This window comes from Dermacentor andersoni, chromosome 4 (genome assembly GCF_023375885.2).
Source record: "Dermacentor andersoni chromosome 4, qqDerAnde1_hic_scaffold, whole genome shotgun sequence".
NCBI classification, from domain to species: Eukaryota; Metazoa; Arthropoda; class Arachnida; order Ixodida; family Ixodidae; genus Dermacentor; species Dermacentor andersoni.
Genome location: NC_092817.1, coordinates 149,903,144 through 150,029,230, shown reverse-complemented (window position 1 = coordinate 150,029,230; position 126,087 = coordinate 149,903,144). Strand labels below are relative to the sequence as shown.

Genomic DNA, 126,087 nt, shown 5'->3' with positions numbered 1-126,087 from the left:
GAGTGAAAAAGGCAGCAATGTGTTGACCACCGTATAGCTGTCACGTCTCTACATTGACTTGGCGGCGCCTTAGGAATGTGTGTGAGTATTGGTGGCGTGGGCGGGGGGGGGGGGAGGGGGGTTATACCGCTTAAATTCGGGGGAGGGGGGCCGCCCCCCTCCACTGCTTACGTGCATCGTTGCAGTATTCTTGCGGTTTTGCTGTATGCGGAGCATGGACTCGGAGGATAGGAACGCGACGGATAGGCGCGCCGTGGGCTGCCAGGTCGATGGATAGAGAGTGAGATTTTCACCAGCGGTGCCGATGAGCAGGCTCGAGTATGAGCAGTTCGGATTTAGCCAGAGAATAGGAAAAACCGCGTGGTTCGATGTATGCTATCACTGTATCGATGGCTGCTTGCAGGGTTGCTTGAATTTCGCCATCACTTCCTCCTGTGGTCCACCGCTTGGTGTGATGGAGGTGGGGAATGGAGACTGTGATGGAGGTGGGGAATGGCAGAGAGACGTTCCGGGAGTCTGACGAGGGCGATGTTGAAGAGCATGGGCGAGAGTACTGACCCTTGCGGTGTACCCTTACTCCCTAGCGAAGTGACGTGCGATTTGAGCGCCCCGATGGTTAGGCAGTAAATCTACAGTACAGCGGTATGTGTTGAAACCGACGTGCAAATGTGACAGCGCCTCCAATATGGCGTTGTGTTGACGCTGTCGAAAGCTTTTGTAGGATTCAAACCAAGGATAGCCCGTGTGTCGAGTTGAGGGCCTTGATGGGGATCTGTAATTTGGTGATATAGTTGAAGCATAATGTCTTGCGTGAACAGTCGTGCACGCAAGTCAAACATGGTCTGTGGTAGATAGTTATGCTTGTCTAAGTGTGCAGTAAGGCACTGAAGAATAATGTGTTCGATGACTTTCCCCAGACATGACGTGAGGGAGATGGGACTCAGATTGACTAAATAGAGGGATTTGTCCGGTTTATGAATTTGAGTTCATTGTAGGCGAAGTGGCATTTTCATGTGAAGGAAGCTTCTTAGAAGCAAGCCAGTTTTTAGTATTTTATGTTCATCGCTAGACCAATGGTACGAATGGCCTGAAGGTCGGTTTGAAATTATTGGATGTGTTCTTCAAACGTCATAGAGAAGACAACGACGTCGTCTTAGTACAGGAGTGTTCATGAAAGCGTCCGTGATTCGCATAAAGATGGTGGACGCAGAACACAAGCCGTAAGGGAAAACTTTGAACTCATACACAGGCCGTCTGGTGAATGTATTATATGAACGATCGCGCTCATCAACTTCTATCAGATAGTAGCCACTGCGCGATTTCACTGACGAATAGTATAGCAGGTATGCCGGAGACAGTCTGAGAAGTTATCGAAGTGGGGCAACAAATAAGCCTGATGAGTCGCTACCCTGACAATACAACCGGCATCAAAAACAACACCCAAAACGGGGGTTGCCGCGAGGAGACGTCAGCTCTGTGAGGTGGTCATACTCCTGCCCCGCTCGGTGCACACAGCATCCGAGTAGACGGCGCCCACCATCCGACACGGTTTCGGAACGCCCGATGCCAGACCGCAGTATATGCCAGACAATAGGTAGCGGCAACCATGGCCCGCGGCCACCCCTCTCCCATAGCCGCGACTTTCAGAGTCAAAAGGAAGAATCTATTTTATATAAGACACTCAGCCCCCCCACTAGACTTCCGTGTTCACTCGCTTCTGGCATGCGAATGCTCCGCGGGCGCTAAGCCTCGCCGTCCCAGGGTGCAGACTATGTGGTTCTCGTCCCGACGAATGTTCTTCAAAATACTTGCGAAAAGGCTTAGCATGTTGAAAAGTTCAAACACGCTATCCAGCAACCGTCGCCTCGCTCAAGAAAGCACGCTGCCGACGCTTGCGATCAAAATCCATGCCTATACGCTTCGGTTCAAACAAATGTCTCGAACTGAGAAAAACCGTCGCAACTATCGTCTTATGCCCCAAGAGACCCAAGTTGGGCAGCCATTTGTGGAATTTCAGACGTGCCCTTGCGAACATAGGAACGACAACGGATGTAGTGCAAACACAAGGGCATTTATTCCACCTTTCATACACTAATGCCTGCTAGCCGAATTACTGTCCACAGAACATGCCGTTGGGTGCAGGACGAATTGAGGAAGTGCGACGCACAGCGACCTGACAGTGAGCGAATCTGTTTGCTCCCATACTGGACACCAAGTTCGTGTCAGCAACGCCTAATCGTTCGCGCGTACGGTCACGCGAACGGTGGCGCGTTTGAACGATCGTGTTCGCCCCTTCCAGTGTCCTGCTCCTAAGCCTTTCTTGGGACGGTCCTTCGAACGGTGGGCGAGCGCGCGAAACGTCCACGCCGCTCACCGACCCCAGACAGCCCGAGCAACCCCGCTGTTACGTGGCGTCAGGAGCACAACACTCGCGTTCTCTCTTGTACTAGTCAGCAACCACAACGTCCGCCGCCGGCGCGAAACCAAGCGGCGAAGCCGTATTACAGGAGATGGAAGCGATGCAGGGAAAACAATATCAGGGGACACGTGAATGTCGAGGGTCACCGCAACATCTATTGCTTGTAGTCAGAAGAACGTCATACAAGTAGGTTATTTTAACAAGATAGCGTTAAGGGCCTCGCGTCGCAGAAAATTCTGTGTCGGCGCCCGGCGTCGGCCGTCCTGTGAGCGACAGTTGCCCTATATATTCTACACGGCACTAAAGTTCTTCTATCACTAAAATCGCTCATACCTTGCATTCTTCACAAAGTTATTCCTCGGAAAGTTGACAATGACAGCCCACAAGTAAATGTCATGAAACAAAACAGTGATAGCGCATGTATTTTATTTGAAGTCTTCTCAGACTGAAATATTTGAAGTCTAAAACCATAACAGAAGATCGGCACACGCGCTTCCAACAGAACGCTCGCCTTCGTGCATAGATAGCATTCAGCGTCAGCGTTTGCCGCTAGGAAGGAATAACTTTATTGAAAGGGGTTGGGATGAACGGTTATGAGCTCGATCGGTGGGGCCCCAAGTCGAGGGCTCCACTGGCTGCTGCCGCCTGCCTGACGTGATCCAAAAGCTCAAGCTGCACCTCAGGGTCAGAGCTGACGAGTTGTGCCTCCCATTGCTCCAAAGTGTTCGATAATTGAAATTTACCTAAAAAGGTATTTAAATTCGGTGGTCTATTTTGGCAGCCCCACGAAATGTGACATAGCGATGACGAGCCGCCACACCACGCACAGGTGTGCCCATATGGCGTTGGGGAAATTTTGTTTAATCTTTCTAGATTTGGAAAGACCCCCGTTTGAATTCTGCGGAGAGTCTATGGCGTCCTCCGCTTCTAATGATTTGTGGGGGCCGCTGTATTTTTGTCGCGTGCCGCGCTGGTGAGCAAGAACTTCGCGAGGGGCCATTCGGGATAGGTCGTTGTCCTCCTCGCTTGACTTCTCCTTGAATGTTTGGGGGGATTGACAGTGCTGTCGAGGCTCTGCTCGGTTCGTGAGCCCTCGAGCAAAAGCGTCCGCACTCTCATTTCCCTCCAGGCCTGTGTGTCCCGGACACCAGATCAACTTGTATCCGTTTGTCAATATCCCGCCTAGGAAATTTTTTTAACTTTTATCGGGAGGCGGCCGTTCAGAAAGAAACGGCACGCATCCTGCGAGACGGAGATGATAGTCGTGTGTGGTTCCTCCCTCCGTTCTTGCTCTTTGATCGCCAGGGCAATGGCAAAGCATTCCGCCTTGGCCATCGAGGGCGTGTGCAGGGAGGCACTCGTCAACATTCCCCTGTCGCTGCCAATTACTGTTGCTACGGCCCGTCTCCAGTTGTACCAAGAAGCGTCCACATACAAACATTATGGTTACATAAGCTGCAGTTGCCGGGAAACGTGAGAAGTGGTCGGGGATATTTGAATGGTATCGGCGTTCCATTCTTCAAGGCGAAGCTTAAGCGTCTTCCGAATTTTTAATTATCATCATGTATCGTGGGGTTTCCGAAATGATACTTGTGGCAAACGCTTGTGGGATTGGGTTTTATCAAATCATTTCCCCTGTTTAAATTGGAGAATACATACTTTCGTTCGAGGTCAGTCACGCTCTATCCAAGATCTTAAGTTTGCTAGCTCAAGCACTGCTGTCACCTCCTGAGACAATGTTGACTCCTGTACTAACAGTGATCACCTACCTATAATTTTGGAGCTCAGCTCTTATTCGCCCGTTCCTGCGGCGAGCGTCGGCGTTCCCTGCGTAACCGAGCGAGCGATCACAGCGAAACATGAGAGCGAAAGCGGCGCGAAGCGGGGGAGGATAAAAGTGGCGAGAGAGAGAGAGAGAAGAGGCGCGAGGAGGAAAGTAGAGAGGAGGGTGCAGTGGCACCTAGCGGAACCATGAGGCCGAAAGTGTGAGCGTGTGAAAAAGCGTGAGATGAAAAGTATATATATAGTGCAGTGACGGTGGCTGCGAGTAGGCACCACCGTAGCGCGCGTCGTCTGGGAGGTGGCGCAACGCTTAGCTCCATTTGCAACATGCCGCACGAGACCGATTATCCACAGACAAGTATCGCGAAATGAAAACACGTATAGAGCTGCACTTAAATTTCGCATTATAGAGTATCGTGATTGTCGGAGAAATTTTTTAAACTGATTACTCCGTTAACTACCTCACATAGTCACGTGAGCACTTTCGTTAATTATCCCAAATTTAAAAATGTGCTAAAAATAATCTGTTTTAAACGCTAAGGAAGGCATGCAGAGGAATATTAAGGGGATGAGCCTTTGTCCAATTCTAAAGAAATAATTTTTAAAAAGTTTCAAAATGTCTTACCGTCGACTAAGGGTGGATAATATTGTCCATGGTGGAATTGTGACTGCAAGCGAGGTTTTGGACATCGAAAGGTTCATGGAAAAAGCTTTTATATAACCGATGTCCTGTTAATTGGGCCGATTATACATATGTAGCTGCTACATTTAAGCGAACGGTCTCAAATGCTAAGGACATTTAAGATTCAAAGCACTACACATACCTATCAAAGTCGAGTAATAAAAAAGCCCTTTATTCGATCCCGTAATGTTATACCGGCGACTGTGAATATCAAGTCTGTCGTACTATCAACAAAACAATTATCAAAGTCACTTGAGAAAGTGATCGGACTTTCGTGACCTTTCACGAATAAATTGCCGACAGGGCTATTGAAACCTCCCTCGCGAGACGACTTTGTAGAAGTAACATCGCCAGAGCTTGCGGGGATTATTAGATCACTACCGACGTCAGCCCCAGAGGCCTGGAATGCTAAATGTTTCGTTTGATTATGTACCCGAGAACCTACTAAATGTAGTAAATTTTTCGCTCAGAAGTTCCTGGGTTTGAAGAGAGTGGAGGGTAGCTAAAGTTATTCCACTGTTGAAGAAAAAAGCAGTTACACTTGAGCTAGAAAACATGTCGAGTTTCTCTTATTTACAATGTCGTAATATTTATAGAAAGGTTTGTTCATGGCCGTATAGCAAATTTTATGCAGGATGTCACACTTTTCATACCTTGTCAGATTGGATTTCGTCCAGGGCACTCCATATGGTGCGCCCATGCAGATGTAGACATCGCATTAAACTTGTTTGCCGCAAACGAGAGTGCGCAGCTTTGGTGATGCTAGACGTAGCAAAAGAATACGACTCTGTAGAATATTTTATTACATTCAATAAACTTCACTCTACGAATTTACCGAAGTATATAACCACTTGGATGTATGAATTTATGAAAGCGACAGGGAGAGTTATTTCGACGCGGTATTTCGACGTCTAAATACAAGCAGAGAAGAGGTGTGGCACAGGGTGACTTCCTTTTTTCTGTTTTGTTTAACATACTGCTATTCATAATTGCTCTGTATAGGGAAGTACACGTTTATGTTTATGCGGTTGAAATCGCATTTTTGCTGGCCAGCTCCTAGATTAGGTGGTGTCTGTCTGAAGCAACGAAACAAGCGAACGAGGAAGGCGCCTGGAGGTGAAGAGAATCGCCGCCGGCGAAAGTACGAAGGAGCTCGCTGAGCTTTGCTGAGCGCGTGGCCGAGTAACGCCACCTAGAAGAACGTGTGGGTAACGTTGAGTGAATTGGGGATGGAGAAAAGAGGCGAAGCGTCGCGGAGGAGGAGAGTAGGCACTGGCGCGCCGGGTTGACCTCCTCTGGCAGTTGCTACAGGTATTCTTTGCGATGCATAGGTTCCGGGTTGCGTTTTTACAATTGCTAGTAGGTACAGCGGATCGCGCCGCTTTTCACGGCTCTCGACGTTTCTGCGCAGGCGCGAGTAAGAGCGCGTGCGAGAGAGAAAATCTGGGGGCCTTTGCTCCTTGAATATGTGAGGCTGCCTAGGCACATCGGAGGAGGTTTCTTAACGCGGGTTGTATGCGTTTGTCCCCTAGGCATGCCGGCATTGCGGAGTGCGGTCCAGTTTACGCTCCGCCGCTGGCTGCCCACGCGGTGAGCCAGTGGGCACGGACGCCCCATTTGGTGATCGTTTTGTCTGAAGGCCAAGGTTCTGACTGGTGTTGTACAAGTCGCGGGTCGCTTTTTTAGTGCCGACGATAGATTGCATTTTTTACAAGCGCTGCTCCAGGAAGGTACATGTAACCGGCAAACGGAGGCCTCACGAGAGCACCTGAGGTTATATTAAAGCAGGTGGCGCAAGATCTCCGGGGCACCCAAGCGGTAACGGGGGGATCATAGCTGGAAGCAGGGCGGCCCGTGGGTTGGCGCCGCTGAGGCCGAAGCGGGCCAGGGAGTGTTCGCATAAAAAATTGGCTGTCCGCCGATCTTATACCCCCTGACACGCGGAGGCCTCTGTCTGGTTAGAGCGAGCTGTCTGGTTAGAGGGCACAATATAGGTAGGTCGACGGCTCGTGGCTTTGCGCGCGCTGTGTTCTCGCCACTCAGTTTGCGTTTAAGCGATAGAGAGACCGAAGGTGACTTAGGTCGCTGCTTCTGCCGCGATTCCTCACGCCAGCGTTTTTGACAGCGAGCCTCCGCGGTGATCGAGTGTGAAGTGTTCATGTTTGTCTTTGGGCTCTGACACTATACTAGGTAATTTAGATAAGAAGCGAACGTTTACAACGCGGCGTTCTACACCGGCGGCTGCTGCGTATGACACGGCCGCGCGGGCCCTGTCTTGAATACGCTCTGCGATGCGGAGCGTATTCCGTATTACTCCATTCCGTAGGTAGCAGTCAACACTCTGGAGGCTAGAGAGACTTCCTGCAGTGGCTTTGTTCGCACTTGGATGTAGTTCGATCTTTTCTGACCGCAATTGTAGGTAACTGTTCTTTATATAGGCTCTGCATTGAACGGAACAAGTTTTAATCCTCAGAAACAAACGCACCGTATTATGCGGCTGCTATATAATGCTTTTATATATAATTTTTAGTTTTGTAGTTCTTCTCGGGTTTTTCATTTGCAACCCGTCGCGAGGAACCTCCCGTGCATGCTCGCGTGAGCGAACGCTGTTAGCTCGCAGCAAAGCATGGACGGAACGCACGGAGTGATAACTTTTCTTGACCTAACTTGTTGCGTAGCTTCCACAGCGTTGACTGCTATGTATGAAACGGAGCATGGGCGCCCGTACGCTTGCGCACGTCAGCCGCGTTCACCAGGTGAAGCGTCGCTAACTTTTTTTACATCCGCAACTAACATAACATACACTGACTGCACACGTCATTGCATAATTACTTAGGAAGGCTTGAGACATGGCTAGATGAGTTATGCAAGTCGTTAAATGTTAGTAAACGTGCAGCACTAGTCTTTCCGTTAACTGCATAGGTGCGTATATCTCTACAACGCGGGCAGGAAATCATTAAGTTGACTTAGTCATGTACCGTGGTCTTAAATGCGATGAAAAGCTCGCATGCCGCGGTCACATTCAACATATTACAACAAAGGCAGAACGAGCCGTAGCTATATGCTCCGCCGGCTCAGTCACCGTCGCTCTGGACTACGCTGGGATACGTTACTGATTATATACATTCTTTTAATTATGATTTTTTAAGGAGACGTACCCAATATTTACCACTGAATCGTCTGAATTTTTCGTCGTATCGTGGTCGAGATTATGCAGCCCTCAGGTAATATTTGTGCAAGCACAGTTATAACAAATGAATGTGTCCATACGTAAAATTTGCCATTCGAACAAAACCTTTACAGACCACAAAATTGAGTTCGAAGACATATTTCCAAATCATGCTTAAACTATTGCCTAGCAGACAATTAATTAATATGTTACAACACTACCTACACCAGCCAACATAACAGCCAACACTGACAATATAAGAGCCACTGACACTTCTGCGTGCGGTGAGAAGGCAGGAGTGGGGACGTTTTTTGAATTTCTTCGACAGTCTTACTCTCTTCGCCTTCTAGATTTGGCACCCGTATTTCAGGCAGAGTTATTAGCAATTGCATTCTCATTACGAAAGCTTCCCCAAAATGGCTCATTAGCTGGTATTGTGACGGACTCGCCGTCTATATGCACAACACTTACTGTATCTTCAAATTCAAGAATTTTGCGAACGTTTTGTGCTATTGTTCCTCCGAACTTACGGCATCTATACTTGCTTTGGGTACGGGGACATCGTGGGTTGCACTTGAAAGAAATGGCCTATTCACTCGCTAGATAATCCCTCACTGCCTTGTCATATATGTTTTGCCGAAGTCAGCTGATGTAAACGCGGACAGTACAGACATTTCTACATACCTCAATATTCCGCGAAATCCATTCTGACATCGTCTTCCGAGTTCCACCTTTTTTGTTTCCCGTGGAATAATAATTGGTGCCCTTCAAGGCGATTGGAAGTTTCTTTTACAAAATTGAGATGTCGTATACCGCCTCTGAATTTTGACTTATACAGGTCTGGTTTCGCTGTGTACTCTCTATGCTCTTTTTGCAATTAACTTGAATCTATTGAGCATTATTTGTCTTGTGCCGCCGATTTTTCTAAAAAAAAAAGAAAACGCTTGGAAATTTCATTTCGACAACTCGCGCTGTCGCTATAACCTGGCGAACAATTCTTTCTTTTGGGGCGACTTCACTGGTATATAGCCACAGGGATGCATTTCTCGCACTTCGCAATTTTATTAGTGAGACAAAAAAGAGTACCTTGCTGAATTTCTAAAATTATCTACGATTTCTTCTATTTCACTTCATTTGTTAATTGTTTTATCTCAAAATTCTTTCCAGTACTTTCTCATTTCTAAATTATAATTCTTTAACACACGATCGGCGTCGAATATTTAGTTTTTGTTTTAGTTCTGAACATACTTGAAAACACTTGCTTCTTGGCGAATCCCCCGTACTGGGTATGCGCCACCATTTGGAAACAAGACAGGCGTTAAACACCCTGATGAACTGGGACATCAAATAACAAAATAATAAGCGCAGGCGGACAAAGAATTGATCCCTGCGGTATACCTCTCATCTGTGTACATGTACCCAAAGTCACCCCATACCTTAGACAAAAGAAGTGACTACTAGCAAGAAACTCTTTTATCCAGACCACATATACTCGGCAACAGCACAGCTGACTAATTTAGAAATTAAATACGTCTGTCTGACCGGCGGTTCTTCATCGTTAAATTATATTATGTACCGTAAATTGACATCACAATTTGTACGTGTTCCTTCGATCAATGCCCTGCTGTGGTTATATCTTCCCTTGTTTTTGTTACATCACCAAACTCTGGCACGAAAGTGACTTCGTGCGGAAGAAGAAGAGACATTTCTAGAAGAAGCAGAAGAAGAAGAAGAAAAGGCGACAGCTCTGATCGTCCCCAGAGTCCCTGGCCGGCCGAGACCAAGTCACAGATGCCGTCACGGTCAACTGAAGCGATTGGGCAGGCCACCGAGCGTGAAGGAGGAGTGGTTCACCAGGATGAATATCCGGACGGATGGAGGCCACCAAGTCCAGGCGGTCCCCGGAGAGTACGCCGCTCGGCAGGCAGCGTTGAATTGGCGTGTCGGAAGACAGTGTCAAGCCAATCGTTTCTGAGTGACGAGGTCGTGCAGCGACTGCGTTCCCTGGTGAGTCGCACGGCGCAGAAATCCGGGACCGAGTTCAGAAAGCTTTTCGTTTGTAAATGTTGTTTCGCACTGGCTGTCGGCCATCACTAATGAAATGTCCAACAACAGGATTAGCTGACGTCTGCTCTTAAGAACAGTTCTAAGCTAAGAATTTTTTTTTCAGAATACGAGCCCTAAATAACAGCTGCATATACCAGCTTCGTAACTAGGAGTTCATGTTTCACAGGATTTGCGGATACCACCATAGCTTGAGTGCGCGTCCATTTAGCACCGAACTCAACTAGCACCTCCTCGTCTGTGTTATACAGCCATACAATTGTACAGCCCCCTCTCAATCCCTTCAATGCTTCTGCGACAAAGAACAGTGCACGTTATTTTTTCTTAACTTGCCCTAAATCACTTAACATACCGCGCTGTGTCCTCAAATAGCGATATAAATGCTGCGCACGGCCTGCCGCTCGCCCTGAACGTCGGCCTTACACGAGGCCACCTATGGACGCTGGCGCAAACCAGTCTGATGACGCCATCTGGTTTCAGCTGCACGAACTGGTTGCAGTAAAGCGTCTGTACAGTCGGCAGCGCAATCTCAATGGCTTCATTTGCTTCATCGAAAGTATGTAGGACTTCAGAATACTAGTATTCAACTGAGCTGTAGCTGGTTCTTTCCTTCAGCCGTTCAGTTCATGTGTTCGGAGTCGCGTGGAATCGTAGTACTCACTTTAACTGCACGACCGCTTGCGGGTCGTTCGCGCTACGCGTGATTCTTTAGCAAATGTATTAACGCGAGCACAGCCAAATGAGTGCGAGCAAGATTGCTGCCTGTCAACAACGCAGGCGAGGGAAGGCGCGCGCGGTCGCAGCCCCAGGACGGAGCGGCTCCTGCGCCGTGCGGTCCGCCTCGAGACTTTCGTCCTGTGCGCTGCGCTCGGAACCGTTGCACTGGTGGCCTCGCTGGTGGTGTACTTCGTGTTCCGAGGCACCGCGGCATCCGGAGAGCTGGCACGCGCCGCCTGGTGCCACAGCGTGGCATGCGACTTGCTGGCGACATCTGTGCTGAGCCAACTGAACCGGAGCGTCGACCCCTGCCGCGACATCCAGGCGCACGTCTGCAGTCGCTTGAAGTGGGACAGCGACCTGACCACGGACACTGACACCGACATGATGCGCCAGTGGTACAAGCGCGGCGCCACCTTCCTCGAGACCAAAACAACACCCGAAGGTCAGTGGTCTGCAACTTCTCGAACGCAATTAAGTTACGCCGTTAAACAAATGCAGTCGCATTTGGACGTATGCGGCTGCAGCTCAGCGCATTTTTATCTCATCGTGACTATAAAACACGAATCGCATTACGCTGCTAAAGGGTAGCACGCGAAGTGTAGGCCCCTTAAATCCTGCATATACGCGTTGAAAAGGTAAGGTTTTGGCATGCTCATTTCTTTACTGTACACCGGCTTTGTACACGTCTTTCATTGTCGTTGTGTTGTGCGCTGGTCTGAAAGAACGCATGTAAACGCTTGCGCACCACAATAAGGGAGAAAGGGGGGGGGGGGGGGGGGAACGCGAGACCGTTGCTGAGGTGTGTTCTGCGCTCGCCGGCCACAGCTTGCGTATGGCGCAGTAGCGTAAGGAGGGGTTTACCGGAGCGCCATATGGTGCCTCGATGTGCGCCCATCAGCGCAGAGCACGCGCCTCGACGCACTCTACCACATTTAAATGCCATCGCGTATCATGGATAAGCTGGGGAACGCCCTACTCTACTGCTGAAACCATGTAAACGCGGTTTACGCCGCCTGTAATACGAGGAATTCATGTGGCAAAATGACACTATAGTTTGCGCACCGTGAAACGGCGCGTGCGAGAAAGCGCCAGTGACTTGAGGCAGCTAGAATCGAAGTCGCGACAAGCCGATGCTCAACGGCTGGTTCATAGGTGCACGATTGACGGTAAACGGAGAGTTCAAATTCAAACACGCAATGCGGTTGCCAGTCGAAGTCCCTGGCCGCGACACGCTGAAGTCGAAAGGGGAAACGGAGTTGCTAGAATGCGACGCAAAAACGCTGTGCCATAGCATGCATCCGAAGCAGACAGTTTCTCCGCTGCCACTATAGAGATCGAGCGGCGGATTGTGCAGGAGGAATTTAATCCCAAACACGTCCGGCGATTCACTTGAAGTCTTGCCATGCATAGTTCATGTTTACTTTAACGACATGTGAGCAAAGATTCCTGTTGAGGGATTTTTTCGTGTCTCTCTGTAGTCAATTTCGTTGACGGAGATAGGGTGACCGACGTTCTATAGGCACGAAAGACGAGGTTGCATCGTTATCTTGAAGCGGGGAAATATGCAGACAGGTTGTAGAGGCCGCACTTATACTTCCGCATTATGGTGTGAAGAAGCCTTCCAGTTACAGCTGCTATTGGTTGTATAATGAAAAAAGTCGCGTTGTCTCCCGGACGTCTTAGCATCGACTGCGATAGAAAATTAGGAAAGAGCTATATGAAGTAAGGATAGTAGTTTTACCGGTCGTATAATCTTTTGAACATTCGCTTACCAACTAAGTTAAGAAGCATGGTGAGGCGCGCGCACAAGCAACATGGACACATCTTACTCGATGACAGCGCACACTGGCTGTCGAAACGCTGGAGCGAGGAAGCGCGGCAGCGGCAGCGAGCGAATTAACATGTCCTGGATTTTTCTTCAAGGCGAACCATGCGGCGAGAACACAGCGCATACGAAACTATCAGCACTCAGCGCACTCTGTCCCCATCGCAGATAACTTTCAATATGGGGCTGTTGATCATTGTGCTTGGTTCCCGGTAGGGTTTAGTCGACGCGCGCTCCTTCAGCTGCGTGCAGTTACCGACTCATAGATACATTTTCTGATTTCGCGCGCTTTCTTTAGAGCCCTGAAACAAGAGCATCAGCACTTATGTTCAGAAGAAATATAATTCAGTTAGGTGTTTCTCAATACACTATACAGCTTCTGCATTGACGGTATCGAGCTGCGTTTAAGCAATGCTTAAACGCTGGATAATTACCTATTGTGAATCAATGAATTAAGCGCATAGTAAATATTACCCTGCGTTGCTGAAGAGGGCAGTCGACAATAGTGGTTTGGTTTCATTCGTGTATCGCATGCACACCTTTTTCTTTCTTTCTTTTGATACGGTCGGCAGAACCTAGCTAAAACACCTCTATGCCGTCCTATGCACGCGTGAAACGAAGTGTGATCGGCAAAGTGATTCGGAGCCAGCCCATGTGAGCTTGAGGGGGCTAACCGTCTCCTCACCTCGCAGCGGCGTTTTCCCTTTACCGTGCCTGCATGAACCCGGACAAAAACGACGTCGCCCATCTGGCGGCGTTCATGCGGGAACGAGGCCTCCTGTGGCCCGAGTACGGCTCTTCTGGTCGCCATGCGCTCTACGTGGTCCTCGACCTGCTAATCAACTGGGGCGTACCCTTCTGGTTCGAAATGAGCCTACGCCGGCTGCCCAACGAGTCGAGGTAAGCAGTGGGACGCCCGTCTCGAAGCGCAACTGTATTGCTATTTCTACTTTGGCGGTACCCTATATCTATGGAAGTTAGCGGACGTTGTATGAGGTAGGCATAGCGAGCCAAATATGGGAGATGAAGTTGGAGAATACATCGAGGAGCTTTATAAATAGCTATGGGACCCAAAGTCGGGTCAACCCATCGGGTGAGCCTGCGAAAGAGCACAAAAGCAGTATATGAGATAGCTCACATCCAATGTGCGTTTCACGCATGCGCAGCACCCCTAGCGCTAGTTCTTGGTAAGGTACTTATTGAACTCCCTGATGGGGAGGCTATCGGCCAGGCGTACGTACGAAAGCTCAAAAAGTTTACAAAGATTTAGTCGCCCTCCCGGCCCTGCAAAAGCGGATGTCCAGCGAAGCTGTTGAGAACCACTCTTTTAACTGCTGAGGGGGGGGGGGGGGGGGGGGGGCGTATGTATGCTTGCGATGAGCCTCTTGGGAACGAGGTTCATCAATTTTGGTAGCACGCCGCCGTTGGTCGTATGGCCGTTTCTTTTCCCTTTGCCGCTCCTCGTATTCACGCTATATACTCCTCGGAAGTCCTAACTATGCGTTGCCTACCCATAGCGGTGCTGCAACAACAATGAAATCAGTTGCAAGGCTGGTTCCTTTATACATGAAAAGCTTCTGACGTCATTGCCCGCTTCGCACGCTGCCGTCGCCATGGCAGCTTGCACAACAGTAATCTGGGGCACCTTAATACCACGCTTCTCCGTACAGGGTGGTGACATGTCCGCTTGCGCCGCGATGTTGTCTGGAGACGTAAGGTACGCTGTGACGGACAGGGGGAATTTAGGTTTTTCGCTCACTGACAGAGCAAAAATTTGTCATTTTCGCAGTTTAAACACCTATGTGCATTGCAACATTTACATCTCACCTTAAGAACAAAGTCGGAACGCTTACAGTAAGGCAATACTAGAATGAGTTTCGAGCCCAAAAGATAACAAGTCATTTTTTTTCCGCGCTTTCGCATACGCTCGCAAATTTGTTTCAAAAACAACGTTGACGCATATGGTGTGTACTTAAAGGTTGTTCTTCAAAAAGGCTGACGCAACTTTGGCTAAACATATAGCAGAGTAATGCCATGAAAATGTATAGGACAAAACATGGGCAATAAATGCGGCATTGTTGCCAATCACTGAAGGCACTGTAGTTATCGAGATACAAATCGCGCGTGGGAAAGGTGAGATTTAATGATCGAGAGCACGTTGCTGAAAACAGTCTTACACTAGCAAAGTGTCAAAAACCAAGCTCGAGGTTACGGCTTCCATCCGCCCAAATACATTGAGTGCAAAATGCAAAAATGGTCATGCACGTTTCAGGAAAGCAAGTACTACGACAAGCTTTCCTTCAGACAGAGCAGAGAGTTACGTGATAGAAATCAGATGTCTTTGTTTCATTTGAACGCACAAAGTTCAAGAAGCAAACACGAATCTGTCTGCATGCTTCTACATGAAATACAGCATGAATTTAATATTTTAGCGTTCTCTGAGACTTGGTTCCGCGACGAATACGACGCTGTACACTTCTCAGGCTATAAGTGTTCTTCACTGTCCCGAAAACATAAGAAACGGGGTGGTGTCGCTATTTATGTAAAACACGATCTATGCTTTGATGTAATTTCTGAGTTTTCTGTGATACACGAGCACTATGAATCTCTCATGATCAAGTGGGCGAATACTATATTTGTGGTTATTTACAGGCCTCCATCCGGTGTTGTATCCATGTTATTAGATTTCACTGAATGTATGTTGGATTTTTGTACACAGCTTGGCACTCCCCTCATTGTAACGGGTGATATTAATATTAACCTGCTTTCAATGGACCGATCCAAACAAGCGTTTCTGGATGTTTTTTTTATCGTTTGGCTACGAAAATGTTATTAATGTTCCAACCAGGGTGACGAACAATTCCGAAAGCCTACTTGACTTGTGTTTACAACGTGATTAATTGGATTAGTGTCGGGTGTCCTCATCTCTGATGTAAGCGATCACATGCCTATTTTCCTGTTTTTTACACGTGAGACGAAAGTGTACCGACAGCTCACAAATGACACACGCTCACAGTACCGATTGATAACCAAGAACACGATTGCTGATTTTGAAGCGTCAGTCAGCAATGTGGAATGGTCCGAAATATACGCATTGACGGATCCTGTCAAGGCATTCACTCGCTTTCTCGGCGTAATCAAAGACCTTTATTACAAAGCTTTCCCTTTCAGAGAAGCTACAAGAAGCAAGAAATGCACGAAACCGTGGGTTGACACCGCCCTTCTAAAACGCATAAAGGAACGTGATAGACTATTCGCTACTTTTATAAAGACAAGCAACCAGAGTACTTAATGAACTACAAAAAAATGAGAAATAAATTGGGCCGTGATATAAAGCTGGCAAGAGAGAGGTACTATGAGAATAAGTTCACTCGTATTCTTAATGATCTAAAAAAAGTTTGGAAAACATTGAATGATCTGCTTCCGAACAGTGACCGTAATCCTGCTTTTGAAGTTATGGATAAAGGCGTATCTTTCACAGGGACTGCGCTGGCCGATAAGTTTAATCAGCATTTCTTACAATGTGGCGCGTCTGATGCGTTTGATGCTGATAGCCCAAGTTACAGGTCTTATATTCCATGTAGTATGAGCAGATCGCTATTTCTTGCACCAACAGATGAGGCTGAAATAAGTAGCTTATTTCTAAAGAATTCCACAGCATGTGGTGTGGATGACATAAAGGCAGAACCTATAAAAGCTGTGGCGCTGCATATTTGTAAAGTGATGTCACACATATGCAATTTAATTTTGTGCACTGGCGCATTCCCCGATGAATTAAAGATTGCACGGGTATCGGTAGTTTTTAAAGGGGGAGACAGGAATGACGTGAACCACTACAGACCGATTTCAGTTCTCCCAATCTTTTCCAAAATAGTAGAGCAGGTCATTAACGAACCAATTTTAAATTTCTGTACTCAGAATAATATTATAACAGAAAAGCAATACGCTTTCCAAAAACACCAATGTACTGAAATGGCGCTGCTAAAGATCAAAGAAAAAATAATAAGTAACTTTGAGGACAAGCTGTACACAATAGAAATATTTCTTGACTTTAAAAAGGCATTCGATTCCATTAAACACGATATCTTGTTACAAAAGTTAAGTGAGTACGGCATTAGGGGAACTGCTCTTAACCTAATTAAAAATTATTTAACCAACCGACTACAGTACACATACATTTGTCATTCCAAATCGGCAATGGGTGAAATCAAATACGGTGTCCCGCAGGGGTCCATCCTAGGGCCACTTCCTTTTTATTATACATTAATGACATCACAAACGTGCCTCTAACACCTGACATAATCATGTATGCTGATGACACTAATATCTTCTTTTCTGGTGGAAACTTGCTTACTCTCGAGGAAGAAGCAAATAATTGGCTCAGTAATCTTTCAAACTGGCTTAGAGCAAATAAATTAATTAAACACTAAAAAGATAAAATACATAATTTTTCGGCCTCGTAACAAAGGTATTGATGATAGCTTAGTATTACAATTCCGTGATGAAGTCATTATACGTTCTACGTGCCAGAGGTTCCTTGGTGTTACGTTTCAAGAAAACTTAAACTGGTCCAGTCATGTCGGCAACATTAAAACCAGCATTGCAAGATCCATCGGTATTATTAATAAATTAAAACGTCTATTACCTTCTAGATTAAAAAAAAACAATTATACTATAGCCTAGTGCATTCGCGCCTCCAATATTGTTTATCTGTGTGGTGTACCACGACGAAAACCAACATCCATAGTTTACTAATCTTACAGAAACGCATGATTCGGGTAATTGAGAATGCGCCCTATAGAAGCCACTCCGCTCGGCTTTTCAAGAATTGTATTTTAACATTAGAAAACCTTATTAACAAAAAAACAGCCATTGCAATATTTAAAGAGGTAAGACTCAATGAAAGCGCCTTTTTTAAACATACCTCCCGAATGAACATAAATACAACACAAGGCAATTAACTTACAACAAGGGCAAGGTCCGTGCCAATTACGGCATGCAAAAGCAGGCATTCGTAGTTGCAGATTTTTTGAATCATCACCCTGGTTTACTCACTATAATAAATGAATCACCGTCCTTAAACACTTTCAAAAAAAAAAGTGAACATGTATTTGCTGTCGCTTCAGGTATGACTGTTCATTCTTTTGTACACAAATCAAATTCAGTATTTCTGTTACGTATTTCATGTACTTCTCATTTTTTTGTGTATGTATCCACTTTGTGTACTATGCTTGCCCTGTGTGCTTGAGTGTTTTGTGCACTGGGAATGGGTCGGGGAAGGGGACTGACACTTAGTCAGGCATTCGTGCCTTTTTGTCAGCCTCTTTGACAGAGATTCTTTGTATTTTATTTCTGTCAAAATAAACATTCATTCATTCATTCAAAGGTGCACGATAAAGAAACCCAGCTAATCAAAACTATTTCGAAGTCCCGAACTACCCTCACAAATCAGATCGTGGTTTTGGCACGTGAAACTACATAATTTATAATTTTTCTAAGTGAATATTAAAAGCAAGGCACGCGATCTTAGTCGTACACCTTCAAACACCGATAAATGAGCGTCATTTTAGACATCTAGCCTGCATTATAAGTCTCATGCGTTCGGCTTGTGAATATTTCCTGCCCGTTGTATAGTGTAATATTTTCTGCCTGTGTAAGGGTAATGCATCAATTTTTTGACGGCAAACGCATTAGTCCTACGTTCTGTCATGCAACAACCCATAGATGAGCAGTGAAATTTGAGAAAGGGCAGCACATTGGGACACGTATCGCCAAACGAAAGCAAATGCTTATTGAGAAAATATGTAGCTGTCACTGGAGTAAAACCAGAGGAAGGCAGCTTCGAAATAACAGAGATGTGGTTCAAGGCAGCTATGCAGCACGCTCACCTCCCTGAAGCCGCAGGGTGCCATGCACATAAAGTTGAGAACACTTTTCATCTTGCATCACGAGCCCGAAAAGTAAGCTTAGCGAACACGTCCGCAGCACCGTGGAAATTACAAACACCAAGCAACACTACAGCGCCGCATTGACTAGTACACGCACGTGTACGGCGTAAGGATTGGGGGCTCAATCCCATCGCTCGTAATCAGTTGTCAAGATTGGAGTCGGGCATGAATTAGAAGTTAGATGGCCCATGCCGTCGTCCAACTTATCCACGCTGAGGACGTTGTTGAAGGGAAGGACTGCTTCTCATCGAGAACGAGGAATAGGGGTTCATTTACAGTATCTACATAAGGACGTTGCATTTCATCAGTCTAGCATGGCTGCGAGAGAAAGTACACTGAGCAGCCGCACAACAGCGGTTTATAAACACTCGGTCCTCCCTCGATCTAAAGGTAAGGGAAACGTTCGACCAGGAGACGAGGCGCCTTTTTGCGAGAGGGATTACACGCACACAAACCCGCACAGGTTCACGGTCCCCCCCGAGGGCAGACGGCCTTCGCAGAACTCGGAGCTGACCTCCGCAGCGCGGCCGCCGTGGTGTCCAATGTCTTGCGTCTTGAACGGTGCGTGGGAAGGCGCCGCCGTAGACGTTCCCGCGGCAACTCCCCCGCTCATAGCAGATCAGGGGGGCGGTGACGGGTTCAGGCACAAAGCCTGTTTCGTCGAACTCGGCTCCAGCGACGGAGAGTCGAGGACGCGCGTATTGTTCTCCACACACAGTCGACTTAGTGACGCCGTGGCTAGAGGTTTGCGGTGGCGTTCCAAGAAAAAAAAAGTTGCCGCCGCTGTCGCAACTGGCTGGCAGAACTTGCACTTCAGCGGGCCGTTCTTAACAACGGCCGCTTCGACAACTCATACACAATATGGCGGTGGTGGGGCGCGGGCCTGGTCAAAGGGTGTCACTACCCTGTGCGGCAGGAGACGGCGCTGACATCGAGGCAGCCAACAGCAATGTTTACCTGGAAATTTATGCAGGGAGCGCTGCGTGCTTCGCATTGCTAACATGACCGCCTTATCATCAATTATGTGATTTGGATGTTTGTTTTGTGTTTGTTCTTTATTGAAATGAATGCTGTGCCGTATGTTGTGTGCATGGTACCAAACATGTATGCACTTTCCGCTTCATTCGCTGAAGGCTTTTCTTTTTCTTTTCCCGAGGACAATGCCGCGAAAAATCCCGGCTAACTAGAGGCTAAAAGCTTCGCTGTAATAAACCAAGTGGAGTTTGGGCTTTGCCCATGCATTCGGCACTTCCTTTGACTCTTCACTTGGTTATGCTCCGCTTGTGTACTCTATTTATAAAGCTCCCTAATTCTACAGCCGGTCTTAGTATGTACCTTAATTCAAGACGATGCACGCACACTTAGATCACACAAGCGAACATAAAGAATATTTAGATGTCGGCACTGTGAAAATTAACGTTCGTGAGGTATTTTCCAGGTAGCTCCCTCACCGTTGGGGGTTCTGCAAAGCGTTTTGAAAGAGATCATCGTTTTTGTGTGCGTTGTTGCGAAGTCGGGGGCCCCGGCAGCCGCAAAAGTTCCATGGTTGGCGCAGCGCCACGTGCCACATGCCAGGAGAGAGTGCGGTCCAGAGCGGTGTGCAAGTGACGAGAAAAAAGTTACAGTGACGTTTCCCTTCGTGAACGCGGCTGACGCGCAAGCATATGGATGCTATGGCGCACACGACGCTATAGGCCCTCGGTTCGCCTAGACACCTACACGGTCCACATCGCGGAGCGTATTCAAGACAGGTCTGGTGTTGCCGCTCCATACGCAGCAGCAGCTGGAGTAGAACGCCCCGTTCAAACATTCGCTTACTATCTAAATTACCTAGCATGGTGTCAGAGCCCGCAGGCAAACATGAACACTTCACACTCGGTGACTGCGGAGACTCGCTGTCAAAACGCTGCCGTGAGGAATCGCGGCAGCAGCAGCGAGCGAAGTGACCTTCGTGCTATCTATCGCGTCAATGCAAACTGAGCGGTGAGAACACAACAGCGCACGTAAAGCTACAGCCGTCGGCCCACCTAGACTGTGCCCCCAAAGCAGATCGCTTTCAAGATAAAGCCTGAGCGACCATGGCCGAGCGTGCACGCTCGGCCGAAGTACAACGCCCATCCTCCCTCTCCTCCCCCGGTGCCATGCGCGTGACGGAATATAGTAGGCTTCCTTCCCTTGAGCACGCGAGATTTAGCCGCCGTCAACGGCTCACCGTCGCACGCTTTCATTCGCACGCACAACGTACGGCAAGCGAGGAGGATGTTATCACGAGACTAACCCAGAAGGTATGCATCGCAAAGGAAATCAGTAGCAACTGCCAGACAAGGTCTACTTAGCACAGCTCCGTCCACTTTCCCCCTTCGCGACGCTTCGCCTCGTTTCTCCATCCCCACTTCGCCCAACGTTAGCCACACATTCCTCTAGGTGGCGTTACTTTGCCAAGTGCTCTGCGCGCTCCTTCGTACTTTCCTCGGCGCGGGATTCTTTTCAGCTCGAGACGCCTTCCTCGTTCGCTTGCTAGACGGCTTCAGACAGACACCGCAGATTTCGCGAGCTGGCCAGTTACGCTTGCGCGTTAAAAAGGTTTATGCGCAAATTTACATGATGGTTTGCAAGAAGGGCTTCATGGTTATCGGAGCGCACCACATGCTAAATTGTATCTTCGAGCGTTCTCACAACACTAAAGATGCGCTTCTTAAGCACTTCGTTTCCCCATCTTCGCAATTTGGTTCGCTGAGTATGCGCCACTGAGTATGCGGCAAGCGAGGGAACAGTTCTCAGCGTTCGTAGGCACTTGTGTGCCACGCTTCTCATCTCGTATGCCACGCGCGGAGTTCTCAAGAGCGCCACCATATGGCGCAGCGACTCCAGAAGGAAGCGCGAGAGAACAGCCTAGTTGCCGCATGACGCGTTTCCAGGTGTTCGCGCGCACTGGCACGCCAAACATTTCAGAGGTCACGCGCAGGCTTCATAGCCGCACCACTAGATGGCGCCGAGTGTTCTTGGGGAAGCGCGAAAGACGTGTCCCGATGCAGTACACGCCTCGTAAATAACTCGCTTCGACGGTGGCGATACATTGTGTCGCTATGTTGATTCAGTGCTAAGGGCGCATTAGCTTCGACAGTCATCGTGATATGGGTTCTTCCGATTTTCTTAAAATATAGCAGGAATACGTTGCCGATCCATTAAGGAGGCTGCTTTGAACACATGAGCCAGATATTATTGCACTGCATGTAGGAAGGAATTTACTGTGCGTTGTCAAAACAAGGGAAAAATCGCTTGCTCTCTCTTCCTCAATGTTCTCGTGCAGTGTCATCGCAAGCAGTCGGGCCAACAAAAGCTATTGGCTGATTTTGTGATCACCGAGAATATTCTTAGTAATACAATTATTGCTCATTTGCGTTATATAATGAACATATATGTTTGTTATCTCAAAAAAAGTCTGAAAGACCATTTCATCTTTGCACTGCCGGTCTACACACGACAGTTGCGCGTTGCTGCGTCTACTGCGCACGGCGTCCGAGATGAAAAGCTTGCCGCCACTAATCTTCTCGCCGCCGAGACGTTCATCCTTTGGGCGGAGCCAGCGTGGCATTGAGTGGCACTTCTCACTTGCGCCCCCTTGCGGTCTGCCCTGTGGAGCTTTCAGCGCGCTAACAGAAATGTGACGAGGAAGCTGGACATCGCTCCAATAACTACGTCTAATTTCGCTTGTGCTCGAAGAATTCGAAAAAAAATTGCAGCGGAAGATTCGTAAGGCAGCGTAATTAATGGTAATTTCAATTTACGATTATTTGAATACGTGTTTCAGGGCCCCTTTAATATAGTACGCTGCCAGGCGACACGGCGGCACACGTGGCCCAGGAAAGGTATCGTCATACGGCGACATTTTAGCATGCTAAAGCGTTCTCTACATGGCTGCTGCACTAACGTGCGCCGGTTTACGCATTCGCGCATTTCCCTACGCTCACCTGGCGTGTTCCCCGTCGTTGCAGGTACAGCCTGTACATCAACTACGTCAGGACGATGGACACGTGCCAGCGGCGAAAGCAAGTGTCGGCCGACGCGGGATTCTTGAAGAGCTACGCCAGCAACCTGTACAGCGTGTTCGGGGCCTCCGAGGCTGCGCGTTCCCGCATCCCGACGCTGTTGCGACAGGAGGCCGTCATGCACAACATCGTCGCGTCGCCCGAAGCGCGGTCTGTGCTCTCGTGAAGGCTAAGTTATCCAACGCCAATGAGCTCGATCCTTTCTCAAGTTACCTTCGAAAGCGCGAGCGCTATCGTAGAAAACCGTAACACCCATGTCCCATAACACCACATGAACTTAGGGGCGTCCTGTACAAAAGCTCACATGCTCCCGATTGTCATATGGGGCACGTCCCGTATGATACCGATATGAACGTTATGGGGATCCCACGTCAAAACACGTGCGTTCCCGCCTATCATACGGGGAGCGTGCACAATACTATATATGGTAACATGCGGACTGTTATATGGGATCCACATAGGTTCATTTTGTTACGTTGCTTTGTGACTTCTGCAAAGTAACAATATGATTATGTTGAACTTGCCCCATTGTTATATGGAAACATACGGGTTATGGTACAAGAGTCCCTTAGGTTCCTGCAGAGATCATAAGGGATGTGTGACATATAGGAATAAAGAGGTTTTTATAAGGGCTTTTAGGGCTGTATATAAAGGCTGTTCTTTTGTGAGAACATACAGGCTTTTATTATTTTGCAATAATGCCGTACGTTCGTATAAGATTATTGGATGTGAGATTTGTGTATTTATTCGATAGGGAAGGTACTATAAGAAACTGTATACATGCGGCAATATGAATATATGTGACGCCTAGAAGACATGTAATATAGAAAGAAGGCATCAAGGAGGTTTGATGAAATTAGAATTTCCCAAATTGCACTTGCTCACCATGTTCCGTAAGGCACCCCATTTTAGCGCATAGGTCAACGGCAACATTTCCTTTTCTGGCCGTTTGTTATATGCAAAGCGACTATATGACTTTGTACTTGTGCACGAAGCGCTTTAGAAAAAGTTGACAGCGACTTTAGCGCACGCTAAAGGGGATGAAGCCGAAAGCCTGCCCACTCACAAGACATTAATTACATCACATGACATTTTCATTATAATGCGTTGTTCCTTTTTATTATTTGTTTCCTCCCACCAAAGACCGTGGGTTCGAGTGCCTTAACTCTACCTTAATTAACTGTGTCTAAATTAACTTCGCCATATTGAACACCTTGTCGTGGGTTCGACTCCCACCAAATCTAGTCATGGGTTCGACTCTCGACCTCACAATGTCAACTGGAATCCAACTTGGAGACACGGCTGGTTCGCCCATATCTCCAAGGGTGTTCGACTCCCGCCAAAGGTCGTGGGTCTTATTTATTATTATTATTATCCTCAGCCTGGCTACGCCCACTGCAAGGAAAATACCTCTACCATACTTCAACTACCGCGGTCATGTGCTAATTGTGGCCCATGTTGTTCATGCAAACTTCTTAATCTCATCCGCCCACCTAACCTTCTGCTGCCCCCTGCTATGCTTCCCTTCTCTTGGAATGCAGTCCGTAACCCTTAATGACCATCGGTTATCTTCCCTCCTCATTACATGTCCTGCCCATGCCCATTTCTTTTGCTTGATTTCAACTAAGATGTCATTAGCTCGCGTTTGTTCCCTCACCCAACCTGCTCTATTCTTATCCCCTTAACGTTACACTCCTCATTCTTCTTTTCATAGCTCTTGCGTCGTCTTCAAGAACCCTTTTCGTAAGCCTCCACGTTTCTGTCCCGTAGGTGAGTACTGGTAAGACACAGCTGTTATACACTTTTCTCTTGAGAGACGAAGGCTACCTGCTGAGAATGCCGGCTAAACGCACTCCAGCCCATCATTATTCGTCTGATTATTTCAGTCTCATGATCCGGATCCGCGGTCACAACCTGCCCTAAGAAGATGTATTCCCTTACCACTTCCAGTGCCTGGCTACCTATCGTAAACTGCTGTTCTCTCCGAGACGGTTAAACATTAGTTTTCTGCAGATTAATTTTCAGATCCACCCTTCTGCTTTGCCTCTCCAGGTCAGTGAGCATGCATTGCAATTGGTCCCCTGAGTTACTAAGCAAGGCAATATCATCAGCGAATCGCAAGTTACTGAGGTATTCTCCATAAACTCTTATCCACAAGTCTTCCCAATCCAGGTCTCTGAATACCTCCTGTACACACGCTGTGAATAGCATTGGAGAGATCGTATCTCCCTGCCTGACGCCTTTCTTTATTGGCATTTTGTAGCTTTCCTTATGTAGGACTACGGGGGCTGTGGAGCCGCTATAGATATCTTTCAGTATATTTACATACGGCTCGTCTACACCCTGATTCCGTAAGGCCTCCATGACTGCTAAGGTTTCGACTGAATCAAACGCTTTCTCGTAATCAATGAAAGCTATATATTGTCACGTGGTGGTGACGTTGAAGAACACAGTAGCAATACTGTGAAAGACAAAACTAACTTTTATTGAGCGAACTTGTGCCCACAAAAACAGGCTACACTTATAGCACAACGATAGCGGCGAACACGGTCGGCGATCGTCGAAAATCTGATCAGCGGGTCAAGCGCGTCGGCTTTTATACAGCAGTCGTCGAATGTTCCAGAGTAACCGCTGGGACCCGCGTGTCTTCCACAAAGTTCTACACTATTCGCGTCGCGCATACATGGAATCAGATTCGGTGAAAGACAGTGGACGGAACCATCGATAACATTCCAGAAACTTATTTTACATGCAGGCGCGTCCTGCGCTGTGCGATAACATTTGTTAGGCGGTGAGAAGTGGTCGCCCGATAAAGTACACGTGTCAATATAAGGGTTGGTTATATTCCGCACATTTCTCTATCCCCTTATTGATAGTGTGAATATGGCCTATTGTTGAGTAGCCTTTACTAAGTCCTGCGTGGTCCTTTGGTTGACAGAAGTCTGAGGTGTTCCTGATTCTATTTGCGATTTCCTTAGTAAATACTTTGTTGGTAACGGACAGTAAGGTGATCGGCCTATAATTTTTCAACACTTTGGCGTCCCCTTTCTTATGGATTAGGATTATGTTAGCGTTCTTCCAAGATTCCGGTACTCTCGAGGTCATGAGGCATTGCGTATGCAGAGTGGCCACCTTTTTTAGAACAATATGCCCATTATCCTTCAACAAATCTGCTGTTACCTGATCCTCCCCCGCTGCCTTCCCCCTTTGCATAGCTCCGAAGGCGTTCTTTACTTCTTCCGGCGTTACTTGTTGGATTTCAAATTCCTCTAGAGCATTCTCTCTTCCATTACCGTCGTGGGTGCCACTGGTACTGTATAAATCTCTATAGAACTCCTCTGCCATTTGAACTATCTGATCCATATTAGTAATGATATTGCCTGCTTTGGGCTCTTAACGCATACATCTGATTCTTACCTATTCCTAGTTTCTTCTTCACTACTTTTAGGCTTTCTCCGTTCCTGAGAGTATGTTCAATTCTATCCATATTATACTTCCTTATGTCAGCTGTCTGCGCTTGCTGATTAACTTGGAAAGTTCTGCCCGTTCTATTCTAGTTGTAGGGTTAGAGGCTTTCATACATTGGCGTTTCTTAATCAGATCTTTCGTCTCCTGCGATAGCATACTGATTTCCTAACGAAGTTACCACCGACTTCTATTCTACACTCCTTAATGATGCCCATAAGATTGTCGTTCATTACTTCAACACTAAGGTCCTCTTCCTGATTTAAACCCGAATACCTGTTCTGTAGCTTGATCCGGAATTCCCCTATTTTCCCTCTTACCGCTAACTCATCGATCGGCTTCTTATGTACCAGTTTCTTCCGTTCCCACATCAAGTCTAGGCAAATTCGAGATTTTACCATCCTATTGTTACTGCAGCGCACCTTGCCGAGTACGTCCACATCTTGTATGATGCCAGGGTTAGCGTAGAGTATGAGGTCTATTTCATTTCTGGTCTCGCCATTCGGGCTCCTCCACGTCCACTTTCGCCTATCCCGCTTGCGGAAGGTGTTCATTACCCGCATATTACTCTGTTCTGCAAACGCTACTAATAACTCTCCCGTGCTATTCCTAGAGCCTATGCCATATTCGCCCACTGACTTGTCTCCAGCCTCCTCCTTGCCTATTCTGGCATTGAAGTCGCCCATCACTATAGTGTATGTTGTTTTGACTTTACCCATCGCCGATTCCATATCTTCATAGAAGCTTTCGACTTGCTGGTCATCATGATTGTATCTAGGCGCATGGACCTGTACGACCTTTAATTTGTACATCTTATTAAGTTTCACAACAAGACCTGCCACCCTCTCGTCAATGCTATAGAGTTCCTGTATGTTACCAGCTATATCCTTATTAATCAGGGATCCGACTCCTAGTTCTCGTCTCTCAGTTAAACCCCGGTAGAGCACAGGACGTGCCCGCTTTTTAGCACTGTATATGCTTCATTTGTCCTCCTAACCTGACTGGGCCTTACTATATCCCATTTAAGGCCCACTAATTCCTTCAATAGAACTGCTAGACTCGTCTCACTAGATAACGTTCTGGCGTTAAACGTTGCCAGGTTCAAATTCCAATGGCGGCCTCTCCAGACCCAGAGATTCTTAGCACCCTCTGCTGCGTCACAGGTCTGACCGCCGCCGTGGTCAGTTGCTTCGCAGCTGCTGGGGACTGAGGGCCGGGGTTTGATTGTTGTTTTCATATAGGAGGTTGTGGCCAAGTACTGCACCAGGGTGGCCAATCCTGCTCTGGTGAGGGAGCGCGTTACCGGTTCTGATCACCGGAATCAGGCCGCACTCCAGGCCTGTTTACGCAATTTTATCAACACGCGGATTTAATCCGGTGGAAAATTGCGCGGCACCGGGATTTGAACCACTGTCCTCTTGCACGCGAGGCGGATGCTCTACATCCACGCCATCGCTGCATCTTAATTAAATTCGCCTTAATTAGCACCATAGGTAGTGGTTTCGACTCCTACGTAAGCTGGAGGGTGCGACTCCCTATGAATTTTGGTGCCGTAACTCTGGATGGCGTAACGCCAGACGTCGGATTTTTCGTCCCATGAGCCGTCTAAGGCTTTCGCCTTAATAAGTGTTGCTATTGGCCTATGCGCTCGTACCAGTTCGTACTTTAACAGGATGCCTTCATTTCAGCACACAGGCAGTGCTACCGCGCTGTGGCTAAGCAAAACTGCTACACATCTTTGTACTTAAGTACGAAGTACCAAAGCTGACTGTTGTACTCGGCGTGTGCGTTGATACCATTTCGTACTTAAGCTCGAAGTACTGTAGCATTTCGTACTTAAGCGCGAAGACACTGTAGCAATTTTTCAAGACTTCCTAACGGTTTTTGAAGGTCTGATTTGCAATTTTCTTGCCTGTTTTGTTCATGCGAGAGCATTATTTGGCTCATTGATCGACCCCGTGTTCAACAGCAAGCCGTGACAGAAAAATGGCACATAAATTACGTCATCTTCATCTAACCAAAAAAAAAAAAGAATTGCTGGTTTTCCCGTAATCGAGAGTATATGTAAGCATAAAATGGCTACTGGCAAAGCAGATTAGTTGTAAATGATCTTAAAATGGGTGCAATGCATGTTCGCAACGGCACACCCCACCATATCGCACTGCACCACGCCATACTGTGCACTGGTCCATATTGACGCTGCCCTGCTAGAAGAAGAAAACCGGTTGAAGGAGACACAACAAGCAGCAACGAAGCCCGTTGGCCAACGACTACAGCATCGCCCTAGAGTATGAGGTGAAGTTCGCCTATGAACCCGATGAAGGAATGACGTGTCCACACCATGCTGCCGCTCGGAAGAGTGCTGTCATCCCTCGGCAAAGTGGTGTGATCGTGCCGAAAATGGTGTCGTCGAGAAAGAACACTCAACGGAATGCGCATGAAACGCTAATTTAACGAGAGCTCGGCAAACAAAACTCGGCTGAGAGAACACAATGTGGCCGCTTTGTCGTCTTGCGTTGCTTCGACCCCATAAGCAGAAACATTACACTCGGAAACATAACGCAGCTGCACCAAACTCAGCGTCATAGCTCAGCGACACACTTCGCGACAAGTAATGCTCTCGCATTTTGAATGAGGCCTTATTATTATTAGACAAGATACAGTACAAGGAAATATTATGCAGGAGGAGGTCCCGAGGTTAAACACTGTAATGGGACCTGCCGTACAGCGTATCAGTAAAGATATAAACAACAATCGCCACAATTATCGTAAGAAAATGTTAAAAATGCAAACATAGTACTAGGGTTAGCAGTACTAATACAAATCAGCTTCAGACATGCTAGTAAGAAATATAATAATAATATTATTCCATTCGACTAATTAGAGAGGTACAAGTTAATATAACGCCATTATGAAGTAAATGGATAATGAGACAACCAACCGAACTTTTATTTGTGTAGCGTAAGTATTAACAGTGTGTACATTTGGAGGGAGCAACATCATAAATATTGGTTAGGTGCCCCTATAGTTCTTTTTGTTTTTGTTTTTCCAAAATTTTCAGGAAGGTGCATTCCTATTCGAAATAAGCCTTGACCATCTTCACAGTTAATGAGTCATCAACCTACACTCAAATACTTTTCAAACATATTTTTGTGCCAGCGATCATTTTAATTGAATAGACATCATTTACCACTGAGACTCCATTCATGCAGCGTCAAAACATGGCCCTTCAAATTCCGAGCCACGTTGTGTTGCGGCTGTGCTCACGGACAACTTTCTGTGGCGTGTTACGCATCTGAGCACAAGGTCGCTAGATCGAATCCCGGCCACGGCGGCCACATTTCGATGGGGGCGAAATGTGGAAACACCCGTGTACACAGATTTAGGTGCGCGTTAAACAACCCCAGGTGGTCGAAATTTCCGGAGTCCACCACTACGGCCTGCCTCGTAATCAGAAAGTAGTTTTGGCACGTAAAACCCCATGATTTAACTTTCTGTGGCTATGAAGGGAAAGCTACGTGGGCGCAGTTTCTGCAGATGTGTTACGGCGCCAAGTAGTCCGCCGGCGTTTGACAGTGCTTTTTGGTTGCTCGGAACAGACGCTGAATGGACGCAGCTTCCACGTGTGACGGTTTCGCGTTTGCCCAGACGCGGAAGGGAAAAGCCGCAAAAGAAGTAAACCTTTACACTACGAGGTGTGTTTTCTCTTATTTAACTGGTGCTAATAAAGTGTGTACGTTTTCTCTTTCCCAGCTTAAACTAACGTGGACGAAAACGCGGGACTATTTTTCAGAAGCGCTCTCAATTGTGCGCGCTCGGCCTGCGTAGCTTTCCCTACACAGCCACAGAAAGTTGTCCGCGTGTATAGTTTGTTACCTCACGAATGCTATCGCGCCATCTATCGAGAAAAGTCTCCAGGTTACGCGCAATAGCCATTTCGCAGTTCCAAACCTACGTCATAGGCATTGGCTCCGGGTGTTTTGGTTCCTATAGAGTAAGTGACTCGGACGAGCTGTTGGAAATTACGTGCCATGCGTTCACGTGTGCTTGCATACAGGGGCCAAACGCGCGGAGCCGGCTTGTCTGTGATGGCGGTTCCGCTGTTCTCGGTCTCGCACTACACGCCGCGCATCAGCGCCGAGATGTGGCTCTCGTATCTGAACGCGCACTTGAGTCCGCACCGTCTACAGGCTGACGACAAGGTGCTGGTGGACGACGTAGGCCGGGCGCGCTGGACGATCGCGCTCTTCAATAACTTCAGGTGAGCGAGAAACATCGAAAAAGACCGGATTCATGCACACCACTTGCAATCCACGTTGGTCAATGGTCCGAAATAATTAGGAGACATCCTCTGTCGCGGCCTGAGTCGATAAATTCCTGCTAAATTTGAAAAAAAAAGCACATTTATTTCCCACGTAATAATTGCATAGAGCAATCTCACAAGCCAATATGCGACCCGGTATTTGCGTTAAAAAATATATGCAATCCAACACACATGTTATAATCTATGTGAAACGAAGCTATATGAAGGCGTTAACTAAACGTGTTGCAACTAATGGCGATGCGTACGATGTTTGTTACTTTCGTGCTATACGCAACGTGTAATCGCGTGCAATGTGTATGTTTATCCGCCTCAAAGGTCGCAACTTCACTACCATGCAATTCTTTTTTTTTTGTTTACGCGCTAAATGGCTCACAAGACATGTCGAAATATAAACTCTAAGTCAGGCGGATGCACGTGCGGTGTGAGAAGTCTACGCAGCGACATCCTGTGCGACGGCGACGCAATATACTTGTCGAGGGCATAACGATGTAGACAGGACTGCGTACAGAAAAAAAAGAAGGATGGGAGGTATCATGCAGTGTTTTACGGATTCACTGCCCTCTTTTGTCACAGTGGAACAAACCCGTTCTACAGAGTTAGCCATGAACCGGAGCACATGCAGGCACATAGCGAATGGCTAAATGAAATAAAAAGTAAAGTAAGTCAAGGAATCTGGTAAATATAATCCACTAACCATTAACAAGTCGGTGTTCTTTAGAAATATACCTCTGAGCCGACATGCCTTGTTCAGGTTATACGTATACATATTTTCTTTTTTTTTTGCGTACAGAAGGAGTGCACTTATTTGCACTGCGTTGCCGCTCACTGTAAGAGGGGTCACATTACCTCGTTCGTGGGTACTTTCATTTGGTTGCATGTGTCCCCTTCGTACATGCCAACTAAAGTGCGCGCCGAGAGGTTGACCGACCCAGCAGCCACTCCGAACGCGGCAGAGGTAGGCAAAGAAGGCTTCGCTTTAGAATGAGAGTCCACGTGTGCGTCATATTGGATTACCTTACACAGGTGATACAGGGACGCACACACGCGCACAGCACAAGAGACGGCGAAGTCAAACCCACGCGTTCGCCGGTGTTACATGTTGCTATAGCTATACGTTTAACAAACTCAAGAAACAACGGGTTCACCGGTGTTTTTTTCTTTGTATGTTTTACTTTAAAGAAGTTCGGTCATGCAGGGGCAGTGGCACCACAACTTGCAGGTTCTGGCGCCGCTATCCCTTGCAGTTGAGAATAGTTCTGTTGAAGGAAACCTGCAACAAAGTTTTGGACCGCTCAAGATACTTTTAATTTCAGATATATAACTGCCTCCATGCGAAGCTCTACGTCTGGCATACGAGTGGTTGCGTCGCGGAAAGCTCGCAAAATAAACACGCTTTCTTTTAATGCTAAAATATCTACAAAACGCCGCCATTAACGTTTCCATGAAGTGGCGCGCGGAGCACAGAACGCTCGAGAACCAGCGTGGGTCCTCAGCATGGCTTCGAAGATCGGGTGGCACGTATGCGACGGGCTCAAAGTCTCGGAGGCTATAGCTTGAGATAGACGTCAAACCCAATAAGTACCGGATACAGACGTACGTCGTCTGCTTCAGTGTCGCGTGCTGTTAACAACAAAACTAGACAATTACCAGCCATGCAGCTTCGCCAATATTGCTTCATCTACTGTTCATTAATAATCATATTAGCCGAAGTGAAATTTTCTTGCAATTGGTCGTTAAGTCTTGCCTGCAAGTAACAATAGGTCAATGGCGCGTGCTCTGGGAGGTGCGCCGCCGTTTCACGAAGCGCAACATTCCTTGCACAGAATCAACCTTCGAATATCACTGATTTACGGTCGTATTCAGTCATTTGCAACATTAATTGCTCTATTTAGTTTTTTGGTCCCTGCTGACGTGCAACACCCCGTTTTCCTCTTTTTCCTATATGTATTCATTATCCAAGTGAAGTGCAATAAATTATTGCTAATGACGCCATACAGTATTGTGACTTGTTCCACGAAAACGGTGCTATCCTCATGATCATCATCGTGTCTATTTGCATCTACATGTCGTTTTACTGCGTGCTTCTGGGGCGGCGGCTGCACGTAAGTAAATTTTCTTCACCGCACGTCTCCGCTTGGCAACTCATCGGCTGCTCTTTGGCTAGCAGGTGGGCGTTCTATAGAAATTCTAACACAGACAGTGTAAACAGTGCGACAGCCTTGATCTAATGAACTACACAGACATCTCTCTATTCTCCCAGTTTCAAAATTTTAGGGAAATTCTACGAGATTATTAGCAAGTAGCTACTTTGCAAATGGGAATGAGGTAACTAACTGCCGTTTCTTGTTTTTTAACGGATATCGCAACCGTTAAAATGTCATCATCATCATCATCATCATCATCATCATCGTCGTCGTCATCATCGTGAGCCTGGTTACGCCCACTGCAGGGCGATGGCCTCTCCCATACTTCTCTAACTACCCCGGTCATGTACTAATTGTGGCCATGTTGTCCCTGCAAACTTCTTAATCTCGTCCGTCCACCTAACCTTCTGCCGCCCCCCGGTACGCTTCCCTTCCCTTGGAATCTAGTCCGTAACCCTTAATGACCATCGGTTATCTTCCCTCCTGATTACATGTCCTGCCCATGCCCATTTCTTTTTCTTGATTTCAACTAAGATGTCATTAGCTAGCGTTTGTTCCCTCACCCAACCTGCTCTATTCTTATCCCCTTAAGGTTACACTCCTCATTCTTGTTTTCATAGCTCGTTGCGTCGTCTTCAATTTAAGTAGAACCCTTTTCGTAAGCCTCCAGGTTTCTACCCCGTAGGTGAGTACTGGTAAGACACAGCTGTTATACACTTCTCTCTTGAAGGATAATGACAACCTGCTGTTCATGATCTGAGAATGTCTGCCTAACGCACCCCATCCCATTCTTATTCTTCTGATTATTTCACTCTCACAATCCGGATCCGCGGTCACTACCTGCCCTAAGTAGATGTATTCCCTTACCACTTCCAGTGCCTCAATACGTATCGTAAACTGCTGTTCTCTTCCGAGAGTGTTAAACATTACTTTAGTTTTCTGCAGATTAAGTTTTAGACCCACCCTTCTGCTTTGCCTCTCCAGGTCAGTGAGCATGCATTGCAATTGGTCCCTTGAGTTACTAAGCAAGGCAATATCATCAGCGAATTGCAAGTTGCTAAGGTATTCTCCATTAACTTTTATCCCCAATTTTTCCCAATCCAGGTCTCTGAATACCTCCTGTAAGCACGCTGTGAATAGCATTGGAGAGATCGTATCTCCCTACCTGACGCCTTTCTTTATTGGGATTTTGTTGCTTTCTTTGTGGGGGACTACGGTGGCTGTGGAGCCGCTATAGATGTATTTCAGTATTTTTTTCATACCGCCCGTCTACACCCTGATTCCGTCATGTCTCGATGACTGCTGAGGTTTCGACTGAGTCAAACGCTTTCTCGTAATCAATGAAAGCTATATATAAGGGTTGGTTATATTCCGCACATTTCTCTATCATCTGATTGATAGTGTGAATATGGCTAATTGTTAAGTAGCCTTTACGGATTCCTGCCTGGTCATTTGGTTGACAGAATTCTAAGGTGTTTCTGATTCTATTTGCGATTATCTTAGTAAATACCTTGTAGGCAACGGACAGTAAGCTGATCGGTCTCTAATTTTTCAAGTCTTTCAAGTCGTTAAAAATTAGGCACAACTAAAATATTAAACCACTGCATTTGATTATTGATGAACTGTTCAAACATATTTTGAAAGTATTTTGATGCTGTGATTCATAACGCTAAACATAATATGAGACGTTACGTAACATGCTTTAAACTTTTCCGAAGCTCTGTTGTCCCAAACAATGTTTTTATAAATTACAAGCTCGCGTACCGTTATTAACGGATAAAATTTTGGGAATTCCGTTATTTCGTGTTCATATTACTACGCAACAATTACTACTGATCAAAAATACGCCTCCTTTGCCATGATTATGAAGGCGTCATATTCTGTCGTGGGCTGTTCGTTATGGGCAGCCTGAGTTTCCAAGATGACTCCGCTTTCCAGCTAGGGCAATTGTAACGCAGATGAAGATGAAGTGAGAACAGAGCGCGGGCTTGCCATAAATTCTCCAGCGTGACTTGACACTGCCCAGCACCTCCGCCTAGGCAGTCTACATGCAAGTCAAGCTTGTACGCAGGCTCTCTACTGCCACCAAAATATTAAGGTGTTCAAATGTAAGCACCCTGCAGTCTTGAAGAAGCCGTACAGCTGTTGATTCTAAGGTAAGGCACGTTGTCGGGCTAGTCGGTTCATGATTCAGCAAAATTTTAAAGTGCGCGAGAAAGGCAGGACAGGAACAGAAACATAGACGCGCACACAAAGCGCAGACTTGACAGGGCGATCAAGTTAACGTAGGTAAAGGTTGCTTGTTCCTTGTTCTTGGGAGATAGAAAAGAGCCCGGGGTGGCAGGAGTATACTAAAGTAAGGCATGTGTTGGGCCAGTCGGTTCACAGATTCAGCAAAATTTTCTATCTTCTTCTGACTCTATGAACCGACTAGCCCAACAACATGCCTTACTTCAGTATATTTATTCTATCCCGGGCTCTTTTCTGTCTCCTAAGAACAAGGAACAGACAGCTTTTACCAAGGCTAACTTGATTGACCTGTCAAAGTCTGCGCTTTGTGTGTGCGTCTGTGCTTCTGTTCACTTCCTGTCTTCCTCGCGCAGTTTAAAAATTTTGTTGATTCTGAGCACGCGCTCTGGTCTTGCTTCATTTTTTTTGTCACTACAAATTCTGCATCTGAGCCGCTCTAACGCGATAATATTATCAGGAACGCCTTTGACCACAATTTCTAGAGATTGAGCCCGCGTTCAAAGCACATTAAAACGTTTCCGGATACACAGCTACTGCACCAGTGTCGAGAAGGGGCTGGAAAATCATCACTTTTGATTACACAGTTTACAGAATGAACCCGCTTTACTCGGCCAGATACACGACGACATGCCAAACACAATGTAAATAGGCTAAGAAAGCTTTGATTTAACAAACTAACCCCATCGTGCTTTCTCTGAATTCGTCATGCGCGGCACGGCGCCTCATAAAACGTAATAAAGAATGCAGCATTTTTACAGCATTTCCAATTCATCCCTCGTGCAGCAACGACGACCTGCTCTACACGTTAGGCTGGTGGTTCGCGCAGAAATACACGGTAGTGACGTCGATGGACGGCGGCCTCGCTTCGTACGGAAGCGCAACCGTGGCGCAGACAAACCGGCCGATCGACTGCTACGCGGTCACCGAGAGCCGATTCCGGAGGCAGCTGTTCCACGAGAGGGCGCAGGCGTCGCTGGGCAGCGCTGGGCTGCAACGGGCGGCTGAACTACTCGCAAACATACGAAACACCACCATCGCCATGGTCAAGTACGAAACGCCGTGTTCTCCGTATACGGTCTCGTTGGCGTTGCCCTCGTTATCAATGCTCGCTCCATAAACGTTCATGTGGTGAACGTGAGCACCCTGGTGCCTGTGGTTAGAGCCGTCGAATCTGCTGTGCTACAAAAATATACTGCGATACAAGAAAATACTGTCTGCCGTGATGTTTTTTTAGTTCGTGTTTTGTCTGGTTATCCTGCTCTAGTTTTCTTGAAGGGACCTTCGCCATTCTAGAAAACGGAAGCTTATAAATTTATCCAGGTCCCTCGTTGGGTTACTGAGGTGTGTGGTATGGGATGCAAGGTCATACACAAGCATTTATTATTTGTAGGGAATTGAAGGAATAGCTCGTGTTTTAGCGCAATAACGAAAGCATGCACCCCAACAAGAATACACAGAGGGCAGAGGGCGGAGGAGGGAGTATATGTTATGCGGAAATGACCTCGCGCGGAGCCACATGTCGGCCCTGCACAAGGTGAAGCAGAAAACATGTTGAACAAAATGACAGTTGTGCTTGTGACGGAGGTAGGCGCATGGTCGGACGCATGCAGTCGGAGGTGCACCGGCGCGCTGTTGACTAGTATGGATGTCGGAAAACTAACAGAGCTGTTCCAGGTCGAGTTTCTACTGCAATGATTGTGTGTATGTTTCGTCGAACATCAGAAACCGCCAAATATTCTAAATATCCGGTTTAGCCTATTGGATCTTTACGCGCTACTTGACGTGTATAGCGTAATAGCCGTATATTTTGTGATATGTTGCCTGAACAATGTGCAGTTTTTTTTTTCTCAATACCGAATGTGCTTCCTGTGCAGGCATCTCCTTGTCCGCTTTCATTTCAGGTGACGCTACCTTATTCGGCGTAATGAAGTGCGAGCTTAGTCGAATACACCTCAAAGCCCGAGTCTCCGTAGTATGCAGTAATATCGCCAGCGCCTAGCTAGCAAATATATGTTTGGCTTATATTATTACGCCATTGGCATCCGGAAGGTACAAAAAATATTTTGCTAAGGCCATGCTTTTTGAGAAATATGCACCTAAATAATTAGTGGGGAATTAGGGAACATGCTGTAGGAAATCTCGAATAGAATTTTCGGAATGAAATAAACGATGTTAGGCATGGTCTTTAGTGTACCTTTGCGCCTGTGCAGAATGCAGGCCTGCCCACCAGATCTCCAATTAACCCTGCCCTACGTGAGCCGACGACATTTCATCACTCGCTTTCACTCTCTTCACTGTTATCTCTTCACACACCTGGCCTCCCTCCGCTGCGTTGAGCTTGCCTTGTTACCTATTGCGAGTTTACCAAACCTGACAGAAAAAAAGTCACCGACGATTAAGATACTCCCCAATGCGAAATTTGAGCGCAGCTCTACAGGTGTTTTCATTTCGCGATATACTGGCTGGGGCGGACAATCTGTCTCGTGCGGCGTGTTGCAAACACAGCGAAGCGTGGCGTGACTGCTTCGCTAATCCCGAGAAAGGGACACGCAGCGAGTCGGTGACGCGTGGGCACGATCCAGAGCAGCCGCTGCTGACAGGCCTCCCAGACGACGCGCACTACTCTCCGGCGTCAGCCATTTTGTAGCCATCGTCGCCGCAGTGCGCGTCTTGCGTGACACTACGCTTCTCGCGCTTTCGCCATACCCTCCTGCTCCGCTTTCCCGCTCGCGCTCTCTTCGCTCTCGCTGCTTTTTTCGTCCCGTGCTGCGCTCCCCGTTCGCTCATTCATCCGCTGCACTCGCTCACTCAGTTACGCCGACGCTTGCCGCACGAATGGGTGCCTAAGAGCTCTGCTCTAAAATCAATTCCATGATAGCAAGACACGGTAATCGCCGACACTGAAAGGGAAAGACGGGACAACCGCTGTCTTGCAACTAAAACTTTGTTGGACGCCTTGTTGGACACTTTATTAGAAAGCAATTCCTTTCGCTTTGCACCATGCCTAGACATCAACGGCGATCTAGGCACTGTATACAGACCCTTTCGAATCAATTCAAAATTAGATTCAGACGCATTGTTATGCAAACGAAATACGCTTAATAACACGGAGTTCTTTCTCTGCATGTATACACGCAGGGAAAGAATTTGTCTATAGACGCAAAGCATACATCATTCATTGTTTAAACAAAAGCACATCAGGTTATTATTTTACTGCACCGTTCGAATGAAGCGCACCCGAGACATCTGTGGTTTCGTCGCATCGAATAAAACCAAGATCACTTACATTAAATAAAGAATACAAATAGGCTTTTGTGACTTTCTCACCATCATAATGATTTCAATCGTGCAGGTTGCTGCCCTGGCTTGACGAGGAAGCGCGCAACGAAGCAGCTCTCATAGTGCGAGCCACACAGTTCGAGCCATGGACGTCCGAGTTTCGCATCAACACCGCAGGTTGGCCGTTGCTGCCACCCACTAGCCAAAAACGGAATGCTGAAGACCGCGCGGTTCCACACGAACCTGCTCGTCTTTTCACATCTGCGCCCAGGAAGACGCATCTTTCCGAGCCTCAGAGGTAAGGCATACATATATGGAGTACCAAGTAACTGCGCTCCTTCGGGTTTCGGCATTGAGAAGCCTTTGTTGAGCCTTTGAAGCGTTGTTATTGAAGACTGTTAAGGACGTAAAAGCACATCCAGAATAAAGAACTTAGTGGTCCGAGTGAACAATGGTGGGTACACAAGGGAAGCGCCAGCCTGGAGCCAATGTGTCACAAGAACACCGCCTTCAGGCTTGCCTTAAGACAAATCCTCTTTCTCTTATGACTTCACTAATACTTACCAAAGACTTGTGTAAGGGGATTTGACTCGGAACAAGTCCTCCTCCCATCCCCAAACACCGAAAGCGTAAAAATTATCTGGTATGCGAAAAAATAAGCAGGACAACTAGTTGACAATTTTTTATCGTATTGATCTGTAGCCACGATAACAACCCGTACAAAAATGACTGTTGATTAACCATTGATATATTGTTAGGCAATTGTTGAAACAACGAACTTCAACAAATTATCGAAAGCAATTGAATTCGCTCAGCACTTGCACAACAATATTACCGTCGAGTGTCCTCAATAAACAAATTATTGGGTAATTTGTGTTGATTTTTGTAGTTGTTTTTTGTTGTGTAGTAGTTGAGTCAAGTAAACAATAATTAGGACTCGCATATGAAAACATTCTAAAAGTTTAATGCGAAGCGTTCCAACCTCATTCTTGTCACTTTGCGGCAGGTTGGTTCTTATTTCGCCTCGCTTTCATTACAAGAAAATAATGTGTGACCGATGGGGTAGAACCCAACGTCGGGCGTCGAGCCCGGTGCCCGGCCAAGAGCGTGCGCATACACACTCCTCTCGTTCGAAAGTCAGTAAGCTCTGAAATGCTTGGCGCGTGCGCCGCGTGCCACTTCCTCGTGCTGGTGCTTTGAAGCGCCTGTCTCCCGGACCACCCCACTTTCGCAGCCGTTTTCGCTACGTAAAAACTGCAACGTTAAACTAGCTTCATGACCGCCTAAGTTCATAACGATATAACATTTCTTTGTACAAATGCCATCGTCGCTTTAACATACACTAGAGCAAACGTAGCCATTGGTAAGATCAAAAATGAGCACGTTTATGGGAGCAGAAGAATGCGAAATTCACTTGCAAATACGGTGACTACGCGCACGTGGAGTTTCCCAAAAGTAGACACGGCGGCAGCGCGGCCGGCGATGACAGGCGCCGACACGCGATGACGCTACCTTCGAGCATCGGACGCGCTGTGGGAACCGTAGGATGCAAGCGCGCACACGCTGCAAACATACACGTGAGAGGTCTTCGAAATTCCTGCGACGCACTCTCTGTTCGGAAAGCAAATATAGTTTTTTTTTTATCCAACGGCCGTTGTACTAGAGATCAAACAACTAACGCGCTTTGAGATCGCAGCGCGCAGCCGCAAAAGTATCGCAGCTAATCCGGCTGCTCCCGGCTCTCGCCTTGCAAGAAGCATGCGATTTATTTAAGCCTCGCTGAACTGTCGTCCTCTGTCTCCCAAGCCCGCAGGTCTCGTATGTTAAGTTAAATAGACGAAGACCAAAGGGAAATGAAAGAAATACAGGTAACGGACTCTTACCATACCTTACTTGTGTCACCTCGTCATCTGCAAAGGCGCTATAAACTATTTTAATAGCGTTACTTTTGTAAAAATATAGAAATTAGTAATAGTTTTATTTCTAGGTAGCGCTACAAACGTCAAGGTAGCGTTCGGGTGTGTGCGTGGGCGCACGCGGTTGTAACTGTTGTCACTTCGTTTTGGGCACACTTTTGCAACAGTACACGTGGTTACCGCTAGTTTCGTAGTCGAATATTTTTGTCGTAGTATTTGTTGTTTACGCTACAAATTAGGTTGTTCTGAAAAATTTATGAAGGTTACTGGAGGAAAAATTATTGCTAATTAATTAGCGGTTTTTCAGTGCGGTTATTTTGTGTTTGAAAGGTTTTTATAACTCAATACGATAGTGAAGCTGTGAACGGCTTCCGGCCCCAGTTACTTGGTTGCAGTTGGGCGGTGGTTCACGCCTCGCGCTTTTTGATGAAAATATTTTTTTCTTTTCGGACATCATGACGCACGTTTTAGTGAAATGCTTTAACGACGATAAGTGGGATGTTTATCCGTTGAAGTCGTTGGCTGACCCAACTACTAGTCTTCGACTGATGTGCGATCCTGGCTGTTATGATGAGTTGCGCGGCAGAGGTCATGATGCCTATTGGAGAGAAGGCACCCCCAAATAGTCGCAGGCGAACTTCTGCACATAGATAAGTAATGTCGTTTTCTTGAGCACGTAGCTTTTTTTCTATTTTGACATTGACAAGCGTGAGATGTTAAGCACACCGTTCACTTTCTTCGGGCAAACCGCATGCCCCGGAGCGAAAGCGCGCGATACTAACGCTCGCTGCCGCCGTCACTTCGTTTGAAACAATGGTAGGCGAAGCGGCAGCGGCGCCCCACGTGCGTAAAATTGCATTGCTTCATTTGTTCCTGTCTAATAATGTTTCCTTAATTTGTATGAGAGAACAGAATTGGAACATAAGGATCAGCTTCTCTGCGCAGTGCAAATTTTGTACAGTGGCCACGCCATCTTTCATAGGGGCTCACGTGGGCCGTCTAAGCGCTTGTTATTGCGTTCCGATACGTGAGAGGCGCGCTGCCTTTCAAGGTATTTAGGCAGGAAATACGAGCTTAGGAGTGCCGCGACAATTACGGAAGCAAATGGGCTTGTCGTCCGGAGTTCTCCACTCGGTAGGGTTGCGGTATTTGGGAGGGGAATACCGATCACTGTGAGGCGTAGCTGTCGGCACCGGTTGGGGGTAACGTGGGGAGATGGAGCAGGCAGCAGGAAAACCGAGGTTGGCAAATTTTTGCCGCACAACTGCCTGAATGAGGGAGATCGCTGGGGCTGCGTGGTTGGTCAATGGTGGGGTCAGGTGGGCGTGGATGGAATGGCGCAGGACTTGTAGCCTCGAGCTCGGGGCGAACAATACGGGCGATGTGCTCATTTAAGGGCGGTGAAGCGGTAAGGTCCGCGCCAGACGACGTCGCAGCCGTGTTAGGGAGCCGGGAGAACTGTGGAATGACGCGGCCGCTTTTCGCGACCTCAAAGCGTCGGCATTCCTTGACAATGACGTCGATGGTGGACACATTGTTGAAAACCAACAAGTTGAACGCGTCGTCCGCGATCCCTTTGAGCACGTGGCCGACTTTGTCAACCTCGGCCATGTTGTCGTCGACTTACCGGCAAAGAGCGAGCACGTCTTGTATGTACGAGACATACGATGCAGTAGAAGACTGAACTCTGTCAGCAAGCTCTATTCTAGCAGCTAGCTACCGACCGGTGGGATTTCCAAAGAGGTCGCTGAGCGTCTACTTGAAAGCATCTCAGCTAGAGATTTCCTCCTCGTGTGTCCGGAACCAGGCACGAGGAGTTCCGCCCAAGTAGAATAGGACATGTCGACATTATCTTGGCCGGAGAATATGCCAGGATCGCGGGGGTTGGTAACCGTAACGTACGTTGTTGGTGGGGTCGCAGGAGTAGAAGGAGCCGAGGTGTCGTCAACGGGAGCCATGGCGGAAAGCAGGACGGTGCGGCCGCTGCGGAGCTCCGTGGCGAGGACGGGGAACGGCACTCTCCACCAAAATGATACGCGAACGAAAGATTAAGAACTGGAGACTATTTACAAAGTATTTACAAAAGATGATGCAGCGCTGGCCAGTTCAGCCGACAGCTCGAGAGCCAGAGAGCGTTCGTCGTCTTCGTCGGGGCGCCCGCGTGCATAGGCCACAAGAAACACGCTTATGCGTGTATCAATATTGATGATAAATGATTCACCCGATTCCTCACTCAGCTTGCTCACACCAGGGCGACCAAACACAGCCATTAAAGTGGCCTTGAACGAGGACCAAGTCGGAAAATCGGACTTATGGTTGTTGTACGAGTGACTGGCCACACCCGTGAGATAGAGGAGCATGCTGCTCAGCTTTCCGGGGTCATCCCATTTGTTGTGGGTGCTTACACTCTCAGATGTCGTCAGCCAGTCCTCCACGTCGGTGTCGTCCGCGCCACTGAAAATGACAGGTTCCCTGAGGCAAGGCACACCAGAGCACATGACTGACTGAGGAGGCGCTTGCTGGGATGGAGTAGGAGCTGTTAGCTGGAATGCGTCTTCACGCATGGCTGGGCGCAGAGTACGGGATCGAAGTTCTAGGATTGACGTTGTCGGCCGAAGTACCCTCCGAAGTCACCAGCGTTTGGGCTGACCGTCAGAGCAGGGCACGGGCGCTCAGAACGAGCGGCGTTCCCCGAGTAAAAGCGCTGAATAGATTGACCCACTAAAAAGCTCTGGAGAGGACGGCCCATTATAGCCTTCCTCTTCGCAACATTATTAGTAAGTAATTATGTAATCAGGCGAAATAAAAGAAACAGTCTGACTTGCTACAAATGGCAGCAAACAATACCATGGTTCTGCCCAGCTACATGGCACTCGCATACATTTCAATACTGGCACAAGTTACGTTCGACATCATCTATAAAAGCGTAATAAAGAAACATATCAAGCACGAAAATGTTATCTATATCCAAGCGTAAGAGTAAGAGCGTGGCAGTTACTTTCTAAATTTGAAACGTGCACCTATATATACGCTACCGTGATCAGAGTGTACTCCGCTTTGTTGTGTTTGGATCGTGCAAATGTCTAAGATCTTCTCGCAGGGAACCAGCCAGCTCGAAAAAAAATGGCCGTGACCGAGAACTGGCAGGGAAAGGCTCGAGCGGTTCGTGGAGCGCGGAAGAATTCATAACGTTTCCCGTGCGCCCGCCTCGTCAAGGCCGTCGATCGAGAGGACTGCCAACTGACGAGCGGAGCTTCAGCGAGCGCCGCCAGGTAGTGCGGGCGTATTTCTCTACGGCCGTCAAGGGATGGATCGAGTCAGCGAGTGTCTACAAGCACACTTTCCCGAACTGGCCGCTTGAAGACTCGCTACTCCACAGGCACCTTTCTGCCGCGCAATTGGCGCGCTACGACTACTGGTGGAACTCGGTGTTCTTCCAAATGGGCGCCTTCGCCGAGCCCCTCTTCTATCCAGACGCCTCCATGTCCGCAAACTACGGAGGGCTGGGTTTCTTGGTGGCGAGAAACCTCTTCAAGGCCTTCGACTTCAAGGTTAGCCTTTATTCGTGTCCTGAGCAAGACGCTGTGCATCACTAAAGAAGATATAAAGCTGCCCGTTTAACGTTACGGCTGCAAGTCTCTACACAATGACTACGTCACGCTTTTCACTGTGCAACTGGTCCATTTCGTGCATATGTTGAATATACTATAGACTATATTTGGTGTTATTTGCGCTTAAAAACTCCAGGCAATTGTTACAGGTAGTTCAGGCGCTGTAACATCATTATGATATTGTGAAAGAATCACTAAAGTTCTTGTGATTATTAATGCGCTTATCGGTAATACCGTACTGGACAACTCCCAGAATTGTGAACTGTGGTTTCAATTGCAAGCGGTAACATATGACTGAAAAAAGAAGCGAGAGACAATAAAAAATTACAGGGTCTCTTAAGATCTCTCATATGAGGTGAGCGGCGAAAGTCTACTCTTCCTCCTCTAATTATTTGCCGCTTTCGCTTTGCCTCTTCTTTTTCTCTTCTTTCTTTTAGTCATTAATGCTCACTACTAAGCATTTTTAGTCATTTGTAATGAATTGTGGTCATCACAAGCTGTTGTTAGACATGTTGGTCATATCAGTTATTAGTAGTCATTAGAAGTCATTTCAGTCATTATTAGTCATTACTGGCATTACTAAGCAGTTTAGTCGTTTCTAATGAACTATAGTCGTTACAAGTTGTGGTTAGACATATTGGTGATTTCGTATTCAATACAAGTCACTTCAGTCATTATTAGTAATTACTGCTCACTAGCTATAAGCATTTTAGTCATTTGTAATCAATTGTGGTCATTACAAGCCGACGTTAGACATATTGATCAATTCGTAGTAATTAGTAGTCATTACAAGTCATTTTTAGTCATTATTAGTCATTATTAACTTCTACCAATGACTAATAATGAGTACTAATGACTTGTAATCACTACAAATGACTAAATCATTCACTAACTGTCACTATCAATTATTTTTCATTCGTTAATCTATCTTTAATCTGTCTTCATATGGCGTGATGACGCTTTGACGGACACTCCGGTGGTCAGGTCTGCTAACACAAACTTCACCATGAGCCTAGAAAGGCTTTCGCATTAAAAAAACAGCATTTTAAACCGCCAGAGCTTGAAACAATCAATTTAAGTCAGCTTAAACAAGAGTGATATTACACATTTCTTTCTTGCTAAAACATGTTTCAACTATCTTGATAGCTTACGTCCAAGGGCGCCTAAAAGCGGCATTTATTTTTTGTGCACTTTACGGCAATAAAACACTAATCCTCACCAATTCCCATATACTGAAGAAAGCGAAAATTAGCGTGAGAAGTTAGTTCACGGAGTCTGTTAGATCTTCTTGGAGTTCTGGCCGCGAAGCCATTTAGCATTGTTTCGAGTAGCACACTTTTCAATTGGAGGGTTGCAGCATCGCGAAAGAGTTGAACAACGGGCTGCTATAGACACAGATGCATTGAAACGCAAGGAAGGTCACACTTGAACGGGCGACCACGTCTACGGGTTGTCGTTTGGCTTTGAGAAACAGGCAATGTCCAAGAACCGATCGACAATTGTGAAAGACTTCTGCTCACTCTTGTGTCCTTTTGCTGCAAGGATTTTTAGACAAATGAGAAATATTTCTGCTCGCTTTTGTGTCCTTCACGGCAAGGATTGTTCGACAACTGTGAAAGATTTCCGCTCGCTCTTGCGTCCGTCGCAGCGGGGCACCCGGCTGGACGCCAAGCGCCAACTTCGTGACTGGATGTCCCATTCTAGCCGGCGGTCGTACGAGCGTAAGAGGGCGTGCGCAGGACACGACGACGAAGTGCTGGCTCACGTCGCCGCGCTGGAGATCGCGTTCGCCGCTTTCGTTCGCTCGACGGCCGAGAGCAGGAGCGGCGACGAAGGCCATCCGGAGCGCCGCTTGCTTCCGGGCCAGAGCGAGACGTTGTCTCCCGAGATGCTCTTCTTCCTCGTCTACTGTCGCGCCTTGTGCGACTCGCCGCTGGGCTGCGGAGAGGTTCTGAAGCGTGTGAAGCGCTTCGGTCGAGCATTTCAGTGCAGCCAGGACTCGCCGATGGCTTCGATGCCCAGCTGCACCTTCTTCGCGGAATGAGCGCGCTGAGCTGTGCACAGACGGAACTTTGCCCGAAGGGCCCAGAGGAGATTATTGTGCTGCAGTGTTGTTAACCTTCCTTGCCGTACTGTGTCTGCGTACGGTGTACTGTGCTTTGTCGTAATGTCATCACTTTCCTTCGGTATAGCCCCGCATTTATCAGAAAATACTGTTCGTACGAATTCGCTTCATTTTAGCTTGCGTTTGTGCTTAGCGGTGCAGTAGGAGCGCATGGACTGGTAGTGTCTGCACCGATTGGCTGTTAGTACTTGCCACGGAAACTGCTTGCCTGAAAGAGCGGCGAGGACAGTGTTACTAAGACAAAAGTATTTCAGAGGCTACTCACTTTTGCTGTCAGCGGCTAATATAGCTAGTTTTTGTTGAATTGAGTTACCTTTTCATTATATTCGGTCAGTTAATGCTTCTAGCGCTTTTCCACTCTAATACAGCTGTGTAGGTAACGGAGTGGTGCAGTTCTATAAAGCTATAGGCTTATGGAAAGTGCACGTATGAAATGTGCAGAATATCAGTTATAAGCCGATTCAGACTGCAGTCGTTTTCTGTAACTCTTGCAGCAGCTTTTCAAAAGCTACGGATGAGGTGAAAGTATGATTAGCCAAAAATGCATAAACAATTGTTTTGAAATCGCAGTATACCCATCGTAAAAAATTTACAAGGCTAGTAATCCTTTAGTAGAAAACTACTTCATAAGCTACTGCTAGCTTAACTCCCTGCTATGCTCTAACTATCAAGGTCAGCTAGCAGTAGCCTCTCAGCTAGCCCGAAGTCATTAAATGTAATGACCTGGGGAGGCATTAAGTGCTGGAGACAATGAAAGCTGGGATGAAACGCTCATATCATATTGTGTACATCTTTTTTGTCGTTATTTCTTGCTAGCTTTACCATTTGTTCAGAAACTATAACATTTCACGTGACGACGTTGTTTTCTATGCATAAGATACATTTTAACGGCAGGTATTCTTTTTAGATCCAGTTCGCGCTGCTGTGAAAGACGACATTGTGAAATGACTTTATGATAGCATCAGTAGACAGGACAATATTGAAGGTTGGCTTGACACCAACGTGCTTTTTATTGTGCATGCCTACAGATTTCGGTGTATGCTCCTGCTTTACCAGATCACTGCAGAACCGCTTTTGCAGAGCGCGCTGTAGTGACTCGAGCACAGCGTGATGTGTCCACCGAATTTCGAAAATTATCGTGTGTATCAATAATTATCTTAGGTTTCGCGTCCGCGATTTTACAAGCAATGTATAGTTGCTGTCTATTGTCACCGGCAAAGCAGTAAAGTTAGGTGTGGGAACATAACCGTGTTCTGAGGTACAGTGAAGCGTAGTCGCCGGAGTTAGGACCTTTACATGACTGCAAGGTGGGATGCTAAAGCGCTTACTGCAAAAAGTTTTATTTTACAGTTAATATAGTTGTTATGGTCTGAAAGCGCTGGTTGTTTTGATATTTACCGGTGTTTATCGCTGGAGGCCCAGAATGGATTGCCGGTATAAAGGAGTAGAGAAACAGCTGTTTATTATAGTTGAAAGAAAGCAACTACAGAGAGGTAGGGATGCACTGCTTTTGATGTCGTGGTGCCGCACGCGCCCGTGCTAACGTCGTCGCCTTCGAGCATTTTAGCATCCTTGCGACGTACCAATACTCGTGGGGCTTGTTGCTCATTAAGGTTCTTGCTCTTGCAGCTTTTTCCAGGTAATTATCGCATAAGGTGGCGCCCAAATAAAAACATTACTTTGTAAGAACGTATTTTGCCGCCTTTCTGTGATTTGGGCCATTTACCACAGTTGGCTTCGAAACTTTCTTTCGTTGATAGCAACAACGACTCCAGGCTTGTTGGAAGTATATATAGGTCTTCAATTTTTTATCATGTGTGCTGAACACGACTATCGGATGTACACCCCCTAATTATCGGCGCCACAGTTGGCTCAAAGTGTATCCGTAGTCGCTTTTTGTCACTCGAAGACTTTGATTCTCTTGCAGTTGCCAGACTATATTATTTTGCCAAGTCACGCCTGAATCCAGGCGATCGAAAGGCGAGCACAAGCTTCTATTTACCTGTCCCTACTATCTCTTCAGCAGGAGTAGGCTCGTGTTGGTCGCCGTCGCTGACAATCGTTCTTTCTTTTGGTCCTCGGCTCTTTCAAAGATTTAGGCATCTTCTTCAATCAAAACGTCTTGGCACCGAGATCCCTGACCAGTCCCGAAATATTTTCTATTCCAGCGCCAAATTTCAGACGTGCCTTCTCGCTGCGGAAGAGGCCCTGTAGAGGGGCATTATTGGCCCCAGATGCCACCTCCTCGGAGAAACCTGAAGTTCCTTACGATTGTTCCATCATGCTCCTTTTGGAATTCCATATTTTTTATGAATTTTCGTTGCAGATTTTCCAGCCTTTGCAGCCCAACGTCTAGCTTGTCTTTCAGCTCATGAATGCATAGAGGCCTAGGCAATTGGGCGTGGTGCCGTCCTTGTGATATCACGGCATCGTCTCCGGTGTCTCCAGAATCCTTCAAGAGGTCCTTGTGCTTCACTGAAGGTCACCGTGATCCGTTATCGAATCCGGGGTATTCTATTTCGGGGAGTGACGTGATTTGTTCGGAGAGAGAGGAAAAAACTTTATTTTCAGGTTGTGCGGGTGTGGTGAAAAGGCCCTCAGTCCAGAGCCTCGCTTATAGCCTTCTTCAATCCAGCACTAATAAACGGCGCATGGTATCGTTCGTCGTCGGCGCTGGTAGCTTCTGTCAGCCACTCGACATGGGGTTTAGAGGGAAGGTTTATGGAAGCAGACAGGGAAGGCGGACGTGGTCCACAGGACCAGAGGAAAATGTTTCTTCGTTTGAGAAACGCGTGAGGACTCGTGACTACTCTCGGCCCCATGTGTGCAGAAAGGTCTGTGACTTCGCCGTGCAATGGCAAGCCTATGTCTGTTTCGACGTCATGCCCTTCCGACTACGAATTTCCTGCAGTAATCTGCCCCGATAAATACTTTGATGTTCGGCTCATACTGTACTTGTAGGTCAGGCATATCAGATTGTAGAAGGTTTTTGTCCAGGTTCCTGAAAGCTTCCCGATCTTGAAGCACGAGCAGGTAATTGCAACGTAGCGGTACTTCGAGTGCCCCAATTTCCACTTCATTTTAGCAGTACTGGCTTTGCAGTTCGATCGGCACTTTCTTGTAAAGTTTAGGGAGAAACTTCGAGTTTCCAAAACCGCAAACTGCAAGTTGTTCCATGCAGTGGCATTACGCTTTTCCGGCAGGCTTTCTGTAACGAAGCCGTGTTCCGGCTTCCTGCGCCGAATAGCATCCTGGCGAAGTGTCACTTCACTATACCTTGGGCCCTAAATTGACCTGCCTGTAGCAGGATTATTCGCTGCGAGGAGTGTCGAACTGGGAACTGTTCTCAATGTTTGACGAGCACCAGCGCTACCTATGCAAGGGCGAAGGAAACAGGACCTCAAAACTTTTCTTCGTCCTCGTCTAGCTAGCGCTGCTGCTTGCTAAATATGAACTTCCATCAACTGGTCCAAGTTTTCCTACTCTTGTCGTCAGTGTTTCTTGCTTTTTCAGTTTTCAGCTTGGATCGCAAATGGCCGTTATACTGCGTCCTTTACAAATTGTGCAGCGAAGTATCATTGCATTCATGCATTCCCCAGCACGATGGAACTGTTTTGCGTAGCGTAAACAGCATCCAAACTTTTGTAATTTACTTTCCTCTCCCTTATTGGGGGATCAGACGTGCAGGTATACGATGTCTGACCTTTCGTATAGCATAAGACGCATCAGTCTAGGGAAAGCTTTACAGTTAACATATAGGCCGATCTTTGTTCAACATCCTTTACTTGGTTTTTGTTTAGCGTCGACTTTGAACTCGGATCATTCGCACTTGAAGTCATCGTAAAGGTGTGCTCACAAGTTCGGACTTCAAGACTAAGAAAATCGAGAAGAGATATTTCGTTCTATACGCTACCAGATCCAAGTGCTGATCTTTGCGACAAAAGACGCTTATTGTATTTGAGCACGATCTCTTGCGACAAACATTGGATGATAACGGCCTTAAGCCAACACTTTGGCCTTTGATGTTGACTTCGAGGCTCTCGAGAGACCTGAAAGGCGCCTGTATCGTCTCGTGTAGTTTGAGTTCCTCCAAGTCACCGCAGCATTGCACCTTGTGCAAATCCACCGGACGCCTCATATGGTCGTTGATGATGAGAAGTCGACCCGAACCGTTCTTTCAAAAGGTCGATGGTGGTTCGATACCTCTGGTTAGTAGTCGGAAAACCTCTGATCACTGCTTCACTTTACCCGTAAATTAGCTTCGAGGTTACTCCAGCTTGTCAACGTACGCTAACGGGTCGTTCTGGTGAATAGGCAAGTCAAATTGGTCCCCAAATTTTTAGCACTCCATAAGATCTCCATGGAATTTCAGGACCTCAAGTTTCGGTAGCCTGACCTAGGCGCGTGATTGTTGGAATGTCGGTATAGCCTGAGAGACCTGTGACGTTGCAGGTTGAAGTTAGAGTTGCAGAAGCGCAATGCGCGCTTATTCATAATGGTAATTAATAGCTGGTACGGTCTAATGCTGTTAACCTCTTCCTGTAGGTCTTCATACACAGCAAATTCTTCAATCTGACTATCGAATTCAGCGAGTGCAGCCTCCTTTTGCTGCAAGATATTCAGTCGTTCAGTCAGCTCATCTATTGGCGTCGGCGTCGTCTCCGTGAGCGCTTTGATATTGTTGATGAAACCCGTAGTCACAGCTCCACCCATGGCTGAAAGTTCAGAATGAATGTCGGGACAAAATTGAGACATTCTGTAGTTTTACGTGCCAAAACTGGGATCTCATTATGACACGCCATAGTGAGGGACTCGAGATTAATTTTTTCCCTTGGGGTTCTTTAACGTGCACCCAATACCCGGCACACTGCGTTTTAAGCATTAAATGCTTTTAGTTCCCGTTGTCGGCAACCTTCTAACGACCTTGAGCCAAAAACCAGTGCCGTTATCCGGGCACTCAAACGAGAACAACCGGGCAAATTACGAGAACAAAACAAGATCATCCGGGCAACCAGTCAAAACCGCACTACATACGCTACTTACTTCCCAAACAAGTTTCGCTTCCAAGTTCTTCCAAACGTCTGTTCACAATGTCACTCAAGCAGTAACTTCTAGTACGCTGAAGTTTTATTTGTCATTCATTTCCAATAGCGACGTTCAAAAGGCAAATAGAGGGCACCATACACTTGATTGTCATCTTTAGGCGCTGAGACAGTTGCCTGTGCTCTTTTCTACGCCAGCGGTCCGTGAGGTCCGCGGCGCGTCCGGCGCGCCTGTAGTGCCGGTAACGTCCGGCGTACCGCGGATGGCTGCTTGACCAAGACGAAACTTGTAGTGCGGTACTGTCTGTGACAGGAAACTATTGCATCCGTATGGACCAGTGCACTGTATGGCGTGGTGTGCTGTACGTGGTGTGGTAGGGTGTACCATTGCGAACATGCACTACACCTATTCGAAGATTGTCGCCAGTATCATCTCCAAGCAATCTGCTTTGCCGGTAGCCATATCATGCTTACATCTTCTCTCGATTAAGGGAGAGCCAGCATTTTCTTTTGTTTTTGTTTTTATTTCGCCCCGCTCTAAATGCGGCTGACGTGGCCGGATTTGATCCTGCAACGTGTGCTTAGCAGCGGAACGTTCAAGCTACTAAGCAACCATGGTGGGTCATGTGGCAGGATGGTTGGGGGTTCTGGATGTTGGTATGTCGATGGGAGGACGCACGATTTTTTTTTCGGTTTTGTTCAGTGGGCTTGCTTCATCTGTAGGGAACTTCAACGTTGAATCTTAATCCTGGTCACAGCACCATTACGTTGAAGACCAAGGAAGCAGAGCAGGTAGACATCTAGCCATTTTGGGAGGCTGAAATAACAACTAAAAAAGTGCAACAGATATAACGCGCCTTGTTGTAATATACATCCAGCGAAGGTTTCGTTAAACGCAGAAAGAGTGGTTAAACTGTGTTATTTATTGTGTGTTTTTAATGTCAGTGCAAGGTCATACCGAATACTTTATTCAGGTCTTTCGAGAGTCCAGTACTATGTATTGTAAATTAAACGCAAATGTCTTATATAGCGTTTATTCGCAAGTTTCGTAGGGGACACTGGCGTGTTCGCGCTGAGTGTCTTTTAAAACTACAGGGGAACACTTTATAAGCACACTTTAAACCATAGTTCGATTTCTTTATTACGACTCTAATTTCATCTATGTAGACGAGCAACACGCATCTTGTTGCATGTCCTTTGTTGCGGCAGGTGGAGGCAGTATAAAAAGCAGAGGCATATACTCCGTAAAGTATTAAACGCAGCGATGCGCGTTGATGGAATGTATGCCTCGCACAAACACGTGGTCAATGATACCGCCTATTCTGCATGTTGGGAGGTAGTCTGTGGAGCTAGGTTTGAACAATGCCAACCCGTACGTCGTCTTCATGAAATCGGGGATCCACCTGCTATCTACCCTCTGAATGTTGGCGTTGAAGTTGCGCGTTAGGATGAGCGGAATGGTCTTGTCCTTTTCACACTCTTGTTGGAAACTCAGCGCTGACGCCCGTTGTTGCAAATGGGTCGCAAGCCCCAAGGGTAGCGTTGGCCTGGCGGCCTGGGGCACAACTGGAAGCATCCGAAGGTCCCGGCAAAGCATGAGTCGACTGGTAACAGAACAACTTGTTTATTCTAGCATCGCAAAAGAGCGGGCGGTCAGGTCGACCGAAGTGGAGAGACGGGAGAGCACGTAACTCCGGAAGAAATCGGAGCCTCTCTCCTGGCGTCCGGGGGCAGCTGCTCTTATACTCTCGGCGTCGCGGGCAAGAAGGAAGGTCACGGGATGAGACCACGTGACGGCGGGCACGGACAGGCTGAGAGACACGTTGAGACGAGTGTAGTGACGCATCCGCCAAGCCGGCGCCGGTCAGGCCTCCTCGCTTCACACTTGGGGAGCTCCTCTCCCCGGCTGCCGCGCTTTGACAAGCGTGGGCACACACGCACACACGAAGACACGTGGCACTGAAACACGCCTGGACGCGCTTGGCGGGGAGGCTTTGCGGCAGCTCCGAACGGGCGAAAATGTCCGCCGCTTTGAACGAAGCCCCGGCGTCCGTTGCATCCGCGCCGGCTATACCGCGCGTCGTAGGCGAAACGTAACAGACCGCCCCGCCGGGGAAGGAGATCCCGATGGTCAGGGGACTGCATCCGCTGTCCGGAGGGATGTCGCTCGATGATGCTCATAACCGAAGTCGGTGGTCCCTCGGCGTTTCTTGAGCGCAGCGCACCGAGAAGGCCTCGTTCTCACGTTCAGGTTCACACAGGACACTGCAAAGTGACTTCGGGAGAGTTGCCATTTTTGTTCTCGTTCCCAGCAAGCGTTAGAACTGCGCCGAAACTCAGCCGCTCAGTCAGCAAGCACGAAACAACCCTCACTAAGCCATGCCAGGCTCTTTCCCCTTTTATACTACTGCCTAGTTCCTTACAGTAGTCTAGCAGCACTCAGAACGCGTCCACAAATTGGAAAATTGCACTAGAAAGCACATCATCACTTTGAAACACTACACAAAAGCAATATGTTAAAAATCCTGCCTCAGGAAGAAAAACATCAGTAACAAACAATTCTGAGGCTGATTCCTACGTTAGGGGCTTCGACTTAAGCCATCGGCGTTACCGTTGAGACTCCCCTTTTTGTAACGCACCTCAAAGGAATGTTGTTGCAAAGCGAGGCTCCAGCGCAGGAGGCGGCCATTTGTGGAAGAGATGGTCTGCAGCCATTGGAGAGGGCAGTGATCCGTCTCGAAGCATGCGAAGCGGAGAACGCAGCGAGCGACCGTACACTAGCTCAGCTGGCGAAAACCCCGTAGCCGCATGCGGCGCGGTCTTTAATGCCAACGTCACCCCAGGCAGACACAGCTCCCAGTCAGTTTGTTGTTCAAACCACAATGCTCTCAACACGCGCTTCATGACGGAGTGGAGCTTCTCAACGGAATTCGACTGTGGGTGGTACACTGAGCTGTCTAACAGCTTTACCCCACACCTTTCGAGAAAGGCTGTCGTCAAAGGGCTAGCAAACACTGTGTCCTGATCTGACTGGATTTCCGCAGGAAAACCAATTCGCGCAAAAATGGACAGTAGTGCATTGACTATCTCAACTGAGCTCAGTTCTTTAAGCGGCACTGCTTCAGGGAACTTTGTCGCTGGGCAGATCACAGTCAAAATGTGTCTGTACCCCGTGGTTGTTACCGGCAGAGGTCCCACTGTATCAATAACGAGCCGTCTAAAAGGCTCCGTAATGATAGGTACCAACTTCAACGGCGCCCTCGATTTGTCCCCTGGTTTGCCCACCCGCTGACAGGTGTCACATGTCCTCACAAAGTGGTCTGCGTCCCGAAAACACCCTGGCCAATAGTACTCTTGCAAGAGACGGTCCTTAGTTTTCTTAACTCCTAGGTGTCCGGACCACGAACCCCCATGCGACAAGCGCAACAGATCCTGACGGTAGCACTGAGGCACGATCAGCTGATCGAACTCCACTCCCCTGCGGTCTAGATACTTCCGGTACAGGACCCCACCTCTTTGCACAAAACGAGCATTTTTCTTGGCGATACCTTCCTTGACAATGCAGCGTATGTTTTCTAGGCTGCCATCCTTCTTTTGCTCGGCTATCAAAGCCGCCCGGCTGACTTTTAGCAACCTATTAAGTCCGCCTGACGTAGGCGCGATGAGCAAATCTGCAGATAGCTCTTCTAACTTTCCCGCATCGGGAATTTCCTCTCCAGTATCTGGTGCCTTTAACGCTACAGGCTCAATTTTATTCAGTTCGGGCGTGCTCTGAATATCAGCTTGCTGCGCCTCTGACCCTTTCTCATTGTTCGACAACGTCGGCCCCGCAACTACCGCCTTTGCAGCGAGCTCCCGAACCTTCGATCTGGTTAAGGCCTGAACGCTAGCCTCACCAAACAAAAGCCCCTTCTCGCGCAGGAGGTGATCGGACCTGTTCGAAAATAGGTACGGGTACTGGGGGGGCAGCATAGATGACACTGCGGCCTCCGTCTCAAGCGCTCCGAAAGGTCCTTCAATAAGCACTTTTGCTACGGGCAGACACACGCTATGAGCTTCCACGGCTTGCTTGATCCATGCGCACTCGCCCGTGAACATATCGGGTTCTACGTAAGAGGGGTGAACTACATCCATTGTAGCTGCGGAATCGCGAAGCACTCGGCACTCTTTCCCGTTCACGAGGAGGTCTCGCATGTAAGGCTCGAGAAGCTTCATGTTCTCGTCAGTGCTGCATAATGACAAAAACACGACTTTTGTTTTTGTTTCTGGACACTGCGCCGAAAAGTGACCCGGCTTCTGGCACGTATAACAAACGCGCGCTTGCCTCGTCTCGAACCGCTTTCTGCGTTCGGCTTCGGTTGCCGCCGTTTCCTTACGTTCGGTCGGACTGCTTTCACTCGCATCCGCACTACGTGTGTTCCCCTTTGCTCTCATGGGCGTGAACTTCGGCCTCTCAAACTTGGAGCCAAATTCACCCTTTTGACCGTCCTTAGCTCCGCGAGCCCGACGCGTCACAAACTCCTCGGCTAGCTCAGCGGCTCTAGCCACCGTACTAACGTCTGGCCTATCCAAGACCCAGTACCGCACGTTCTCAGGTAACCGACTATAAAACTGTTCCAGCCCGAAACACTGCAGAACTTTTTCGTGGTCACCAAACGCTTTCTCTTCTTTGAGCCACTCCTGCACGTTTGACATAAGCCTGTACGCAAACTCTGTATATGACTCACTTCTGCCTTTCTCATTTTCCCGAAACTTCCGACGGAACGCCTCCGCTGACAGCCTGTACTTTTTTAGCAGACTCGATTTCACTTTGTCGAAATCCTCTGCCTCCTCTCTCTTCAAGCGAGCAACTACGTCGGCCGCCTCGCCGGGTAACAAAGTGAGCAAGCGCTGTGGCCACGTTTCCCGAGAGAACCCCTGCTTCTCGCACGTTCGCTCAAAGTTAACCAGGAACAAACCAATGTCCTCTCCAAGCTTAAACGGCCGCATCAGGTCAGTCATATTGAAAAATACTCGTTCTCCTGCACCGTGTGCCTGACTTCCATTACGAGCGCGTTCCATCTCTATCTCGAGACGCTTCATTTCCAAAGCGTGTTGACGGTCGCGCTCTTTTTCTTGTTGCTCTCGCTCTTTCTGTTCTTTAAGTTCGCGCTCCTCTTTCTCTTTCTGTTCTTTAAGTTCACGCTCCTGTTTCTCTTTTTGTTCTTTAAGTTCGCGCTCCTGTCTTTTTGCCCGCTCCTCAATGGTCTCAAGGCATTCCGACAGCTCGTCATCCTCAGCTTCTAACTCAAGAATAGCCCTTAGCAGTTCTGGTTTTCTGAGTTTGTCTGAGACATCCAGACCCAACTCTCTTGCAAGCTCCAGCAATATCGGTTTGCGCAACGACTTCAAATCCATGGCTGCTCTGAATGCTGCTTTCTCTACTGCCTACTATTGTCTTGCCGCAAACTAACCCGGCAGCAACGACAACCACAATTACCAGCTCTGTTTCTGACACTAACAAAAGCCTGGCAAAACTCGGAAGAAGAAAGTCGCGCACTCACCAAACCTCGCAGCCAAGAATTCAGCGCAGTCGTTCCGCTGCAGGCAACCAGTCATCACACAGGGCTCGTTGCACTGCTCCCGGATGGTTGTTGTGCTGCTCAGCATACAGTCAACTGCATATCTTCGCTGCTGGCCTCCGTTGTCGCGATCTCACCGCTGGCAGACAGTTGTTGGAAACTCAGCGCTGACGCCCGTTGTTGCAAATGGGTCGCAAGCCCCAAGGGTAGCGTTGGCCTGGCGGCCTGGGGCACAACTGGAAGCATCCGAAGGTCCCGGCAAAGCATGAGTCGACTGGTAACAGAACAACTTGTTTATTCTAGCATCGCAAAAGAGCGGGCGGTCAGGTCGACCGAAGTGGAGAGACGGGAGAGCACGTAACTCAACGGAAGAAATCGGAGCCTCTCTCCTGGCGTCCGGGGGCAGCTGCTCTTATACTCTCGGCGTCGCGGGCAAGAAGGAAGGTCACGGGATGAGACCACGTGACGGCGGGGCACGGACAGGCTGAGAGACACGTTGAGACGAGTGTAGTGACGCATCCGCCAAGCCGGCGCCGGTCAGGCCTCCTCGCTTCACACTTGGGGAGCTCCTCTCCCCGGCTGCCGCGCTTTGACAAACGTGGGCACACACACACACAGCACACACGAAGACACGTGGCACTGAAACACGCCTGTACGCGCTTGGCGGGGAGGCTTTGCGGCAGCTCCGAACGGGCGAAAATGTCCGCCGCTTTGAACGAAGCCCCGGCGTCCGTTGCATCCGCGCCGGCTATAGCGCGCGTCGTAGGCGAAACGTAACACTCTGTATAACCTGGAATGCAACCGAATCTGGTGCAAACTGGACTAGCTACAAAGTTTTGGATGTCCTTCTGGAAATGCCGTGCACGTTCTCGGCGTTGGCGTCCTTGTGGTACTCGCGTCGCTCCTGCGTTATTGGCGTAAAGAAAAGTGGCGAGAGCTCATGTGCTCTCGCGCACCTGTGCTATGCAATGCGACAACTGCTAGAAATGAATATTGTTTGTTCGTTTCTTACTTATTTCAAATGTACATCCGTCTTTTGGCCACTGCACCATTTGCCGGCGAGGTCGGACAGGATACCTGACAACATTGTTTGTTTTTGTCGGCAATCATTTCGGAATCAGTGGTTCGAGAGGCGCAGGCAACAGAAATCAAAGGACTCTAAGATTTATGTTCGACGAAATATAGCCAAGCTGGCACGATCTCTTATATGGGAAAGTAAGCGACTGGCTCGGGAGAAGAAATTCCGTTTTGTTTGCTTCATCAATGGGAAAGTACTTGTAAGGCGGAAAGAGGGTGACCGAGCTGTCGTAACCCGGTCTAAGAACGACCTGGCGTATATTGATTAAGGTCGACCTGACCACGGTTAAGGGGTTGCTCCACCATCATGGCGATCACACCTGCTGAGCTACAAAACCATGTGAGCTACAAAACACTACCTATTTGGGATGAGGTTTTTTTTTTTTTCTCATTTGAACGCTCAATCAGAAAATAAGTACGCGTCCACTGAAATAATTTTTAAACAGCTCTGTTTCCTGTTTTACGTCATTGTGCTGACGGAAACGTGGTACACGGATGATAATGTTTTCACCTTGACTGATACAACGTGTTTTCCTTAAATTGCCCTTGTCTACGTGGTGGTGGGAAGTCAGTCAATAAATGACACGCTTGACTGTGAGCTACTTGACGACTTTACCTTTTCAGAACCTGATTGCGAAGCATTGAACATTTTAAGAACCATAAACTTTTACCAGTTTTTATCGTCTGCTCAATGGTTGTCCTTCTAAGTGCATCAAACGTCTTGAAAAACATTTTCGCTTGCGGTAACTGCAATAAGCTTAATATAATGTGTGGTGGCGATTTCAACATTGCTTTGCTCACAAAGTGCTCAATGGCAAATCGGTTAATTGGTATAGCTATATAAAATTTCGACCTAGTTATTGTAATTAATTCACCCACCAGAACAACCACTCATTCTTCTACGCTAATCGACTTCTTTCTTACGAGCTTTGAACCTAACATGTAATATCTGGAATTAAACCATGTGTTATAAGTAGTCACCTATATGTATGGCTATTGATGAACATGTCAAAGAACAGAGACCATGCATACTCATACGGGGTATCACGTCTCGGAATCTAGATTATCTTCGTCCGGATCTATCAGTTATGCCTTGGGACGCGATTTTCGTTGCTGAGGATGTTCAGGCTTTTACATTTTTCTACAGAAATTCAACAAGGCTTATGATTTGCGTTTCCCACTTAAGCAATTCCGTCCATCTAAAAAAAATCCTCAAGCCATGGATCACGTAAGAATTGATAAACGAAATCAAGGCTAAACATAAAATCTGCGACGTCTTTTTCGCCTCTCGTGACACACAGTTGTTAAAGAGCTATGGAGCATACCGTAACTAGTTGTATAAGGAAATTCGGAATCTTAGAATTGTATATTTTAATAGCAATTTGCACAAGCAACAGACAGCCCGTTACTCGCGTGGAAGAAAGTAAATATTCGGTAGCACTAAGGCACTTAACAAACCTTTCGAGCTTAAGATCAATGGGACCTTAGTAAACGGTAAAGAACTAGCCAATATTTTTAATGATTGCTTTGTACGTATGGATCACCCCTCTATCGCAGACGCTAACACATGTCATCAGAAAGAATCATGCAAAGATACAGTGTTAGCTATTGTGTGTTTTTAATGTCAGTGCAAGGTCATACCGAATACTTTATTCGGCAGCATATTTGAGTGCGGGGTTTTCTCTATAATTTCAGGTTTGAAAAGTGGTACTGTCTGTGACTATTATAACATGTAGGTTCTTCCAATAATATTCGTTGTGGATGTTATAGTTGGCCCACTCATACACATTTTTTAATCTTTGCTTTTCCAGCTTTACTTTTCTAATACAATTACAAATCGCCAAGGTGGGGAACCATTAAAAAAGCTGATCGGTATAATCTAAACAATTAGAGACCTATATCAATCTTGCATGTGCTTTCAAGGGTTTTAGGAAAAGCTTTCCTTTCTCGCTTGTCGTTTTTTACAGATAAAGATAACATAATAACGAACGCTCAGTTATCATTCAGGCAGTACCATTACACAGAGCTTGCCCTCTTCACACAGAGAGAGTATATGCTGGAGAATAATGAATGTAAAAGTTCAATATTAAGGATTTTTATTCATTTAACTAATGTGTTTGATTCTATGAAGCACAATTTACTTTTACGCAAGCTGCTGTTCTGTGGCATGCCGGGCTTAGCGCGCAACATTATTCAGTCCTATCTGAGCAATCGTACATAGTGTGTAGCAGTTCATCACCACCTTTCTTGCGTGAAAACAATTTATTGCGGCGTACCGCACGGCAGTATTTTAGTACCATACCTTTTTCATTTGCTCATTAATGATATCACATAGGTTGATCACGATTGAAAGTTTGTAATATATGTGGACGATACAAGTGTATTCATTCCCGATAGCGATCCTGTGGCATTATTCCGCTGAGGAAATGCAATTCATCCAGAACTAGCGCTCTGGACCTCAAATAAAGGACTGATTATAAATGTGAAGAAAACTAAGGCAATCATATTCAGATCAAAGGGCAAGCAACTGCCTGCAGATTTTTCACTTTCTTCAAATCACAATCCAATATACATAGCCAGCAATTTTAAATCTATAGGTGTGGCATTCACTGAACATATATATGCTTAGGGACATGCTGACCGATTATACAATAACAAGGCTGCCACGAGAAACAGGTTGACTCTATGTAAATAGAGATGTAGTACCCATGAACATTACAATCTTGTAATATTACTCACTTTTTCTTTCTAGCGTACAATACTGGCTGTTTTGTATGGGGCGATACAACGCCAACTAATATAGCAAAGCTTGCCCATGCCCAAAACAAGATAACTGGGGGTATATCTAGTGCTCAATCGTACACTGTAGCGGCCCCTCTAATAAAGAAATGTGGTTTATTCTCTATGGAAAACGTTTACGATTATTGCCTCAGTAAAACATTACAAGAAGAACGGCGTCACTGTTCTTATCTAACTTGCCTTGCGAAACTTAGATTGCAGACACACATGTATGATACAGTGTTGTGATATGAGTGTTGTAATGTGCCACTATGTCGTACTGATTACAGAGAGCAGATGCTCAAAAGTAATATTCCAAAACTGTTCAATTAGTTTCATTATCGTGATATTGTGTTAGAATATGTAACCGCACCACAACCTAAGCGTGTTTGTTAGTTCATTCTCTTGTGTCGTTTGTTCCTTATATAATCGTTTATTTATACAGTTGAGCATGACTCACAACCTGCACTTCATTTCAACATTGTAGCATTCGTTTGCGTGCAAGTCAGCATGCAAATTATTTTCTTTCTACTTCTTCATACCATTATAATGCCTGTGTAGTTAAATAAAATGTTTGTGCATGCATTATTCTTTGTTATTATTCTTTCGCTTGTTGTAAAACGTTGCTGCTTAAACGTACGGGGGTGAGAACACGTCAAGCTGCCTCACAGGCAGCTTTCTTTCGTTTCACCGCTCCATGTACATTGATACATGAATAAACTGATTGATTGATTGAATCCACTATTCCAGGTCACGGACCTGTATTATGTATAATCTGTACTAGCCTCATAAAGTCGATATTAATCGTGTGTGTGTGTAGAATTCGTATGGAAATCAATATGATAATAGCACGCGGCGCCCTTTTCAGGGATTCTGCATCAGATCTACATCGTTTATTTAGTAGTCGTACATAGTGGGACATGCCCATTCAGGAGTATTCGCCAATAACGCAGTGGTACATTCTGACAGACAGTGTCAAAGAAGATACAGTAAATCAAAGAATCTGTTAAATATACATTACCATTCTACTAATCGATCGATGTGCTTCAAATATGCATGCCTGTGAGCCGAGATTACATGTGCAGGTTTTATGTAGGTACTTATTTTCTCGAACAGAACGTGGCCAGCATACGTGGCCAGCATACGTGGCCAGCTACGTGGCCAGTCATATATGACGTTTACATGTAAGCCATTTCGTGGGCACCTTCCACATAAGCTGTGTATACACATCCAAAAACATATTCGGCAAGACAGCCTCCACGATGTGGAAAGTCTGGTAGGGTTCTCAGAGAAGGCCTCACTTGAAGATGGGACGCGCCGCTCTTGCTGTGGCGGTGGTTGTTGTTGCCTCAAAACACGGCTCGTACTTGATGTCGCTGCACCACTCGCTCTGGGGCCAAACGCCGCCGTCTTCTAGACGTCGGAGGATAGCAGATATTTAACGCACCTAAAGCTAAGTACGCGAGGGTTCTGGCATAACGCCCCAATCAAAACGTGGCCCCCGCGGCCGGGATCGAAACCGCGACCCTAGAGCTGAGCAGCAGAACGGCATAGCCATTGGGCTATCGCGGCAGGGAGGTTGTATCTAAGCGGCAAGCTTGGCAGCTTGCCGCCAAGATATAAGCTCCCTTCCGCGATTAAGTTTAACGTACTCACTTCTTGCATCTATCCTTTATTTTACGTATTTTTAGCTGATGTTCATGTTCATATTACTATTACCATGTATGCAAGGCTGACTAACTTAATGTACACTAATTTCTTGTTCTTGTTCTTCAGTGAAGTGGCGCAACCCACTCTGGGTCATCGGCCTTGAATCGGGCGGTGAGAAAACCGTTATTACTCTTCTTAGCAAAATTATCTGAAATGAAATAAGTGTTTTGTAAATGCGAATTAAAATGTCTACTGTTACAGATATGAATTTCATTTAATTATCGGTTTCTTTCTCATCCTAGATTATCCATTTATATTCTTTTCTTTTCTAAATCGTTTTACCACCAGGTTCGTGGCCTACCCCCACAGCGGAGAGAAAGAGAGAGAGATACAAATGAGAGAAAGGCGGGGAGGTTGACTACAGTTAAAGCCTCCAGTTTGCTACCCCACTGTGGCGCAAACCCCCACAGTGGATTTGCGCCATTGATCAAAGCATCATCATTAACATCACTTGGGAGGCTATTCAGCTTACGAGGAGGATAGCTTGGAGCGTGAAAACAATTTTATCGTATAGGATAGGACAGGAATAACTATTAAAATGCCGGCAACCGACGGTTTGATCGTAGTTTCTTACGGTACTGTACAGACCTAATACGGCTGAAACAAGCGTTCCCGGTTAATTGGTAATTACTCTTATTCATTCGCCTTTTCATATCTTCTTCGCTTTCTGCTTTTTGTTTACTGTTTGCCTTTCCCCAACGTTCAGTTAGCAGGCTATAACATAGCAGTTCAGGCCGACCTCTCCGCTTTTCTCGCGACTCGTAAGGTGCAAGCGCGATAAACCATTTCGCCTGTGCGCAACCCTGCAAATTGGAGGTCTGTTGGTGTATAAAAGTTAATGCAATTGATATTAACGTTACCTTTAGAACAGTATACAACCAGCCTCGTTATGCTAATGGCTATACCGCGTACTGCCAAGCAAGGGGTCGTGGGTTCGTTTCCCGACCTGCAGCGCGTCCGCGTTCGGACGGGGACTGAAGGAACAAAAGGCTCGCTTCCTGGGCTCTGGGTGCTCATTCGCTGCCGAACAGTGAAACGGTAATATTGTCACGTAGTAGTGACGGTGAAGAAAGCAGCAAAACTACGAGTGAAGAAACTAGAGTTTTATTGGGCGAACTTGTGCCTTCAAAAGCAGGCTACACTCAAACAACAACGATAGCGGCGAACATAGTCGGCGATCGTCGTAAATCTCATCAGCGGGTCAAGCGCGTTAGCTTTTATACATGAGACATCGAAGGTTCCAGAGTAATCGCTGGTGTCGCGTGTCTTCCAGAGAGTTCTACACAATTCGCGCCGCACATGCAATCAGATTACACAAGCATGGGTGACAACAGATAGCACCAAGAACCGTCGATAACATTCGAGAAACTTCCGACAAGTGGGCGCGTCCCGGGCTGAGCGATATCATTCTTTTTAGACGGCGAAAAGCGGTCACCCGAAATAGATATACAAGTGTACGTGTCAATATGTAGCCTTCCCTTACGGCGTCTATCGGAGCCCGCCTTGCAACTTCAGGACGTCAAAATTCGTCAGTAAAAGTGGGCCTGACTTGATACATATTGACAATACATTCCATATGTAAATGTGTATTGCGTTAGTTTTCTTCGCCTTTTTATTACGTGTTCGCTGAGGCCGTATTGGGCGAAACTGGCCGCTTTCTGGTAAACTCACCCTGTCGCACATACAAAAAGAAGGCATGCAGATCCAACGCACATTTTGAATATATGTGAAGCGAAACTTTCAGGAAGCAGTTAACAAATTCCATAAATTTGGTCATTGCGTTCCTTCGTCTTTCGCATGAAGAAAACAAAAACAGGCTCGCGCATGTGTTCTCGTTCAGTCATGCCGCAAAACGTGACAAATCTTCTATTGTCTTACAAGATTATCTTATAATTGCGTACTACTTCTCATTTTAGATGCACCGGTCGCTTCTTGGCCGATCGCCCGTTGCGGCTATTTGCCATTGTATGAAAATAATATCCAACACGCGGACACGCTTCTTGGTCATTGTGGGTGCCATAATATGACAATATATAATATGACAGTTCCGTTGTCGGAACTGCTAGAGCACCTCCCAAGCGCTGTATATAGTGAGACAAAATGCGTGAGGCGTCGTCGGCTTCCCCCTGCGGTCTCTACAAGACATACGCTCTGCACGCGGTGCGCCATTATTTATTGCAATAGTAAATTTCATCGCTGCGGCTCTGCGAAAGGGGGAGAGCTCGAGTCCTACAATCCCGAAGGCACCGACTGTCACGTGGTCTCGCAGCAGCCTGCTGCCTAGCAACGGTTGCGTTGGCAACAACATTCTGTGGACCAGAGCATGGGACCTGGTGCACAGGGGCGACCTCGCAGCTATACCGACCAGGCGCCGCGCTTAGTCCTTGGACAACATACGGCGGCTTTTCTTGGCGCTGGCGCGCTGGCGGGCGTGGCGTCGGTGTGCCAGGAGGGACCCGTAGTAGGAGAGCATGTTAAGGGAGAGAGTGACGGCCAGCGCGTAGAACAGGCCACGCGACATGCCTTCGTTCTCGTAGACGACGCAGGCGCCACTCCTGCCGCACGACCGGTGCCACGACACGCACGTCTGGTCCACGATGCCGCCGAAGATCACTGGTGCCGGGATGGACCCTGTCGGGGGAACGCGAGGCCGGTTAATACGCCGACTGCCGCCATTGGAATCTGAACCTGGCAACGTTTAACGTTAGAACGTTATCTAGTGAGGCGAGTCTAGCAGTGTTATTGGAGGAATGAGAGGGTAGTAAATGGGATATAATAGGGCTCAGTGAGGTTAGGAGGACAAAAGAAGCATATACAGTGCTAAAAAGCGGGCACGTCCTGTGCAACCGGGGCTTAGCGGAGAGACGAGAATTAGGAGTCGGATTCCTGATTAATAGCTGGTAACATACAGGAATTCTATAGCATTAACGAGATGGTGGCAGGTCTTGTTGTGACGCCTAATAAGAGGTACAAATTGAAGGTCGTACAGCTTTACGCCCTGTAGGAGTTGAGGAGGACTTCGGGATGAAAACTTGGGAGGTTGATTTACATTATTTACAGTGAGACTCAATTAACAGTCTTAAAGTCATTACGGGCCGGCAGCAACTCGGACGCTGCGGCCCGTGGCAAGAAGCTCGAAAGAGATGAATCAAGGAATGCTCTAGCAATGCTCTCCTGCTGCTCCCGACCTGCGTCTTTTAAGCGCTTCGGTGTCACGTTCGGCCAATGGGAGAGCCCGCTCAGGTGACGCCATTTTCGGCCAATCGGCGAGCCCGCTCGGGTGTCGTCATTTTCGGCCAATGGTAGGCGCCCGTGCGATGGAGTCACACCCGGCGAAGAGAGTCGCTCCTTGGTCCCCCTACGGTCTTGCCTTGCTGACTTGCAATGCGCTGTCACCATAGAGGGTAGGGGGCAACGCCGCCCGGTTGTCACGGCGCATTACAGCCGTCTTGCTTCTGGACCCACGTTACCTGGAACAGTGCCAGGCTCTCTCTTCGCTTTCGGGAAGAGCCAAGCAGTGAATAGCTACACCGGCTGCACACGAAGTGGGGTCCGCCAACTTGTTTGCTCGTGCCGCGCCTAGGGAATGTGGCATCCGTGCTTCTTCGCTCCTCAATTAACTGTGGTGCGATTCGATGAGGTCTGGGGAACTCGAAGTAGGCTCAAGAAACGGTCCCGTATCTAACAGCCCCTACATCCAGTCATGATGACCAGGAAGTCGAAAGCTTCTATGAAGACGTGGAATCGGCGATGGGTAAAGTCAAAACAAAATACACTATACTGATGGGCGACTTCAATGCCAAGGTAGGCAAGAAGCAAGCTGGAGACAAGTCAGTCGAGGAATATGGCATAGGCTCTAGGAATAGCAGGGGAGAATTATTGGAACAGAATAATATGAGGATAATGAATACCTTCTTCCGCAAGCGGGATAGCCGTAAGTGGACGTGGAGGAGCCCGAATGGCGAGACAAGAAATGAAATATACTTCATACTCTGCGCTAACCCTGGCATCATACAAGATGTGGACGTGCTCGGCAAGGTGCGCTGCAGTGACCATAGGATGGTAAGAACTCGAATTAGCCTAGACTTGAGGAGGCAACGGAAGAAACTGGTACATCAGAAGCTAATCAATGAGTTAGCGGTAAGAGGGAAAATAGAGGAATTCCGGATCAAGCTGCAGAACAGGTATTCGGCTTTAACTCAGGAAGAAGACCTTAGTGTTGAAGCAATGAACGACAATCTTATGGGCATCATTAAGGAGTGTGCAATAGAAGTCGGTGGTAACTCCGTTAGACAGGATACCAGTAAGCTATCGCAGGAGACGAAAGATCTGATCAAGAAACGCCAATGTGTGAAAGCCTCTAACCCTACAGCTAGAATAGAACTGGCAGAACTTTCGAAGTTAATCAACAAGCGTAAGACAGCTGACATAAGGAACTATAATATGGATAGAATTGAACATGCTCTCAGGAATGGAGGAAGCCTAAAAGAAGTGAAGCAGAAACTAGGAATTGGCAAGAATCAGACGTATGCGTTAAGAGACAAAGCCGGCAATATCATTACTAATATGGTTGAGATAGTTCAAGTGGCTGAGGAGTTCTATAGAGATTTATACTGTACCAGTGGCACCCACGACGATAATGGAAGAGAGAATAGTCTAGAGGAATTCGAAATCCCACAGGTAACACCGGAAGAAGTAAAGAAAGCCTTGGGAACTATGCAAAGGGGGAAGGCAGCAGGGGAGGATCAGGTAACAGCAGATTTGTTGAAGGATGGTGGGCAGATTGTTCTAGAGAAACTGGCCACCCTGTATACGCAATGCCTCATGACTTCGAGCGTACCGGAATCTTGGAAAAACGCTAACATAATCCTAATCCATAAGAAAGGGGACGCCAAAGTCTTGAAAAATTATAGACCGATCAGTTTACTGTCGGTTGCCTACAAAGTATTTACTAAGGTAATTGCAAATAGAATCAGGAACTCAGGAACACCTTAGACTTCTGTCAACCAAAGGACCAGGCAGGATTCCGTAAAGGCTACTCAACAATGCCTCCATGACCTCAGCAGTGATGGAGGCATTACGGAATCAGGGTGTAGACGAGCCATATGTAAAAATACTGAAACATATCTATAGCGGCTCCACAGCCACCGTAGTCCTCCATAAGGAAAGCAACAAAATCCCAATAAAGAAAGGCATCAGGCAGGGAGATACGATCTCTCCAACGCTATTCACAGCGTGTTTACAGGAGGTATTCAGACACCTGGAGTGGGAAGAATTGGGGATAAGAGTTAATGGAGAATACCTTAGTAACTTGCGATTCGCTGATGATATTGCCTTGCTTAGTAACTCAGGGGACCAATTGCAATGCATGCTCACTGACCTGGAGAGGAGAAGCAGAAGGGTGGGTCTAAACATTAATCTGCAGAAAACTAAAGTAATGTTTAACAGTCTCGGAAGAGAACAGCAGTTTACGATAGGCAGCGAGGCACTGGAAGTGGTACTTAGGGCAGGTAGTGACCGTGGATCCGGATCATGAGACTGAAATAATCAGAAGAAGAAGAATGGGCTGGGTGCGTTTGGCAAGCAGACCATGAACAGCAGGTTGCCATTATCCCTCTAGAGAAAAGTATATAACAGCTGTGTCTTACCAGTACTCACGTAACGGGGCGGAAACATGGAGGCTTACGAAAAGGGTTCTACTTAAATTGAGGACGACGCAACGGGCTATGGAAAGATGAATTATAGGTGTAACGTTAAGGGATAAGAAAAGAGCAGATTGGGTGAGGCAACAAACGCGAGTTAATGACATCATAGTTGAAATCAAGAAAAAGAAATGGGCATGGGCAGGACACGTAATGAGGAGGGAAGATAACCGATGGTCATTAAGGGTTACGACTGGATTCAAAGGGAAGGGAATTAATTTAATTTAATTATGGGGTTTTACGTGCCAAAACCACTTTCTGATTATGAGGCACGCCGTAGTGGAGGACTCCGGAAATTTCGACCACCTGGGGTTCTTTAACGTGCACCTAAATCTAAGTACACGGGTGTTTTCGCATTTCGCTCCCATCGAAATGCGGCCGCCGTGGCCGGGATTCGATCCCGCGACCTCGTGCTCAGCAGCCCAACACCATAGCCACTGAGCAACCACGGCGGGTAAAGGGAAGGGAAGCGTAGCGGGGTGCGGCAGAAGGTTAGGTGGACGGACGAGATTAAGAAGTTTGCAGCGACAACATGGCCACAATTAGTACATGACCGGGGTAGTTGGAGAAGTATGGGAGAGGCCTTTGCCCTGCAGTGGGCGTAACCAGGCTGATGATGATGATGATGATGATGACGACGATGATGTGCGCGCTCGGCTTCGCCGATCTCGTGCAGTGCAGCCAAGGGACGGATCGTGTATGTACGTAGGCTAGTCAGGACAAAGTACCTGTTTCGCAGAGAGGAGTAAGAAGGCGGGACATTATGCGTCGCTGGTCCTTCCGGAATGTGCATCTTATTATGCGGCAATGCGTACAAAAGTGTGCGTGCCAATGGTCTACCGGCCACTCTTATAATGCGCTTGTTGTAGACCAGCTTTTACTCAGAAGCTACCCACTTTCAGTGTATTCAGTGTACTTAGCGTACACTTAGCGTACTTAGCGTACTTAGCGTACTTAGTGTACTTAGTGTAGTGTACTTAGTAGTGTAGTGTACGTAGTGTACTTAGTGTAATTAGCGTACTTAGCGTACACTGAATTAAGTCTGGGCCATGATTTTTCTTCGTCGAACGCTTCAATATCTACCGCCGCAGCTTGACTGATCAGGTACGCCATTTATGGTAGTTCAATTTCGGAGCTTGCACCGGCAGTGACACGCAGCAACCACGTGTGGTTCATATACCTACGCCTGCGCTTAAAGCCTATTTGATTTTAGTACGGAGTTCCGGTCACGTCAACAGGCAAGAAAGAAGAACAAGACAGACAACGGGCGCGTTAAGTTAAGGCGCTCGAGCGCGCTCTAGCCAGCAGAGTGCGCTCCTTTAAATTTAACGGCTAAAAAGCAACTTCCGGTGCGTGTTTGCGGAGCGCGCTCTACGCGCCCCATCCTGGAAACGGTGCGCGAGAGCGCGCGCCTGCTACGGCTTCCGGAAAGGTGACGTTTTCCTACTCTTTCCACTGATGCAAGTCTGTTCTCCTTGCCCACTCGTTCCTCCCGCCGCCGCGCAGCCGGGCGTCTGAAGCTGCTCTCAGGCGAGATCGGAACGTGTTGGCGCGGTTTGAGCTTGGCGCGAACGTTGAGCGTGCATCGCATACGTAAGACGCTGCTGCTGCCTCCGTCGCCGCGCGTCAGGTTCTTCTACCACTTCATCGTCTAACAAGAACTGCAGGAGTACGGTCGGCGGGGCCATTTTCGAAAAGCGCGCGAAGTGCGATAGCGGATGCGGAAGCAACATAACATTCGCCAGACGGCGCGTTCGTGCACCCTAAAACAGTCGGCGAAAATGGCCGTTAAGCTAAGCTCCGAAAGCGTTGCACTCGAGCACACTCGAGCGTGCTCCTTTGGAGTTCGGAGCGCGCTAACTTAACGCGCCCAATGTTTCTCCATGAACGTCGGCCTCACCCTGGTATCTACATTGAAATGCCAAATTCTTCAATTTCACGTGTCTTTTTGTGCAATCCTCAAAAATGTTTTCCCGGTATTTACAGGTCACTACGCTGGTCAATTAAGATAATTGCAGCGACAAGTCAACGACAGAAGGTGGCCAGAATAAGTGCTTGCACAGCTCCGGTCGTACTCACCCACGAGGCGTCCGATGATCTGCCTTACGCCGAGCGCCAGCGACCGCTGGGCGGGCTTCACACACCTGTGTACGGTAATGCAAAGAATGCATTATCCGTAAGCGCAACTTGGCAGCTCTACTATTCCGTACGTAATTGGCATGAAGCCAGCAAGAATTTTTTTTTGCACTAGTTTCCAGGTCGCACACTAAAATAAACGCACGAAGGGCTGTTAAGCTTGGAAGCTGCAGAAGTGCCATGCAGAAATGACCGTCCGTAAGCACGCGCAGATTTCATACTCGTTTAGCTGAACAGAGTTCAAACCATATATTTCAGGACCTGAAGGCGGATGTTGGCTGCAGGCAGACGTTATCTTGCTGGAATCGCCCGCACATGTGCGATACACATGGATTTAGTCTGGCTCACTCGCATATCCACAGTGATTCCATTCGACTCACCCAGACATTCAGATGTTTATGCGCACATTGACGGGAAAGAGATTTTCAATCGAAAGAGAATTAAATGCCATAGCCATGGCTCTCTTAATGAGCTCGACGTCACACCTTGTTCGCACTGCGGGAAGCATTTACCAATGCATGCATGCATGGAAGACCTCATTTCATGGTTTTATGACCGGATAACGCAGGCGAAGTTCTGGTCGCCTGTATGCTCAAGTGTAAATCAGCCGTCACTTTCCTGTGTGTTTTCTTTTCATCAGGAAAGCAAGGTGACGTACGTTCGTTGCGTGGACGCGCGTCGCAGTGCCTGTGACATTTTTCAGACGCAATGAAAAATTATCCAAGTTCCTGCACGCGATGTTTTTTCCTTGAGCTGCAAACCTTTTCGTCGAAGTTGTGTGTTTTCCTCTAGACTTCGCGCCGCTCTCCAATCTGGTGTGGACGCGTAGGTAAAGAAGGCTTCGCTTTAAAATGCAGACTCCGAAAGCGATATTGACGCAGCCCGAATGCTTCGCTGCACAACCACTGTTGCGCTGCAGGAGCACTGATGCGCAATGACCAGTAGAAGGTTCCATTAGGTAGGCGCACAGTTTATAGATTAGGCAGAATCGATTTTGGTCACGCTAGGCTTAGGTTCAATTAGAGTGCGTCTGTTCGAGGATACGCCTGCGCACCTGATGGACGCCGCGGTTGACGGAGCCGCATTCAGGAAGGATGCGCTGAGCGCGAGGAAGACGCCTGCCAGGAACGGGAAGAGCAGACCGCACGCAGTCGGGCAGCGCGAACGGGTTGCCTGCACGGCCTCCAGGAGAAGCTGGTCGGCGCTGACGCCCGGCACTTCGCTGAGCGTGCTGTTGATGCACGTGCAGCCGCTGTACATCTGCAAGCGAACAAGAAGCGCGCGCTGATTCGCTAGAAGGAGAATAGACACTAGTCCAATAGCGTAGATAGAGACAGCGCGTCTTCTGCGGTGTCAAGGAGAGGACGGCAACCACTCCCGCAAAAAGATCATTAACCTGGTGTAGATGGTTCACGTATTTCTTTAATTATTTATTTGGTGGTTTAATATGCCCTCAATGTCAATACACCTTGCCGAACGGAGTGATCTATAATAGTGGAACAAGGCATGGCACTGGAGCCAACGCTTCGACAAGTGGGCTTGCTGTCGCCAAGGCAGCGCGCTGCTGTGAAGGAGACAACGTTGTCTACAGTGACATTCCTCTTTCAACAAATGATCATTTCAAACCTCCGTCTTTGTGTTAACAATAGTCTTACTTGTACAAAAGGAAGTGATTACACAGGATGCTTGATGCTTCTACGAGTACGGCCGGCAGTGTGGTAATCAGATAAAAATTGCAGCAGATCCAAGGTGCCCTGTTGGAATTCATGCAGAAGCGAAGCTCGCGAGGCAGTGTTTACGTGCACCTTCTAATCTCGCTCAAGGATGCCCCGAACGAGAACCTCTGCAGTGCAATGCACCTTTCAACGCAACCAGCGTTATATGCACTGGGAGCGGGATGAGTTTGTACCGGTGGCGCCTTCATGCGGCGGCGCCGCGAATGCAAGGGCATGTGACGGCCGGGCCGGACCAACACCGCCTAGGAATTGTTGGCCGGACTCGGCAGGCGCTGTCGCCACCTACGATAATTTGATACGTTCAGTCGTCTCTATCTGTTTCGCGTTGCCGAAATACCAAGCAAACGCAGTTCTGATATATAATTTATTTTTGGGTGCACGTTCAGAAACGCACAAGGCTACATGTTATGGCTCATAAGCACGGCAGTCACTCTGGCAATATCTGTTGTCTTCTGACAAATACCTCATCGTTGTATGATCAACGAGGAAATCGTATCAGTCTTCGCGCACCACTTCGGTGGCAGCGAAATCCTTTTAGCTGAACATCTCCCATGGAAAGCCCTGAAAGAGCACAAACGCGATGTTGAAGGTCATATTTGGCGATAACGCGCCTTTTCAGACTCGTAAAAAAAACGCACAACTTTGACGCCGACCCTCATCTGCAAGAAAAATCGCATTACTGAACGTCACCGTGTAGGTGTGATGTTGTTGTCTTACTTGCAGTGACCCAAGATGGCGTCAAAAAAGTTTCATTGATGAGCGGCAGGTGCCGATGATCTCCCGGGGCTCATACCCAGCGGCCGCATGATACACACCCAATGGTATCATATCAGAAGAAGCCAACAAACCAGCAGCAAGGACAACACAGGAAAAATTACTTGTACTTACTAACTGAAATAAAGAAATTATAAATTAATGGAATTGAAAGTGGATGAAAAAGCAACTTACCGAAGGTGAGGAACGATCCCACGTCTTCGCATTAGGCGTGCGATGCTCTACCAATTGAGCTATCGCGGCGCCGTCTTCCCATTCACTTTCTGGAGTATTTATGTGTTACCTCTAGAACTAACCCTGGGAGTGTTAGCCAGCACCACCACTCACAAACCTTGGCGGCGGATGTGGAACATCCATCTGCTGCCTGTTCCTGCTTGGAACATCCTTTTGCTCCATTTCTGCCTCCGGCAGAAAGGATGTGTTGCGACATTGTGTTGCTGGCTAAAAAGCAAAGTGATATGCAACGTCCGGCTGATATTTGGGGAAAGGAAGATTAGAGTTCAGGTCTGAAATTTAGCGTTAAAGATCGGGTGGTATGATATTAAATGAAAACAGTGAACAGACAGTGACAATATTGGGCCATGAAATACCTCGCGTATAAGAATATTAATACCTTGGTATATGGATAAACGAAGACAATAGATATATGAAAACACGGTAAAATACAATACCAGTAAAGGGGAAGAGAAATGCTGCCATAATGAAATACAGAGTGCTATGGGGAAACAGTGGGTAGGAGGTGCTCCAGGGTATGTGGAAATGAAGAAGCATGTGCTTGCTGCGGCAAAGCTAGGGAAACGATGGAGCATGTTTTATTAGAATGCGAAGAATGTAAAAATACTGAAAGATATCTATAGCGGCTCCACAGCCACCGTCGTCCTCCATAAAGAAAGCAACAAAATCCAAATGCGTCAGGCAGGGAGATACGGTCTCTCCAATGCTGTTCACGGCGTGTTTACAGGAGGTATTCAGAGACCTGGATTGGGAAGAATTGGGGATAAGAGTAAATGGAGAATACCTTAGTAACTTGCGCTTCGCTGATGATATTGCCTTGCTTAGTAACTCAGGGGACCAACTGCAATGCATGCTCACTGATCTGGAGAGGCAGAGCAGAAGGGTGGGACTAAAAATGAATCTGCAGAAAACTAAAGTAATGTTTAACAGTCTCGGAAGGGAACAGCAGTTTACGATAGGTAGCGAGGCACTGGAAGTGGTAAGAGAATACATCTACTTAGGACAGGTAGTGACTGCTGATCCAGATCATGAGAGTGAAATAATCAGAAGAATAAGAATGGGCTGGGGTGCGTTTGGCAGGCATTCGCAGATCATGAACAGCAGGTTGCCATTATCCCTCAAGAGAAAAGTGTATAACAGCTGTGTCTTACCAGTACTCACGTACGGGGCAGAAACCTGGAGGCTTACGAAAAGGGTTCTACTTAAATTGAGGACGACGCAACGAGCTATGGAAAGAAAAATGATAGGTGTAACGTTAAGGGATAAGAAAAGAGCAGATTGGGTGAGGGAACAAACGCGCGTTAATGACATCTTAATTGAAATCAAGAAAAAGAAATGGGCATGGGCAGGACATGTAATGAGGAGGGAAGATAACCGATGGTCATTAAGGGTTACGGACTGGATTCCGAGGGAAGGGAAGCGTAGCAGGGGGCGACAGAAAGTTAGGTGGGCAGATGAGATTAGGAAGTTTGGAGGGTCAACATGGCCACAATTAGTACATGACCGGGGTAGTTGGAGAAGTATGGGAGAGGCCTTTGCCCTGCAGTGGGCGTAATCAGGCTGATGATGATGATGATTCAGAGACCTGGATTGGGAAGAATTGGGGATAAGAGTTGATGGAGAATACCTTAGTAACTTGCGATTCGCTGATGACATTGCCTTGCTTAGTAACTCAGGAGACCAATTGCAATGCATGCTCACTGACCTGGAGAGGCAAAGCCGAAAGGTGGGTCTAAAAATTAATGTGCAGAAAACTAAAGTAATGTTTAACAGTCTCGGAAGAGAACAGCAGTTTATGATAGGTAGCGAGGCACTGGAAGTGGTAAGGGAATATATCTACTTAGGGCAGGTAGTGACCGCGGATGCGGATCATGAGACTGAAATAATCAGAAGAATAAGAATGGGCTGGGGTGCATTTGGCAGGCATTCTCAGATCATGCAGCAGGTTGCCATTATCCCTGAAGCGAAAAGCGTACAACAGCTGTGTTTTACCAGTACTCACCTACAGGGCAGAAACCTGGAGGCTTACGAAAAGAGTTCTACTTAAATTGAGGACGACGCAACCAGATATGGGAAGAAGAATGATGGTTGTAACGTTAAGGGATAAGAAAAGAGCCGATTGGGTGAGGGAACAAACGCGAGTTAATGACATCTTAGTTGAAATCAAGAAAAAGAAATGGGCATGGGCAGGACATGTAATGCGGAGGGAAGATAACCGATGGTCATTAAGGGTTACGGACTGGATTCCAAGGGAAGGGAAGCGTGGCAGGGGGTGGCAGAAAGTTAGGTGGGCAGATGAGATTAAGCAGTTTGCAGCGACAACATGGCCACAATTAGCACATGACCGGGGTAGTTAGAGAAATATGGTAGAGGCCTTTGCCCTGCAGAGGGCGTAGCCAGGATGATGATGGTGATATCTACTCAGCGGTCGGTTTAGGCATCTCTGGCCTCCTTGAAGCCCTTGGGTTCAGTGATAGCAGGGGTAAAGTAAACATGTCCGTGGTAGAGATTAGTTAGAGGCGATCGGAAGATTGGTGGAAGCAAAGTAGGGAAACGGCAAACAGTGGAGGTGTACAATAACAAAGTTCGCAATAGGTGTTCAGAAAGTTTGGCTATGGGAATTTGTCGTGTTCTCTTTTTTTCTTCTCTCTCTTCTTTAACATAGGTAGGCCATTAGGCAATATAATAACAGGAGCTTGGTGGCGAAACCCACCACCCCGTTCAAAAGGGGACGCTTATAGCATCCATCCACCCATCCACCCATCCACCCATCCGAGTATGACCTATTCGGCGAGACAGCAGCAGCGGGCAGCAGTCAGCAAGAGTGGCGCAGGGGTTTGCAAAGAAAGCTTCGCTTTAAAAGAAAGAAGAAACAGTGTTCTCGTCCACTTCATGCTTCTTTGTCCGTGCTTCCAGCCTGTTGGACATAGTCGCAAGCTCGATCTCTGTGGTTGTACTCGTGCCTGACAGCGGGCTCCGCTGGAGGTGAAGCCTGCTCACCTTGAGATTCTTCACTTGGAGCTCCCTGTGGCAGCCCGCCAGGCAAGGAGACAGGTAGACCACGTGGTCAGCGCCGCAGATCGGGTTCAGCAAGCCGGACGTGCAGTTGCAGTCGGCGTTGCACTGGAAGTTGAACTTCGAGGTCCCCCTGCAAACATGCGAGTCACTTCAGGCGCAAGTCTACGCAGTCGTCACCCGTCGTGCTGGCTTAGCGGCTGTGGCGTTGCCCTGATAAGCACGAGAACGCGGCATCAAATCCCGGCCGCGGCGTCCGCATTTCCATGGGGACGAAAGGCGAAAGCGCCCTTGTCCCGTGCATTGAGCGCATGTTAAAGAACCCCAGGTGGTCAAAACTAAGCCGGAGCCCCTCATTATGGGGTTCCTCATAATTAGATCGTGGTATTGGCATTCGAAACCCCGGAATATAATTTAATTCATTGGAGTCTTATTTCTCGACATCATTGCAGATATGGTAATAACTTTACCTGTAAAGTATAAACCCCATGCAAGCAATCTCGCACGCGACAGCGACAAGCGACGCAATGGAGATGGCTGGCGCATTCGCTCGTCGCCTACAAGTCGTACACCATGCGGGCGACGACTTTGAGCAACGTCTTCCGGATGTTGCCGGTATGAAGGCAGCAAATAAGCGTTGAAACTGGCGTGACACGTGCTTTAATAATCTTTAATAATTTAAGTTAGCGGGTTTGACAGTAAAGAGCAGCATAAAAATTTCTGAAGGTTTTGCAATCGGTTCTTATTCTTACAGGTATGAAAATTTAGTCGTTTGCTTATTCCGTGCGACAATCGGTGGTACTTGACTGACGTACACCCGTGAACAAAAGTATGCGGACCAGGGATTGCACGATAAAACATTTTCTCCTGTGTCTGTGAATACAACTTGAAAGTAAAGATGGCGGTCCAAACTTGGCATTACCTATTGCACTCGTCAGTTTCCGTTTATGCGTTTTCATTACAAAGAAATAATATTTTTTCGGCGACCCTGTGGTCCGTATACTTTTGCTCACGGGTGCACGTCCGGTTCCGGCTTCCCGTTATTGTCTAGTCGCCCATATCACTTCCGGGCGACGAGCGACCAATGCTAAATTTCCAGAACCGAGCGATCGAGCGACAAGAACGAGCGATCTGTCGCTTAGTGCCGTCGCTCGTTGCCGTCGTCCACAAGATCGCTCTCATGGCGTTTGGGCTTAAGTGACGCCCACTGGTAATAAGCTATAACAGCTGGGATAGCTACGGCTGTCCAAGGCGTTGCCAACCTCAGCAACCAACCCCTGGCAAAGCGATGGGTTGGTTGCTTGCTAAACGTCTGGCGATGGCTAAACGCCATTCTTACAACCTTACTATATACGCTCTTAGAAAAATTTACACCCTTTGGGGCTTTTCTTGTCCCACAACGATAATCGTCATCTGTCTTACCCGCGTTTCCTTTCTTTAACGCGGCGAGCCCGGTACTTCCCAGTCACGAATGGCATGCGCGTTATCAGTGTGGCGCAGCATTCTCGACAGCAAAATAGCGAGCGCCGAGTTTTCAAGAAAGGAAACGCAAGCAAGGCAGATGTCGATTATCGTTGTGGGACAAATCAATGCCTCCTTTACTAGATGCCTGCCGCGTGAACCGAGAAGCTGGTCCCTGCCCCTCTCCTCTTTACTCTTCCCCACCCGGGTTTATCCGGGTCGGCTGCGAGCGCTAGCTGCGGTGGCCGCTGCAAACCTAAATCACGTAGCCCTGCCTCCGAGATTTTCGCGGCGTCTGTTGAGATCCCGGAGGCAGGACTGCGAGCGCTAGCTGCGGTGGCCGCTGCAAACCTAAATCACGTAGCCCTGCCTCCGAGATTTTCGCGGCGTCTGTTGAGATCCCGGAGGCAGGACTGCGAGCGCTAGCTGCGGTGGCCGCTGCAAACCTAAATCACGTAGCCCTGCCTCCGAGATTTTCGCGGCGTCTGTTGAGATCCCGGAGGCAGGACCCACGGTCTCTCGTCAAGCCATTGGTCGAGCGCGCGCCAGCCTAGTAATCGTCACTTCCTCCGCAACAGGAAGTGGGTCGGCTGCGAGCGCCGTCTCTACGCGACTACTCTGAACTACAGGAACCTCCGCTCCAATGGGAAGACTAGCGACGCGGCAGGCATCTAGTAAAGGAGTCATTGGACAAATATACGCCCCAAAGGGTGCAACCGTTTTAAGAGTGTATAGTGTTCAGATTCCCTGCTCAATGTGCACAGGCTATATTGCTCCCGAAAGAGCGACTGCGCTGGTGATCTTTCCACCCGCTATTGTAGGAATTATTGGTGAGTGCCAGGGACGAATGTCACCCGCATGACCGGCACAGCGACGCAGCAAAACTCACTCCACTCGTCTCCATGCAAATGCCTCGGGTGGAATTGAAGTTCGTTGGAGTCTTTAAGTATAATGCGCAAGTTAGTTTTATTTACTCTGTAGGGTAACTAACAGTTGCGTCATGGCCAGACTTGTAGGTAACGAATTACATGTAATTAGTTACTTGTGCTGAACGACATTCTTTTGTAATTTTGTAATTTAACGATTACTTTGTTTACTCGGTAACGCTCGCTGAATCCAATTTACGTTCTTGAGTAACAAGTTAAATTGTTCACTAAACAAGCTACAACAGGCGACGCAGCTTTGAGCACTTAAATTTTGTGGCAACTATAGTGTCCAAAGGGATTAAAGCACGTACCTGGCTTACCTCCTTCCCACAATCAGTATCCAACAGCTATGCGTCGATCACCTCAATATGCAGGCTTGCATATTTGCACACCTCTCTTAAAAGTTCAACCTGTCAGCTTCTATCGTATAATTTCTCTATCTCTCCTTTTGTCTCTCGCTCTCTTGCAAGCGCCTTTAGGCGCCCTTCCTAGACGGTGGTAAGAGCAGCTTCCTAATTATTATTCTTCACTTAATGCAGTCTATTGAGCTCTCTGACATAGACAGAAGTTCTTTGCCGTTAAACGCATATGTTTCTATCTGTCTGATATATACGTGATTTGTATATAGCTATACTTTTGCCATTGTAATACACGAGCCGTTTATTTAGGGCTGAATAATATGCAGCTATATATTTAAAAAAAACATTACACGTTTGGCCACACTTTCAAGAAACCTAAACGCTTGCTGCCTTCCGTTACCGTTCGTGGTTTAAGCCTAAATTACTGATGAGTGAAGAGCGCCAGGGAGAGGTCCACCAGATGTGTGCCTATAAACATAAACGGTGCCTTTATGGCTCGACAGCGATGGTCACTTCCTGTGTTAATGCCAGGGAATCACCTATGGACGATTTCTCAGTTTATCACTGGCCCTGCAGAAGCGCCTTCCTCTAGTCCCAGCAACAACAATGAAGCTCAGAACTTCATAGATGTCGCAAACCAGAGCGTCGTGGCATGCAGTAACCACAATCTAGTGCGCAATGTGTTAGTTACAACACAGTCCTTCTTTCCAGCGCGTATGTCGAGAGATCTTTCAGTGTCGCTGCAGATGGCTTCACAAGAAAACTAGCGAAAATGACCAAAGAACATTTTGAAAAGCAATTGATAGCTAAGATAAACAATTAAAAAATACGAACACATTGAAAGAGCCCGGTCAGCTCGTTCTAGCTACTTTATTTGTGCAGTGTTAGTAAATGTAGGGGAGTAAAGTACCGTTAAAGTAAGATTACTTTTTACTAATTGTTCAGTTACCTTCGTGGCGCAATAATTGGTAACTGCAATCAACCACATGTTTGAAAAAAGTCATTGTAATTGTAATCGGTTACATTTTTCTGTAACGTATACAAGCCTGGCATACTTAAATCTTAGCTGAAGTGCGACGTTTTCCGTAGCAATTAAAAAGGGCATGACGCAGAATTTCTGGGAAAAGTACTGCGATATTACAGAATCATGTCCTGACAAAAAAAATCAGTAGCCAATAATTTTGGAGAGTTTTCGGGAAAACAATAATATATGAGTAAACGGGGCCTTTATGCTCACACCCAAGGCAAGCGCTGCGTACGAAAACCGAAAGCGCTTTAGGAAGGCTGGGCCGCAACAACGGTATTTCTACTAATTCGCGCCTTAGTGCGCATTAGAACGTTTTGGGCTGTAGCGCCTTGTCAAGGAACTTTACAACAGAGTCGCAAAACCACATCGTTCCCCTGCTCCAGCAGTTATCGGCCATTCATATTGTCTCCTTCGCCACTATTCAGTGCGCCACGCACGACGGTGTAACGTAAACAAGGCAGAGACCCAGAAACACTTGGCGTTATTGAGTCGTTCATTCCGAGATGCAGCAAACCACGTCACAATATCTGGCGTCCTAATCCCAACGTCATCGCCGGCTCCCTCTGAGTAAGGGTAGTGAGTCTAGAACGACATGACAGTCTAGAATGACGGGAAGCACCGAATCATTTGCTGCGTCCTGAAATACGTCGCGGTTTCAATGTGTTGAACATCGCCTATTACGACCCCGGCGTGACTACGACGGCGACGGATAACCTCGGCGGCAAATCGAACACCACGGCGCATTAACAGCTACGCGCTCGCTATAATAGGTGGTGCACGTCTAAAACGTGGTGGCCATGACGTGTTTCTGGCTCTGAAAGTCGCTTCCAGTGCATGCAACCAGCAAAAGCATCGCCTTTGAGATTAGCTTCTCTTACGAGGAGGCAGCCGTCGCTGGGGTGTGAACACCACCTATTGCAAAAAAATGAGAAACCAGCCGGCGCGCGCGAATCTCGGAGGCCATGCTATATTCCGGCAAGTTTCCGCAGTGCACGTCCAACGATCTTCCTGCACACACGTGTCGAACAGACGCGTGGATTTCGGTCGCTCCTCAACGTGGCCGGTCGTGTGTGCGCTCTTGTGGACTCACACTTCGCCGATGTATCCATCCGGCGTGGCGTAAATGTTCTGCGGGCAGTTGAACGTGAAGATGAGCACTCCCAACCACGACAAGCAGCAGTTGTACATGCAGAGCCGCATGATGCCCCCGTAGTCCAGGTTCCAGCGGCTGACCAGCGCACCGCCGATGACTGCACCGAAGCCGCCACCGACGAGCACGATGGGCCCTGTGCGAAAGTTTTGCTCCAGTTGGCTTGTAGCTCGAGTAAGATTGACTCACTCATTTTCCGGAGCCAAATGATCGACGCCGTATAGTCGACGGCACCGAATTCCTTGCGACCGTGTTACAGTTTGTCAAGCACAGTACACTGTAAAATAATTTACACCCTTAAAAGTTAAAAAAGGGTGTAAATGTGTCTATAACTCACACCCTTAGCGTGTCCGTTACACAATTAATACCCCAAGGGTGTGAGTTATTGACACATTTACACCCTTTTTCACTTTTAAGTGTGTAAACTATTTTACAGTGTATAAGATAACGTGGGTCTGCTTGTATGTTATTTCTATTACTTGCGCTAAGTGTACTTCACACTGACAAGGAATGCGCGACAAAGGAATTGAACGAGAAGGGAACTGGACGCTTACTTTATTTTCGACAATACATGTCTTTGTGTCGGGCGACTAAGACAGAAAGCTAAAAATGAGGTAAGAGGTAAGTACATGAGGGAGAAAGAGATAGACACATCGCTTATGCGCCATGTATACACTGTAGCACTACGTGCCCACACACGACGACAGAAAAGAAGGGCCCACGGCGTTTTCTGTCGCCGTGTGTGTGTGTGCCCTTTGCGCTACAGTATACATGATGCCATTCCGACTAACCCATCAGCCTATTCTATTTAAGCTGACGCACAAACACAAAAACTTTGAGCACTTTCACGTTCGCTTTATACTCATTTTTCTCTTTCCGTCTTAGCGCCGTACAAACGTACATTCTCACTTTCACGTTCGCTTTGTACTCATTTTTCTCTTTCCGTCTTAGCGTCAGTCTTAGGTCGCGTCACTGAGGTCGCTAAGACGGAAACGTCTTAGCGACCTCAGTGAAAGAAAGTTGGCTCGCATAGATGGAAGTGGTTTGCGGCCACTTGCCTTTTAGAAGTATAATGGCAAAGAGTCGAACATTCTCATTCTTGGACGGCAGTGCGCAAACATGGCGAAGACTATATTTCACTGCTTCAACGAATCGAGAGAATGCGTATGACACGCACTGTGCTTCAGTGAACGTTTCTGAACACATGAATCACAGTGAGAGAGCACACCCGGGAAGTAGCCAATCACCCACTGCGTATACAAAAGTCTTCGTGATCAGTACTTAGAAAATTGGTTCGGCAGTGCTCATCGCTTTCACGATAGCACACACCACGAGGCGAAAGATGTGATTCGTGGAACACGGATTAAACTGCTGTTTTGTCCTCGGCTTTCACTATTGGGGGCGAGCTCCACCACTGGAAAAGCTAGCACCACCGTTGGCGTGACGTGGCATGAGGGATCACGTGGATACGGCGGCCGGGTCGGCTGCTTCGGAAGTGCCGAAGCGAGCTGAAAACGAAAGTTTAAATGTCCCACCTGCGCCGCGGTTCTGCTTAAGTGGTGAGGCTTTACCGCCTTGCGTGTCTGCTTGTCAACATTTGAACGTACTATAATAGGTAGTGGCTGCCTTTGGAGGCGTGCAGCATGGTAGGCTACTGCTCGGTGCCGCAGTGCCGGACGCACGCAATGGAGCCCGGTGTCAGCCTTATTCACACGTAGCCGCAGTACAAGGAGCTGCGTGAAGCTTGGCTCGCGAAACTTAGAACCGGCAGACAGCCATCGGCTACAACTCGGGTATGCAGCAAGCACAGATGCGAGGAAGATTTCTGCTACGGCGCCGGGACAGCGCGATGTTCGGTGAGTAGCAGAAAACGCGCACTGAGACGCTCGCCCGCGCCCGCTGCCCGGCTAATGTCATGACGGTTTGGTCTATGAACTTGTTGATGCTAGATACTGGCAAGTTGACTCGAACGGAAAGAGAGCGGTACGTAAGGCGCACACTAAAAGAAGGCACGGCATATGGTCATATGGTCATTAATGCACTGGATTACGAAAAACAAGCAGAGGGAAATCGCACACTGAGAAGACCGATAAGCATACAGTGCGACGCCACTTGAGAAATAATATTGAAATGTCCAAGAATTTAGAAGACAAAAAGAGATTGAATCGTCGCGATGTCACATCACAGTCGCCGTAGCTAGGCGTCGAAGTCTTTATAACGGAATTTTTTTTGAACAGTTCTGATAGCGTCCACGCAACAATGGTTGCTAGTGTGCTGTCAAATGCTCATATGGTGTGGCCTAAAACTCACGGCAAGGTGCGAAAACGCGTTCACAGCGAAAGCAAAACATTGTGCGCGGACATGCATGCAGCCGCGCAGTTGGTCGCTGCGAACCCGTGCGATCGCTGGATTGAGGCTCCATTCTGTTATGCTCCATTTAGTTATACCGACAGCCCACTACAAGAACATATTTCATATAGTTTACTCTGAGCGTTTGCCTACCTTTCACGCAAGAAGCCGGTTCGGGAGACTCCATCGTGGCGACCGCGCGCAGTGGCGTTCACTATGCGTAGTCGGTAAAGAGATAGCGTTTGTAAACAATGCTGTGCTTTCAGTTTACCCAAGATTATTATATCGACAGTCAAAAACGTCCCTCGTTTTGAGATTACCTACATAAATGTCCAGGAGGGCTGCCGCGTGGTGTTTTTATTGAGCGCCGTAAGCGAAACCTACGAGGAGCGCGCCGCGTGATCCCTCATACTACGCAAGGGAGGCGCTTCCGACAGATGGCGACTCCGTAACTGCTCGCCGCCAATAGTGAAGAACGCTATAGTGATCGTTGGAATGAGCCTCCTTCATTCATTCATTTATTTATTTATTTATTTATTTAGAAAGACCCAGCTCACATGCCTACGAAGAGGCATAGCGTGAGGGGGCATATATGGTATAGTTTATCACAATATACAATCGGTAAAAAGATATCGATGCATAAAGTGGTTCAAACATAGGCACAAAACGATCAAATTTACATATGTGCAGAAAAATCTAAAAAAAAAGAAAGGAATGAACAGATAAGGATGGCAAAAAACAGCAAGAACAGCAAGAAGTATTACATAAAAGCATCAAGATACTTTACGTGAGACGTTACACACAGCGTAATGTTAATAAACAAAGAAGAAAAAACACATGGCATGAAAACACAATGCACAACAATGCATTGAAAACGTAAACGTAATGGGATAAGTGGAACACCTGTGTACTAAACTCAACCCTACGCAAAGTGTGGAGAAAAATGTCTGACCAAATTACTGCAAAAGGCATCATGATTTCTGAGCGAAGCAATGCTATACGGAAGGCTGTTCCAGAGACGGATAGCGCGAGGCAGCGGTAAAAAAATTAAATGGTGGTGTCGATCCATATACGTGGACATAGCTGAAATTATTGTACAATCTGCGCGACGTGAAGACGTGGTGTTTCAAGCATGCTAGGGATAATCCGTCAGAGTGAATGAATTTATGGAATAATGACAGCAATGCAATATCACGGCAAGAGTACTGAACGACTGCAACGATAGTTCGGCTTTGATCTGCGTTATGCTACACTGGGCGCTGTAATTATGAATAATGACACACAGAAGGGCGTGCTCTGGTCAACAAAAATTGATCGCCCTATGCGAGGTATACATGGACAAAGAAGCCAATACGTTGCTGCATCACATTACGAAGCTTCTGTATACCCATAAACTTCTTACTGTTAACGTTTACGCAAAACCGGATTACCGGAGGAGTGGATTGCCGTAGCAAGGCTGGTAGCGACATCTAGTGATGCGTTGTCCAACCACAACCTGCTGGAAAAGTTGTAGTGTTACATGGGCGTTCTTGTCGACAAAAAAGTAAAGAAAACCTGCATGTTAACTATGATGTCACTGTCTACACTTTACACCAGGAGGTAAGTAGAGGACGCCTAACTTACAGCAATAATAGCGACGTATCCACTATACGTAAACTCAACGCCATCAAGTGGCGCCACCGAGCCAGCCGTTTTCAAACCCCCTATTGCGTAGTGGGCAGTAAAAGGCTCGCCCTACTAGCAGTTCCTCAAAACTCTGCATTTTGGTCAAATTCGATCCCGGCCTTTCGGCTCGCCACAGGGACTTAACCAACGTGATGCTGTTAGTTAGTTTCCCGTGAAATCCCTCAAGTAGCCAAAAGCGACATGCTATTTAGAAAACGGGTCCTCAAGTCTGCTGCCACAATGCCTCTCGGTCCTCCCGAGTCTTTGGCGCAGGCTATTTCGCATAATTTAGGAAGTTTCTGTGTTCGTCATCGCGACACTTAGTTGCCCCGCCGATACCTGCAGAATCATTTTTCGTGTGTGTTTAAAAAAGAAAAATCGAACCAGAGCCGAGAAAAGTTGAAGGCTGCTAAATGTCAAACTTTTTGCTGATGACTTGATCGGAAACAACGTGCGTCTGAAAAAGTTCGCGAGGCCACGCTGTGTCGCAATCACAGGGTTTATCATTTGCGCGTGACGAAGTAAATATCAGTGTAGGTACTGCAACCATCTATTTCTTTTATCGTTGTGTTCAGTCCTCGTCTCTTTCTGCACTTCCTACGGGTAACTTCAACCAACAAAGAGACGTCATGTTCCTGATTCTGTCCGCGAGGGCAGGGCTACACCGCAGTGCACAGGGCGTTCCAATGTACCAAACCAAACAGCAAAGCGACATACACGAGTTTCTCACTTACCGACCATGTAGGCAACCCTGGCAGACGGCAACCCTAACTGGGACTCGAAGAACTTGGTCATCATCGAGGTGAGGCCCGTGGTGTACATCTCTGCGAACGGGCCATCAGATGAAAAGAATGTTTTCGCGTTCATATGAGAAGATATCACGGGGACGCTCAGCAAGAAGAAAAAAAAGAACGGTATAGCTCTGTGACGACACTAGTCGCGTGCACATCGAACGCTGCTTCGCACTTTGACAATTTTCCACATGGCTGGTAAAGAGACAATTCGATATCGCATCCTGACATGCAATTCCAGCCAGCAACTCTTGAGCAACGTTGCGTCGAAATCGGATGATGTCCAGTGGCCTACAATGAAGCCTGCAGTACAGCGATTGCCCTATAGCGAGCGGCGCGACATTGTCTGGCACATGCCACATGGCCCTTTCATATGACCAACATTTATTATTCCAGGTAATCAATTTTAAGTGCCCCAGATTTTTTTTTATATCGCCTCTGGCAGAAAATATAATTCTAGACCTTGAGCTAGAGTATCGAAAGAGGCGGACATTATTTGAACGAGAAATCTAAACACTATTTCCACTAACTGATGAGAATTCACTAAGTAACTTAATTACTTCATAGCACATATGGCAATTTACAAATTGTAGCAGACGTAGAAACGAAAATAACAACACAAATCAATCGGCGGTCATCACCACTGAATTTCGTGGCCGGATTTCGTTGCTCGCTGCGGCTCAGATATCTGTTACAATACGTATTAGAATACGAAGTTACAAATTGAGCAAGTGGCCCCACTGAATAATTTTTTTGTCTCTTGTAAATGCACGCCAATTACACAAAGCGATCGTGTGTTAGTCGACGCAGCATGAAAACGCCAGTGGGCCCGCTCAAGAGACGCTGCTATACGTTTTGCACTGTCTCTGGAGATCAATTGTAGCGAGAAGGTAAATCGTGTGATAGGTCCTCTCGTTGTGTCTTGTCGTTCCGAAAACGCAACCTCCAAGCGAATGTTCCCATGCTCCGTGATCCAAGTTCACACTTACGAAGATATCGTCAACCCCTTGTCATGCGGCGTCAGCATGTCTTGGGACCTTTATTTGTCAGCACTACAAAATTTGGTAGCCGATTCCAGAGTGTAATTTGACAACCGCGGACACGAAATTTTAACTACTAACATTAGCACTAGTTTGCATCCATTGTCTAATCGCGGGGATATGCATGGTATACAATATTTTGAAATGGTAACACAATCTATGTAGATTTGTGAGAGCACCACGTAGCGTTCTACGCACTGTAGGGGAGGAATGAAGAGAGCATGATTACTAAGTCTGCTGTTACGTTTTAACTCGTGCGATATTAAACCAGCGGCTTCATTGCATATTCATCTGACAACGTAAAAAGAAAACTGATTAGTGTTCCACACAGACGAGGCGTACTCCGACTGAAGTCGTAACAATTATACTATAAGCAAGTTTTGTACTCTTACGTGCAAGCATTAAGTGGCATTTGCCACCATAGTGTTGACCACGTTCGTTTACGGCAATGAAGCGTAGGTACCGGGACGTTTTATCATTCTGTCGCCATCAGAAATACGGCCGCCAGCACCGGCAGTCGATGTTGTGCTTAGCGGCGAAAGAGCATATGTACTGAACGAACAATGGCGGGTACTCTCAAGGCGGACGACTAATTTCCCTCACACAGATCTACATTGAAATCGCGCATTTCTACCAGAAATAACAGGGGATATTCAAAATACATAGTGATCTGCATGGCAACACTGGCAGCACCCACCATCTTCTCTGGAGTGTCGTTGCGAAGTAGTTGCCTGTATTTTATGCGACTCGGCGATCGTCGCCATTCGGATGTTCAGGAGTCTAAATGCAACAGTCGCCTACATCCTCCAGCCATTATCGAAGGACGAGCTTCATTGTGCCTCCACGTATAAACTAAGCAACACTCATTCTTTTTTTCCCCTGTCCGAACGGCATTCTCAACATATGCACTGTGTTGAAACCGAAACCTGTCGCCGAGCCTCTTTTCGCGTCTACGTGCACGTTTGTAGCGTGAAAGGACAAACGTGATCAGCAAGTTGACGGTCAGGTCCGTGCGCTGTCCCTTGCTGTTCGCTGCCGCAATCAAACGTTTCGCGCAGTAGGGCGTTGCGCGTGTTCTCCCTCGCTCACGTTGTGTGCACTGCTTAATTCTCGCATTGCTTTTGTGCTGCAGGCGTTCGTAAGTATTGAGGACTTCGCTGTTTACGTACGCTCCGCCTACAAAGCACAGCGCAATAACATGAACAACTCTACAAACAGTTTTACCAACCCGCCACGGTTAAGCATTCTGAAACAACGCAAGCTACAATAGCATATGACCACATAGAACTCTCCAGCTGGCACCAGCTTTGCTGCAGGGCTAGATAAATTTTGAGAAGTCAACGTTACTGCTAAGTACAGAAAGAAAGCTGCACGCATTACTCGACGCCTGGAGAACATTCCTTTTACCTGAACACATCAAGAGCACGTGCCTATAGTGTATTACAGGACAAAATACTTTATTTTGCTTCGCTAACTTTAGTGTCAGAAATGCGTGACCGAAAATTCTCTGGGGTCGTGAACGCACTGCTGCCTCAGCGCGGACAAATAAATATGCGTGGCTCTCCTATCGCAGACACCAGAGAACAATGGAGCTGGGGAGTGAAGTAGTGCCAAACCGCACACAAGACACGAGCGCCGGCAACGCGCCCCTACGGTGTTCTCCAAAGGCGTCTACTACGGCGTCCGCGATTCCGATGGCCACGCCATATTAGGCGCCGCGGTTGTCTCCACTCTGTACGGAGCGGCGGGCGAGGAGGACATCGAGGCACCCTAGCAGCCGCCGACGAACAACGCCCCTCCTCCCTCGCCTGACCCCACTGCCTCGCGCGAGCAGACACGTATCCGGGCTGCGTTCCTCGCTCACGTGCGAGCTGCTCCTTCTCCCGCGCTAGGCTCCACCCACCCTCGCCGCGTCGCTATGCTGCGCGATGTTGTTTAACGCTGCTTTCGCTCTCTCTCCTCCAGCGGGGCGATTTTTATAGGAGAGCAATGACGTCACACCATTTGTGTCCCCGCCGCACCGCTCCTTCTCCCCCGCTAGGCTCCACCCACCCTCGCAGCGCCGCTACGCTGCGCGACGCTATTGGAGAGCTTTAGGTTAGGGGACGCAAGCGGCTTGCGTACGGAAGAACTAGGGGCGACGGTACTGCACATGCGCAGACCCAGACGTAGGAGTCTGCGCATGCGCAGTACCGTGCCCCCTAGTTCTTGCGTACGCAAACCGCTTGCGTCGCCTAATCTAAAACTCTATTTTTATACTCATACGCTGCTTTCCCTCTCACTCAGCACTCTCTCCCTCAGCTCGGCGAAGCCGCGTAAGGCAAGAGAAAATCAGCGAGGTTCTAACAGCTCCACTGTAAAAAGTCTATAGAATAGCACGGCGTCTGCCTACTAGAGCCGAAAGCAACAAAAAGAAAAACAAGGAAAACGAACCCACATGCGATTCAACAGCGCACTGCATCGTGAAACTGCAACAGCTTGAGAGCAGATCGCACAAGCGTTGTCAATCTTGATGTCGTCGGTGAACTGCCGTACGTAATGTGTAGAGCGGTGTGCACCGCCCTTCTCACGCATACCTCTTACATTTGTTTTTGTATGGTGGAACCTGGTTTGATGGACATTGATGGACACTACGTCAATGAGTGCTCCATCTGCACGCTTGTGCTAACGTGTCAATGCGTTCCTTTTATGCGTTATTATTAGGACTGTCAAATTAGGAAAAAGCGTACGTGTTTGAAGCGTACGTGGGAATCCGTTCACATGGTAGAGGTCTCATATTGCCATGTACGTTCTTTATTTCGGCAAATCCTCGGCGCACGCACACACACGCAGTCTGCGTTCCATCTCGACGCACCGCACGCGGCTTGCTCCGAATAAGGTCCACACTGAGCTGCTGCATTGGGTGGGTGGCCCATGAACTGTCCATCAGTCTCTCTGGTTTTTGCCGAGGTTTGAAAGCCTGGCACTGCTGACAGCTGCGGATGTATTGTATTGTATTGTATTGGGTTTTATGGCGCATAAGCAACTGAGGCTATCATGCGCCAAACACATGGTATAATTTATTTCAAAAATTGGGTATCCTCAGCGAAAGTCCTTGTCCGGACAAGGACTCTGAGGAGCCCAACAGACCAAATGAAGACCTCAGCCTTCTTCTCAGGACTGAGAAAATGGGTGAGGTGCCTCATAAGATGCGTGAAAAAACTGGGTAATAATTTTTATAATTAGTAGTTCTGTGATATATTATATTTCGTTTAGGATCGCTGCGTCTTTCAAAAAACTAAAAAGAGATGAAGTTCCTACAAGTGGGTTATCTCCTAAAAGTAGACTGGGATGTAAGGGAATGCGCTCATTGTAAAATACAGTAAAATATTTTTTCCTTAGCCGTTCGAGTTGTGTGCACGAGAATAAAATGTGATTTACAGTGAGTTCATCTCCACATTTCTCACATAAGGGTTTCTCTTGTTTTGTCAGTAGAAAGTTATGTGTTAGGTGTGTGTGTCCGATGCGCAGGCGGCATAAAATTACTTCTATAAAACGTTCCTGATGCGGATGTAACGGGAGATATCGGTACGGATACCGAGCCATGTGAACTGGCTCTTCACACGTTTCCAAGTTTTAAAAAGCCTAAATGTCCACTTAGGGGGTGGTCATGCTCCATTTTCAGTGCCATGTCTCGTAAGTGTTGAAGAAGCCAGGCGACCTTACGTTCACCGACGGTATACATAAGGACACCATTGTTCGAGATTTCGCTGTGATCAGCTAGGTCGTGTACCCTCTTGGACTCTTTAGCGTCACCAGGTAGCAGGCCAAGCTATAACTATTGCAGCAGCTGCAGCATCAGTGGATCCTTGCGTTGTTCCAACTGAAAGTTTGCAGTGTCGGTGAGTGGGGACACATCAGTCACGTTAACAGGGGCTGCTAGTTCAAAACGAATGGTCTTTTGTGGTTCCTGCACTTCGATGGGAAACCAGTCCTCCGCCAAACAAGGCTGAGCATATCTGGCAGCAGAAATGGGGCACCTGCTTAGTGTATCCGCTGTTGGCCCGTCCTTTATGATGCCTTATGGTACACTTGAAACCTTGTAATCTCAACACGCAACGTCGCACTCTGTACGATGTCTGCTGTCTGCTGTCAGGTTGACGTTTGCCTGGAGAGATTATATGTGCAAGGAACTTTAATGCCTGTTCACAGCATGTAACTTTGCTGGGACTGATTGTCGGACCTGCAGAGCCAATTCCTCTCGATACCTCATCGATATGTTGTAGGTGGTCCTAAAAAGTTTGAATAAATGACCACATCGTCAAGAAATGCCATGCTGAAGTTGTGTTTTATGCTTTCTAACACTTTGTCCATGAGAGACTGAAATTTTGCCGGCCCACTTGCTACCCCAAATGGCATTCGTTTAAATCGAAACACTCCTCTATGGCACAGGAATGCAGTCTTCGATACATCGTCGGGAGCAACCGCCACTTTAAAGAAGCCCTGAGCAAGGTCGAGGCTCGTGAACCACCTAGTGCCGCCGAGCTGAGCCAGTACCCAGTCCGCACGGGGCATGGGTTATACTAGCTGACACAGTTGTGATTGCATATAAGGGTCTGTAGTCGAGCGCAAGGCTATATCCTCGAGTTTTCTTCTTTACTAATACAGGGGCACTGACCCAGGAACTGGAGCAGGGCTCAATCAGGTCTTGGTCCAGCAGATTTTGGATACACCAATCAAGAATTTCTGTGTTGGCTGTTAACTGGGTGCAGCTTGCATCTAACTGCAGGTGGGTGGCTGCCTGTGTCTATTTTGTGAATCACCAGGGACGTGCAACCTGGCAGAGTGGTAAAAATATGGTTACGGCCTGCAAGGATGTTATTGCTCCTCCCGAAGGTTCTCTAGACTACACTCGCCACTCTCAGTGGTATTCTGGCACACACGCTGCACATCTGCAAAAAGTGACTAGAGAGCTGGCCGCATTTTCATCAGGCTCTTGACCTTGCTTACCGCATTGCAACGCTGTCTTACAGACTAACAGGGGTCGGTGTCCAGCCTCCGACGCACATGGCCGCTTCGGTGCCTTGTTAAGTTTGACGAGCCCATATGGTAGAGAGTGCAGTGACCATCCGCCAAGGCTGATGTGGAGAGAAATACCTGTCACCTCAAGAAAATCCCACCCAAGGACAACATCGTGACACAGCTGTGGCAAACGAAGAAAGCGCTACTTCCTGTACCCACCTTGCCAACGAACACAACAGCGAACAGATTGTGCAGTTTGTGACCAGCCCTGAGCAAGCCTCAGGGTTCGTGCCTCTTTCCTGAAGGTGGCTCCCGCGCTCTTGGCCGCTGCGATGGCACGGCTACATATTAAGCTCCCGCTTGCCCCAGTGTCCATGAGTGCATAAAGGACACTGTTACTAATCAACAGTCCAAGCAGTGGCTCTTTATTCCCGGCTGTTGCCAGCACTTGCAGGGACGTCGCGTAGCCGTCGGCCGGAGAGGCGGCTACGTTCGTCCATTTCCCGGGCAATCTGCTTGTACAGGTGTCCCGGGGAATCGCCATGAAAACAGCTGGGTTGGTGGCTCAAATCGTGGGATACCTTGCGTCGCCTAAAACCAGAAGTTCTGAGGCGCTCTCCCGAGTTGTTGCGGTGCCGAAGTGTAGTTTCCCCGTGTGTTCGGCGCGCGAGCTAACGGCACAGGTGAGGGCTTCCACCCATGGGCTCTAGCGTGAAGCGTCCTTGACCGTGGACACTCAGAAGCCGAAACTGCGACAGGCTGCAGCTGTCACTCTCGTTGCTGGGCCGGGTGCGTTTGGTTGGGCATTGCAGTGGTGGGCGGAGATGAACAGACGAAGGCCAAATCAGCTGCTGCTTGTGCAATACGCGTTGGTGGCGGTGGCGCGTAGCGCAGGCGATGACAAGCGCGTTCCATGATAGGGCCGGCCGCCTTCGCCATTTCTTGCAGGTTTGCGAAGCTCATGCTGGCTGTTAGGTCTTGGAATGTCGGATGCATTTGTCTCCGCACGCGTTCTACCTTTTCGGCATCTCAAACAGGCTCCGCATACGGTCATAGTATTCTACAATGACGTGAATGAACTGCTTGAGGTTTTCTGCCGGATGCTGAGTTCGCTGATCTAGCTCTGCGTTTAGTTTAAACTTGTAGTCAACGGTGATAAACTGCGCCGTAAATTCGGACGCGAAGGACTGCCACTCGGGTGCGCACCTGAGAAGCGCCGCCATTGTTTGGCTGACCCCTCCAACGCTGCTGGAAGTAACTGCAAACGGCGGTCAGGGGGGATCCCCGTAATATCGCAGTACTCTGAGTGCTTCTCCATAAAGTCTTGCGGCGATTGTCGGTCCTGGTAGCCACTGCATTTCGGCAGTGGGACGGATGCGCACTTGATGTTGAGCGCTGGCCCCGCGCCGGTTGTCTCGTCAGGCCTAGCAATGCCGGTTGTCTCGTCAGGCCTAACCATGTCGCTGAGCGGCGCGGTGCGCAGAACTTGAGCTATATCAGCCGCGAGTCCCTTCCTTTCATTGGGGTCCAGGAGGTCGAAGCCAACAGTCCTTGGACAATCGAAGAAGGCTGGGTGGCACTACACGATTCTTGGTCCTCCATGTTAAGTCCGGTCGGACGAGCCCCCACTTGTTATATACGTTCTTTATTTGAGGAAATCCTCGGCGCACTCACACACACGCAGTCTGCGTTCCGTCCCGCCGCACCGCACGCAGCTTGCTCCGCCGATTATTTCCCTCACTCAGTTCGTTGTCGCGCGCTCCCTGGATGCTGACCGCGCACACACGCCTTCCATGTTTTCCCTGCCCGTCACACACCGTTGCCTACCGTCCCGTGACTGCTACTCTACACAGTTTCCTACCGTCTCGTGCCTGCAACTCTACGCCACCTGGCGTTGGCCCGGTACCCTCACAATATATATATATATATATATATATATGTACTGTCACGAGCTTTGTCATGAACCACGGCTGCCGCAACCAGAGGGGAAGAAGAGAAGAACGACGTTAGCCAAACTGCCGCGGGACCGCTCTCCAAACCGCGCCTATCAACCAGATTCATCTGGTCCTGCATTAAACACCTCGTGTGTAACATTTGGTGGAGCTGTGCGGAATAACTCCCACGACCTACAACGGAGCCATCGGCACAAGAACTACGCCGAATCCGTCGCCTCGCCGGACTTTCGCCGTCGCACTCAATCATGGCCACAGAGCAAAATACCCTCACCAGCAGTGCTTTGGCGACCCCAGTCCCTATTCAGCACTACCGAGAGCCACGCACGTTCTCGGCGAAGGCAGAGGAAGATGTGGATGAGTGGTTAACCCATTACGAAAGGGTAAGCCAATACAATAACTGGAACGCTGCCAGTCAGCTTAGGGCCGTTGTTTTCTTCTTGGCCGGCACGGCGTTGGTATGGTATGACAACCACGCGGACATATTAACTACATGGACACGCTTCGCTGAGGAGATCAAGTGTTTCGGTGACTCGGACGCAAAGAGGAAACGTGCGCAATTCACATTAGCCCAGAGGGCTCAGGTATCCGGCGAGGCTTGCACTACCTATATCGAAGAAATTTTGAAACTGTGCCGAACCGTCAACCCTCAAATGACAGAGGAAGATAAAGTGGGGCACGTCGTTAAAGGAATAGCGGAAGACGTGTACCACTTTCTTATTGGTAAAGAGAACTTGAACACTGTATCAGAACTGATACGGCAATGCCGTACGTTTGAGGCGCTGAAGACTCGCCGAATTACACACAAGTTTGGACGGCTGGCCAATGCAACGACCGTAGCAAGTGCGGACACGAGTCCTCTGCTCCCAAACCTTTCGTCCGCCATCCGCCAGATAGTCCGCGAGGAGCACATGCCAGTGTTTCGCATGTGCTCTTTGAAGGTGCAGCTTGCCCGGAGAGTGTGTTGTGAGTGTCTCATGATACAGTTGTGCCCGCCTTATCCGCGATGCGTGTGACCGTCGCTTGTTCAACTCCGACTCCTATCGTTCGATGCTGCACTGGAACCAGTACATCGGAACTGCCTCAAGAAAAGCGTGTTAGTTCCGCACTGCGTGGTCTCACTGATCAATGGATGCGCGGGGCTGTGGGCGCTAAACTGTTCCACTTAAGAGGAAGCTTTAGCTCGGGTGCTCCTATCTAAATACATGTAAAAGGAGAATTCGTTTTTCTCGACAACCACTGCACCAAATTTGACAATGTTTGTTGCATTTAAAAGAAAAGCTTAAAATCTAGTGACTGTTGGTTTCGAATTTTCGATTTAGGTCGTCAAATTTTTATAAAAATTTGGCAGAAATCGAAAATTTTCAGAAAACGAAACTATCAAGTTTACAACTCCGTAACTCAGCAAGAAAATGTGATATCGCAATTCTGTGAATTGTGCCTGATAGCACATCTAAAGCGGACAAAATTGATATGTTACACATGAACCTCAAAAAATGGAGTAATGTGTAATTACAACGTTTGCAGAACCTTCGTAAACAACGTAACAAATTCACGTAAGATGTAAACTGACATATCAAATTTGTCCGCTTTGAATGGTCTAATGGATGCCGTTTACAGAATCGCGATATCTGTTCTTGATGCAGAGCTATTAGCCTGTAAACTTCGCGCTTCTATTTTTTTAAAACGTCTGCATTTTTGAAAATCCTTTTAACAAAATTTAAGCCCTAAATCAATATTCCGCTTCCAACAGTCACTAGAATTTAACGTTCTCTCTCAAATGCAACAAATTTCATTAAAATCGGTCCATTGGTTATCTCAGAAAAACGTTTTTGCGTTTTTACATGTATTTGTATAGGCCGCGTTGGAGTTGGGCCCGAGCTAAAGCTTCCTCTTAAGCGGCAGTGTTACCTCAAGGCCTAAATATTGCCACGTTTCAGGAAGACTCGCCCGTATCGGTGGCAGTAATTACAGAGTTACCCGATGGAGGAGCAACCAGTGTCTCGAGCCCCGGGAGCTCCAAGATACTTTCCAAGATCGATAAATCACTCAGTGACCACGAGCGTCGAGTGTTGATGGCCCTGCTTACGAAACACACCTCGGTATTCGACTTTGCGCAGCACGATGGCCCGCCATCGATTCCTGCATCCAGAACGCGTCACCGCATCAACACAGGAGCCGCCCAGCCAATCCGACAAAAACCCTATCATGTGTCCCCGTCAGAACGCAAGATAATCAGCGATCAGGTCCAAGAAATACTATTCAAAGGCGTCATTCGAGAATCATCTAGTCCTTGGGCAGCCCCCGTGATATTGGCACGTGGCGGTTCTGTGTTGATTATCGTCGCCTAAACGCCGTTTCTAAGAAATATGTATATCTGCTCCCACGAATTCACGACGCCATCGACTGTCTCTTTGCGGCAATTTACTTTTCCTCAATTGATTTACGGCCAGGTTACTGGCAAATTCCTATACACAAGGACGACAAAGAAAAGACAGCATTTGTAACACCCGACGGACTATTTGAGTTTAACGTGATGCCTTTCGGATTGTGCAACGCGCCCGCAACGTTCGAAAGGTTCATGGACACGATATTATGTGGCTTAACATGGGAAGTTTGCATGTGCCACTTAGACGACGTTGTGATCTTCGGGCGAACGTTTAGTGAGCACAACAAACGTTTCGACTTGGTCTTTAACTGCTTGGAGAAAGCGGGTCTTGTGCTCAATTTTAAAAAAAATGCCGTTTCGGGGAACGACAAACTCTTGTGCTAGGACACCTGGTCGCTAAAGAAGGCGTCTGGCCAGATCCACAGAAGACTGCGGCCGTAGAAGCATTTAAGGTACCCAACTCTGTCAAGCAGTTAAGAAGTTTCTTGGGCTTGTGCTCCTATTTTCCCCGATTCATTCCCCGGTTTGCTGACATCGCTCATCCCCTTACACGCCTTCTCCAAAAAGGCGTTCCCTTTGAGTGGACTGCAGATTGCGACTCATACTTTCGCCAGCTCAAGTTCCTGTTGACGTCCCAACCAATTCTTCGCCACTTTGATCCTTCATTACCAACTGAGATTCACACCGATGCCAGTGGCGTAGGCATCGGTGCTGTGCTAGTTCAGCGTGTCGGCGACATTGAGCACGTGATCTCGTACGCTAGCCGGTCCTTGAGCCGCTCCGAGCGCAACTACACAGTCACCGAACAAGAGTGTCTGGCGGTCATCTTCGCAGTGCAACGGTTTCGTTCGTATCTCTACGGGCACCCCTTCACTGGGATAACAGAGATCATCATTCGCTATGCTGGCTTGTGAATCTGCGGGATCCCTCAGGACGACTAGCGCGCTGGGCCCTCCGTCTACAGGAATACGATTTCGTTATTTGCTACAAAAGTGGCCGGCGACATGCTGACGCTGATTGTCTTTCTCGGATGCCGCTTCAAACAACTGAATGTGATGCGGACAACTTTAATGAATATCTCGCTTTTGTGTCCCCGGAATTTCCGGATATGGGTACTGTCATATCCGAGCAGCACAAGGACGAGAGCTTACAATCACTCTTCGCGGCAGCACAGGAGTCACCTGCAGGCAGTCGCTTTCGCTTACGTGATGGTGGCGCGCTTTATAAGAGCTACTCGACCACCAGTGCACGCTACCTTTTAGTTGTCGCCAAGGACCTTCGCCACCAAGTATTATACGCCATGCACGGTGACCCAACTTCCGGTCATCTTGGTTCCACACGTACGCTCTACCGGGCTCAAGAACGTTTTTACTGGCCTAAGATGCGGAAGGATATCGAACGGTACGTCGCCAGCTGCTCTCAATGCCAGCGCTACAAGCGTCTGTCACAAGCGCCACACGGCCTGCTTCAACCAGTTGCCCCTTCTAGCGTCCCCTTCGAGCAAGTTGGCATAGATCTTCTGGGCCCTTTCCCGCGATCCTCAAAGGGCAATCGTTGAGTTATAGTTTGCGTAGATCATCTTACCCGCTATTGTGAGACTGCCGCATTGCCATCGGCCACAGCTACAGAAGTTTCTATCTTCTTACTGGCTCACGTTATACTCCGACATGGACCTCCTCGCATAGTAATCAGCGATCGTGGGCGACAGTTTATCGCGGACGTAGTTGAAGAAACCCTTCGTCTGTGTTCATGTAGCTTCCGCCATTCTACGCCCTACCTTCCACAAACTAATGGTCTGGTCGAGCGCACAAACAGAACGCTTGTCAACATGCTGTCCATGTACGTCGTTTCAGCACACAAGAATTGGGACAGTGTCTTGCCTTTCACTGCATATGCCTTCAATACCGTGAGACACGAGACCACTGGTTACTGACCATTTTTCCTTCTTTATGCTCGTCCGCCGCGCTACACCCTCGACACCATATTTCCCTACTTCGCTCATGACAACGAATCAATTGATGAGAGGCTCTGTCGAGCAGAAGAAGCGCGACGCCTAGCTAGGCTACGCACCCTGGCATCGCAGGACCGGTCAAAGATATGCTATGACGGGCGTCACCGCCACGTTTACTTCGATCCTGGTGACCTTGTGCGGCTCTGGACGCCGTTGCGGAAGCGTGGCTTGTGCCATAACGTAGGGGCCCACTACGTACGGCCCCTACGTTATTCTGCGAAGTGAACTATCGTATTGCGCGTCTCACGAGCAGTGGACGATGCTCGGCCAAGGCTGAAGTGACACCTCGCGCGTCTGAGGCGTTACAACCCACGAGATGCCCGACTCGCCCGGCGGGCTTCGTCTGCCAGCGGGGAAATGTCACGAGCTTTGTCATGAACCATGGCTGCAGCGCAGACGACCAGAGGGAAGAAGAGAAGAACGACGTTAGCCAAGCTGCCGCGGGACCGCTCTCCAAACCGCGCCTATCAACCAGATTCATCAGGTCCTGCATTAAACACCACGTGTGTAACATTATATATATATATATATATATATATATATATATATATATATATATATATATTGTAGTGGGTAATATGCATGTGGCACTGTGCGGACTGCCACCGCTGCGGCGCGAGACACGAGCGCGGGTTGTTGATGCGAAGCGCTAGGACTCGTGATCTAGAGCTACCTGCGATCCCTCGAACGAGCTACAATAAACCCCATTTCATTTGGTGGAGGTGCTGGGTAACCTCGAAAACTGGAACTCCGAAGCCGGACGCTACCGACTGCTGCCACCATGCCTGACGAAACCACCCAGGAAGATGCACCACAGCCTCCGACGATCATCGTTTCCGGTGCATTGCGCCAGCGTGATCCTGCCATCTTTAGCGGCACCGATGATCATGACGTGGAGGATTGGTTGTCATCTTATGAAAGGGTGAGCCAGCATAACAAGTGGGACGACATCACGAAGTTGCACAATGTGCTGTTTTACTTAACCGGCGTCGCGAACCTCTGGTTCCGAAACCACGAACACGATTTCAAAACGTGGAGCAGATTCAAGACAAGTTTCACAGAAGTGTTCGGGCGCCCCGCTGTGCGCAAGCTTCGCGCAGAACAACGCTTACGGGGGCGCGCGCAAAATCACGGTGAAACGTTCACAAGTTACATCGAAGATGTCATTGACCTGTGTAAGCGCGTGAATCCGTCAATGGCGGAACAGGACAAGATAAAACATATTATGAAAGGCATTGATGAGGACGCATTTCAAATGTTGCTAGCGAAGGATCCGCGTACCGTGGCCGAAGTTATCAACTTGTGCCAAAGTTTTGACGAGCTACGGAAACAACGCATCTTAGCTCGGCGCCCACCGCCTACGGAAGATTCGTTAGCAGCATTGGTTATTGGCGACAACCACACAACTTTGCTGACGCAAATAAAAGAATTTGTGCGCGAGGAGGTCGCGCGACAGCTCTCGATTTTGCCGACCACGGAGAAGCCTTCTCAATATTTGGCTCCAGCGATCCGACTGGTAATTCAAGAGCAAGTGACCGAAGCTCTTCCACCTCCGTGTCAGCCGGCTCCTGTGGCCGCGCCTCTGACGTATGCTGAAGCCGCTGCACGGGCGCCTCGTCTGCCGGGATTCTCACCTCCGCCTTCAGCGCCTCTCCAGCCGGTGTTCTCTCATCCGCCCTCGCCTCGCCAGCAGGTCGCTGCCTTTTTCAGCGCACAGCAGCAAGGTACAAATCCTTGGCGCACTCCTGACAACCGCCCAATATGCTATGCCTGCGGTACACCGGGACATGTAGCGCGCTTCTGCCGCCGGCGCTTGCCGGCCTTCGTGGGCACAGCGCGACCACCCAGCTCCGGCTTCCGACCTTTCCGTATGCCTTCACGACCACCACCGGAAGTCTACGCTGCTGATGACATACCAGCACCGCAGTCACAGCTCTACAATACTCGTCGCTCGCCTTCGCCTCGTCGGCGCTCACTCTCACCCATGCGTCGTAGGCCCAGTGCCAGTACTACTGAGGCGGAAAACTGATTTCCGCAGTTCCTGAGGCACGAACTGCGTCATCATCGGAACATCAAAGTCCTCGTTTTTCCCCCGCTAACGTTATTGAAGTGTCTGTTGATGGCATCAAATGTCTTGCGCTCGTCGATACAGGTGCTGCTGTATCTGTGATTAGTGAGAAACTTTGCCGTGAATTACGGAAAGTGACCATGATGCCTTCGGTATTATTGCTTAGAACAGCCAGTGCACAACAAGTTCAGCCAGTCGCTATGTGCACTGCCAGGGTGTTGATTCGAGACATTTTGTATTCGATTGATTTCTTTGTGCTAACTTGTTGCTCCCACGATGTGATTCTCGGTTGGGATTTTCTGTCGCGCCATCACGCCGTCATTGACTGTGCACGTGCTGAGGTTCAGTTCTCCGTTCTGTGCGATTTGCCATCTCACGACTTTCAAGTTCATGATGTTACCAGGATCTGTGTAGCTTCAGATACTCACCTTCCCCCTCACAGCGCGGTATTTGTCCCTCTTTCATGTGCATCGCTTGCCGAAGCGACGGTCATGTTTTCACCCGCTGCCGTCTTCATTCGCCGCCAGCCTATATTGTTGCCTTTCGCCCTCCTCACGGTTCACCATGGGGCTGCAGAAATACTGATTTCTAACCCAAATTCGTACACTTTGGCTTTGCACTGTGGCGAGACTATTGGTACCATCCAGACTGTGGACGCTGACGTTATTGTGCATTTCCCTGTTCCCGACGACGTGGATACTGCCAACGTAACAGCACTGGCACCCCATGTGCCATCTAACCGAGTACCACCGGATGTTTTTTGTCGCTCTATTGCCGATGACCTCGAGCCGACACAACGTGAGCGGCTTATTACTCTGTTAAATGATTTTCACGCCTCTTTTGACTGCAACCAAGCATCATTAGGCCGCACGAGTACCGTCTCTCACCACATTGATACGGGACACCACGCACCATTACGCCAGCGTCCGTACCGCGTGTCATCCACCGAGCGTCGTGTCATCGCCGAGCAAGTTGAAGACATGCTTGAACGTGGTGTTATCAAGCCATCCTGCAGCCCTTGGTCATCTCCTGTAGTACTCATTAAGAAAAAAGATGGCTCGATTCGTTTCTGTGTGGACTATCGTCGCCTCAACAAGATTACACGAAAAGATGTCTATCCTCTACCGCGCATAGATGACGCCCTGGATTGTCTTCATGGTGCCGAATTCTTTTCTTCTTTGGACTTGCGATCGGGCTATTGGCAAGTGCCAGTGGATGAATCCGACCGCTCGAAGACAGCTTTTATTACGCCTGATGGCCTGTATGAGTTTACAGTAATGCCATTCGGCCTCTGCAATGCACCCGCGACATTCGAAAGGATGATGGACAATCTTCAACGAGGCCTCAAATGGAAGACGTGCTTGTGTTATTTAGACGACGTGGTAGTTTTCTCCCCTGATTTCACCACTCACCTCTCTCGTCTACGCGAAGTCCTTACTTGCCTTACCACCGCCGGCCTTCAACTTAACTTGAAAAAGTGCCGCTTCGGAGCCCGCCAGCTGACCATACTTGGCCATGTCGTGTCCAAAGACGGCGTCCTTCCCGACCCTGACAAACTTCGTGCTGTCGCAGAATTTCCGCGGCCGACTACAGTGAAAGAGCTCCGCAGTTTCGTCGGTCTTTGCTCTTATTTTCGCCGCTTTGTGCGCAATTTTGCCTGCATCATCGCTCCCCTGACGAAGCTCCTGGCTGGCTCTGGTGACCTTCGTGACTGGACTCCGGCATGTGACCAAGCCTTCACCACTTTGCGTCGTCGGCTTACCTCACCGCCTGTTCTACGCCGCTACGACCCGAGTGCACCGACTGAAGTTCATACCGACGCCAGCGGCGTTGGTCTTGGGGCCGTCCTTGCACAACGGAAGCCTGGCTTTCCAGAATATGTGGTTGCATATGCGAGTCGTGCTCTCACGAAGGCAGAATCCAATTATTCTGTCACGGAAAAAGAATTTTTAGCTATAGTTTGGGCCTTAAACAAATTTCGCCCTTACTTGTATGGCCGTCCGTTCGACGTTGTGACAGACCACCACGCGCTCTGCTGGCTTGCGTCACTGAAAGACCCGTCGGGGCGTCTTGGACGTTGGGCTCTTCGGATCCAAGAATTTGACATTCGCGTCATTTATCGATCCGGGCGCCAACATTCTGATGCAGATGCGCTCTCCCGTGCGCCCATGCGATCCGACGAAAGGCCACCTTCATCCATAGAGTGCCCGGTTGCTACGCTTGCTGTTACTGACATGCCGTCTGAACAGAGAAAAGATCCGTGGATTCTGTCTCTCATTGACATTCTTAGCAGTTCTTCAACGTCTACATGCCCTCGAGCCATTCGTCGCCAAGCCACCCACTTCGTGCTACGGGACGCCATCTTGTACCGCCGAAACTATCAGCCAGACGGTCGCAAATGGCTGCTAGTCCTCCCTCGCCATTTGCGTTCTGACGTATGCACGCATTTCCATGCAGACCCACAACAAGCTCATGCAGGCGTCCTGAAAACCTACGAGCGGCTCCGCCAGCGGTACTACTGGCGCGGCATGTATTCTTATGTCCGCAAATACATTCGGTCATGGGCAGCCTGTCAGCGACGCAAGACATCTTCTCATCCGACAGGCCCTCTGCAACCTTTACCGTGTCCTGCACGTCCTTTTGATCGGGTTGGCATCGACCTTTATGGGCCTCTTCCGTGCAGTGCTGCCGGAAATCGTTGGATAATTGTCGCAGCAGACCACCTTACAAGATATGCTGAAACTGCTGCACTTGCTTCGGCTGCTGCTCGCGACGTCGCCGCATTCATCTTACGGCATTTCGTCTTACGGCACGGCGCACCGCGAGAACTACTCAGTGACCGAGGCCGTGTCTTCTTGTCCGAAGTTATTAATGAGCTACTCGCCGCGTGCCGCACTATTCACCGCACCACTACGGCGTATCACCCACAAACTAACGGTCTAACGGAACGATTCAACCGCACCCTTGGGGACATGCTCACCATGTATGTTGCGTCGGATCATTCAAATTGGGACGATGTCCTCCCTTTTGTGACGTACGCATACAATACCGCCGTTCAGGCTACCACAGGCTTCTCACCATTTTTCCTTCTTTATGGGCGTGAACCATCCACTACCCTCGACACCGTACTACCATATCACCCGGATGCCTCTGAATTCACCCCTCTTTCCGAAGTTGCTCGCCATGCTGAAGAGTGCCGCCAACTGGCTCGCTCGTTCACGTCGGATACCCAAGGAATCCACAAAGATCGCCACGACAACGATCAGCCCACACAGTCCTTCGCCGTGGACTCTCACGTCTGGCTTCGGCTGCCCTTCCAAGCTCCAGGCCTTAGCCCAAAGCTTGCTCCGAAATATCAAGGTCCGTACCGGATCGTCGCGTGTACTTCGCCTGTGAATTATGTGGTCGAACCGGTGACGCCATCTTCGGACAAACGCCGCCGTGGCCGCGAGACTGTTCACGTCAGCCGCCTGAAGCCGTACCACGACCCCCTTATCGTATCATCGCCTTAGGTCGCCAGGATGGCTCCTCTTCGCCCCGGGGGTAATTGTAGTGGGTAATATGCATGTGGCACTGTGCGGACTGCCACCGCTGCGGCGCGAGACACGAGCGCGGGTTGTTGATGCGAAGCGCTAGGACTCGTGATCTAGAGCTACCTGCGATCCCTCGAACGAGCTACAATAAACCCCATTTCAATATATATATTGCAACTGACGGTGGTATGCTCCGGACCACCGTCGATTGCACTTCGTTCCTCAAAGAGCCAAGACGTGTGTCGAGTGAGCTCATGAAAAACACTTTCGAACGTGGTGAACGTGGTTTAAATCATGGGCCCAGGACCTCACATTCTCATTTCTCTCGCATTTACCGCTAAATCATCTCCGATTTTCTTTTCTTAATTCTTTCTTTGTACAAATGAAAATAGAAATTTGGTGATCACCGTGCCGCCTTCTTCATTTCTTTCTTTGCGTGGAAAATATTTAGACCAAAATGGGGTGTGCCACCAAGACCCGTGGGTTGTTTTTTAATGCGTGTGCGAAAATATTTTTTAGCTGCTAAATGCTCAAAACGTTTTAAGATCTCAAGGTCGTCGCACACCTTATAAACCAGCAGTGCTTTCACAAGGTTCTAGCAAATATATTTATGCGCTTAGATGCTAAACAGGCGTTGGCGTGCCCGGACATATACTGACATGTAAGCAAGCGTAGCACTTTCTTTTTCTTTTGTTAGGGGAGGGAGTGGGCTGACGGCCTTCTTTATAAATGTCCGAGTAAGCAAACAGACACAGGGGCACGAGAAGGAAAACTCAGTGGGCGTTGCCCACAGTTTAGCATGCGGATTTTGTTTTATTCGCAGATTTGTTCGTTATTATTTCCGTCGGGGACATAGGCCTATCATTTTGCAAGCTTTGCTACCTGCTCCTTGCTTCGCGCATAGCCGCAAATTCAGCAGTGGGCAAACACCGCAGAACACGGGTGAAATCATGCAGCCATGCTGTCGAGCGAGCACTTTCGTTTCGCGGTGTTCTAGACAAAATGGCGGACACCGCTTTGGTGCGAGTCGATAGATGACGCTCGACAGAGAGCAGACGCCGTGACACCTCGGGGCAGTTATTCTGTCACCACGTGACACCTCATCTCATCGGCACATATACTCACGGCTGAAAGAAAACGAGATGCACAGCATCATGAAGGGCACGTTGGTTAGGAGCCGGCGAATGGCCTTGGGCAGGTCGGTGATGCGCTGGCCGAATTCGTTGGTCGGCATCATGCTGATCACCGAGACGGCCGTCTGGTCGCCCTTCTTCTCCGCGCACGCCGCGTCGTAGCCTGCGACATCGGGACAGACAGGCACTTCGCGTCAACGGCTGTTCACAGGCACTGATCGAAATGCGCACAGTGCAATGTAATCTACACCCCTACTAGTGAATAAGGGTGCAAATCAATGCACAACTCACGACATCGGAACAGACGGGCACTTCGCGTCAACGGCTGTTCACAGGCACTGATCGAAATGCGCACAGTGCAATGTAATCTACACCCCTACTAGTGAATAAGGGTGCAAATCAATGCACAACTCACGACATCGGAACAGACGGGCACTTCGCGTCAACGGCTGTTCACAGGCACTGATCGAAATGCGCACAGTGCAATGTAATCTACACCCCTACTAGTGAATAAGGGTGCAAATCAATGCACAACTCACGACATCGGAACAGACGGGCACTTCGTGTCAACGGCTGTTCACAGGCACTAATCGAAATGCGCACAGTGCAATGTAATCTACGCCCCTAAAAGTGAATAAGGGTGCAAATCAACGCACAACTCACGCCCTTACACTCAAAGAGGGTGCAATGGTGTGAGTTTTGCTTTTACCTACGCAATAGTCACAAGCGCATAACGCACTGCCTATTCTGTGTGTTGCAGTTAACTGTCTCTGATTGAACTATTGCGCGTTAAAGAACTCGAGGTTGTCCGTGTGTTGTATACTCCTCACTTTGTCCTTGTTTGTTCGCGCTTGAATGGGACGCGCTGTCCGCGTTTGGCTGGAGTCCTTCATTACACCGTACCTCCTAATGAGAAAATGGCCTTGGCACATAAAACCCCATCATAAGATATGTAGTACTACAGCTATTGCTTCTTAGATTTCGACTGCATGTGCAGAATCTAAAATCTGTTCTGAGTAACGACATGTGAAGCTCCTCAACGTTACACCACTGAGAACAAGCAGCATCTGAGTTGCAACGCGTTAATAATCAATATCTGTGTCTCTACAGGAAAGTGTGTGTTCTAGTTTTGCTTACTGCCGAGACATGTAGCTTCCAGGGCTTTCAGTGCTGTTCCTAATTACCTAGGTTTGCAACACCAGTAGTTCAATCTGCTTTCATCATGCTTGAGTTTTGATTATTTCATCACGTTCGAACTCTGAATAAATAAGAAGCGAAATTAGGAAATTACACATGTCTTCTACTTAGCCTAAGCCAACAAAGCTCACTAAGACACAAAATTTCAATCTATGTGTACTTAGTCATTTCATTTCACAAAATGCAGTCTTCGGAGCTGATATATGTAGCGTGAATTCAGCTTCCCGAATTCTCCAAAACAGCAGCGTCTTCTCTACTACACTCACGTTCCTAAGCGCACGATAAGAGCATTTGTTGGAAATAGGAGAAACATCCCTGCAGAGGACGGCCCGGGTGACCGGGCGTGCGCGGCCACCCGGGGCGCCTTCCTGCCTTTCACTTCTGACTGCTAGCTGCGTTTAAATTGTTTTATAAATAAACAGAAGCAATGAAAAGCGTGACATCAACCTATCAAAACAGCTAGAGGCGCAACTGGACTCTTAATGTGCGATGCAAGAGTGGTTGAAAGGTGACGGCACTTTGTAAAACCGCGGTTAGATTCAGGCTGGGCGGCTGTACCTTCTTTCTTGTTTGCGCTTTATTTCTCGAAACGTCTCGGAAGACGGTTCGGGATTACTGAAGAGGTAAAATGGAGAGACGCCGACCAAAAATGAACAGGTTTAAGAAACTTGAAGACGTTTCAGCTCCCGTACGGAAGCCTTGTTCACAGAAAAGTGGATCGACGAGGCGAGCTTATGTCCGTTTTAGTGCGCTACCGCTGCACCTAGCGCACGCAGGTGGAAGATTGTCATCATTCCTGTTTAGCGTTTCCTTTTTCTTTTTTTTACGGCTACTTTGCCCAGGATCGTGCCCGTGTGTTAACGCAAAACTATCATCATCAGGATTGGCTCCAGCGCCGTCGTCGTCTTCCACAGCTCCAGCTCGTTGGCGCCCCTCGGCGCGAACGCGCTCATGCCAGTGCTCCCGCGTTCACCGTCGTCATTAATTAACACAAAGACGTAATCAATTTTACAGCGAAGCTGTTAAGGGCTAGTTCCTCCAGAATCGCGTCCGTGTGTCGACACACACGGATGCTCCCTTGCGTGGGACGATACCGAAGATATATATATATAGTGCAACGCTGGGCCGAGTCGCGGCGGAGGGGAAGCAGGCGTGAAATACTCGCCACACGTGGGCCGATTCCGAAAATAGTGCTATGCCGGGCCGACCCACAGCGGAGGTGCAGGTGTCCATTAAGGGGCCCACATACAAAGCTTCGCTGGTCATCCTTCTTCACAGAGCGGAAGGGCACCGATTTTTTTTATTATTATTATTGCTTTGGGGGACGCACGAAAAAATAGGGCAGTGATACAGCAATAAATATCGCTGTACAAATAAAACGTAGCGCGCATTTTGGCAAAACACACAAGTAGCAAGTACTGCAATCACGAAAGATCACCATTTCAAATGGGTGTATTAGTTCGCTTAAACGCCCATTTCCATGGGTGAAAGTGGGCGAGGTATAGGCGAGTGAAAACACCCCTACGAGAACTAAATTTTTCTTAGTGTGACACCAACACTTCAACTACCTTCATAGATTAAATAACTAGTGTTTTGTAAATAATATCGCGGACAACTTCTTATTAAATTTCTGCTGTTCACGTCACTTATGGGGTACCCCGCAAGGGGTCTTTGAGAAAACAAAGGAAAGGTGAAAGTAATATCTTTTCTCGCGTGTTTACCAGCATGGGACAAAATGCGCCGCAATCAAGCGTCGAAAAGTGAGCGCTGCAATTCGCAAACCAAGCGCACCCGGGAAGGTTGCACTGTACGGTGTTGCTCGATTAAGACAGGGCCACGCGTTGCCTACATATTTGCGGTAAGCAGGCGTCTGAGTAACACCAGAACAAATCCCACGCCTACCACTTCATAATTCTGTATATTTGCTACGCCACGCGACCCAGCTCGCATGCGTTTCAGGGAAACGCAGCGGCGCCTCGACGAATCCATGTCGGCCGCAGTTACTGCGGTGCAAGTTTGCACTAAAGGATGGCTGTTGGCGCAATGGATTGACTTGGCTTCACGTTACTTAAGCGAGCGCATGTTCATGCCGCTGCATGCATGCCGCGCTTACCGGGGAGGTACTTCGGGAAAGAGCAGGTGATCACGCCGAGGGTCAAGCCCATGACTGCGGTCAACAAGGAACCGAGCCACCACGCGCCGACCCACGCAGGGCTCTTGGAGCTCAGGCCCATGCTGTGAAAGGGCGAAGGGCGCGGTTAGCGTCTGACACGGGCCGCGAAACTCCGCTGAAATCGCCTTTAAATGTAACGCAATTATTCTAGCCAGCTACTATCACATCACAAAGTTCTCACTGATGGCTTTGGAAACGTCATCTGTCTACCCCTGAGTGCGAGATCGAGAGACGCTGATGGTGTTGGTGAGGTGCCTGTCGGAGGACAGAAGTGTGCTGCGTCATAGTTTATTTTCTTGAACGGCGTGTCAAACTGACGTTAAGGTCCGGCGATCACTTTGCATATAACTTTGACATATTTACGTCTAAAATTTTGAAATGTTTGCTTAAAAGTCGGTTTTTATTGAGAATTATTATCTTTCGTGGTAGTTTTACTCTCGTGAGCCTTCCTTACCTAATGTTCGCCCCATAACGTAAATGTTATATCATATAAACGCTGCCGCAGAGAGAGGCTAGGTAGAAAAATTACCCCCCTCGTGGAATGTGCCAGATATACTGCTGTTGCTCAACTTAGTTGCTATCGATTTTATTAAACACCCAAAGCCATATCAAAGCGAACGGGTTAACAAATTCTCGCTAGTTGTTTGCTGAAACAGCGATGTCGCCGCGTTCGTCCGGCTGCGCGTGTTAGACGATAGATTCACAAATGGCGGCTCACTTAAAGCTTTCTTGGGACGTGAAGGCCCATCCTACGAGCGTTTTACAGATGCATAATGAGCGCGATAGTTAGCCCTTCGTCGTTGAAAGTGCTACTCCGGAGAAGCAGGAAGAGCAGAGCACCAGTGGGACGAAAACCACGATACAAGGGGCGTGTTGACCACACATCAGATTCGAATCCTTGACAAATGAAGACATTCTGCACCTTGCAAACAATAATCGCACTTGTTCGCCTTTGAAATAGCGAAGTGGCTGATAACGTCATCACACTGTAACAACACATTCGTGTGGAGTTTTCCTGCCAAAACGTAGCCCGTCGTTATCCTGTTACCCGCCGTCGTGGCTTAGAAGCTGGGGTGTTGAGCTGCTATGGTGCTGTCGGCATTTCAACGAGGGCAAAATGCAGGAACGCTGGTGTGCCGTGCATTGGGTGCACGTTAACCCTTTAATGGCGGCACATTTAAATACCATTAAAAAATGTTTAATTTCTATAGTAACGTGCAACACACGTCTAAAATACCGATAGTCAACAAAACAAAATATTTTGCGCAAACTTTTTTCAGTACTTCTTCAGCGATAGGGGACGGGGTAGGATGGGCCCAAGCAGAAAACAGGAATTGGAATTAACCCGAAGCTACCTAAGGCTTTGTTTGCAATTTGTACAGACAGCTCTCGTCGTTCCTCGACCAAAGGTGTGCATTTCATTTGCTTTAGGTCACGTGTGTGACCCCATGCACTGCAGCCGGATATCTTGTATTGGTTTGTCTCTTCTGAGCTTGCTTTCAAGGGAGAGCGAGTCGCGTGCCGAATTTCTTCCTCTTCCTGTGTTCCTGCTGTAAACCAACTAATGGCGCTTGCCGCCTGTCGTTCAGTGTTTGCCAGCATTGTAGCCAGAAACATCGTGCTCAATACCGAAACTCAGCAAGAAAACTTTGTTTTTGTTTGTATGTTGCCTGCAGGCACCTATCGTCCATAAAGGTTTAAAGAACCCCAGGAGGTCAAAATTATTCCGCTGCTCCCACTGCGGCGTGCCTCAAAATTAAATCGTGGTTTTGGCGCTTAATACACCAGAATTATTTTTCATGGCGATGCCGCATCATGTAAATCCGACAACTGCACGCACTGCACGTGTCACTGAGGGCGGGTACTTATACCTGGAGACGTCAGTAGATATATCGACGTAGTAGGTGAGCGTGTAGCCACCCACAATGAAGCCGACAGAAGGCCCGATGATCGTCATACTGTTGAAGATGCCTGCACGCAAGCAGCGACCAACACCTTTTGAGCCACCATGGAAATCGCGGACTCGAAGACTTTACAAGAAGATGGCATGCTGGGTGGGCAACTGCGCACATGTCCTAGATAATCACCACAGGCAGTCAGCCCATTTGTGTTCTACAGCGGCTCTTTCGTGTGGGGACAGCGAACAATGTGCAACGAGGGCTTGCGTGAGACTAATATGGTTGCCCGCTGAGCGGCCCACAAGTTGCGGTGATTATTTCATAAGGCGACCAAATCGGGGCTGACCTTTCCGCGAGCTTTCTTTTTCTTGAAGCAACAGCCATAACTTTATAACCCGCTAGGAGTTTGCGTGGCTGTAAATTGAAGCCCCGTAAAGGCTATCGCACTATAAAACATAGTGCCAAGGCAAAAAAAAAAAAAAAGAACTCTTGAATCGCGCGCTCAAAAGGCGGCCGATAACCTTTCAATGTTAGAGGTTAAGAACACGTCGTTCAACCTCAAATGACGTTGCAGTAGCACTGCCTTTACATGTAAGAAAGCATTCATCGGTTCACATAGCAAGGCGAACTCTTGCGTACGTTGGGAAATGTGCGATAGCGCTGTCTCCATTCACGATACATAGTGCAGAAGTCTCCAGCATCTGCGACAGACGTTGCATACGGCGCGGGCAGATATTTCATGAACCGGCATTTAAAGCTTCACGCGACTTATCTGAACCCAAGTAAGCCGTGTGTAGAACGTTGCCCTTTCGGGAAAATGCGAGTCACACTGAGATTTTGCGAAGGCCATGGTGTTTCGTCATGCCCAATATTTCTCCGGGTACATGACAGCCTTTCGACTGTTATGATTGACATGGCCAACTTATATGTAGATATCTAGGAATGACGACTGTTCAGGCACGGCACAGTCTACAGGGTTACTTACGAAGCCACCTGAAATGTGAATTCCAATGCTTTTCTTGTATTCATTTCGCAAGTGTGTATGTAGCAAGCGGGCAGCAAGGAAAGTTAGAAGTAAGGGAATAGAAAGGAAGCAAGAGAAAGAGTGCCATTTCAGAGTACATCACGCTGTCCTAAGAAACTCAGTCGTACTTCTTTACACTTTTCTGTGTGGCGGCACTAATTGGAATTGATTTCTTTTTTTCACACCGTTTAGGAAAGCGCATGGTGTGGTGACGAGTAGAAAGTTGCACAAAGCGAAATATTTTAGGCCCTGAACTAGAGACTGATCATCACCCGGAGTGACGCAATTGATGTCCGCTTCCCTTGTCTATCGCGACCGGCGCGTAACAGGACGCAACACGTGAAGAGAGGACGACGGGAGGCGCCGACTTCTTTTCGCCTTCCTTCTGTGTGTTGTCTCCCGTCACGCGGCCATCGTAATAACCCAGAACCAACTCGCCCAAAGCCACGCCTTACAGTTTTCTTGCTGTTCAGGTATAAGCTAGTCCTCGTGCAGAACATCAATCCAGGAAGAAAAACGAGTGGGGTGCGTTTGACGCTGTCTGTAGCATACAGGAAACGAGCTGCACAGTAAATGCACGCACCAATGTAGAGGCTGGACTTCCTCTTGGGCAGGTTCTCGTCCAGGTAGGCGATGGTCACTGTGTTGATGGGCGTGGCGCCCAAACCGCTGATGAGCTGTCCGATCATCAACATGTATCGGAAGTTCCTGCAGGGGCGTGGAACTGATAGTTGCATATTGAGACGTTCTGAGCCTACATGATATATTTGTACTCGACAATGGCAAAGTGAAAACCAGGAAAGGTTCTAGACAACAAAGTGTTGCTTTGAGGTGCAGAATTCGGGGCTTCAAAGGAAGTTAGGCAAAGACAGGTAGGTGACAGTAAGAAAAAAAAGAAGAAGAAAAATAGAAAGAAACAGAGACACATGATGGTTTCGGAGGACCAAACGGATCAACAGACAATATGAAATCATTGGATGGCCTCACGGTCACTCCTAGGAGATTGCGTTTCCAGCCACAGCTTCTAAGACTCAACATCCATGGCATCTGAGAAATTTTCTGAACTCCCAACAGAATCAAAGGTATTAAGTCATGCCTTTTATCCTGATGAAAGAAAGAGAAACTTTTATTGTCTTAAACGATTTACGTTCGCTGGTCGGAGCCCCATTAGTCCAAGGCCCCGCTGGCCTCGGCCGCCCACTTGACCTGTCTTATGAAGGACTGTTGTCCCGCCAGGTCTGAGCTGGTTAGCTGTGCCTCCCATTGCTCCATTGTGTGATGCGTTTTATCGAACGGGTGTGATTCACAATCTCAAGTAATGTGTTGTAGTGTTGGTATGCCGCAGCACCACGGGCAGTCGGGCCTGTAGCGAGTGGGGAACATGGCATTTTGTAATTTAAGGTGGGGGGAATACCCCGGCCTGAATTTTGCGCCAGCTGGTGGCTTCCTCTCCACTGAGTTGTGGGTGAGGGGGAGGGCATATTATTCTGGTTGCACGCTGATGAGCGAGAATCTCCCGGGCATTCGTTGGATTCGGGTTACTACAGTGGCTACCTGGTACCGTCCCGGTCGAGTCGGCCCGGTTAATGATACCTTGGGCTAGCGAATCGACCAGTTCGTTCTCCTCAAGGCCTGTGTGGCCTGGGCACCATAGGATCCGGTGATGATGGGCGAATTTCGTCGCTATTATTGAGTGACATGATTTGGTCACGGGGCCCCTGAGAAGCAGGCAACATGCTTCTTGTGAGTCTGTTATTATGGTGGCGCTCTTTTGCGTGGGTTCCGCGTGAGCGGGGGCCATTGCCACGGCGAAAGTTTCGGCAGCTGCCGGAGTACCTGCCCTGACAGATGCCGTCAATTGTTGCTGTGCTTTCGTGTCGACGATTGCTACTGCGTACCTCATGACGTTCTTTTGGGCATCACTGGAGTTCCAGTATACGTTCGAATACGCGGCAGCGTCCGTGTATATTGTGTTGTACGTGGGATTATTTTCATACATTGTTCTAATATGTTGTGCGCGTGCTTTTCGCCTTGCCTTATTGTATTCCAGGTGCATGTTTTTGGGTATGGGGCCACTGTTATTCAAGTTATCCTGATGAGGTGTGGCTGCTTCTCACGTGCAGCTATCGTCAGTTCCGTGCCCCAAAGCCACGTCGGCAAAGAGCGCTCGACTTGCATAACTGCTTGAAACCATACGTTAAGCGCTAATATACGGACGTGCCTAATGTTGGTATATTGAAGGATGCAACCATCATTGCGCAGACGCAAACCTGTAGTTCCATGCTTTGCGGCCGCGATAAACGCCCATTATCAGCATAATACTTCAAGCTTCCTCATAGCTTTATTTTCGGAGCTGCAAAAATAATGCTATTTGCCCCGATGATGATGATGATGTCTGCTAAAACCAGCACGTTTTCAGTGCCAAGGTAAAAAAAGAAATTATGCAGATCCCACGCACTGTGCACGGGAATCGATGTAAGCGAAGCTTTCTGTGCTGTTTCCTTTGATTGACGGTAACTGACGATAATTGCTGTTTGCTTTGGCTGACGATAATAATGTTTAATTTAAACATTTAGTCCAACCCGAGAGTGGCGAGTTTTATGTTAAACGTTACCTTGCGTGCACCACTGCTGTTTGTCTGCGTAGTACATAGAACACAGAGGGAGAGGTGTTTGCTTGAGGCGTTCTGCGCCATATTTCATAACCTCTGAGAGGGTTGAGCATTTGTAATTGCTTCACATGGCACATCGCATTGCGGCAGAAGTATTAAACTTGAAATGGATTATGGGGCTGTACGTGCCAAACACACAATGGGCACGCTCTAGTGGCAGACTCCGGACTAATTCTGACGCCGCGGTGGTCTTTAACGCGTCCCTAAATCTAAGGGCACGAGCGTTTTTTTTTTTTTTTTTTTTTATATCGCCCCCATCGAAATGCAGCCGCGGCGGTCGCCATAAAATCCGCGACCTCGAGCAGTGCCATAGCCGCAAAGCTACCGCGGCGGGCGCAGAAGTGTTGATTTGACGTGCGACCGCTTCCGTAGTGTCGCCTTGACCCTGCGGTGCGCTTTAATTAATGCGACTCTGCTTCTGCACGCCTTGGGTAAGTTGCTCAATTGTATTTCTTTTTCAGAAATAGCAAAAACGTATCATACCGTACCTTGAACTTAAGTTAATCCACTTTTCCTGCAACCGGTGTAGTGTTTATAGTAGTAGCGTTTCCTTGCCTTCGCACGTCACCTTTTCCCTACTACGCCCCTCTTTCCCTGCATGGGAACCGCAAGCGAATAGTGGCAAGGCTTTTCTTTACTCGTTTCGCGACTGCGTTGGTTCTGCCCATATTCTGCCTCCTCTCGCCCCTCCTCTTCATTATATCTAGCTTCCATCTGGAAAGTAGAAAGGTAAGCGGCTGCAATTTCTGCATTGCTTTTGCGGGGGTTCATGGATAATTACATTTGTCAAGAGGCTAATGTGGTCACGTGCAGGTAGCTCCAGAGGAAATCGTGCACATTCGGCGTGGTGCAAAAGTCCCAAAGAGTTTCTCGTGTCTCCTTTCCTCTCTGCCACGCTCCTTGCATCTACATACACGCGCTGAACCTCACCTGACGCGGCGTGCATCAATCAATCAAGCAAGCAAGTAATCAATCAATCAAGCAGTCATTAGAGAGTTTTAATTAAAATTGGGGCCCCAAAGAAATAGCGTCGAAGCCACTGCGCATGCGCGAGACGCAAACTGCGTTGGGTTTTGCGTCGGGCACGCTATTTCACTGATTCATCAGGAGCCCCAAAAGCTGCCCCAAAAGATTTGCGTAAACAAACATGGCGGCACCCATCGAAGCGATGGCTCTAACCTAGCACCAGAGTGGGCACGATTCGTGGTAACGCGTGAAGTTCGAGAGCTAGGAGAAGTGACTGCGGTTATTGCTTTCTTTCAACTAGCGTGTGTTATGAAGATTGATTCATTAGACGCTGCTGATTCCGAATTCGATTGTGGATTTTATGGCTCGTAGGCCTAACACGGCTTAGCGCGGCTGGTGAAGGCACGTAAGGTTGGTTACTCAAAACTAAGCGCAACTAATTGTTTGCTGCTAATAGAATAACCTCCAAATTGTAATTAAATGATAAAACACGAAAATCAAATTACTATTCCTGCCGTAATATGGTATATTTTATTTAGTTATTTCTAATAGCTTTTCTTTGACGCCGTAGTGGCGCTGTCAGCGCAAGACGCTATCCGCAAACGGAAAGCCCTATTCTAAAACACTTCACACCTGCGCGCCCCAGCGCTAACACCCTCAACGCTCTTTGGGGCCCTAAACTATTGGGGCTCCTGTTCTAATACTCTATTCAAGCAGGCAAGCAGCAGCAGCAGCAGTGGGAAAGTCGAAGGAAGAAGCAAAGAAAGCTTCACTTTAAAAATAAGCATATGTGAATGGCTTGAAACTGCCTTTAGGAATGTTTGAATGTAATAATATTGAACTAAAAGCTATATAGTATGATCAGCTCGCGTTCGTTGTCATTCACAGCCGACCATATCAAGTCAATAAAAGAAGTGAAGCAGACCATATCAAGGGTGACAGCGTCGACCTGACGAGCACAGCTGTTGACGACAGCACTGATATGCTTCAACAGTATTGCTGCTGCTGAAAGCAGCAATAGCAGTAATATTTTAATTATATTGCACTGTGCAAGCTATCGCGTTAGTTGTAGATGCAATGAATACTGAATAACATTAAGGCGAATGATAACTTCTCGTTTGTGCGGCATCACTCAAATAACATTAAAATTGTGCGATCAATGAATATACTATAACTGCCATTTATTTGATCAAATACCCAGGTGTCCATCTCTCTAAATGCTATCTTGGTCGAACCACTCGAACCACATTAGGTTAGGTTAGGATAAGTTAGTTTGGAGACCCATTATTCACTAACTCAGCTAACCGAGCCCTTGAATACGTAGGCCGTAACCTTTTATAGACCTATCCTGCGCAAATTTACTTGCTTATAAAGTTATTGTGCGATCTACGCCTGAATATGCATGCACCATACCTGACACGATCGAACCAATCTCGGTAAAGCTCTGGAATCAGTCCAAATCCCCATGCAGCTACAGATTTGCTCTTTTCTACCATTCCTACTACTGTAGAGTATCCAATCTGAAATTTTGGTTACAATTGCGTACTCTCGCTTCTCGTCGTCGCATTTCAGGCATCCATCATTTATCACCGAATCTTTTATTCTAGCCCACATGACAGCTAGCTCATTCAGCAGGGACCCCGAGGCGATCGCACAAGTCCGCCCACCGCTGTGGTCCCGCCACGAGCCCCACAACACACGGCCGTTTCACCGGCCGTGTGCACAGCGCACCTTTATTCTGAATTCTACACCCTCGCCGCTAACACACCTTCGGTCGCTGCCGCACCCACTCGCCTTACCCCTACTCCCCTTCAGAAGAACCCTACCTATATACTGTGCCGAGGAAAGCATATGTCGCCTTCAAAAAGACGAGTCCACTTGTCGAAACGTTGGCTCCCACTTTTACTTTGTTCTCGTTTTGCTCATCGCCACCCTGGAGTGACCTTCGAAACGGAATAGCACCCATTGACGGTTTCCGAGCTCCAAAACAGATTTATGCATAGCGCGCGCAGGCGAACGCGCCACTGGTAGCGGCCTTGCTAAGTCCACCTGGAAAAAGAGGCCGCCGTGCGCCATGGTTTTCCGCCGTCTTTGTTCGTGCTTCTGTTTCATTCACATTTTCGTAGCAAAATAAGCAACATCCGTCCCATTTGTGTGGTTCCCAAAGCTTCAAGGCAAGCTGATGAAAAAGTCGCAGTTTCGCCCGGAAGGCATCGACTGCGACAGCAAATTAGTGGACAGCTATGTGAAATAAGATAGTTTTATCGGCTCTCTAAACTTGTAAACAACAGGCATACTATACTCGCGGACAACGCTCGGTGGCTATGAAAAGAAAGCTATGGGCGCTTGGCTGCTGCGCATGAGTTACCACGCCAAGTACTCCGGCAGCGTTTGACAGTGATTTTGGTTGTGCGCAACAGACTCTGAATCGGCGCAGCTTCCACATGCGATGGTTTCGCGTTTCCCCGGACGCGGAAGGGAAAAGCCGCAAAATAAGTAAACCTTTACAATCAGTGATATGTTCTGCCTTATTGAACTGTTGCTAATAAGGTGTTTGTGTTTTCTCTTCCCCTGCTTAAACTAACGTGGATTAAAACGCGGTACCCTTTTCAGAAGCGCTCTCACTTGTTCGCGCTTTGCCTCAGTATACCTTTCCCTACATAGCCCCAAAGAGTTGTTCAAGAGTATAACTAAATTAACAAGCACGGTGTCACGCGCGCACAAGCCAATATGAACACATCTCACTCGATGACCGCAGAAATACGCTGTCAAAACGCTGCAGTGAGGAAACGCGGCAGCAGCAGCGAGCGAATTGACATTCGTGTAGCCGCTCGCATCAACGCGAGCTACGCCTTGAAAACACAGCGCAGCGCGGACTCTGTGCCCGTCACAGATGGCTTCCATGATACAGCGGCCCGATCGGGCGCTCGTACGCCCAGGCCGCCGAAAGTTGAACGCCCCCCCACCCCCTCGCTACCCTCCTCCCTAAACCTTGCACGCGAAGGAAGGCGCGCAGAGAAGATTCGTTCCGCGCAGTTATCACACACCGAGACAGAGTTATCGCGACTCACAAAAAGAAGATGAGAAAAATGTGCCTCGCCTCGCACCACCACATTTGAAAAGATAAAATGAACTCTTGCAAAGCATAATAGATGGGGGAAGAGACCAGCAAACAAGTCCCTTCTTGCGCAACGCAATGGTGCCTGCCAGTACCAGTCCTCAGTAGCTGCGTCGTTGGTCCTCCGACGACGCAAGCTTCCATCTGCTAAGGTGCTATTCTCAGCGCTTAAACTATTAGTAAAGTGCGATTAAACTATTTGTTTCACGACTTCGCCAGATACGTAGAGATAGGGTCCAGTTAGAAAGTGCAATGTCAGATTGCATAAATACCTCAGACGTGCATGCTGTCCGAGGTGTTTGTTGTAAATCTTTGCGACGACCACCTCGGACAGCATGCACGCCTGAGAATTCTATGCACATGGCCTCGGGCCACAGGGTCTGCTTGATCAGCTTGCGACGTGCACACATCATAGCGCCGGCCATGTAATGCGTAGTGCAGGTAACCGGTGGATCCACCATTAGAGTTACAAAGTATGTGCCAGTGGAAGGGAAGCGTAGTCGATCGCGGCAGAAAATTAGGTGGGCTGATGAAAGTAGGAAGTTTGCAGGCGCAAGTAGGAATCAGCTAGCGCAGGAAAAGGACAATTGGATATCGCTGGGAGGGCCTTCATCCTAAAGTGAACATAAAAAATATCTCAGTGCCCTTCCACTCTGTGAAGAAGGATGACCAGAGAAGCTGTGTATGTGGGCCCTTAATGGCGAACTGCACCTCCACCGTGGATCGGCCTGGCATTGCACTATCTTCGGGATCGGTCCACGTATGGAGAGTTTTTTGCTGACGACACGCACATTTCCTTGGACGGTAGAGGTATACAGCTTCGCTGTAAAATAGGCTGCATGATTATGATGATATTGTTGATGATGATAATGGCACATCATCCGATCGCGAAGAGGACACACAAAATATAGCAAAAGGAAGCATTCAGGACTACTTGATGTAACGCAGGCCATAAGCTCGAAAGAGGTGTGGCGCATCACCCTCTTTGCCATGTAAGCACAGACTTGTACGTAACGAACTACATGTAATCAGTTACTTGCAATCAATTACATTTTCTTGTAACTTACCGATTACTTTGTTTACTCATTGCCTTCATTGTAATTCAATCACTTTTTCAGTAATCAATTACATGTAACAATTTAATTATTGACGAAACAAGCTGTACCAAGCTACTCAGCTTTTAGAACCTGAATATGGCGAAGACTACAGCAAAAAGCCCGAAATCGTGCCACGCAGTAGCCTAGTGAATACGCATGTTCAGCTAGGAAAACCCGAGCTCAGTCAACGCCTCCTAGATAACACAAGGCCGGTGCACTTCGATCCGTGACGTCATCCTACCTTGCCCGACTGCCATAGTATCTAATGGGGACGCTCCCGATCGAGCCGCGGTGGTTTTGGCGTCATCGTCTTCGTCACGCTGGGCTTGGCAATGGAAATTTCGGTCCAAGTAGCATGATGTCACAAATCGGAGTGCACCGGCCTTGTGTTATCTAGGAGGCGTTGGCTCAGTACACTCCACCAGATGTTAGCTGATGTATTGAACATGTGCTGGTATGACTCGATAGCGAAGTCCACTTAGGACTTCGGACATACGGCCGAATTTTTCAGGTTTATATTGGATGGACCGGGAGGTTCATCGCCAAGTCTCAGCAACAATGAAGCGCAGCGCTTCATAGAGGACCTAGAGCTGAGAAACCTCAATAATTTGCGCAAGTTCTGTATACGTCACAACACCGCCCCGGCCCCCAGCACGTGAAATCAAGCTACCCTGACTCTTTCCTCCTCGAGCAAGATTTAGTGCCGTTGCTGATTTCTTCAAAACAAGAACGAGGGATGACGCTCAACGATTTTTTTAATCAATGGTTGCAGAGGAAGCACTGAAAGGGCCAGGCCAGCTCGATCCGTTTATACATCTTTGCAAAAGTTCGTAGGGATGTAACGTAGAAGCAATCGACTACTGTTGAGTAATTTTTCAGTTACTTTCGTGGGGCAGTAATTGGTAACGGTAATCAATAACATTTTTAATCAAATTATTGTAATTGTGATCGGTTACTTTTTTTCTGTAACGTGTACAAGCATGTGTGAGCAGGACAAGCCGCGGCTTTACAAACGGGATTCAGTTAGCCACACAGCGCATGATTCAGGAAAGTTCAACAAAGGAGGGAGATGTGCGATATATCAACTTTGTGTTTACTTGTGGAACATTGTATTTGCACAGTTCAAAAACAATGAACGGCACGCGGTATAGCGAGCCGGCATACTTTCGCGTTTTCCCGTTAACGCTGTTTGCTTAAGAATGATAAGTTATCCACACCATTAAGTAATGTTTTCACCAAACCAACCGAAGATTAACATTCACAAACATTAAAACGCTGAATCATCACACTAACAGGGAATTCGGTCAATAAAGTTGGATTGCGTAACGAAATTAAGGGCTGGTTAAGAAACAGCAAAGTGGGGGCGCGGGAAACGCTTGCCCTGTCCTCCACTTTTCTTGCACCGCCCCTTCCTTTTACATTTCGCCTGGTGTACAGAACATAAAAATAATGCAAAAATACGTACCAATCAGCACCGAAACACCAGGACAACAAAGACAACACAAGACGAGTGTCGTCTTTCTTGTCCAGGTTTTATTTCGCGCTCTTTTTCAGCTATGAATCGGTACCAACTAGGTCGAGTTCGGGCCCTCTTAAAATAAAAATCAAGCGCACCTTTTGTCTTCCCTGGACTACGCACCTGATGCTTCCGGACTTCGTGCACGACGACCCGACGTCTGTCATCGGGCACAAGTCGCTCCCGGCAGACGACAGCTGATAGGACGGCGACAGGAAGTGGACCATCGCCACGACCAAGTTGCCCAGCCCCATGGTGGCGATGCCGTAGCCGATGAAGAGCGGCTTGTTGCGCTGCGTGGCCAAGAACGCCACGGGCAGCATGGTCAGGCAGCTGGCCACGTCGTTGCTGCTCAGGATCATGCCGCTCTCGTAGCCCTTGAGCTGGTAGCGTCGCTCGAGCGTCGGCAGCACCACCATCATGACGCCGGTCATCGAGAAGCTGCGCGTGAACGACACCAGGCACAGCACCGTCAGCGCGCAGCGGGGCGTCCTGTACTTCTGCAGGAAGTCCGGGTAGACGCCACGCACTCCGCACAGGGTCTCTCGCCTCTCCCGTGCCGCCACCGCATCCGCACTTTCTTCCTTCGGCGCCGTCGCGTCCTTTGTGTCCGACGGCATTGTATCTTGCGGGACCACCACTTCGCCGGGCTGCATGGCGGCCCCCTCCGGAGGCAGGGGTCCCGAGGTCGAACCCGGCTGATCGGTGGAGAGCGACTGCTGGGCCGGCGCTTCGGCGGACGGGAGCGTGTCCTTCTGTGACAACAGCTCCTCGCTGAGCGGTCTGGAAAGGCCAGACTGTGGCGCCCCGCGATCTTCCGGGATCAGCGGGCTCAGCAGAGTCGACGACGACACGACTTGAGCAGGCGAAGGCGCCTCGACTTCTGCGCCTTTGCCGCGCTTTTTCCTGCCGTGTTTTTTTCTCGCCCTCTCGACGGCCACGCCGGTGGCGCTCACGTCTGTGGTCGCGGTGTCCTTGGCGTGGGCCGTTTGAGTCGGAGCCGCTGGCCCCGACGTTGGGCTTACAGGCCTAATTCCAGCCTCGTCCTTGCCGCCTTCAGCGGTGCCATCGGTCCTGTTTACGAAAGATCATAGTTTAAAATTTATCCGACACTCAGAAGTAGCAATGAGCAGCATTGTGAGAGACCGCGTACCGCGGCTGAAACCGATCGATCTATAACTGCCGCTTCGCGGTGTTTTCATGCAGCAGAGCACTGCATGAACAGTTTTTTTTTCTGGCCTAGAATCACGCCTTATCTCGGAGATATCATGCGCTAGCCCGCCCGAACCTGTCCCGTGCCCAGCCCGGCCCAGTTCGTCCAGTTAGCCCTTGAGCCTAAACGAAGCATGGTCCTGTTCTCGGTCATTGCAAAGGTGTACCAGCCACACAGAGATTATTTGTTATAGAGACAGATATACTTTCAGGTTTTCCTCTGGAGTTTTCGCTGAAAAGTGGTAACAAAAGAAAGAAAAAATGCATTCTTTGTTTCTCATGCACGTACGTAGGTTACTGGGTGATATCAACAACCTTACTACATTTGCCAAAATAGTTGTACAGGAATATACAGCGAAGTCCTAGATGACTACACACCGCTAACAATTTTATCCCATTCTTGAATGCCGAAGAATCATTGCAAAGTACAATGCTATAAGTCGAGCGAATAACATTACCAGGAATGTAAATTGAAATAAGCTTTTCTATTTGTTAGCTGGGTTTCGTAATACACTACCGGTAGTTCTACTGTAACATGTAACATAAGGGTAGCGCTCATGCACGACGATATTGTCACGTGGAACTAGGAATGTTATTGCTTTATATAGCCTCATTATAATTTCTTCTTTTTTTCAGTCTGCAATTCAAGTATTCGTGTGTCGTAATACGTGTTTCATATTCGTGAAGTTCGGCTTTGCCTACTTTCGTGTTAACATGTGGGCTGTTAAGCGCAGTGCATGTCCAGAGCAGACAAAGCTGCTTCCTTTTCTGCATCAAGACGTGTGACTTGTTCGTTCACGCTGATTCGGCCCCATCGAAACCCTCTCCACTTGAGCGTGCTCCTCGCCTCTTGTTAGCCAATTAGATAAGAAAAACTGCTAAATGTTACCAATGTTATTCGTCTTGAAAGCAAAGTGCCCTCCTATAAATGAGAAGAGTATTAGATTGGGCTGTTCAGGCAACGCTGCTGATCACCGCCCGATTTTTGCGTCGGCGGTTACGTAAATTTGACGTCAGGAGATTGGAATAAAAACATATTGGAATAATTTTACGTTATGGGGCCCCAGAGTGGGGCAGGGGGGGGGGCGCTAACTGGTAGAGTGTATCGCTACTGTGCCGTGGGCCTGCATGCTGCTGCTTTCCCACAGGCCGACAAGTGCCACTGCCCCTAAATTCTACAAGGGCTGCAATTTTTACAGTCCACAACCTTGCGACGTTGCGAATATTATAGCCGGGCCTTATTAGGGGCCCGACTGAAGCCCACGCCTGACACGAAGCTCCTATAGGTTCGAGCCCTACCCCAAACTTGCTTACTCGGCTCGAGCACGGCCCGTGGGGTCCGGCCTTTCGTGGCAATTGCTCCAGCCCGCACAATGCTCCACCATCTAGTTTGATTTTATCGTCGATGATATATTACGTTGTACCGTCCTGTGTGCGGTTTCTTTCTTTTAGCACAACCTTCTGATGGTAAAGTGCGAACCACGCCTGACAACGAGCGGGCTTTTCACAGCACGCACGTCAGAGGCAAACTGCGAGCAAGAGCGCTGGCCTCTGAAGTTTTACGCAGCCGTCAGCCTGAACGAATCAAAGGTAGGTGAGCCGGATCTAGCATTTTAGCAAAGACAACCGTTAAGACCTATAGTAGCCGCTCAGAAGTGTTACCCGTTTTAAGCTTTGCGTCATGCGCCTATTGTGAGCAATTTTCGGACCAGTGTGTTTCTCGCAGGGTCCTTGGTTCAGGGCCATCCTGGAATATTCCAGCCACGAGCGGCGGGCTTCATAATGAAGTTCGAAAACGACAGACCTTTGCACCGCGTGCGTGCGTGCGTGCGTGCGTGCGTGCGTGCGTGCGTGCGTGCGTGCGTGCGCGCGTGCGTGCGCGCGTGCGTGCGGGCAGGTGCCTGTGGCTGTGCGGCACTGCAACCTCAAGGCGGGTGCGATGTCCGTCTTGGGGCTGCCGTTCAACCCAGTGCCTGGAATGCCTATACTGCACTATTTACCGGCGAAAACATGGCGCTCCATAGCCAAACTCGCCTGTGTCATCGCATTATTTTTCTGCGTGTCTGACTTTAATTATTTCATTTCTTATTACTTTACTTATAACTTAACTTATTACTTAGCTTACTACAGATATTGTTTTTGTTTTTTATTAGTAAGAATTTTGCAATAGATATTTTGCGACATCTGCTCATACATATATTTCTTTGGCTTCATCCGCAACGCGCGCCCGTGGGCCATGCAGGCGTATCTTCATTATTTTTTAGATGTCTCCGAAATATGAAACCAAGAATAAAGGGATGCCGCCCATTCACATATGCAACATCGGCCCACTCATTTTTTTTTTTCTAGCCAGCACGAAGAATCTGCTTAACGAAGGCACACCAAACGTCTGTGTCCAACAACAACACAAAAAAAAACAAAAAAAGCGACATGCTCAGGCAAGAGCCTATACACGACACATTAAGAAAAAAAGAAAAAATAGCACCAGTAATTTCTCTGACGCTAAAATTATTTTGCACTACAGCAGCAGGCTGTCACAGCGTCTCCAACTCTGCAATGCACACAACGTCGCCCTCGTCTGCTACAGTTTTGCCTGTTGCAGCCTCCGAAATACTTGAACAGACGACGCCACTATAGCAGAGTCTGGCGGCACTGTTCCGACTCAAGATACTGTATCTATGGGCAACTAGCGCCGTGAATTCCCGTCCCACTAGTAGCGCCGTAGCACAGCCTAGCGAACGGAGAAGACAGTTTTCAGTAGCCCATGCTGTGCTTTCCCCTCGGCAAACTTATCTCCCGTATTGAGTCACGTGTTCAGCTTTTGACCTGACTGGGCACCGACGTGATAGAATGCGAGTACACGCGCTGCTTGCAAAGCGCATGGCCATAAACAGAGCTTGCCTAGACGCATGGGGCTAAGTGGGACGTTATTACAGCCGTGCGTCTGTTATCGTTCGAATTTTTCGTGCCACTTTACTGGCTTCTCTACCGGACCTGTACCAGCATAAGTTTCGTGCTTATAATGTCGTAGTGCCTTCTGGCCAGCACTGGTTCGCCATATAAGCCGGTCATCTGAGACTTGGATTGTTCGCAATGTGAGCGTGTATAGTTAAGCCGCCTTGTCAGGGTGGTGGGCAGTTATCTTCATGACAGGGGTGCGGCTGGAGCCGAAGTCGCCTGACAACTGCACAGTAATGACATAGGCTTGACGATGAGCGCCAGCGTAACGATGAGCGCATTGCAGTTTGCGTGGTATTTAGGGAGACGTTTTTACTGAGGCAGCAGTTAGGAGCACGAAACTATTTGCATTGTCCGCCCGTCTGCGCGTCGTTAAATCATTACGCCGACACTCACTCCCAAGTCGTCGTCATCGTCTACGTCGTCGGTGCCAGTCCATCTCTTCGTTCATCCTGAACAGCGCACGCAGCTCTGAACTCGCGTCTCGATGCTTAGGAAATGCTCTATCAACAGGCGTCGACTAGCAGACTACGAGTGCCGACCCATTGTCGAAGCATCAGTATAATGAAAAATGAAACGCCTCAGGGCTACTTATTTGGGTCCCTTTTGAAAGCAGTCCGGCATGCCTTGTGCGTGATCCGTCCGCCTCAAGACCACCGGGAGACTTCATACTCCCGCCTACGCTATGGGCTAAACTTTCCGCTTAATTTAGCGATTTTTGAAGCTCAAAATGGCGGTCCGTCAGCAGGTAACCCTGACTGTGACTCAGATAAACCCCGGTAACCGCTAACATTGGTCCAGCACAAGCATTTGCTTTTCGTGATTAAGTTAGCATGTGAGCATGTGTGCGTATTAAGGCTCCCTACAAGGCGATTGCTCTTGCAGTTTTCTCTAGCGGTCAGGAGGCCAGGTGAACGTGGTGTGCGATGATCTCTGATATATCAGCGGTGTACAGTGTTCCGGCCCAATCTCAGAGGCCACGGGCGTTCTAAACTATACCGAGAAATTTAATTCTTAAAGCGCGAGCAGTGCATGGGATGGTCGAGTGAAGATTCTTTTCATTTGTGCAAACCTTTGACGTAATTTGACGCGGAATGCGGTGCCTGTCATCACTCAATTAGCAACGCATGCAGTGCACAAAGCGAACGTAACAGTTATCGCCCGGTAGTCCAGTGGTTTGTGCGTTCCACTGCCGAGCAGCCGAGGTCGTGGGTTCGACCCGGCCGCGGCTGTTGCATTTCAATGGGGCTGAATGCAAAAAAAATAAGAAACGCTCGTGTACTTTGCAGTGGGTGCAGGTTAAATAACTCCAGCTGGTTAAAATTTATCCGGATGTCCTCCACTATGGCGTACCCAATAACCCTTTGTCCAGCTTCGGTACGCTAAGGCCTACAATTTAATTTAACAAAAAAATCCCAGAGCCTGATATACTGTCACACGTGCGTTATCTTGCTATTGGCACTGATAGCATTCACTATCACTGCTGCAATCACGTTATCACTCCCACGTAGTTACCGGTATACCTTTCTGAACACTTTAAAAAGCGAGAAAGGGTCATCACGGTCATGTCCGATGCCACCATCGCCGACTGCTCTCGAATGTACGACGAGGGATGTACAAATAGTGGCATATAACTAGTGTGATTGGATTCCATGATCGCCGATCACTCAACTCGCTACCATCGTTATCAGATGAATTGCTACATGCCCAAGGCGCATGTTGGCCGAATAAACCGATGTTCCTCATACATTCATATTTTCAGCAACTTTTTATATCCGAGTACCGCCACTATACCTTGTGACTACGTGGCCCCACCGAACACACGTAGGGCTACACGGCAGCGGGCGGGAATGTATAGTGTGCGA

General features: G+C 48.2%; 3 protein-coding genes across 5 annotated transcripts; 1 reads left to right on the top strand and 2 right to left on the bottom strand.

Moving 5' to 3' along the window:
• Positions 1-9,090: 9,090 nt before the first annotated feature.
• Positions 9,091-69,729, top strand: LOC126537753 (uncharacterized). Of its 3 annotated transcripts, none has more exons than XM_072287943.1 (9): positions 9,091-10,059; positions 10,894-11,278; positions 13,354-13,561; positions 22,605-22,808; positions 30,181-30,384; positions 35,625-35,888; positions 38,194-38,418; positions 43,137-43,587; positions 69,629-69,729. In XM_072287943.1, the coding sequence occupies exons 1-9, from the start codon at positions 9,844-9,846 to the stop codon at positions 69,647-69,649; spliced, it is 2,178 nt and encodes a 725-aa protein (XP_072144044.1). In that variant the 5' UTR covers positions 9,091-9,843; the 3' UTR covers positions 69,650-69,729. The 3 variants fall into 3 exon arrangements, with proteins under 3 accessions (XP_072144044.1, XP_054930503.1, XP_050040798.2); XM_055074528.2 differs by lacking the exon at positions 69,629-69,729 and adding an exon at positions 45,296-46,665; XM_050184841.3 differs by lacking the exons at positions 35,625-35,888; positions 69,629-69,729 and adding an exon at positions 45,296-46,665.
• LOC126537918 (solute carrier organic anion transporter family member 4C1-like) lies at positions 63,056-110,637 on the bottom strand. The gene is made up of 9 exons (XM_050185031.3): positions 109,634-110,637; positions 107,703-107,824; positions 104,385-104,555; positions 85,209-85,298; positions 80,401-80,596; positions 75,523-75,670; positions 70,833-71,038; positions 69,722-69,786; positions 63,056-64,571 (listed from the first exon to the last, which is right to left on the bottom strand). The coding sequence occupies exons 1-9, from the start codon at positions 109,717-109,719 to the stop codon at positions 64,318-64,320; spliced, it is 1,338 nt and encodes a 445-aa protein (XP_050040988.2). The 5' UTR covers positions 109,720-110,637; the 3' UTR covers positions 63,056-64,317.
• LOC129386457 (solute carrier organic anion transporter family member 4A1-like) lies at positions 110,331-121,187 on the bottom strand. The gene is made up of 3 exons (XM_055074427.2): positions 120,176-121,187; positions 111,063-111,392; positions 110,331-110,361 (listed from the first exon to the last, which is right to left on the bottom strand). Exons 1-3 carry the CDS (start codon positions 120,706-120,708, stop codon positions 110,331-110,333), a joined length of 894 nt encoding a protein of 297 aa, XP_054930402.2. The 5' UTR covers positions 120,709-121,187.
• Between the last annotated feature and the right edge of the window lie 4,900 nt (positions 121,188-126,087).

Bases quoted from the DNA above. Each gene is read 5' to 3' on its own strand.
- LOC126537753 (XM_055074528.2), top strand. From the start codon at position 9,844: ATGCCGTCACGGTCAACTGAAGCGATTGGGCAGGCCACCGAGCGTGAA. The intron at 11,279-13,353 runs GTCAGTGGTCTG...CTCACCTCGCAG, and splicing joins GACCAAAACAACACCCGAAG to CGGCGTTTTCCCTTTACCGT. The intron at 30,385-35,624 runs GTGAGCGAGAAA...TCCCTCGTGCAG, and splicing joins GCGCTCTTCAATAACTTCAG to CAACGACGACCTGCTCTACA.
- LOC126537918 (XM_050185031.3), bottom strand. From the start codon at position 109,719: ATGACGATCATCGGGCCTTCTGTCGGCTTCATTGTGGGTGGCTACACG. The intron at 104,556-107,702 runs GTAAGCGCGGCA...CCGATGTCGCAG, and splicing joins TTTCCCGAAGTACCTCCCCG to GCTACGACGCGGCGTGCGCG. The intron at 85,299-104,384 runs GTGAGTATATGT...GCCCGTTCGCAG, and splicing joins CATCTCGTTTTCTTTCAGCC to AGATGTACACCACGGGCCTC.
- LOC129386457 (XM_055074427.2), bottom strand. From the start codon at position 120,708: ATGCAGCCCGGCGAAGTGGTGGTCCCGCAAGATACAATGCCGTCGGAC. The intron at 111,393-120,175 runs GTGCGTAGTCCA...ACGCCCCTGCAG, and splicing joins ACGAAGTCCGGAAGCATCAG to GAACTTCCGATACATGTTGA. The intron at 110,362-111,062 runs GCGAAAAGAAGT...CGTCTGTCGCAG, and splicing joins AGACAACACACAGAAGGAAG to ATGCTGGAGACTTCTGCACT.